Source organism: Takifugu flavidus, chromosome 10 (genome assembly GCF_003711565.1).
Source record: "Takifugu flavidus isolate HTHZ2018 chromosome 10, ASM371156v2, whole genome shotgun sequence".
In the NCBI taxonomy this organism is placed as follows: Eukaryota; Metazoa; Chordata; class Actinopteri; order Tetraodontiformes; family Tetraodontidae; genus Takifugu; species Takifugu flavidus.
The window spans coordinates 2762061-2900901 of record NC_079529.1 but is presented as its reverse complement, the minus strand read 5'-3'; the positions used below and the strand labels follow the sequence as shown (position 1 = coordinate 2900901).

General features: G+C 48.2%; 11 protein-coding genes and 2 long non-coding RNA genes across 18 annotated transcripts in view; 4 read left to right on the top strand and 9 right to left on the bottom strand.

Annotated features, from left to right (window-relative positions):
* Positions 1-3727, bottom strand: part of LOC130533226 (G patch domain-containing protein 8) — a 25521-nt gene extending 21794 nt beyond the window's left edge. The window contains exons 1-2 of the mRNA XM_057046491.1: positions 3591-3727; positions 3197-3488 (exon numbers count right to left, since the gene is read on the bottom strand). Coding sequence (XP_056902471.1) covers positions 3197-3352 — 156 coding nt within the window. The 5' untranslated portion in view covers positions 3353-3488; positions 3591-3727. The remainder of the gene's footprint in view (positions 1-3196; positions 3489-3590) is intronic.
* An 18052-nt stretch (positions 3728-21779) lies between these two features.
* On the top strand, positions 21780-27841 carry LOC130532418 (metalloreductase STEAP4-like). The gene is made up of 9 exons (XM_057045074.1): positions 21780-21980; positions 22067-22174; positions 22866-22936; positions 23281-23365; positions 25307-25585; positions 25676-25770; positions 25866-26019; positions 26116-26286; positions 27286-27841. The coding sequence occupies exons 1-9, from the start codon at positions 21780-21782 to the stop codon at positions 27541-27543; spliced, it is 1422 nt and encodes a 473-aa protein (XP_056901054.1). The 3' UTR covers positions 27544-27841.
* A 5676-nt stretch (positions 27842-33517) lies between these two features.
* On the bottom strand, positions 33518-35703 carry LOC130532560 (serum amyloid P-component-like). Its single transcript, XM_057045268.1, has 5 exons — positions 35578-35703; positions 35451-35505; positions 35153-35255; positions 34781-35078; positions 33518-34654 (listed from the first exon to the last, which is right to left on the bottom strand). The coding sequence occupies exons 1-5, from the start codon at positions 35686-35688 to the stop codon at positions 34430-34432; spliced, it is 792 nt and encodes a 263-aa protein (XP_056901248.1). The 5' UTR covers positions 35689-35703; the 3' UTR covers positions 33518-34429.
* Positions 35704-36440: 737 nt separating this feature from the next.
* Positions 36441-42172, bottom strand: LOC130532559 (metalloreductase STEAP4-like). The gene is made up of 10 exons (XM_057045267.1): positions 41763-42172; positions 41314-41421; positions 41156-41226; positions 40959-41046; positions 39022-39300; positions 38841-38935; positions 38645-38755; positions 38456-38498; positions 38217-38381; positions 36441-37205 (listed from the first exon to the last, which is right to left on the bottom strand). Exons 1-10 carry the CDS (start codon positions 41982-41984, stop codon positions 36948-36950), a joined length of 1440 nt encoding a protein of 479 aa, XP_056901247.1. The 5' UTR covers positions 41985-42172; the 3' UTR covers positions 36441-36947.
* An 11234-nt stretch (positions 42173-53406) lies between these two features.
* Positions 53407-57682, top strand: glipr2l (GLI pathogenesis-related 2, like). The gene is made up of 5 exons (XM_057044420.1): positions 53407-53777; positions 54186-54294; positions 55779-55882; positions 56250-56327; positions 57174-57682. The coding sequence occupies exons 1-5, from the start codon at positions 53765-53767 to the stop codon at positions 57329-57331; spliced, it is 462 nt and encodes a 153-aa protein (XP_056900400.1). The 5' UTR covers positions 53407-53764; the 3' UTR covers positions 57332-57682.
* Positions 57683-57947: 265 nt separating this feature from the next.
* On the bottom strand, positions 57948-67665 carry nacad (NAC alpha domain containing). Of its 2 annotated transcripts, none has more exons than XM_057044410.1 (10): positions 67132-67665; positions 65117-65400; positions 59789-65039; positions 59492-59716; positions 59233-59324; positions 59090-59158; positions 58861-59007; positions 58655-58789; positions 58450-58572; positions 57948-58110 (listed from the first exon to the last, which is right to left on the bottom strand). In XM_057044410.1, the coding sequence occupies exons 1-10, from the start codon at positions 67340-67342 to the stop codon at positions 58096-58098; spliced, it is 6552 nt and encodes a 2183-aa protein (XP_056900390.1). In that variant the 5' UTR covers positions 67343-67665; the 3' UTR covers positions 57948-58095. The 2 variants fall into 2 exon arrangements, with proteins under 2 accessions (XP_056900390.1, XP_056900391.1); XM_057044411.1 differs by having other exon boundaries at positions 67264-67665.
* Positions 67666-68467: 802 nt separating this feature from the next.
* tbrg4 (transforming growth factor beta regulator 4) lies at positions 68468-72423 on the bottom strand. Of its 3 annotated transcripts, none has more exons than XM_057044415.1 (11): positions 72319-72423; positions 71381-71888; positions 70968-71288; positions 70681-70855; positions 70429-70586; positions 70241-70351; positions 70028-70172; positions 69666-69908; positions 69435-69546; positions 69221-69335; positions 68468-68890 (listed from the first exon to the last, which is right to left on the bottom strand). In XM_057044415.1, exons 2-11 carry the CDS (start codon positions 71798-71800, stop codon positions 68789-68791), a joined length of 1902 nt encoding a protein of 633 aa, XP_056900395.1. In that variant the 5' UTR covers positions 71801-71888; positions 72319-72423; the 3' UTR covers positions 68468-68788. The 3 variants fall into 3 exon arrangements, with proteins under 3 accessions (XP_056900395.1, XP_056900396.1, XP_056900397.1); XM_057044416.1 differs by having other exon boundaries at positions 72185-72362; XM_057044417.1 differs by lacking the exon at positions 72319-72423 and adding an exon at positions 71987-72148.
* A 344-nt stretch (positions 72424-72767) lies between these two features.
* Positions 72768-81727, bottom strand: LOC130532097 (DENN domain-containing protein 3-like). 3 transcript variants are annotated; one of them, XM_057044413.1, is made up of 28 exons: positions 81309-81727; positions 80239-80380; positions 79149-79341; positions 78949-79032; positions 78750-78865; positions 78528-78652; positions 78344-78455; positions 78153-78272; positions 77987-78085; positions 77764-77883; positions 77568-77683; positions 77338-77493; positions 77166-77262; positions 76984-77087; positions 76725-76909; positions 76477-76636; positions 76203-76398; positions 75953-76121; positions 75379-75638; positions 75127-75297; positions 74911-75040; positions 74675-74782; positions 74423-74562; positions 74038-74198; positions 73831-73967; positions 73505-73617; positions 73114-73248; positions 72768-73039 (listed from the first exon to the last, which is right to left on the bottom strand). In XM_057044413.1, exons 2-28 carry the CDS (start codon positions 80320-80322, stop codon positions 72821-72823), a joined length of 3810 nt encoding a protein of 1269 aa, XP_056900393.1. In that variant the 5' UTR covers positions 80323-80380; positions 81309-81727; the 3' UTR covers positions 72768-72820. The 3 variants fall into 3 exon arrangements, 2 of the variants coding, with proteins under 2 accessions (XP_056900393.1, XP_056900392.1); XM_057044412.1 differs by lacking the exon at positions 81309-81727 and having other exon boundaries at positions 80239-80430; XR_008952260.1 differs by lacking the exon at positions 81309-81727 and having other exon boundaries at positions 72901-73039; positions 73471-73617; positions 80239-80432.
* A 144-nt stretch (positions 81728-81871) lies between these two features.
* Positions 81872-89594, bottom strand: LOC130532098 (solute carrier family 45 member 4-like). Its single transcript, XM_057044414.1, is given in 15 exon segments — positions 81872-83120; positions 83123-83302; positions 83411-83479; positions 83662-83792; positions 83885-83965; positions 84080-84179; positions 84519-84638; positions 84716-84964; positions 85057-85200; positions 85278-85903; positions 86114-86293; positions 86376-86564; positions 87929-88157; positions 88243-88300; positions 89437-89594. Coding segments are annotated over 13 exon segments (2394 nt in total). The 5' UTR covers positions 88143-88157; positions 88243-88300; positions 89437-89594; the 3' UTR covers positions 81872-83009.
* A 269-nt stretch (positions 89595-89863) lies between these two features.
* LOC130532100 (G-protein coupled receptor 20-like) lies at positions 89864-94406 on the bottom strand. The gene is given in 8 exon segments (XM_057044419.1): positions 89864-90429; positions 90507-90632; positions 91128-91212; positions 91340-91488; positions 91490-91588; positions 91671-91937; positions 92020-92271; positions 94211-94406. Coding segments are annotated over 7 exon segments (1122 nt in total). The 5' UTR covers positions 92233-92271; positions 94211-94406; the 3' UTR covers positions 89864-90246.
* A 2257-nt stretch (positions 94407-96663) lies between these two features.
* Positions 96664-105621, bottom strand: LOC130532702 (diacylglycerol O-acyltransferase 1-like). Its single transcript, XM_057045507.1, has 17 exons — positions 105101-105621; positions 103834-103921; positions 103322-103362; positions 102847-102932; positions 101719-101771; positions 101299-101404; positions 99923-100051; positions 99438-99506; positions 99236-99339; positions 99087-99125; positions 98960-99001; positions 98851-98895; positions 98649-98761; positions 98258-98323; positions 97824-97911; positions 97640-97702; positions 96664-97280 (listed from the first exon to the last, which is right to left on the bottom strand). Exons 1-17 carry the CDS (start codon positions 105322-105324, stop codon positions 97125-97127), a joined length of 1512 nt encoding a protein of 503 aa, XP_056901487.1. The 5' UTR covers positions 105325-105621; the 3' UTR covers positions 96664-97124.
* A 4547-nt stretch (positions 105622-110168) lies between these two features.
* LOC130532711 (uncharacterized) lies at positions 110169-111837 on the top strand. The gene is made up of 2 exons (XR_008952415.1): positions 110169-111161; positions 111262-111837. It is a non-coding gene; the product is annotated as an uncharacterized LOC130532711 (long non-coding RNA).
* Positions 111838-128638: 16801 nt separating this feature from the next.
* On the top strand, positions 128639-130934 carry LOC130532566 (uncharacterized). The gene is made up of 2 exons (XR_008952360.1): positions 128639-128960; positions 130065-130934. It is a non-coding gene; the product is annotated as an uncharacterized LOC130532566 (long non-coding RNA).
* The last annotated feature ends 7907 nt before the right edge of the window (positions 130935-138841 follow it).

The following is a 138841-nucleotide window of genomic DNA, read 5'->3' as shown; positions in this document are numbered from 1 at the left end:
GAATTTTGAAAGGAACCAGGGAGCGGAGTGGAATGAAATAGGAGGGAGGCAGGAAGCAGCAAAAGAAATAGCAGGCGTCTTCCTTAGTAGTGGTAACAGGAGCTCTAATAATGACTCATCACTGTTGTGCATAAAGAAATCTAAATGTAGACTCGTCTGCGAGGCCTTTCACTAATTTGCTCTGATAAAGGTGTAATGAGTGAAATACCCCCAAAGGCCCCGTTTCCACAACAACGTTTTCAGCCGGCCACATATGGAAAACAATCTCTGTACTCACGGATCAGCAATACGCTGCAGTAGACATGCCAGGCCTGTGGGTGGCGGTAATGAACCAGACGCCTACACGTGTAAAGCAGCATGTGACGACGACAGGGCGCATTTTCAAAACAATACTGATGATAACGGCAGCATTGAGGAGTTCCAGTTGCCTCTACGAGCAACCCTGAGCTATAACTCTAAAAGTCTTGGGAGTTGTGCCAGTCCTCTACTCTCAATCTTCTTCGTATGGTCGACGATTAATCATGCAAACGCAGTGACTGAAGTCGCTGCAAACGCTCCGCTTCGCGTTTACAAAGCAATCACTGCGTGGACGTGCTTGGTCTAAATCCGTTTTCGCTCCGGTAAGGAGTAGTGCAAACTACCGGCCACAGCAGAGCTGGCGTTTGGCTTTTTCACCAAAGAAAATAGTTTAACTGGGGACTTAAACGCACCACGACACAAAGTTAACAGCAAAGATGGGGACTATGATGTGCAGTGGGAGCGGAGAGCAACAGGACAGGAGTTCTTTGGCTTTGCTTGAAGTCAAAGTGGAGGCAAAAATCCCAGATGAATTCCTTTGTACTTTCCACGATCTAAGCCAAATCAAAGAGTAGCCTGTTGCGCTATCGCCTACAGTGAACTGGACCGTATAGAAAAAGATGCTGCTCAGCATATCCCGAAGAGTCCAGTCAGATAACTCAACCCTTCCTGGCTGAAGGATGTTTCCTTTCTACTGACACAAGATCATTTTTGAACTTCTTGACCACGAGCAAAATCTGCCGACAGACTGTGGAACCGCGGCGTGTCTGAACTAATATGGATAAATCTCCAAGCACTTCTTTTTTTGTGGTCCTTCTGTAGCCCCTTAGCCAGCAATTTCCAACACCGCAGATTTTCCATTATTTAAGACATGACCATGGAGGTAAACGATGTCCTTCCCAGCGAGGCGTGAAGAGATCATATTATTTGAACCTAGACTGTTGCTGTTTCATTCACCACCTCAGCATTACTTGCAAACTGCTGAAACTGTATGAAAACTGTGGCCAAGGACGTTCAAGCAAGGTGAGCACATTTTGTTCCTGTGGAAGGAACTTTTACACTGTTATTTAAGGAGGATTTGAGTTGATTTGTAGCCATTTTGCATTATAAATAAATATAAATAAATACCGCCCTTAAATACAAACAATAGAAACGGACCTTTGAATGCTAACAGTTAGCATTGCGACAGTAGGTGAGACCCTGTATAATGTTCTATAGCAACTGAGTTTCCGACAGTCCCTTCAGTCAGTGATATAAACTCATATTAAGGTAAATACACGATCTGATAAGGGTCATGGGAGTGATAGATGCTAATCCTGCAAATATTGGGTCTAAAGAGAGCGAATGTGAGCACGTTAACATCCTGAATCCATTTACAATCTTCAAAACTAGCGGCTCCAGGAAGAAAGTGCCATGCTTATCAATTTGTTGCTTATTGGGTTATTAGATAAAGTGGCCCGTGTCGAGGATTTAAACTGTCAATGAGCCGCTCAAAGATAACGACGGATGGCAACGATCTCTGACATCGACCCAGCTGCCAAAGCAGGACGCTGGAAGTGGTTTCATAGCTCAGTGCTAACCTCTGACAGAAACGCAATACTCAGAACGGGATCGTCCATCTCAGACGAGGGTCTCACCTCTTCGGGCTCGCCTACGGAAATAAACACACTGTGCGTATAAACGTAAACATGGTTAAAACAATCGTTCGATTGAACCCATATTTTAGGGAAGAAAAACACCTTTTGTCCAAAATCACATTTCTTTCAAAGGCGAAAAGGAGAGCGTTTAATTACCATGTATGAATCAAAACTGATCATGAGACGGATGAGTCATGTTAGTAAATTAAATTTAGAGCCAGGGAAGGTGTGTGTGTGTGTGTGTGTGTGTGTGTGTGTGTGTGTGTGTGTGTGTGTGTGTGTGTGTTTTGGAGGAGGAGGTGATGGACGATATCATCATCTTCTCTGGGCAAAGTTGGACGTTCACAGGTAAATGAAGTCCATCAGGATGTGTGTGTGTGTGTCTATGTGTGTGTGTGTGTGTGTGTGTGTGTGTCTGTGTGCGTGCACCTGTGCGCTGGTCCGAGCATCTACTCAGCACCGCTCCCTCATTTCCATCACCGTGGGAGTGTGGGGCCAACATGACAGACTGGTAATGACTTGAGAACAAGCACGCACACACACACACACACACACGCATGCGATCACGCACGCACACACGTGCACGCACACTCACACACACATCTCCACACACATGCCAGCTGCTCTTTTCCTCTGTTCTCATCAAAGTTGTCATCAGCTCTGCCAGTTTGTCTCGTCTCACATTAGGAGCTCATGAATAATGTGTGACTGAACCCTCGGAGCACCTCCTGGATGTACCACACACACACACACACACACACGCACACACACACACACGCGCGCTAACTCCAAAGTCCTGAACATCACCAGAACATTTGCATTTACAGCTTAGCGTTACTTTCCTGCCGTACGTACACACTCAACAGAAAGGTGGTTGCAAAAATGCCAAAAACCATGTTTACAACATGAGAGAACCAATGAGAAGACAGAAAGGTCAACTAACACCGTCAGGCTGAGCAAGTCTCCGCTCTCCTCTCTCACACGCACACTTTCCCCTGGTGATCAACAACTCTCACCTGCCTCCTCCTGCAAGTTAATGCCAGTTGATTAGGTTTATGTGAGGGCAACCCCCCCCTCAGAAGAGGGAAAAAGTAGAAATCTTTTGTGGCTTGTAAACTCTCCACGCATCCCTTCAAAGGACGACAGTCATCACCCACTCCGCTTCACTGTTATCACTCCATGGTTACACACATTTACATACGCTTAGATAAATACAAAGAGGACGAGGACAGTCGAAGTGATCAAAAATAGACCCCTCTTACCGGTGAGTCGCTGCGCGTGGAGGGGCACAGAGGTCCCCTGAAGACCCCCTTGACGCGCCGAAAGTGTCCATTGCTCAGGTGCGTGGAGCTGATGACCAGGTAATAACACGCTCTGCACGCCATCCCAGAGCCTTCACCTGCCCTCTGGCCCGCCATGATCCCCTTCAAAGTCTTATTTTCCCGTCAGGACCAGGACGACCGGGTCGCACACCCCACTGCGGCTGTTGCGCAGGTGGGAGCGCGTGTGCACCGGAGGACGTCTCACTTCTGTCCCTTGTTGTGAACTCTGAGCCTGCAAAAGAAAGGAGGGGGGAGAGAAAAGCAGATGAGAGTCCGGCTCGGTGGGATGAGAGTGCGAGAGAGCAGAGAGAAGACAAACGGGAGGTGCTCTGACCGAGCTCTGCCGCGGGAGGCTGCGCTTGGCATGCTGTCGTCGGTGGCCGCGCGTGAATAAGTGAATGAGCGCCTGTGGAGCACCGGAGGAGGAGAGGAATCCATCCAGTCCCGTTTCACATCTCTCTCTCTCTCCCCTTCCCTCCCTCCCTCCCGCGCAGCAGCAGCAGCAGCCTCAGGGAAGCAACAGCACCCCGGCGGGGGTTCTCTCGCAGGTGCGCCTTTGCATCAGGCGCGAGCCAGACTGCAAAGAGAGGGGGAGCGTTTGACCCCGTCTGTCTTGTCCTCTGCCTCCTTAAAAACCGCCCGTCCTGTGAAGTCCTCCGTGTTGTTATTACCGGGCTTCAGAGCAGAAGTGCTCCGGAGTGCATCTCAGGGAAGAAGCGCTCTCTCTCTCTCCGTTTCTCTCTCTCTCTCTGTATGTGTGTGTGTGGCTCTTCGGGGACCCCCTGGATCCCTGATTGCTGCCGTCTGTATTGCAGCTCTTTCCCGTGCGCAGGGCTGCGACTGGGAGATCATTTCGTTCACCGCTTTGCTTGAGTAACTCAGAATTGAACTCCCTCCATGTCTCCCTCCCCTCCCCCCTGCCTGCCCTCTTCCCCCTCCACACCAGCCCTTTTCTCTCCTCTAAGTCCATGATTATACGTCTGTTCCTTGGAGAAGGGGAACTTTTTGCGGTGCCGGGTGACAGTAGCAGCGCCATCCTCCCCGGTAACGCGCCGTGCAGCCCCGGAATAACGCGCATCTCTCTATTTCAGCCCCGAGGAGCAGCTCTGAACCCCGGTGCTCTCCGCCAGCGCGGAGCTGAAGGTGTTAAACCTGCGAAGGGGCCGCAGTCCTGCGCCCAGCTCCATGCATATTCAGCCGGGGATTAGGGTCCCTTTTGTGCGACGTAAACACCGACAGCTCCGGGTTTTCGGGGTAAACACGAGGTAGAAGGACACTGAGGGACACAACACGGTGAGGTACCCCGTGTTTTTCTCTCTTATACAAGCAACAGAGATTATCCCATCAAGTTCAAGATGCTACTTGAAGTTTATCTCTCCTGGAAATAAAAGTGTTTTTTTTTAATCTTCAGATGAAGTTCGTGATGCGTTCAGGGGATATTTGGCAGTAGTGAAACAGAAACAGATCCATTACGGGAACGGAAACATTGTCGGAATTTGTTAATTCACACTATAATTAACATTTCAGAAATTAGCTCAGGGAAAACAGATTTAAGGGGAAGTTTTTCTACAGATGATGGTCCATTTTTGCAGAATCTGAGGCTCACACACACACACACACACACACACACACACACACACACACACACTCACACACACACACGCACACTTCCTCCTTTTTGGGAATCCCTGTGTGGTCCAAACATGTCTGACTGAATGACTCCCATGTTTAGTTAGCTGTTTTAGAACTGGAGATGGAGCCCATCGGAGGGAGAAAAGCTCTTTAAGGAGTCCAGCAGATCTTGACGGAGACCATGCACTAAAACAAAGCAATATATTTCAAATAACATTGTTTTTTTTAATAAAGTGAAACACTCAAAATAAGCCATTTCTACAAACAAGTTAGATTTTAATGTTCTAATCAATGGCAGGGTGTAAAGACTGGAGATTATTTAATTGCAGAGAAGAGAGAACATTTCTCACACTGGCTTTCATGCAAGAAACAGCGTGAGGACGTCGTGTCGACCAAATGAAAACAACCTTTTCTGCGTTTCGACCCATCAGACACGTCAACACAAACGTGATTGAGCCAGCGCGCAGCCGTGTCCTTGTCTCCCTTAGCTTTTTCATCCAGTCCTTACTGGGTTCGGTCCGGTCCTGGAGGCCAGGCTCCCTCCCACCACGGCCCTTTGGTACCGCACATGCTTGCATCATTACGCCGGGCTCGGTGCTGTTGTTCAAAGCGACGCTGCTTGTTTGGGTTTGAGCCAGCGCGACTCAGAAAGTGTGTGATGCTGCTGTTTTTATCTGCATGCCCTCCAACATGAGAGAGTTGACCCCCCCGGGGGACCTTACAGTAGAACAAATGAAGCACAGAGGGGGTGCGACACTCATTGTAGGCGGGCCCATTATCGGACTATCTAACCACAATGCTTGTTTAAGCTAGTGTGGTGACCCTCTCTGGTTTTATCAGCAGACAGGTGAACGCCCCCCCCCATCATGGATTCACTCTCCACTGCAAGAACCGCTCGAGTGATGTACAGCGATGGAAATATTTGTAGGAGGACAGAGGCAAAAACATGGCCAGCAGCAAAAGAAGGACAGCAACCCTTAACATTTAAGGACCGTGCAGTATTTCACTGACTGTCTCAGCAATGAGTCGCACAAGAGGACATGGGATGAGGAGGGTTCTGTTTGCTTGGGTAAAGCTCCGAGTTCCACTTGTAGATGTCTTACGGGCCTGTTTGTATCAGAAATGTATTCCAGACGCGGTGCGCGGCTGCTTTCTGCCAGACAGTATGTGCATCTATCACCAGATCATCTCAAATTCAATTGAATAAGCTCGAAGAAAGACGGAGCCACAAGCCTAAATGAGGTTATTTTGTTTGGCTAATGTGTGGTTTGTAACAGGACAGAGATGTCAGCATGAGAAAATCAGGTTCCATGAGCTAAACACTCCCGTGTGTGATGCGTCACGTGGGTGGAGATGTACACACCCGACAGGTCACCCTGATCTCATATACCATATCAGATTTGCCTCTTTTCTGTATTCTGGCTAAAGCTCTGCTTAAAACCTACTTTGACAAGCATTTAAGCAGTAATGTCTATCTTCTGCATCCTGGAGCCCCCACTGAGAGCCACCAGAGCATTCAGTGTATGCGTTCAAGCGTACACACACACTCAAAAGTCCTCAACATTAACTGAAACATTCAGCGTTTGCTTCCTTATTTTACTTTTTTTTTCATTGTTCTGAAGGCAAAAATCGGCGGACGTGGATGCGAGCGTGTCACGCCGCAGGAATCTGCGTCTCCAGATTGTGGCAAGGCAGAGGTGTGCGTGTGCACGTGTGTGGGTGTGGGAGGGATGGTGTTTGCTCTGATTAGCCACAAGAGGAAAACTGTTGTGTATATTTTAAACACTCCAATTCCCTGAAGTATCTTCCTGCTCGCCTGCTATCTTCCTGCTCCTGGTGCACTCATTACTGTTGGAAATGATGCAGTAATACCACGAAGAGGAGAGTGGGTGTAGACAGAAAGAAAGGAGGGAAAAACAGAGAGAAGGAAAGATGGTGAAAAAAAAAGAGAAATCTTGTCGGTATCCGTTTTCCCCCGTCGCTGCCTTTGGCTCTCTTCCCTCTCTCATATTCATATAAAGCTGTGAAATATTACAGTTAGGTCTGGGGCTCATGCCGCCGTCTTCTACACATGGCAAGATTGCATCTGAACGATCTAGAAGGAGGGAAATTTTCGAAGATGATTTATGCGTGTGTGTGTGTGTGTGTGTGTGTGTGTGTGTGTGTGTGATAGGGAGAGAGGGACCAGCAAGGCCGTGGTGAACACGTTCATGGTGGAATGTTTACCGTACCTCTAAACAAGCCCAGAGAGTCCTGGATTTCTCAAAGAGCCGCTCTAGCCTCCCCTTTCCTGAGTGTGGCTGTTAGCGTCTGTCTTCATACTTAATAGATTTGCAGAATTAGGATTTCGCTCCTCCTGCCTTCGCCTGTGTGGGCTGCTGAACATCAAGATTTATTGCTGAGGGTTTGCGTGAGCGTGAATGCCATTTGCATGCGTATATGTGGTATATGCCCTCCTGTAGGTGGGTGTGCGCGCCTGCCCGTACATATATAGAGCACACATATGTGCCTGATCATAAACCGTCGCGTCTGCACGTGAGCCTGGTCAAATAGCGCCCGGGTCTCGCACGCACGCACGACAGACTGGTCGGAATGAAATATTCGGTAATCTAAATGTAAATGGAAGCAAAAGAATTTTTACCGGTGGGGTATGTGTAATTACCAGTGCCGCAATTTATTAGAGTTGGGTTTGTGTAAGGTGGCGAGCGAGGGGACGAGGACTGGGACTGGTTAGGGGGGTAGGAAGGAGAAATAAAGAGAACAAATGAGCGAGAGTGCAGGGACAATCAGAATGACAGAGTGAGAGAGAGAGAGGGAGAGGATGATTTATATTTAGTGGCGGGCTCCTGCAGCATTATGCTCCGCCTGGGTGTATAAATAGAGGGAATGAGAATCTGGACAGCACTGGTCAGAGGGGGGTCCAGGGAGACAAGAGGAGTGGGCTGGTCTGCACTCAGCTTCAAGTAGAGGGGAGCGATGGCGGAGATATCAGATGAGGGGTCAGACTTCGCGGATCAGAACTGACAAGCCGGCTTTGGCTGCCGACTTGATCTCCTGGTCGGTGGTCAATTAGTCCCCCTCTGGCGCGCACGCGTTTGATGTGTGGGCAGCGGTGCACTGACGCGAACCCTCTCGGCCCCGCGCTCAATGGGGGAACCATGTCAGAGGCGGACGTGCTGCGGAACGCGGGAAAGATTAAGGCGCAGCGCTCAACGGCCTTAATGAGACTGCAAACCTGTCACACGTAGACGCGCGTCGTCTCGGGGTAAAGATGCACGTCACCCTTTCATGTACGCGCGCGGGCTGGATGCTCAGAACCGCGGCTGAACTTTGACAGTAATTAATTTCACTCGGCTCCAAACCGCCTCGCGCGGCGTTCCCACCTCTCCCCTCCGCCGACTTTTCCTCCTCGTTCCTTCGCTTCCCCTTTTTGGAAGATAATCAGCACACGCGGCCCGTCAGATGAAAGGAAATGGCCCTCGGAGTTGCGGGAAGACACAACAGCGGCCTTAATGAAAGGCTCGCCGGCGTTCTTGGCCTCCCTCCTCTTGACGGAGACGGCGGCCTGGTAAGACCTCCCCCGCCAACACACCCTTGACCATCGCGGCTACATCATTTCCCAACAGTCTCATCCAATCAGGCTCTTCTATTCAAACTCCACCAGCGATCTAATGAGGTTTGGAGGGTTCACAAAGGTAAATAGGTATTAATTAAACAGTACTTATAAGACGATAAACAAAGGCTGCGTAGGAATGAAAGCACCTGGGGGGTCATCTTGGGGTCAAGTCTGTGTAAATAACCAGACTGGCTACTCTGCTTTGCATTCCGTGTGGATAACATTCACGGCGGTAAACACCATCAGACGAATACTTTCCCTCCTTAGAGGCCGTGAAGTGCTGTTTGGAAGGCCAGTTAATTTTATTAGAATATCAACAGGGCAACGTTAATAATAAATAAGGCCTTTAGATGAGATCCCGGCTCCTCCCAGAGCGAAATAAATGCCAGCGTGGCGGGAATAGTCCACTCCAAAGAAGTGACATTTAAGATTCAATAGAGGAGAGAGCGCAGTCTCCACCCCCGCCATTGATAAACGTGGGGCGGTGGGGAAGGGAGCTGCCCCGCCCCGTCCGGGCTTATTTGGAGAAGGCCCTTATCCGGTCAGGGATCGGTGCGCCTCTGCTCCGGCCGGGTCAGGAGGGGCGGGGTCACGTGAATCATGGGATGCAGTTAAATATCCTCCGGGCAGCAAATGGTAGATTCAGCACTGAAGGTCACACATACATCACCTAAAAGAGATGCTGCTGGGGCAGGAAGATAGTAGGAATGGGGGGTGGAGTGTGTGTGTGTGTGTGTGTGTGGCGGGGGGGCGCTGGTGAAGGGGTCATCTTCCATCTTTCACTGGATTCTTCTTGTTACACAGAAGGAGAAGGCCGACAGAGTAGACAGCGAGATCTATCGGCCCGTCTTTGTACGCCGTAACATACAGCCCGCCCCGCGAGCTTTATAGGGTTGTTTTCGCACTTGAAGTTGAAAGCAGAGATGCCTCGCTGATAAAACGCCGCCGCTCCGCCGTCCCCTCTCGTCCGGTGGCGCACGCGCGCAGTCAGACGCCTCTCTATCCTGACGGATCGCCGCGGCTCGGCCTCGCCGCGTGTCACGGCGGTGCTGAGAGCGACTGGAGCCGGAGCAGTACGGCAGGCCGGCTCAGGCCGCTTTAATCTAATCAGTGTCTTCAACTTCCTAATGGGCTGGTTTCCCAACAGTCGTCTCCGCTGGGAGAAGCTTTTATCTTTTGCATGTATGACTGTTTACTCTTCGGGGTCAGGAAGCCGCTCGAAACCAAAGCTGCTGCGGAGCACATTGCACCCAGTCTATCTGTGATTAATGTGCTGGGGCTTCCACTTTTCTGTTTATTCCAAGCACCAGTGTGTGTGTGTGTGTGTGTGTACGTGTGTGTGTACGTGTGTGTGTGTGTGTGTGTTTTAATGTGCTTGACTGGGTCTATCAGCTAGACTTAAATCTAATCTGGTAGCCAGGCATGCCATGGTGACCTGTAATGATTTAAAGCTGACCTCAGCTCTCTAACTCAATACACTCTTTGCCACTCTGCTGCAGGGTGCATACAAGTGTGTGTGTCTTTGTCCATGTCCGTGTGTGTGTGTTTGTACGTCTGCACAGGGCTGTTAACATATGGATTGGTCCTATGCTGAATTCACAACCTCTTTTCCTACTTTTCTCATGCACACATGCACGTACACACACTCACTCACAGACACACACACACACACACCACACACACACACACAAATCTTTCTATTTCCTCTCTTCTTCCTTCTGACCTTCAGCTCAGTTTATGGATGTAACTTCCAATCCTATAAACAGACACTCTCTCTCTCTCCTCTCTCTCTCTCTCTCTCTCTCTCTCTCTCTCTCTCTCTCTCACACACACACACACACACACACACACACACACACACACACACACATTCCCAACATGGTTATTGGATTCATAACTGGGAGAATCCTATCCTCCTGCACTCTGTGCAAGATGAGAAGTGTTGAAATGAAATTCTCCTGCAGAAAAGCTCTGCTCTTACCTGGGATTTAGAAAATCTCTCGCAGTTCTCTCCCCCCCCCCCCCCCCCCTCTCTCTCACACACACACACACAACACACACACACACACACAAAAGCCTTCAGGCCAGCAACGCCTCTCAAGTGAACGGGAGAGATAGAAGTGAAATATAAGCAGAATGAATGATCGAGAGCCAACCAGACAGGGGGAGATTACAGCGTAGTGTGACAGAATGAGGAAGACCAGCGATGAAGCCGCGGAGACGCAGGGAGAGATGAGCTTTGGACAAAATCGATCCGTGTCTTTCCGAGGCTGAGCCGGGCAGAGCGACACATGGAGGGAGAAAGAAAGAACAACACTTGAGCAGAGTTCACCACAGCAGGAGGAACAAGTCAGTTTTGGGGATTGTGGTTGGGGACCTGCTGAAGGTCCGTCCCCAATACAGAGCTGCACATCCAGGGTTGCCTTCATTACCTGCCAGTTAGCTCCATGGACGCGGCAGAAATAACTGGAGTGAAGCTATGGGACCTCATCACACGCTCTGGTGGCGGGTCGAAGCTGCTCGGCCATATTTACATATTGACTCCTCGGGCTTCCTCAGGCTGGCGCCTTTGGGACAAAAATCGGGGAAAATTCTACTCATAACCTGGTTGTGGGGGGGGTCTTCAAATAATTTTAACAGGGCCAAAGTGCAGACCAGGCCTAGAGGTCTAGACTTCTCGAAACCACATTTGTGTTCTGGCTGAACCCAGTTGGTTTATTCCCAACAAAGCCCCAAACACCATTTACAGAAGCGACCCGTTTCCAGGTGGCGTGGAAGCTAAGGAATAAGAAGTGTAGCGGCTATAATTACAGCAGTACAATAAATATTAGTGCAACTGCTCCCCTGAGGTGTTTGCTTTGGTTCTGCTCAGCCTGCAACAGCAGCCAATTTCTCTATTCTTAGCGTGAAGCAGTTGAACTGCTCGGTAATTGCACCCACAAACCAGGTTCTGCCCTTAACAGGTTCCTCCCGACGGTTTCTGTAAATTTTCTCATTCGGATTGGGGACAAAAAAAAAAAAAATCATTTGTTGATGACCCGAGCGTAATTGAAAACAGGGGGAGGAGAGTTCTCTGCAGAGGTGTGTGAGGGGTTCAGAGAACTTTCTGTTTTAATTACTTCGGAGTCAGAGAGGAGGAGAGCGAGGGAGGGAGGGAGACGGGTGTCACAGAGCTCCCGCTGCTCTTCCGTATTATCGGCCTATCTTTTAATTATCTGTCTCTCCTGCACGGGGAGCGCTGTTGCTACAGAACAGCACGGATAGCAGAGATTTCCGCTCCATCACCGACTCACGGCCGTCTGAGGATGGATCTCTTTCCCACGCCGGCTCTCTGCCCCAATATGGCCACTAATGAGTCAGGCCATCACGGCACGTTAGAGGCCTCGCCTCTCCCACTCGTGCGCTTCCGCTCTGGCCGAGACAAACGCAAATGCAGGAATAAAGACGTGAACCGCAGACCGCAGCGCCGTCTTTAGACCAATGAACCTGGAGCAAAGTGAGATGGAATGTGGCACCGGAGCATGAGTCACTCTGAACGGGCTGGTATTTACCTTGACCCATGAGCTATTTCGGATTTCTCTGAAGGTAGACGGTGAAAGGAGCGCACTTCTGCTGTGTCATGTCCTTCAGACACCTCTGGTTTTTTATTAACCACCGTTTGGTATTTCGCCTGTCTAAATATATTTTTCTGCCTGGTTTGGAAGGAAATTTTTATGACTGAAGAAGTGAGCGCCATGGCCGGAGGCATTGTGTTTGCAGGTTGTCTGTGTGTCCCGCTCTGTAGGTGCCATATTTCAGGAATGCCGGCAGCCAGATTTTCTTTCTTTCTTTCTTTTTTTCACATGTTGTCTACAGAAATAGTTCATCATCAGCGATGAACTGGTGAATTGTTTTGCCAGTACGATTCTCAAACTAGAGCTGCCCTATGAACCAGCATGATCAGGACAAATATATGTTCACATCATTTGGAGCAATGCGGGATGGTTTTTCTTTTTTAGATCCAAAAAGGAGCATTTTAGGTCATTAACATTAAAAACAGTGGATCTATCTGGGAAGAGCTTTCCAAAAAAATAAAATCAATTAATGGATGCAAAGATGTTTAAAAAACAGGAAGAACAGTAAGTATACCAAGTCCATTACTGGAGGTTGTTTGAGTCTTTTAAAGTTTAAATCCCCAAGGGCCCCATTGATTTTTAAATTTATATTAAAAAAAAGAAAAATGTTTGACATTTTGACCTTTCTGGTGCTGTCTTGCGGGCATTGTGAGTGTGTGCATGTGCTGGCACGCAAGCGTGTTTCCTACATGAATGTGTTTGTCTACCGTCATCTCTAATCTATAATTAATCATTGTCACTGTCCCACAATCTGGGCTTTTGTCATACAAATGTGAAGCGCTCGTTTCCACGGGGACCGTCTATTTTAGGGAGCTGATGGCTTTTTTTGACAGCTTTCACACGTTTGTCTCCGTGACATTAACAATAAGACACGTGCACGCGTGTTCCCCCTTGCACACGCACACACAGGTGAATACAAAGTCTTTACAACATTACATTCACACGCTGTCTCTCGGACACGTCTGTCATGTACACGTGTAAACTGGCCGCGGGAAAGACGCAGAAATATCACAATAAAATTCAACGCCATCTTTCCAAAAGTGGAAACAGCATTTTCTGACACAATAGAAAACATTAGCATACAAAACAACGTGTCTCCGCTCAGTGTGACAACGTCCCCACTCAATTTTAACCACCGTGCATGGGCCTCATCCATTCCAGTCCTGTGTGCACGTAGAGGATACGCATGCTGCCACTCCATCCCACACACTCACACATTGGGCCAGTAAGTGTGAATCACACTACATGTCAATCTGTAGCTCAGGAGGTCTGAGACTAATTATTCTCCACTGCTGACACAAAGACGTTCCATTGGCATTTCCTGCAAATCTCCAAGGCTACCTGACAGAAGACGTGACCTAGACAAAGCCAGGGGGATTAAGCCTCCGTGACACACACACACACACACACACACACACACACACACACACACACACTCAATAGGGATGTAAGAAAGTGCAGTTTCCCCTATCAGGACTTGTTTTTGTACCCATGAGGATTATCAGTTGAGAAAAGTATCTCCATCACAGGCCGTTGTGTTTTTGGCATGTGTAAATATGTTTTGTCAAGTCGTTTCCATCCTGGTTTGTGGTCACATCGGTTAGCCCCTTACTGGGGACCAGCTGAGTCAGTGTTTGTCTGGGGTGTTGTGGTGCTTTGCTCCTCCAGGACGAGTGTTTCGTGGTCTCGGGGAAAGCCCAGCAGCGCTTCCCTAAAGAAAGAACCAATTCAAGTTTCCCGACAAGTTGTTTGAGGATGTTGGAGATGTGGCCCCAGATCAGCCGGATCGAATCACTTAAACAAAATGTAAGATAACCACATTGTAGAAGATCGCCATGTTGTCACTGGAGCGTTTCCTCCTCGGTCCGGTCGCTGGTTTGCTGAGAAGGAAGGTCGGGAACAAGGGTGTTGAGAGTAATTAGAATTTCCTTTTCTGCTGCAAGTCAATCAGAAAAGAGTGCGTTTGACCCGTGACTTGTCAGGGTTCGCCGTTCTCCGCATGGTCACATAGCAATTAACCCACACTGCACAAACTGGCTCTCCCTCTCCCTCTCATTCTCCATCCCTCTGTCTCTTTCTTACATGCACATTAGCGTACACGTGCATGAATTGCGTCTTATGCTGATTTGAAACGGGAAGCCTCCATCACCACTTTCCCATCTGTCCCCTTTTTAAATGGGGTCAATTTGACTGAATGGAATATTTGAGCAAACCCATTTGCACGTCGAGATGGACACAAATGGAGGACACAGACCCGACTGCGCGCTGGCGTGCGCAACACAGCAGCGACACGAGCGCCGCAAAATAACTTTGCTGTAAATATCAACAATGTTTCTGTGCCTCTAAACTGTTAGCACACTGCTGGCTGCAGACAGTCACATGACCGCCGTCACCTGACTTCAAGCTGAAAGTTTGACCTTTGGAATTTGCACAGTGTTTCTCACGCCTGGAGAATGAAGCCTTGTTGAATGAAGCCTGAAGGCCTCATGGCTGCGGTCAACATCGGGTTGGTGGTTTACTTCCAGGCTCTCCTTTCATGCAAGGGGATCCTCCAGAGTCCACAGTTGCTCCTGAGAAATGCTGGAAGAGAAAACACACATACGAAGGTTTGGATGAAATATGCATCCAGAAAGATGCATTTTTGATGGAATAAATGAGTTCACCCACAGGTGGTAGCATTAAAACAGTCATGCGCTGGATCACATGATCTGTTGATACAGGCAGTCATTCGGGTTACAGTCGAGCTCCCTTTCAGGTCACATGACCTGGAACTAACGTTGACCCTGAGTCGATATCCGAAAGCTCATTTTCTATCAATCTGAGACATGCGGAGCTTAATGATGCATGATAACATGATAACACACACACACACACACACACACACCCTAAAGAAAGTAGAGAGGACAGACTTGAGCTCCTGTGGCAGTATAGAAATCTTACATCCTTCACCCATTCATCATTGGTATTTACTCATTTATCCTCTAAATATGCATTTCTTATCGCTGCCAGAACCACCTGCTATTTAGAGACAATCTTGAATGAAAGCGTAGGGATGTTCAGCACAATAGAACATAACGGAATCACGCAGGATGGAGAGTGGCGCGTTGGATTTGCAGAGCTGACAGATTAGTTTGCCCAAGAAGACAATGAATAGTTCTGTCTGTATGAAAACCTAGATTAGACACTAGAATGCAGGAGAAAGCAGTGTCTTATTAGCAGAGCTCCAGTGAACACGTGTTCTATCTCTCTATTATTATTATAGAAGCTGACAGACATATATATGTGTACATATGCACGTTTAGGGTTCACGTACAATCGGTCATTTTGGCAGGTTAAAACTAAATTTGATATATATCTACAACAACATCATCAAATCGAAATCCTTTTGATCCATTTGTCCCCCTGGGGCCCCCTTAAGCTCTCCTACCCTCTTAAAGTGGGAGTCAATCCTGGCAGTTTGTCTGCTGCCACCGAATCCTACATGGACCTATTGGGTTGTTTGTTATAAGGATTGTGGTCAGTACAGTCAACATGTCCACACACACACACACACACACACACACACACACACACACACACACCACACACACACACACACACACACACACACACACACACAGGAGCACATAAACACTGTGTGTAAAAGCATCTTCTCAACTGTTAAATGTGTATATTGTAACAGTCCAGAGGCTGATGCTGGTTCAGTAGAGGGTGCTCTAATATCTTGTTGTGGTTAATGGGGGAGCGAGGCGGGGGCAGCAGCTGGAGCCTGCTCATATTCTTTAATGGAACTTTATTGTGGATTGTTGGAAGTCCTCACAGAACTAGTTTGCGGTTGCGAGAACAGATGTGTAAACAACCCGCAGAGCTGTACTGGTGCCGAGGCGCAGAATTCCTTTTCGTTTCACCTGATGTATCCTCGAAGCACAGAAACGGCTGTGCTGCTTCATTACGGGCCCAGGCTGCAATTTTCCATTCACTGTTATCCATTTGGTTTCAATCGGAGTGTTTTGTCGCAGCATCCCGACATTGGGATATTAGGAGGGTTTTCTAATCGTCATAAAACAGGGTTTTAAGGCTTTATGGTTTACAGGATGAGTGTGATAAATGGCTGCTTAGGCATTTTAACACACAGTGGTTAACCATCAATGTGTGTGTGTCACGCCTACACGCGGCCAAGTCACATGCATTTCATATCATCTTATCGACTCATATCAGTGTTTGGGTGAGAGTTGGATGGGTTGTTATGGGTTGTCCACGTTGGGTGGTTTTTGTTTTGTTAAGGGTGCAGTGGCTTAACTCTGCCACCGGGGGAAGAGGACGTCCTATCTGGACCTGGAGACATCTGGCATCTAATATGTCTCTTTGCTGCACCCAACAGGGTAAAGATACATTTTACTGATTTAGAGAATCACGAACACTTTATTGACCCTTATAAACTTTTTTGTATCGTTGTAAGACTGTTTTAGATTTATTTACATCCAGTTTTCGCACAATTCTCTTCCATTCACAGATTTGATTAAATCTCACATCCAGATTTTACTTTAAGAAATTTGTTTGCAGACATGTTTGTCTCAAGGAAGTGAGCATAGAGAGTCAGGTCAGCCACTCCAGCACTGAACAAAAGTCTCACTTTCCCCTTTTCTTGAATATAGAAGTGCCGCAGATCTGTTTACTCCCCATTCGTGCTGGAGATTTAACAATAACATCGACCATTAACTTGCAAATTTGCCAGAGAAACTACAGGAAATTACAGGAGTGAAGCTGGTCTGTTTGGGAATGCAAAGAAATCTGCAGTAAATAACTTCTCATTTCTGACTGAGCCCAATTTTGGCTTTGTGTTAGTAATAATACAGAGTTATTTTGGGATAAAAGAGCGGCCAGTCAACACTGAGGCTGTTAAACATGTATTGTGACATCCTTTTCTGTCCACGCGTGCTAGAAGACTCCAGTCAATAGAGGCTGTTGTTTCCGAAAACATCCAAATAGCAGTTCTTCCAGCAATTATTGAAATCGCTCGACAAAAGCACAGAAATAGCATTTAGCAAGAAGCAACGGCGTTTTGCAAATGCAGCCTTTCAGACCACCACAGGCAGGCGTGACAGACGAGACCCCAATTAAATGTATGCTACCGATCTAACAGCTGCCGGCCTAAAAACATTTTTTTCCCACAGATCAGGATGGTGAGAGCAGGCTCATCCCAGAAGCCATATTACAGGAAAATGAGACTAGAATGACCTTTCTGGATATTGCATGTATATTATGCACCAAAACAGATCAGCAGTTCACCTAATTCCCCTTAATAAACAGTCCTTCATAAAGTCTGGTGGGTTTTGCCCGCTGTGTTGCCCCCCCTGCTGTGGAGCAATGAAATTCTACCTGGTATGACTGTGGGTTTTCATCCGTACAGAATTAGACTTCTGTGTCAGCCTTTTCAGCACCATGTCAGCTATTTCACGTGTCTGGAGGTAACGCCGAGGAGACGGGCTTGGAAATTTATTTAGGCCTATTTCAGCATTATAATGGGCCGCAAATTTTCCTGCAGGAACTAAGGAGGAGCCGCTTGGATGCCTTCTATTTGCAGACCGCAGCTGTTTGTCAAAGATATGATTATATAGAACGACACGGACACATCAGAGATTTCAATCTCGACTCTCCCAGCGTGGCAACCAGAATGGTGGCGCCTGGCTCCGTCTATCTTAGATATAATACAGAGTGTGACGCGGGATGGAAGGAAGATGTTGAGCAAAGATAATCAAATCCTGCTTTCCAAGGAGAGGATGAGACGATTGTTGTCTTTGTGTGTTTTTTTGGGGGTTTTTTTTGTGCGTGCGTCCCTTCTGTGGTGGAAAAATAAGGGGCCGGATTCTGAATTAAGCATGCCACATAAAAAGGAAAATCTCTAAATCTGCAGTTTCGCACGACGCCTCCCTGCCTCTGATTTCTGCAGCTTCACATTCCAGATAAGATCCCACACTTCAAACGTGCAGCCGGCGCTCATCCTGTTAGGCGGAGATAGGAGACCACGTCACCCGAGTTCTCAGAGATGTTTCAGTTTACAGGCCTATGAGGTCACCCCGAGCATGCGCACGGACACACCGGCAAAGTCACACAAACCCAACTGGAACGTCCCGAAGAGGATGTGTAAACAGTACACGCGCCGAGTAGCGGGGGGTGATCGTCAGGCCTGAGGCTGCAGTTTCATCAAAGAGGAACATCTGCAGAAATAGGTTATCCTTTCAGCCACAGTATTTCTGGTTCCCCTTAAACCTATTCTAAGTGTTTTCATTATGAACCTCCCCGACGTGACTGTCTGAGAGGCTGGTAATGGAATATTTATAGAATATTTCCGGGAATACTTGAGGGAAACTCTGGTTAGAACAAAGTCTTTGTTCTTCTTAGGCACAATTTCTGCGTCTCTAAGTTGCATTTCTCCTTCTGTCTCTCTTTGTATCGTCGCCGTTCTCTCCTTCTGTCAGTCCAGATTCTCGACAACCTCAAAACCGGCGCGCAGTCGCAGCCTCGATCTGAACCTCATACCAAATGCATTAAAGTCATAGCCATCATGTGGTGGAATTCTCTCAGAATGCTTCCCTCCTGCAGGCGGCTCTTTCTTCACCACAGCTGCACAGAAATGGGTACAATATATTAACCGCCTCGAAAAATGTCTCCAACAATATTTCCTCTTATCATTCTGGGTATCTTCCGGCAGCTGGAAACTGCTCGAAAACTCCCAAATCAGTGCCCCCGGGAGCCGAAAATCAGCACCGTGACACTTCGGTCTTTGCTTGCGGGCTTTCCAGAGAGCTCCAGATCAGAATTTGATTTGCTCTGTCACAAGAATCTTGCAAATGTTTAACATCTGCAGTCACATTAGGGCGAAAGCCGATCCCACACGTCCCCAGCGGACACCTGCTTACCTCCTCTTGTGAACAACCCCAACCTGGCATTTGTAAAATGGCAGTTCGGCGTGTGTTTGGTGTAATCGCGTCCCCAAGAGCTTTACCGTTAAATGTCGGAAGATGTTTGCAGATAAGCGAAAAAGAAATTCGCTCTGGACCTTTTGGGGAGACCGCCGAGGTCAACCTGGCGCCAGGTTGAATCTGGTTCTTCCTCAGAAGGTGAAGAGGCAAGAGTGCGACGACAATGGAGGGAGTGAGAAAAGTGGCCGGCAGATGGGCGCAGGAGCAGGAACATGCCCGTCAGCATGACAACACGTGCACTAAAAAGACGGCTTTACAAGAGCAAGAGCAGGAACATAATGCACTTTAGTGACAATCCAAAGAGCAAAACAGCTTTCCACACAAACAAATGGGAAATAATGCGAATCCCCACGCAGATGCGACACAAAGAGGAAAACAGACTCTGGTTACGTCAGGTGATCACGTAGATGCTGTCAGGGGACGCTGAAACATTGTTGTCGTTGTCTTTTATGCAAAAAGCATTCTGGAAATGCGGCTCTTAAGATCACCCAAAGATAGAAGCCGCATTCGCTTTTAATGTAAAAAAAAGCAAAAATGGGACAAACAGAACAAAGACAGCAGACGTCGGGGACCAGGAAACCAGAAAGGCCACGATTCAAGACGACCTGATCCAAAATCTATCAAACTCCCAGGTGATCTTCATGATGACCTGGATGGAGATGTTCCAAATTTGGGTTTCTAAAAGAAAATGGGGTGAAGAAAATCCTGCTGCCGCTTCTACTGATGGAAGTGAATTGATCAGGCGCTCCATTCAATATTTACAAAACAGGCAGCGGCTCAGTTTTTGTTCTGTGATATCAAAAATGTACTGCGCCTCAATAATGCAGCGCACAAATTTGAGGATCAGAAGTTTGGCCTCTTCAGAATCTTTCATCGTGTCACAAGACTCACTCTGCTTCCTGTTAGCGCCTCCGCTGCTTGCTAATGGAAATACGAGGTAGAGCTTTGACAACGGTGAAATGTCTGTGGTTGTGTCCTGTCACTGTCCTATAATGGCGAATGAAATAATAAATTTGCTGCCAAGGGAGCACGGCCATGCAGAAGAAACTGCTATTATCCTTTTTTATGATCAACTGAATCGTTTCAGGCCAAAGTTATTTTGGTTGCTGACAAGTGGAGATTGACAGCGCACTTAAAGCAGCGTGATGGGCTCCTGGTGAACGCGGGGAGATTTGAACGTTTCTAAGGCTAACGCGAATCGAGAAGCCCATTTGTCAAGTGGCACCAAAGCAGACCAACTTCAAGCAGATGTGTGTGGAAAGAAAGAAGGAAAGAAAGAAGTTTGAGGGCTGCAAATAAAGAGGAGAAGAAAAGAATTTCTGGAGGCAGGGCTAATAAATGAGTCATCGGAGTGAATCTGCTATCAGGTCAATTCCAGCAGCGCTACAAGTGAATGGATGCCTTAAAGGTTAGGCATAAAATGATTTCTCATTTTACTGCGATATCCCCCAGGTAGACATTAATGCTTTAGTTATGGACTCCACTATAAAAGCTCCTGAGGTAACGCGCCGCTTTTTTGTGCCATAAATATTCCCGGCCATGTACGCGCGGTCGGCGATTGTGATTTTGACGAGGCCGCTGTTACGGTCGGGAGCGTATAGTTGCGCAAATAGTCGATAAAGCTGATGTGATGCCATGTGTCACCTCCACGGTCAGGTATCGTCCCCATCTGAGGACCACGAGTCCCGAGGTGCTGCACGTCACAGCTGAGGCACTTTAGTGCTGATCATCTGACCCATTTACACACACACACACACACACACACACACACACACACACACACACACACACACACACACACACACACACACACTTGTATTTTCCTACCCCAACCCTAAACCTAACCTCAACCTTAACACCATGTCTTTCAAGGCCAGAATGGCTCCGCTTTGTAAAAAAATGTCCTCACTTTATTAGTAGAATGAGTATTTTGGCACTCAATACCAACACACACACACACAGCATTGCAAAACGATGCTTCCCACAGCCACACAAAACACACTCGTCGGGCTTGCTTTCCGCTCCGCTGAATCTGCTCATGTCACAACGCTGCAGATGTTTTAGCCACAGGCGCATGAACACTAAATTTGCACAAATTCTCCTGCCAGCCGTTTGGTTGGAACAGTGGGTTTTGAAATGATAATGAATCTGTGGGCCAGAATCTCCCACATGGCGCCGCGTCTAGCGTGGAGACAGAAGAGATAGAAAAAGGCAGCCCTGGAAAGCCGCATAACACAATTTCTTCCCTGTTTTATTCCTGCTAGAATGTGAAAGCCAAACTGGATATTGCCTTTGAAGCGGTTTGTGTTTCCAAGAAGTGAGGAGATGTTGAAAACCAATGTCAGGCTGAGGTTAATCTTACATCCACGGAGATCAGATGGCTCCCCGTGCAGCGGATCAGGGGGTCCTCGATCCTGCTGGATCCAGCCATCTCCCTGGGGAATGTAAAGATAAAAAGATAACGCCCAGATCGTTGGACCCTGACTTACAATGACTCTCAGACTGGACTAGAAACATGATTTTACACTCCCAAACTTGCGATAAGTGATCCTGATTACAAGCGTAATAGCAGCCAACACAACCAACGTGCACGTTTGTGGAGGGAGAGGCCTTGTAGGGGTCATATTCCACAGTAATATACAGCCGCCGACTCCCGGGAAACCACGCAGTCAGTAAACATGGGAGTCGAGAGCGATGTGAAGCCAGACAGCGTGGCTCTGCATCCTGTGGGCGCCACGGGCGCCCCGGAGGTGATGGGCATCTTCGGGACGGGGGACCTGGGTCGCTCTCTGGGCCTGCGTCTGCTCCAGTCGGGGTACAGGGTGGTGTACGGCAGCCGCCGACCCCACAGCTGCGGCCCCGTGCCTCAGGGGGCTGAGGTAACCTCCGCAGGACCTCGGCGTGGTACAACGGCCGGAAGCGATGAGAATACCGTGCACGCGTCTGAACGCAGGTTTCCTTTCAGGTGGCGAGCCACGCAGAAGCAGCCAAGGAAGCCTCCCTGATCTTTGTTTGCGTTCACAGGGAGCACTACGACTTCCTGACGACCCTCACGCCGCATCTTAAAGGAAAGGTAGAATCTTTAGCATTGAGCGCACGTTCAGTCCAAACTTGTGTAAAGGCGAGTGCTCAACTGTGCCGTTTGAGGAAACAGTGGTGTTGCAGTCAGACTATCTGGGGACGTTAGGGTGATAACGAGCCCGCCCGTCTCTGGAGCCATTACGGTTCAACTTTAAACCTTCAGAGACGCAGCCAGACAAACCCCAGCGCTGCGAGGCGGCTCCATTTAGACGGACTTCAGGCGCTGTAACAAACAGAAGTCCCTCTCTAAACTCTGCGTGTATCTGTTCTTCTGTTCACCACCTGCTGTCTCCTACATCCACCATGTCGTTGGAGCGGCTCTGTCGTCATCTTCTTGCTACCAGACTGGACCCCAACAGTTTTTTTATTTAAACTGGGAAACATCTCCAATACACATTTGCCTTTTTTGGTCAATTACTGGTCAACATGCATAGAAAGTTTATGTCTTAAAATGTGGCATTACGGTGACGGATCACGTTATTTTTGGCGATTGGTGGACGCAGTTCATGCTAATCCAAAGCAGCTAATATAGTTGTTACAGCATTACCAGAGTTCACGGTGGTGAAAACATCGGTGAATTAGACGTCGTTCGTGTCTAAATGAAGTCAGCTGAATTTTGGGAAAAGATCAAAGACGGGAAAAGCAAGATAATAGACTGACTGTGCTGATGTGTTGTGTAAAAGGTGCTGGTGGATCTCAGCAACAACCTGAAAAAGGGAATCTACCCAGAAGCCAATGCTGCCTATTTGCAGAGGTAGGATAAAGAAATATGTCTCCTGCCTAGTTACTTGAGTTATGCTATATAGATTTATAGTATTTTATATAAATAGGAATCTATAAGTATTTTCAACATTGTTGCGCAATAGTTGCGCAACAAAGTTTTCCATGCTTGTGGTAAAGTCTTCCCAACAGGACGTCAAAACTTTTCACTCCAACTTAAAAGAAATGAAAAAGAGGGTGTAGCTCCCCCGACAAAGAAGCCTGTTCTGCATTTTTCTTCACAGCAACACCGTCAACATTGATTTTGAGACGTTTAGCTGCGACCTGTGTGTATTGGAGGAAAAATAACAAGTCAAATCCATGTCGTGTGTTCCTCAGACTGGTCCCCGGGGCCGATGTGGTGAAGGGCCTGAACACGCTGTCTGCCTGGGCCCTGCAGAACGGCCTTCTGGCAGGGAAACAGGTGAGATGTGGGAATACGTTAAAAGTTGCGGGAGGGTTTCAAGAGCAACAGCTGAGAAGCTTCTCAGATTTAAGGAAGGCTTTGTTTGACTCGGTAGAAGATACAGAGACAGATCGGTAACAGGAGAGGAGATTACCGAGCGGATCTCTTCGTGATGAGACACGTTCCACTTCAGACCAGAGCAGCTTCCTTATTTCCTGGATTACAGTTGGAATAAGCAGCTCTCGGACTCCTTAGCGACTGTTCTGAAGCTCATTTGCATTAAACAAACGAGGAGTTGGGTTGTTACAAATGATTGATTCTGCCCTCTTTCCTTAACAATGAGAAGGAAAATTAGGACAACGCCTGCAAAAACACACAGATACAGTTCATGATGTTGCGGAGTAAAGAACCTTTCACAGCTACAAAGAGCAACACAAACAGACTGGACCCCCTGGAGACCAAACCTGAATCTGCCTCCACTCACAAACAGCCCCCTCCATGCATGCCCAGATACCTCCGCACTGCTCTATTTTCTTTGAAAACAGGTAGCGGCGTGAAGACGCATGCGGCTACAGTGTGTATTTCTCCACGCTTGCCATTCTCTGACCAGCAATTTGATTAGATCCACAGCGGGGCGGTGTCTCCATCCCATTTACATTCAGATGGAGATTTGGTCTGTCGGCCGTCCCCTGCTGTTCCTGCCTCAGTAATGTCGGGAGACATGGCTGGCTGCCCGGTCCACTTATTCACACACCTGGGGGAAAAAACTGTTCAATCTCCGCCATACGCCTGTCAGAATGCCTCCCCCTCTTCCCCCACCCTCCCTCTCATCTCAATTCAGCCCAATTCGATTCAATCTGCAGACCTTATTGGCATCAGAGTGAAACTTTCCTCCCGCCGTCTGTGCGGGTACGTGTTAGCGCGCTTAATTGCTAAGATAATCAGATTCCTATTTTGGCCCTTTGAACACTCGTGTGTGCTGCATGTTCGTTAGTCCTCCACATTAAAACAAACAGATTATGGAGCGTGCAGGTTATGCAGGATGTGCGGAATCTGTGTGATTTTTTTAGCCGTTAGCGAAAAACTTTATAGGTTTATTTCAAGGTGCCGAGCCCATTTGAGTCGTACCGGTTTGGGTTTTTATCATTATTCCAGGACTCTTTCTTCCAGTTCTGCTTTTTACTCTTCGGTGGTGCTGTGATTGGCTTATCACAGGGCCACGAGTGCGCTAATAACTGTTGGCACAGCATGAGCTGGAAAGAAGATTTCATACCATGCATGTAAATTAGGCAGGTGTTTAGAAAGATGCAAGTGGATTCTATGGATTTCATGTCAAAGTGACTGAAGTGGCACCGTGGAGAACTAATGACTGCGCCGGCCCAAATGGTTGGTGAATTCAGGCGTCGCAAATTTTGAGCTGAGCCGGCAAGTCATCCAACAGTAATGGAGTAATTATTAATACCCGGAAAAACAGAAGCTCATCATCGTGGAAAACGCTGTTTTCATTGATGAAAATATTAGCGTTTTTCATCCCAATGGCTCCGAACAAGTGTTGTCCCTCCATTAAGGTGTCAGCAAATCGATTTTAATCACAGGTGTGGTGACAGAATGCGGATAGAGAGGTAGCAGAGATGTACGTGGCAAAGTATTTGAGACACACACACACACACACACACACACACACACACCAGTAATCTCAATATTCTCCAACCTCTGTCCGTCTCTGTCTGTGCTAACACTGTCTAACTCAAGTCATTCATCATTCTTTCAAAATCAGGAGCGTTCCCCCCATATAAGTCTGGTCCTGCTCAAGGTTTCCTCCTGTTAAGAGGGAGTATTTCCAGCCACTGCTGCTTGTTCAGGGTTCATTCTCCTGATTTTTGTGATGGAGATTGATAAAGCCAATCTCAATTGTAACGGAAGCGACACAAATAAAGATGAATTCCCTCCATGTTCCAGGTGTACCTGTGTGGCAACAGCGCCAACGCCAAGCAGGCAGTGTCCGAGATGGCCACCAAACTGGGCCTCACCGTTCTTGACAGAGGGAGTCTGTCAGCAGCCAGGGAGCTGGAAGACTTCCCCTTGCGACTGTTCCCTGAGTGGAGGCTGCCTCTTCTGGTGGCTGCTTGCCTTATGGGCTTCTTCTACTTCTATCTGCTGATCAGAGACGTCATCTATGCGTATGTCGAGACGGGCCAGGATATCTCCTATAGGATCATGATATCTCTGGCCAACAAGGTAGCAACATGCCCTGTTCTCCCTAAATGTGCTGTAGGCGGGAGGTTCCGGTTCCCTTTAAAGTCGTTGCTTATTCTCTTCGTCCGTCAGGTGTTTCCCATCGTCTCTCTGGTCATGCTGTCTCTGTGCTACCTGCCCGGTTGCATCGCCGCCTTTCTCCAGCTCTACAGAGGAACCAAATACAAGTCGGTCCGAGTTCAATCCAGGCCGTAAAACTCCAATCTGCTGTAAAAACGGGTCTCCGTTTTGAAGTGCTCCCCTCGCCTCTGTGCGTTTCCAGGCGCTTCCCTAACTGGCTGGACCGCTGGATGCTGTGCAGGAAGCAGATGGGTCTGGTCGCGCTGGGCTTGGCATTGCTTCACGCAATCTACACATTCATCATCCCCATCCGCTACGCCGTCAGACACAAGCTCATCTCACGCGTGGTGGACGAGGTACGACCATCTGGTTCAGCCGCCGCCGTCCCCACGCGTATAGGAGGGGACTCGCCATATTGACACTACTGTCGTTGTCGCTCTGTCTCCCCCCAGATGAAGAACAACAAAACCACCCCGTTTTACTTTGACAACAAGGAGGCGTGGGGCACCGACTCCTTCTACGTGCTGGGGATCCTGGGCTTCTTCCTCTACCTGCTGCTGGGACTCACGTCGCTCCCCTCGGTGGGAGGATCTCTCAGCTGGAGAGAGTTCAGCTTTGTTCAGGTCGGCTCGCGGGACACAAATGTGCACGTGCAACTTATCAGTGTTTACAATCAATAGCCAATGGCCTTTAAGACCGTTATGATCCCTACACGGCGCCCGGGTTTTCTACCGAGTTTGTGTCGTAACAGTTAGAGGCAATAATCTCCCCAGAGATAAAATTAACTAACTAGACGACAGAGGCGCGGGGAGAAAAATCTGGCCGGCTTCATCCTGGGATTTTAAATGTTAAGTTATTCATTAAATGGAATTATGATACCTGTTGTAATCCCCGGGGAGAAGGTCGTTAATGCGGGCCATAGGTCCATTTGTGTAAAGGTCAGACTCTGAGTTAGCCCCCCTGGAGAGGGAGGGAAATCGAGGTCGTGGCCAAGATAATCTCTGTTATCTGGTCGTAAAGTTTGTTAAAGGATCAACAAAACCCATTTGTACCACGTTGCTTGCTATATGAGATATATGGTGCTGCTGTTCATTCCATTAGGACAGAACCCTCATAGAATTCCTGATGTGATGGTTTGTTACAAAAGTCAGCAGCAGTGAAAGAGTTGTTAATTTAGCAATTCTGAAGTTCTCCAACAGATTTGCACCAATTACACAATAATCCCAACTAAAAGAAATAAGAAAAGCCAAGTACGGCTATTGTCCTCATTTATGAAGGTAGTGTCGGAGAAGACTGAAATTCAATTAAAATGTGATCCTGCCGGTAATATGTTGAATAATATTAACTAAAAGAGCGTGTCAAGAAGATGATGATCTATTTTACAGCCTTCTGCAGGCTGACAGGTTGTCATTTCTGAGGAAAATTGCATTTGCTTTAGTTTAGCTCAACATTTACCCTGCCACCTGGAGAAAAACATTGATCTATCTCCATGGCAACACGTCTAAACCCCACCAGCCACACAAAAGTATGAAACAAAGTTGTGGTTTAAGTCATTAGTCGTTATTTCTCCCAGAGCTCCATTTATGACATATGAATAAAGTCACATGATTCTTTTTCCACAGTCTAAGCTGGGCCACCTGACCCTGTCCATATGCACCGCTCATGGCTACATCTACGGGTGGAACAAGTTTCTCCGCCCCTCCACCTATAAGTGGTACACTCCTCCGGGCTACATGCTCTGCCTGATCGTGCCCTCTGTGGTGCTGGTTCTCAAGATCCTGCTGCTCCTCCCCTGCGTGGACCGGGCCCTGACCCGCATTCGACAGGGCTGGGAGAGGAACCCCCCGCTGATAGAAGTAAACAAGGCCTCCAGCCTGTGAGCTAACGTGACTTCTGATTGACTCGTTCACGTCTTACTCGCTCAATAATTCACACGATCACCTCTGATGTGTAAATAATGTACATTAATAATGTTCAATGTTTGGATGTAAATACAGAGATTAGCCTCTCATCTAGAAAGTGTGTTTCTGTAGGGTGGAGTCATTTTTGCATGTGCGATAGCCAAACATTAAAAAAAAATCTATATATTTATAATCAATTGTAGATAAATGGGTATCTGTGGAGCGCATTGATTTGAATTCCTGTTGTTTTCTTTCATTTAAAAGTGCCAAACTCTAATACACAGCAGTCGCTGTATTATTCCTCTCAATTTGATGCAGAGCTTATTCTCTTCTCAGAGCGTTATTGATCTGCCTGTTTATCTTATTCTGTCTTATTCTGAACAGCGATTGGTTGCTAAAGCTGCCTTGGGTCCCTCGGGGGGGCAGGAAGCTCTGATAAAAACCGTCTTTAATATCTGAAGTGCACAGAAAGCCCAGCGAATGGTGACGGCGTGGGCAGCATAACACAGTCAGCGTAGATCTTCCTGCGTAGATGGGCTGTTTGGGGGGGATGGGGGTCGGGCGGGGTGCGTGGCGGCTGCTCGTGGGCAGGTGGAGAACAGCAGGTATGGATGAACACGAAAGGCCCGCATGTACATCGCTAATCAAATGCTGGTGAAGGAGGGGAAGAGGCGGCGGCGGCGGCGGCGGAGCAGCTGTCGCCTCGACACAGCCCGCTGCTGCGAGGGGAACGCGCAGCGCCTTCCCCACGCCCCGAGCGGAACATTTAGTCAGACACATCCTGTTATCTAGCATCTAATGACATTATCTGCGCGCACAATCTGCGAGCGTTTCCGCCCTCTCGCCTTGTTTTACTCTCCCGTTACCAAAGAACCGCTGTTGGTTTTAGCTGTCGCGCGGCTGCTGCTGCTGGGGCGTGTTGCCTTCTTTGTGTACTGATGTATAAACGAGATAGCGTATTCCAACATCGCCATGGGAAAGAATTAACGCGCAGCAACCTACAGAAAATCTGAGAAATGAGATGGCCGACTTTCATCACGTCTCCCTGTGCAGGAGTCCGCGCCCAGGCTAGCCTGAGAACGGTAATGTGATTATCTGTGTCCCAACCATGAAGCCTCACTTACATGAGCAAGAATTAACAGGAAATTGGGGTCGAGCGCAGGCGCCAGATTTCGCCCCGTTTCCTTGGTGAAAGATAGACTTCAATTATCTGCTTGTTTGTGCTCTGGTTAAAGGGCACATACAGAATTGCATGTTTTTGACATGGGAAAACTGGTAAACGACTAAAACACGTCCACAACGGCAATCAAATTTAACATGAGACGTTCTGTCCTCTCACAAATTCCAGTGCAACCATCACATTCCAAACCGAGTCCAGCAGGAGGTCGTCGAGGGGCTTAAGCTGCTTCCCGAGTGTTGCCCATGCCCGCCGCTTCAGACTCCTTCACTGTGCCCAAATTTTCAATCCTTCAGTGTCTGGAGGCAAAAGTTGCTCCCCGTTGCATCAGAAAGCGGCGAACGCATCACAAAGGGCTTTTCTCCTGAATTCTCACCCTGTTCGTGGTTAATCGACAGCAACCGCTACAGTGGTCGTTAAAGTGCACTGGATTTACTGAAGTTGCTGGACACGGGCATGTGCACGTGTAAAATTAAATGATATGAGTGTGACTAGAGAGAATAAGCACAAAAACATACACGCGGATGCCTTTTGCAGTTCCTGAAAACAAGCAGAAGACACAATTTGAATCTGTTTGAACTGGATCACTCCAGCTAGTCCTATGTAGGAAGTGTCGGTCAAGCCACGCCGCCTAGTGGCCTGGCGTGGAAACTACAGTTCATCTCTTCCCACAGGCACTTGGTTTCGAAACTGTCGGATCGCATTACTGCAAGTTTCCGGCTGATCTTTTGACATCTGCCCAGGAAGTCAGGCTGTGCAGACCAGATATCCAATAAATAAATGAAAGACAGATACTTGTGCAGCTTGGGGAAGGGGGAGGGGGGGTTGTATCACACTGGATCTAACTGGCTCATTAAGAATGGAAGGGTTTCATGCATATGGACATAAAGGGGTCTGATTAGGTAAATCAGCAAGTATAGAACATGAGATAACTGTATTTCAGATGGTTCTAAATTGCTCTTTCAGTGATCTAAACCTGAACACATTCCCTGGGGCGAAGCTCCGGTAACAGAACAGTGATGAATTTCCAAAGGTCCGAGCGCACGCTACCACATGTGGGCATCGTACATCACGCCGGTGAAACCGCCATGGGAGTCCTCCTGTAGATATCACACAACGGCGGAGAAAAATCATCCGTCAATACTGCCCGGCCTAACAAACATACTGGAACTGTTTGGATTTCCTAACCGGGGGCATTCCATCAAACCGCAGCTGCACCAGACACCATCTCAGACCCTCATGTTGTAGCAATAGTGTCCCAGAGGTCTGGTTTATCTCCAGTGAAGAGCTCAGTGACGTCTCCTGCATCACACCTCAGCACTATGGTTGCTCCATTCCCACCTACTGACCGAGAACAGGCGAGCGGGGGTGGGGGGACCCGGTGAACGGCGACGGAACAACGCAGCAGTTAGCCTGGATGAGGGGAAATAATCACACGACGAAGAGGCGGAGGAGGGGAGACAGGGGGACGGAGCAGCTGTCGCCTTGACGGAGTCAAGAGGAGCACGCAGCGACGTTCCTGCCCCGAGGAGAGCATTTAGTCAGCCGCACGCCGTTATCTGACATTCAGCCACATTATCAGCGCGGATCATCTACAAGCACTGTCAAACGGCATAATATTCTCCTCTTATCAGACTAGAGAGGTGTTGATTCTGAAGCATGTGTGTGTGTGTGCGTGCTTGTGCTATACTGACAAGGGTAGGGAAGCTGGGTAAGGTATTGTTTCTACTGAAGTCCTCACAAAGATAGAAATACCCGCTTGTGTGTGTTTAATACACATTAGACATTGTGCGAAAGGCAAAAATGGAAAAAAAAAATCTTTAGCAACTAAAATCTCGGACTTTTATTCAGCAACACACAGACAGCCTTTCACCTTTCCTGCACTGACTGTGAAGATTAACAACGCGTGCTCAAGTGCTCCAAAGAGAAAGCGGCTAATTAACTAATACACTCAGACTAATGAGAGCCAACGGAAGGCGGGATACGAAGTAGATTACAGCAGCAACCGCAGAGTCACGACCGGAACGTTTGGTTTCATTCTAGCAAAACTGGGTTTGGTCTCACCCAGCACACACTCAGCTCACATCAGACTGGAATTTATTGGTAGCTGAGGGCCTGAAGGCAAGCTGTGCGGGATTTGTGGGATTATCTTTAGCACATCAGGAACAGCTGGCCAGTTTTGAATATTTTATTGTCAGGTCATCGCTCAACAGTGGCAAGCAGGGATATTGTGAGGGTACTTTAATATGGATGTGATATTGACTTTAGTGGGAGCTAGGATTCTGGGGCAGCAGGAAACTTTCCCGGTGCCCATTACTGGTTTTTACGGAGAACCTTAAAGCAGTAAGACAATCAAATGAAGATTTTCCATTTCCCTGTTACTAATGCCACCAGCGTTTCTAATGAAGACCAAATCTTTGAAGAGGAAAGATGATGGATGCTGACGCTGGATTCAGAGCCGGCTAATTTCCCTCTGAAGGGTTTTCCATCTCGGCACAGCTGGGCTGCTCCAGACACAGAGTCCCATGTGGAATACTTGGAGTGCCGTGTGTTTGCTTTTCCGTTTAGACCTTCAAAAATCAACATCTTCCTTCCTGGTGTGTAATTCAAATTAACCAGGAGCCGCCCTACAAATAAGCAGGGAAAAGTCTCCAGGCTGCGCGGAGATCTGTGCAGATGCCGACACGTCTGAGGGATGAGGATCATTCCGGGGTTACTGTGGGTCAGAGAGAACATGCTGCTCAGAAATCTTTACCTGAGACACAAAAGCCGTGTCATTCTGTTGTGGGAAGGGTTTTAGGCTGCAAATCCAGTCAAAAAAGGAAATTGCATTTAAATTAGAATCAGCCAGCTGTGCTGACATGTTTCATATCTTCTAAAACCCCTGAGCCATGATTAAACATCCAGCCGTCTGTCCGTCCACCCATCCATTGATTTATCATGGGGAGGGGGGGTGTAGTCCATCGAGAGTGAGAGGCTGGACTGGGTTCTGCACCGTGGTCTTGGGCCTCTGACCTCTGACCCAGCTATGAATGTTAAAGGTGCAGAGGCTGACATTCCTGGGTCAGAGGATGAAGAGCGTCACCTAATGACAATTAAAGAATGAAGGTCAAAAGGTGAAAAACAGTTCATTTAATAGATCTCATAGAGTAGAACGGAACAAATAAAACCTACAGAAATCTACCAGGAAGCACAACATAGGTGTAATTTGTGAATTACTAATAGACTCAAACATTTCTGGTTTTATTCCTCACTGTTGTCACTTCATGGATTGTGTAACAAATGCAGAAGTGTAAATGAATCACAGCTTTTGCTCAGTCACTCTGGAAATTAAATTGTAAAAAACAAACCCTTTTATTAATAAAGCTTCAGCCAAAAGTGTGTTTAAGCCTTCTTGGTTACAGGTTATTATCGGCGGTCTTAGCTGCTGATGAAATATATACACTGGGATCAGACCAAAACTCTTTTTCCCTAATGACTTTCTTGGCTCAGGCCACTTGTGTGGCTTTCGATCATCATGCGCAGCGTTTGAAGTGTTTGTAAAATGCAAACGTAGTCGGTGCGGCTTCGGCGTGGACGCTCACCGAGGGCTAATCTGATGTTTAATGCACAGGAACACCGTCACCCTCCCCAGCCTGTTAGTTCATTAGCGGGGACAAATCCATCCGTCTCACCGAGGGGAAGTGGACAGCTGAACGACCGTGTCCTCGCGTTGCTCTGCGTTACATCAGGGGGTTTGTTTGATATCACAATAGGCTCCTGTCTCGCCGCTTAATTCGTTTACCAAGAAGAACCAAAGAAAATGGTTGGAGGTGCGGCGGCGGCGGCGGCGGCGGCGGCGGGCTGCTGCGTCGGCTGTTATTTAGCAAGCTAATTTGTTGTGAAAACACCTGCAGGTCCGCGATCGTCCCGCAGCACCGCTGGAGACCAGGTCCGAGCTAATGTGACAGGCGCTTGTTGACGGAAGCGCTTGTTGTTCTGTTTAGTTTCTGCCGAGAAGCTACACGGAAAGGCCAGAAATCCGGCCGTACGGAGGAGCTTTGTGTGCAGGGTGAAGGGTAGCTGGCAGGTCCACCCTCAAAGGTTTACTTTTATGGTTTAACGGTGGCGTCTGTCAGCACGGAATGACTCACGTGCACGATGAATCGCGTCCGTGTGGGACTTATTATAGAGGAACAGGGGTGATGAAACAAGGAGAAACTCCGCCAACGTCATGCTGGTGCGAACTGTAAAGGAGGAATTCCAAGGAAATTCCGTCCACGAACAGAGATAGAACATGTGTCTCACTCCTTCAAGACGTGTTTGCTGCATTATGCATCACCTCCTATTTCAGATTTACATGATCTGAATCATAGATCGCTACACTAGCGGAGGGCGTATTGGTTTTGAGGATCAGAGCTCGGTGCTTATTCCCAAATACTCTACTATAACACTTTAATATCAATGGGCTCCACATAAAAGTGTTTTTAAACTGTCACACCCTATATTGGATTAATTGAACCATTTATTCATCATCCCTTTATTATTATTTGTAAGTGTAGCATTTTTAGATTCTTACATATTTATGGCCACTAGAGGGCAGATGATGACATCGGCAGGGTAAAACAATCATCTTTGTGTCTGCTTTTAACTGTGCCTGCCCGTGCGAGGGTTTCATCGATGTGACATAAATGTTCAGCATCAGAGAAAAGAAAAAGTTTCTTTAAAAGACGCGTTTGTGTGGCTGTCGCCCGCTGGGCGGTCCCTGGGGCCAACCAAACAAAAAAGGGCTTCAAATGGACACGGACCCCAAAATGTTTATTCAAGAGATCGGAGACAGGAGGGGTTTGTTTGTGTCAATCAGAAGAAGGCTTTTTATTTATGGAGGAGGTCACAGAGAATGGGGGCAGCGGGAGCCCCCCCCCAGGTCCGATGCTTGGTGGGAGGAAGAGGTGCATCTGAGAGCGCCACTGAGGAGATGGAGCGATACATAAATAGATGTAAGGGCTGGCAAACAATTTAAATATTTCTTTGGATGAATCACAGGGCCGCTGTGGGGGGAATTAGATGAATCAGGATTAAAAGCTGTTCATTATTGACGGTGTTGGATGTTGTTGGGCCAAAAGAACTCACGACACGTGTCTTTATGTTAACGCTCAAATGCAAACGGGCGTCCAGCTATCAAAATAAAACTATTAAATAGTCGCGCCACCTAAAATGCAACTTACAAAAGCTTAATGCGCTGTGTGTAATTGCATTAGCTTTTTTTTTTTTAAGTCGAATTTGTCGTGCTAATTAATTAATCTGGATGAGCGCATTTATGTTGACAGCATCGGAGGTTCCTAATGTGTCTGAGGCATTTGCATCTATCCAACCTTGCACAGGAATCTACAGATTAAGAAACCAAAGACTGGAGCTTTTCTTGAGCCTTTGTAACCTCCTCAGCACAAATGTGACCTCCAGTGACACCACCACCGCTTCCTGAGGCCCCCGCGGCTGCTGACTGTGATATCTGCCCTAAACTGTCTTCTCCAGCACTTTTCGCCCAAGTGAACTTTCCCAAATTCAAAATTGCTTTTTAATTCCTGTTTGACTGCTCGTTACACGTATGTACAATGAATAGAGGAATTAAGGAATTGATAGATTTGGAAGAAAATATACAACCCACTAGACGGTCAAGCACAGAAACCTGGTTTTTACGGGCCTGGGTCAGTTTTCCTGACAGCTGGTTATTTTGTCTTCTATGAGCACTCTGTCTCTGATCTGGAACTCCAGCGCCCTCCAGTTGAGCACGTTCCCCGGAGTGAAGTTCAGATCATCCATGTAGTTGCGGATCTCACAAGGGGACAGGATGTAATCCCACATGTGGACGTCAGACATCATGCCGACAAACGACTGCTTCATGTCGAAGCCCCCGCCGTGGGAATCCTGCTCCTGCACAGAGTCGATTAGAAGCCTTTAGAGATTCTGTGTTTCCAGATCCCTTCAGAGATCTTCGGTAAAACCGGGAACACCACAGCCTGTTGAAAGACCGCGTTGCGGTTTATTTCCAGGACTTACCTGTCCCAGTATGATCACGGTGGTTCCTCGGATGTTTGAGCCAGCGATGGAATATTTCTTAATCAGATGTTTTCCATTAAACCACAGCTGCACCAGTCCGGATGTAGAATCCCAGGTGGTACAAATGGAATGCCACGTGTTGGGCTTATAGTCCAGACCTCGGTATTCTGACTTTTTATCCTTGATGTGGGACTCCATCTCCTTGTTGGCTTCGTCCCAGAACACCAGCAGACCGTTGGCATTGGAGGGGGTGGCCATGGAGAACAGGATGTGATCCCTCTTCAGGTCCGTGAAGGACCTGTGGGAAACAAGTTCATCATCTCCTCTGGTCAGAAGCAAGAATTGGGAACGCTGTGTGTGTTGTGCAGGAACCTGTGACAGACGGTGACGGTGCTGAAGTCCTCTCGAGACGGAGTCAGCTTCACGTGAGCCGTGTTGGTCTCTTGGGGAAACGTGAACATCTTACCAGACAGATCTAAAAAGGGACGGAGAACACAAGAACGAAGAATGAAATAATGAGACATTTGGAAGACAGAGAGGACCAAATTAAAGTGTGATCCAAAAAAACCCAAGTGCTGGTTCCCGAAAATGTGAAAGCAGTGTTAACGTTGGAGGACCTATCAGTAGTGCTGTGGGTCTTCTGCTCCTCACACTTGTGTGATAGTTTTACCTTGAGGACTTGCAGCACATGCTGCCAACATCAGCTGCAGCAGCAGAACTCTCATCTGAAGGGGAGACAAGGGTGTCAATACGCTACAAAGAGGCCAAAGTTAAGGAGAAATTAACGACAATCTTACCTTCGCGCGTCTCTTTTGGATACTGATGTGCAGCCGAGTAAAGGGATTCTGAGTTTTGTGGGTTTGCTGCTTCCTCATTTCTATGTGTCGCTTCCTTGTGAAGTTCCGCATTTTTCAGCTTTAAATTTGAAATTGCTACAAAGGAAAACGTTTCTCTTTCCCTTTTTTTGCTGCTGACGCAGCATGTTGGCCTCCCCCACCCGGCTCGGTGACCACAAGACACGATTCTCCTAAAACTCCGACCGTTAAAGAGAAAGAGTGCATGTGAAATTAAAATAGATAATGCAGATAAACGTTCCTTCTCCTCCATACAGCCGCTTTAATGGCATTTGTTCCTACCAGAGCAGTGATATGTTTTGGTTGTAGTCAAAAACAAGACTGTGGAATAAACTAATAAAGAATAATGAACTTAGTTTTTAAGTCCATGCAGATTTGTGTTATAATCCAGGCGGTTTCACTTTAAACGAAGATTGTGGGCTTTAATGGCCCTGGGGTTCAGGTTTATCCCTGGTTTTTCTGGGAGATTCCTGATAACAGGATAACAGTTTGCTGGCTGCGGGGGTGGGACTGGATCCAGTGTAAGAGGGAGATGCACCGATTTTAATGTGAGAGGACTGATGGCTCTTGGCTCTCTGAGTGCTTTTAGTATATTTGTTGTAGAATGATGGCTCCCAGGTAGTAAACGGCTCGGAAATGAACAAAGCTCATTTTCAGCATTATCCCAGCATGGAAGCAGTGTGGTCCCTCCGTTTACATGAGGTTAGCTGACCTTTCAGCTTGGTCGTCTCATCTTCTCTGTTCGGGGTCTCCACTAATGGAACGTCCACACGCGACGTGATGGACAGAAACTCACCATCGTGTGATTTAGGTGCACTTGAGTTTATTTTAAGAGAATTTCTCTTTGGTTATAACAGTAACAAAAATAATTCAAAGGAAGCAAGAGGTGAAACACGGTAGCTCCTTCCTAAATACATGGTATATATGGCAAGATGTGGAAGACAACATGTGCAACATCACATTGACCTTGAAGAACTGGACTCTGGGCGGTTTCTCAGTGTTTTGGCTCAATTTGACCTTAAACTGGAGCAGTCTAGGCTGAATTGGATGGATGTCTGTCCCCCAACCTGAACTGAGGACTCATCCAGCTATAGCTTATAGATGGGCAACATAAAGATAATAACAGCAACATCTAAAATGGTTAAACAGCCCCTGTGAGCAGGAAAAAGTGATGCCAGACAGTTGATACGAAGCAATCTTATATTTTATAACTATATTATATATGTTATAAAAGGTGAGTTTCTCACAGTATAGTAACATCACAGAGGTTTGCACAAGAAACATGTTTACTGGTGGAATAGGCTGTTTTAGGTCTACGTTAGCAGCGCTTTTCTGCTGTCGTCCCCTGCGCCGTTCCTCTCCCAGCCTCTTCGGATGCGGGTCAGGCTGCGGTCCACGCAGGGCAGGAGAATCAGCAGCTTGAGCGCGAGCACGACCGAAGGGAGCAAAAGGCAGAGCATGTAGCCTGGAGGAGTGCACCATTTATAGGTGGAGGGTATGAGAAAGCGGGTCCCTCCATACAGATAGGTGTGCAGGGTGCAGAGGAAGAGCGTCAAATACCCCAGCTTGGACTGGAAGACAGGGAAAGCGATGAAAAGTCAGCAATTAAGTCATTTAAATTACTGCGCTGAAAAACAGCTGACAGCTAGATCACAAACTAGTGCTCACTGCTCTCATAAACACATTTAAACTCGGTATTACCTTCCTGTGGACACAAACCTGTAACTGTGGGTAATATCTGCCCTCTGAAGTACATCCCATGAATATCTTAACATTTATAGTGCTGCTTAATTTGCACTTGATTCAAAGGAAGCAGTGATGAAGGAGTTAATGATCTTGACATGGCCTAGTTACATTTATGAATGAGCCTCTCCCCTGTGGGGAGGCCGATCTCGCGTTTCATTGGCCCAAGTGGTGGAGAAGGTTAATACTCGCATCGGACCACGGACAGCCTATCAGAGAGGAAGACTCGGAGATATCTCAACCGCTCTTCCCAAAGACGTCGACCTAAGGAGGGTTCTAAAGCCATAAACCATGTGATAGTAGCTGGATTTTTGGCTGCACGGTGATATGAAGATCCAATCCTTAAATTTCCATCCTGACTCAACATCAGCAGCCTAGAGCATAAACAGGTGCAGCGGTACCGAAAGGAAAAAAAAGGGGTGAAAAAAATTGGAGACTTTGAAATATTTCCAGCAGGCACATTTTTAAAATGATCCCGACTGTTGGTGTGAGCGCACGACTCCGTGCACTGAGTCATCGAGCCCGGGTGTCATTTGCAGCTTTTCATTCCCAAGCGTGCCTGTTTGTGTTTATTCGATCAAAAGCTGGCTCGTGAAACGCTATAAAAACGTCTGAAAAAATATACTGGCAGCTGCTTTATTTTCATTGTCTGCCAGTCAGCCACTTGGCAACGAGCAGCAAACAGAAGGAAACCTTCCGTTTTAATGCGCGGAGCATAAAATCTGGGTGTGAACCTGAGTAGGAGGTATAGAGATGAGTGGAGCCTCCATAATATTTGACGAGACACCTTTTTAGGGTGGAGTTTATAATAAACTGGAGGATTATCGTGTGAAGCCGACCTGCACGAAGCTGAACTCTCTCCAGCTGAGAGCGTTGCTGACCGAGGGGAGCGACGTGATTCCCAGCAGGATGTAGAAGCCAAATCCCAGGATCCCCACTGCGAGGTAGGAGTCGGAGCGCCACGCCACGGACGTGTCGAAGGTTGACGTTTGGTTCATTTTCACCTAAAAGGTGACAGTTTATATTCGCTCTGTGCGGGTGGAGACAGTGATGCCACCCTCAAATGTCCCCTTCTTACCTTCGAAATGGTGCTTTCCGCGATCTTAAACCTTACGTAATACCTGGGAATGAAAAGGATCTGGATCAAAAGGTGCTTCCTGCACTGCGACAACTTCCCAGATATTCCCTGAATATTGTGAAATATTGAGGGCTTCTCGGCCCAGCACCTCCGTTGAACAGGTGTGTGGCGAGGGCCCCTGCTGCGCACCTTATGGGGATGATGAGAGTGTAGAGCACATGAAGACAAGCGTAGCCGAGCGCTATCAGCCCCAGCTGCTTCCTGCACAGCATCCAGCGATCCAGCCAGTCGGGGAAACGCCTTAGACGGACATTAACCGGCTTAAAACACGTCATCATAAAACACACTTAAAACACATCACAGGCGCCTGCTCATGGGTTCTGACTTGTATTTGGTTCCTCTGTAGAGCTGGAGGAAGGCGGCGATGACGCCGGGCAGGTAGCACAGAGACAGCAGGATGAGGGACACGATGGGAAACACCTGAAAGGCGGTGGACAAAGGGTTAAAAGGACACGCACCGGCGGGGGTCGTCTCTGAGAGAGGAACGGAGGCTCGAAGGGCTTCACCTTGTTAGCCAGGGACACCATGATTCTGAAGGAGATGTCTTTCCCCTCAGTCACGTAGGTGTAGATGACGTCTCTGAGGAACAGGTAGGTGTAGAAGGAGACGGTGAGGCCCAGGGTCAGGCGCAGCGGCAGCCTCCACACTGGGAACAGCTCCAGGGGGAAGTCCTCCAGCTCTCTGGCTGCATTCAGAGAGCCTCTGTCCAGAACAGAGAGGCCCAGTTTGGTGGCCACCTCTGACACCGGCTGCTTGGCCTCTGTGCTGTTCCCACACAGATACACCTGGAACGAGGAGACACCCACTCCGTATTTCATCGGATTTCTCCAAACATTCATACCAGACGGTCGCCGCTGCCTTTGGAATTCTGGGAGTAATTCTGTATTCTGAATAATTCTGGAATTGTTCCCTTCTGTTTTTGTCTTCTGCCCATTTCTGCTACTTATTGTAAAGTGTTACAGTGGTTCCTGGTTAACCTCATTACTTTTCCATCCATAATTTTGTTGCACCGTGCATCTCAAATGGTTATAAAACACATGAAATAAGAGTTCATTAGGTTGCATATTGACAAGATGGGACAGTTAGATAATTAATTGAGTACGCTGCTTCTTTGTATGACTCTATTTGTGTCCCATCGATTGTGTTTGTGTCAACATTATTGTGCTCCGCCTAAAATTTGGATTCAACCACATCAAAATCGACGGAACGCCTGTTTATGACTATAACGAGCCAGACCGGGATGAGAGTGACGAGGAGCACCGTTTGGAGGACTTGAGTTACTGGTGAGCAATTGGCTGAGGAAAAGGCCCCTTTTTCTCTGTGGTGACTTGCAGAAAATATATCTGGACACGTATTTAAGGTAACGCATTAATCTTAGTCGTCATGCTGAGCTTTCTCAGTAGCGAGTCCAACACTAGCTGCTAGCTTCAAGCCTTCAGGTTCATAGTTCTCCTGGCTTTGATGAATCAACACTTTAGCCATCGCTAATGTTACTAAGTTCTCAATTTATATGCCTATGTACACCATTGTACTGTACAAAATGAAATACAATGCAGGAAAACAACAAAACACCCCATAGCCCTCAGGAGGCCATTTCTTCTGACTAGAGTGAAAACCTGTGTGTGACGTTAGCTGCTGCACGGCTAGATTGTCTACGTTTCACTCAGCGTGTCAAGGTAGACAGAATAATGCAGCCAAAAGAGTCAAAAATGGAATGTAGTATGTGGTTTAGTAACAACTAAATATAACATAAAGCCATGAAACTTAAGGGGGGGGAATGGATCTGGAATTCTCCTTTAATGACTTTAAAATTATGCCTTCATCTCGATGCATCTGCAAGCACATCGATGAAAGGAGGGTTTTGGACTCCAGAGGGAAGGAACATGAAAGTACCTGACAATCCTGTAGCGACCTGGATAAAATACTTATTTTAGATGAATAATCAGGTAAAAACAAGTGTGCTCAGTTAACACCTGTGTGGTAATTCTGTGTGTGCCATAGACACCAGCACACCCAAATAGATAAACACACATGTGCACGTGTCTCCCGGGGGAAAGCACAAGCAGATCAAAACAAAAGTGGAAAAAACCTACATATGCTGCAGCTTTGAGTACAAGGAGGCAGGAGATGGGAGCTCAGATCCGACAGAGACAGTGGAGTTAATTGATTCTAGGAGACATCAGAGATGGCGCTCGCGGCGCTCCTGATGCCTCAGATTGGCTTCATTTACATGGATTTGTGTTGATCAGAACTGGAATATAATCAACACCCCCACTGTGCGACACATCTGCGAGTTAAACACATTAGTGGATGCAAGACGAATCCAAACATCCAGTGTAAATCCCAAGGTGTCATAATTCGGGAGAACCAAAGGGAGAGCCTCCTAAATAGAAGCTGAAATGTACATTAAATATGCAATAAAATCCTGGGATTCACTCAGTACCTGTCGACTGGCATCTGCGGGTCCATTCTGCAGGGCCCAGGCAGACAAGGTGTTAAACGCCTTCACCACGTGACCTCCGGGAATCAGTCTGGAAGTAAACAAACAAACCCAGAGTTGCTTCATGTCCTTCCTGTTGCTGTTGACCTCAGCGTGTGAGACCTAACAATGCTAATTATAGCGGCCCAATTCCTTCTTACTTCTGCAGATATTCGGCATTGGCCTCTGGGTAAATATTCTTCTTGAGGTTGTTGCTAACGTCCACCAGCACCTTCCAATCAATAAAGAAACACAGCAGCCGGGACCGTTAGTGCTTAGGCATCGCTGCTACTTTGTTCAGAGGCGTCTGACGGGGTACCTTTCCGCTAAGCTGATGCGCAAGCGTCTCCAGAAAGTCGTAGTTTTCTCTGTGGATACAAAGAAAGACCAAGCTGGCTGACTGGGCCGCCGCCATGTGGCTCATGACCTGCAAAAAACCAGACAACCGTCATGCATGAGTTGTGTGTAAAAACAGTCGCTAATACTGTAGCTAGCTTGTTGTTGAGATTGATAGCTTCTGCGATAAGTGCAGCATGGGTTGGAATATGAGACACACACACACACAGGTAGACAGATTATGCTTTGTGCAGCTTAATCAGTCTCCAGAGGTTGATAATATTTTGTTTTTCATGCAGGAACAATGAACTTTGATCTCAAGCACCAGAGCCTGTCCTGAGTTTTCACATACTGACCTTAACAACGATAATAGAGGCTAAAAAAGATAAACAAATTACCGAGGCTGAGCTGAGGTTACGAGACGTGCCGTACCTGAGTTCCCGGAGGCACGGGGCCGCAGCTCTGAGGTCTGCGGCTGCCATAGACCACCTTGTAGCCAGCCTGGAGAAGGCGCTGGCCCAGAGAGCGCCCGAAGTCTCCGGTCCCAAAGATGCACAGAGGCTCCTGCTGGGGTGCAGCTGCTGCCTCCAGAGGGCACAGCGCCACGCTCTCCTGCTTCAGCCCAGTCGACACGTCGTTCAGGCCGTCAGACATGGCACCAGTCCGACACGGTCCCTGTAAGGTTCCCCTGTGAGCCACACACTCCTCCAGACGGTTGTGAAGGAACTGGCCGGTCGAGGCAGAGGTGGTGGTTTTAATCCACGTGGACGCTCTCTTTACCGACTGTTTACTGACTGTTTACTGACTGTTTACTGACTCGCTCTCTAGACTGACCGAATTTGCAGGCTCGAGTCAATTTTGTACTGGCCAACCCCCCCGCACCCCCCTCCTCCCCCCAGCTTTGATGCTTGGCTAAACTGGGAAAGTCCATGTGTGCACATGTGCCTCTGTGTTTGTGTGTGGCGGGGGGGGGTGTGTGTGGCGGGGGGTGTGTGTCTGTGTGTGTTGATTCTAGGAGGAATGTTCTTCTTCCAGGAAGCTACAATTGTACAACAATCGGGAACACCACACTGTACACTTTGTATTCTGCCAAAACTGTCTGGATTTACCAAAATTGCAACAGCTGCACGTTAGGAAACACACAGGAAGAGAGAAAAAAAAAACAAACCCGGGGGACGTTCATCTGCAAAGCACATCCGCGAGTTTGTGTAAAAACATGTTTATCTTTCAGGATCTGATTTGATATCTGAAGTATCACCAGGATTAGAGGTTAAGATGAATCTTTAAAGTGTTTTTAGGCTCCCAAACACAATCCCAGAATTCTCACAACCCCCCCAACCCTGTGTTCCTCTGCAGATCGCCCCCATCATGTGCTCACATGACCCTTTTGGTGCCTAATCACTTCAACATGTGCTCAGAACACGTCCCCGGCCTTATTTTGGATGTGCGGCTGGTCGTGGAGCGAATGAACCCGAAGCCCCTAATCAGTCACTGATATGGTGGTCAGCGGAGGTAAACCCGCCAATTACGGGCTAATCTCCATCTGTATGTTACCCCTGTGAGTAATTAATGCTCAAGGCTCCATAAGTTGGAGCCTGGAGACTTTTCCCAGCGGTCTGGAACAGTTGCAGTGTTCAGCACTGAGGTGAACGTGAGGCCGGTGACCTGTCCCACACTGTAATTACTCCCTCTGCTGCCCCGCTAACTGGCTGCAATGTGTGTGTGTGTGTGTGTGTGTGTGTGTGTGTGTGTGTGTGCGTGTGTGTGTGTGTGTGTGTGTGTTGGCCTCTCTCCATGTGACATAAACACAGCGGTGCCTCTCAAGTGCAGCGCACACGCAGATACGTCCTCCATTATGTAATTAAACCTCAACAGCGATTACTCCAGCCCGTCCTCGCTGTCCATCTGTGTAAGCAGCTTACGTTGAACGGCATTAAATTGGGCAGGATGCTTTGTAACGGCCTCTGGTTGCCGTGGTGATTTAACAATGGAAATGAAGACGTGCCAGGTGATGCGTTTGGGACACTTCTGGACAAGATTCTAAAAGTTAGTTCGCTGATTGAATCCTGACTCATTTTTGACAGTTGCTATGTAGCGGCTAATTTAGCAGTAGCGGTTTTAGAAGCTGGTAAACGCCACCGTACTAATGAATGATGGAGGAGAACAGTTCGGTTTGGCTCCCACATCAGATCTGCTGTCAGACGCCTCAGGAGTCTGATGTGAGGTGAGGAGCTGCTGGGCTCCAGGGCAAAACATAACAGGGACGAGTGATATGGTCGGAGGCTGATTCTCCTCTGGCTTCAGATCCTCCACACAGCTGATGCTGTGTCTGTCCCCCCACCCCCCACCCCCGCCCCCCATTTATCTCTCTGAGGTTGCAGCCTTTCTCAAGACCGACGTTTCAGAGGATGCTACAGTCAGGAACGCCCCTCCAGATGTGGCTGCAGCCGAGCTTGGTGGAAGCGTTTTTGCCGGACTTTAAATGAAACATCTGCAGAAGATAAAATGCAGCAGACGTGAGTAGAGAGAGAGGTGGGGGTGTGCAAAATCTCTCTCTCTCCTTCCTCTCTTCTTTCCTCCAATATCGCTCCATCACTTTTTCTCCCCCTCCCTTCTTGTCCACTTCATCTCACTCTTCTCACTCTCTCACCCTCCCCTTGTGCCCTCTCTCTCTCTCTCTCGTTGTTTCTCCCTTTTCTTTCTCTTTTCCCTCCTTCTCTCCCCTCTCCCATTTCTCTCTTGCAACCTCATCTCTCCGTCTCCCTCTCCTCCCCCCTCCCTTTCTCCCTCTCCCTCCCTCTCTCACTGTGATGGTGGTAGAGCTACAGGAGCCTCTCCCCGCTGACCCCCGCTGACCCCCGCTGACCCCCGCTGCCCCCCGCTGCGCCGGTGTTCGATCAGCGCCATGTAAGCTGAACGGTTTGGATCCAATCTTTCCTTGTAACACACGTATCCGGACACACTCCTACACACTTCCATATATCCGAGCGCGCTCTCTGCCTCTCCAGTCATCTTTCCACCCCAGACTGCTAAATGAAAGCAGCATCAGACCGGGGTGTCGGCGGTGGGGGAAATCTAATCGACGTGCTGATAAGAATAACGGGTGAATTAGTTTGAGGCGGTTCTGTGGCGCCGCCGACCAACAATATCAGACAGAAGCCGAAGAATTCTCCCTCTGCTGGAGCTCTTTGATGTCTCCTATCAGACGTTGCCAAATTGTTATTTCCCTCCACTTTAGTTTCATATTATTTTGTGATCGGGACGTCAAGAGTATACGTGTCACCTCATCCCAAGACGGTGTCGCGCTCGCACGCGCTTCTTCAGGGTCGGTTTCCTCCGCCGTCTCACGCACGCACGCTCGCGTCCACACTTCTCTCCTGCCTGTCGACAGAGTTTCCCGCCAGCGTCCCTTATGACGAGCGTGGCCCTGCGGCGCACGCAGCACCAACGATGATGCTTGTGGGCCCGCGTTTGAACGCACAGCCTGTCGGGAGGTCAACCGAGGCCGGAGCATCCGTGTGCTTCAGCCTGAAGGCACCAACATCGGCGGGCAGCACCAAAGGGTTCAGCATTAGGCAGGTGATCTCTAGTCGTGTGTGTGTGTGTGTGTGTGTGTGTGTGTGTGTGTGTGTGTGTGTGTTGTGTGTGTGTGTGTGTGTGTGTGAGAGAGAGAGAGAGAGAGAACACACATTTCTCCATACGATAATGATATTTTTTTCCTTTACTAAAACTAAGGGTTGCAACAGAGCTGTTATGAAATTTGGTCTGATCACATTCCAGAAACATCTTGCTAAACGCTCTAAAAGGAGAACAGAAACTGGACGGACCGGACGTGACATGCTCCGTTCAGTCTGTTCAGCTGTTTGGCTGCCTCCTGGCAGGAAGCACAAGTCTCGGACCTCCAGCTCAGCGCCACCTGTCAGCTGAAACTAGAAGAGAACACGTGAATCAGTCATGAATGAATCGCCCAATACGATCCCTGAGAGCCACCTCTTCATCTCTCCTCCCCCTGCACAGCAGCAAATCTGACTCGGGAGCAGAGACCCCGGTGGCACTGAGTTTATAATTCATCCTCGTGACCGCGTGGTGCTGAATTCGCCCTGACACTCGCGTGTAATTGCAGCTGATTCGGCGTCCAACTGTCACTCCTGCATTTGGGACATTTTCCAAACTCTCCCTGGACAAAAGAGTAGCCTCCCTGCTCCACGCGGGACACTCTTTTGGTTCCAATTACTGTCAGTCCATCACTGGCACAACTCTCCCACTCTCACCGGCTCCTGCCACCAAAAAAAAAAAGCCCTCAGAAGTTAGTGAGGAAATTAGATCAAGCGAGGAGTAACGATTCTCACGAGGGCGCTAATGAGACTTAATGGGAGTTAATGGGGTTACAGTGATCAGGAGTGCAGAGAGACCCCAGGTTAATACAGCTGCTGACAGGACGGTAAGTGAAGGCGGGGGGGGACACACACGCACACACACACATGCGCACGCACACACGCACTCCAAAAATCATCAGATTGTTTTAGTGTGGGAATTAAACATGAAGCCTTCTGGAAGGTTTCCATCTTTGATGTAGATGTCCTGAGCTGTCGTTCGGGTTACGCAAGCTGTGTGTGTGCGCGCGTGCGTGCACGTGCCTGTGTGCGTCTGGATGTGTGTGTGTGATGGAGACAGTAGGTTCTCACCAGTCTTTTGTGCTTAGCAGCAGTTAATGAGATCAGGGTTAGTGGTACCTGCAAGGAGACCTTTGATGAAATATGTTCAGAAAGTGTGTGTGTGTGTGTGTGTGTGTGTGTGTGTGTGTGTGTGTGTGTGTGTGTGTGTAGAGTGACAGAGATGGCTTGAAGAAAACAGAGGATCTGAAGAGGATTACGGGGGAAAGTGGGGGGGGGGGGGGTCGGGGCAGCAAACGCAACACAAGGATGAGTGACAGGGAGCAGAAGGTGGGACATCCAAATTTAATCGAGAGAAGTTGCCTTCGAGAGGACCCCTCCCCACACACACACACACACACACACACACACACACACTCCTGAGGAAAACATACTGTATGTTGTCACAGGAAACAGTGTTTGGTGTTTTTAATTTTCATGGCTGGGGAGGGGGCGGGGGGGCTCTCTGACATTTTATTTTTGAAATATGAGGTCCGCGAGGGAGTATTTGGATGGTAATTTTTCCTTGGTCAGATCCTCCTTTTTAACTCTAATGCTTTGATTTTAATTGCTCGATGCAGACTTCAGTGAGACGAAGAAATGGTGGGTGGGGAGTGGGGGGGGGGGGAGTCAGGGGGGCTCATGGGAGGGAAAGCGATGGAGAGAACAAGAGACGAGGCAAAGAGCTGAAGTCCAAATAAAGGTGTAGTTAAATGTGGCAGAAGTCTGCTTTGATCAATGATGTACTTACATCAAAGCAAGAAGTAGTTTTTAATTGGATAAAAGCCTTTAGATTACTTTGATTACTTTGCGTTTATGTGCGTTTGCGGACCAGATGATGCCAGGATATCGCAACTGAGGTCTAAGAAGCGAGTTCCTGTTCCTGGCTGAGGCAGCGCCTAAATCTGCATTTTTATTAATATATGCAAAACAAAAGGGTCTTTTATTCATTCCCAGAGCTACAGGCCAATTTCTGCAGCTCGCCTCAGCAGGATTGTCTGAAACATTGTGATTAAGTTCTTTTTCTGATTCAGCATATTTATTACTTGATCATTCGTGGATCGACTCAAGAGCGGATATCTAAGCCTGGAAATCCCAAATAATTAAACACAAGAGTTCCTTCGCTCTCCTTTTAACTCACGAGGGCTAGCTTCATCTTCAGAACCACCTTTAAGGGTCATTCCAGCAGTTCTCCGCATGAGATTACGACATCGCTCCAGAATTGAACAGCACCGGTCACCCCGAAATACTGGGAAAATTGTGCTTTATCATTATTGAAGCGGCGGCTGTTAGCAATTAGCATCACCTGCGAGTTCCTGTCCGTGCTTGTGAGAGCTGCTCGTTGGGAAACTGCTGCGTGAGTGTTTAATTGTCTGGTTTTGCGGCTCGGTTCGGCGTGTTTCGGGCTGTAATTAAGCTCGAGGTTGTCCTGCTAGTCATCGCGGGCGCATCTCCGCCAGCGAGGGAAAAAGAACCCAATTGTCCGTTTTCTTTGGAAAATGCACCAATCATTACACACACCCACACACACACACACACACACACACACCCTCTCTCTCTTGATTATTGGTGATTGGTGTCTGCGTACTGGTTACAGAGATGCAGAGCTGACATGTCGGGTTGACCCTGACCCAGAAGAGCAGGAGGGACAATGACGCCAACAGCTCCATTATTTTCCATCATTACCCTTGATCACATCAAATCTCTGTTACAGAGAATGAACGTGCAGAAAGGAGCTGACACTCTGGGCGCCATTTGTAAAATAACACCAATTGTTGCAGAGTTTGATTGTGTGCAAGGTCGGACACGGATGAAAATAAAAGGAATTTAACAATCGAAGTTGAGGACCACTGCCGATTCACCAATAGCCTTTTGTTCTTATACATTGCAGCTGACGCCCGTGACGCACGTGCGTATGTTCTAATGTTAAAATACTTTATTTGTTCTTGTTTTTGCAGTGTTCCGGGGCAGATACACACAGAATGCATTTACAACACGTGTGTTTCCACCTCTCGGTGAGGTGCAATGGCGCCGTGCTGAGCAGCCCCATGGGATTCCTAGAGCACAAACACACATTCATCCATCTTTGTGAGGGCCTTTACTAGCAAAATGCATTTCCCTGACCCTGTCCCTAACCCTGACCCAGACCCTCAGCCTAACCTTAACCGAAACCCAAGTTTCAGCTTAACCAAGTTAAACCAACCAAGTCTTAATCCTCAAACGACCCATTGAAGATGTGAGGACCAGCTAAACTGTCCTCACTTCCTACATAGTCCTCTCTTTGCTAGTCAAACACACACATATAGGTGTTGGTTGGTGCACACACACACACACACACACAACACACACACACACACACAAACACAGGTGCATATACAGAGATAGCACAGGTCCTATTTCAGGGTGTTGTCAGCAGGAGGACAGAGGCTAAAGGAAATAGGATGAATTCTCCTCTGCCTCATTCTATCACACCGCTATGACACCCCTATTTACCTCCCCCATCTGTCTCCACATTGGCTGTCTACCACCTTGTCTTGTCCCTGTGTCTGCTCCTGTGTGTGTGTGTGTGTGTGTGTGTGTGTGTGTGTGTTGTGTGTGTGTGTGTGTGTGTGTGTGTGTGTGTGTGTGTGTGTGTGTGTGTGTGTGTGTGTCCCGTCTCAGCGCGTTGCCAGTGATGGATTAAGTTGAGCTGGACATGGCGTTTAGCGCAGCCTCTGCGTTGTGTTTAGACAGTCGAACCTACGTCCATCAGTCCTCATTAACGTTGACCGTGACGCCCCCCAGTGACTGATGCCCCCGTAACCCCGTTTTTATATCATCTCCTGTGACGTTGGCTCCCCCCAATCATTCAGCGGCTTTGCTACACAGCCCATATGTCCTCCTGCAAATATGAGCGAGACACTTTCCAATCGGTGGGGGGGGGGAGAGACATGTTCCATCCAATTCCCCAACCTCATTTAGGCTCTGTGAAGTGATCTTTTTCTTTATGCCTCATGCACACGCACACACTGGAGGTAAAATCTAAAATAAAAAAATGGTCTCCGCTGTATTGTCCTTGCACCCCCCCCCCCCCCCACACACACACCCACCTCAAGGCCGCAGTTTCGCTTTGTAGTCACTTTTTTATGTCTGTCATCCACGGCCTTCGTGGAGCAACGAGCACGCACGCACTCAGTAAGTAACACGCATGGCACAGCAGCGCAGCGAGGGGGGGTCATTCTGCAGTGCGCTGAAGCACCTCTCAGCAATTGAATAAAAACCCTTTTGGACCCCGTAGCCTTGACGACGTTCCCGGCTGTACCCTCGTTTCTTGAAAATTGCTCACTCGTAGCCTCCGTGGCATCATGGTCCTGCTGAAATTACACATCTGGAAGAGCCTCTTCTTAATAAATGTCATAAAATCTTTTTGATTTTGATTGAGACGTCCCCCCCCCCCCCCCCCCCCCCCCCCCTTCCCTAACAGCCGGAGCTGCAGGTTAGAAGTCAGAGGTCACTGAAACTCATCTTAAACCGTCTTCAGTGTCTCCTGCGCGGTCGCCCACGACACCGGGGCGCGGGAGCGCAAACGCACACTTTCACATGCGTAAATGTGTGTGTTTGAGGTGGCCACATTCGTCACGAGGCGTTCGCTGAGCTGGGATATTTCAAAAAACCAGAGGACACGTGTGAATATCACCAACCGCTGTTGCTGTGATGTTATTTAAGCTGTAGTTCCTGCTGGGCGGCGGAAGCGGATTTTAACGCATTCACCGCAGCCCGGCATTATCATATTCATCACGAGCGCGCGCGCGCGTGTGCTGGTGGTGTTTGTTTGTGTCAAACCACACAGCGATTCTCTTTTATCATCAAAGCGTTGGAGTGGCACCCAAGCACCTCATGCTGCTGCAGCGGCAGCGCAGCTCCGGAGATTAAAACGGGTTCTTATCAATAAAAACGGGCGTCAGCCAACGGGTGTCCCCTGCGTTTATCCCAGAAGCTTTTCTGTCCCGGACCGCCTCGGGTGCGGGGTGGACAGAGCCTGGGGGGCATCACTGAGGAGCATTAGCTGTTAGTCTGGGGAAGATTTCTATTTATATGTTTTAATTCAGACCCAGGAAATGCGGCAGGTTGTCAGGGAAGACGCCACCGTGCACCGCGCGGAGGAGCAAAAACATCTCTGAGGGGCTTCAAGTTCACTTTGCATCCGCTTTGACGTCTCTCTAGTTGGAATCGTGTAATTTATTGTCAAATGTAGCAGGAAACTTCTCCAAAAACGTAATTGTGCTTTTAAAGAAGATCCACAAAGCCACGAACAAAATAAAGGCTTTAACTAAAGACGTGCATCTAAATGCCACCTACGCACAAATCTCCCCCTATAATTACTAGCAAAGGCTATATTTCCTTCCGCTAATACAAATGTAACGTCTCGTTTCTGAGGAAACGAGTGGACGTCTGTTGTTTAACTAGGAAGAAAGTGCGCGTCGGGGCTGCTCGTTTGTCTTGAGAACCATCAGCGGTGCTTCGGGAGGCAGGAGCAGAGTCTCCGAACTCCGGTTAATCAGCGTCGGGCTCCGTCGCCGTCGGTCTTTAACTTCCCTCCCTCTTTTGTGTCGCGTCAGGATGCGGGTCAGCGCAGCAGGCACGCACGCACGCCTGCACAAGCGCGCGCTTGTGCGTTAAAATGGGGATAATTTAATTAGGGAACAGACAGAGCGGGTTACTGAGGTTAATATCCCAGCATGCACTCTGCTCCTCTCTCCACACAGTAATTGCTTTAAGCACATTAGGAACTTTATTGACTGCGATGGCCTTTGAAGACATTACAACTCTGCTGCTTAGTGTCAGATAGGAGGCGTCCACCTTCTGTCTTCCTCTATCTCTGTCTTCCCTCCTCCATTTCCCTTCCCAGCATGCCCTCCGCTCGTCCTGTCTCCCCCTGGCCTGCTCGCCTGTATCTGCCTAATTGAAGGGCCTGTAAATACGATGGGATTTACGCGGCGCCTCATCCGCAGAGGCAGCCTGATGAGGTTTGATTGGCAGGTGATTAACTCCTCCTAACCCATGGAATCATTTTGTCCTCGGCGGAACAGTTACACTAATGACACCATAAAAGGCTCCTCACAGCGAATTCTGGAGCGCCGCTCCAGACAAAGCTTCCAAAGAAAAGTACAGCCCCCTCATTCCACGTCTCTAAGTTCAGACCAATCCTCTCAACACCTCCTCTCTGTGCTTTCAGTCCACCAGACCTCTTAATAGGGATGGAGGTGAATAGAAAGAGTTATTAAAAAGTCTTCACCTTCCTCCCGAGGCCTCTAAAGAGGAATTATATGCGAGTAAGTGCACTTCCAGTCCCAGTAAGAGGTGTTTCACATTTCTGTTGTCATAAATCCACGCTCACTTCACTGGTGACAGTATAGGAAAATTATTTCTGGCTCGGAAAGACTTCTCCTGGTCTTTTCTTTTTCATCTGGCGTGCGCGGGAGGATTTTTTCATTAAAGGCGGTGCTGCAGGTGGAGAGATAGGAATTAGAGAGGGGAGGGAAGGGAGCAGGAGATGAGGGTTGGAGGGAAAAAGTGACGGGGAGGAGAGAGGTGGAGGGATGATGCCGCAGCTGACAGGGACGGGAGCCAAGTAATGAGCACAGCAACTCCGGCCGATGCGCAGAGATAAATGATGTAATATCTGCATGGATCAATGTCTGAGCTGCCCCTCTAAAAGGGGCCCTCTCGACGAATTAAATCACCATCGCTCATTGTGCGCGCACACGCACTCGCTTTGCATGAAATAAGATGTGCGGCTCTAAAATCCCAATGTCTTCAGACCATCGTGTAAGCGTCTCCTCCCAACTGTCCAGCCGCAGCACTTTAAATGCAGATGGTTCGAGCGGGCCGGCAGGAAATCAATGCGCGCGGATTGGACTGTCCGGCTAACGAGAAACCAAGAGGCCTGGCTCTTCACGAGAAGAAGACACACTTCTCCGCTCATCCTGACTAAGATATCATTAGTTGCACTCAACCTGACTAAATCGGGCCGCCACGTTCCAGCCGTTGTCTTTGAGGACAGCGCGACCTAGTGGCAAGTTATGTAATTACACTTAATTTCGGTTTAAAATACCTTTAACTGACAATATTACAGTAAATATTGTCACTAAAAATTAGGGTTGGTCTCCAAAACCAAAAAAAGAAGTGTTTTATTTTGAATTTCAATAGTTTGAGGTGATGGTTACTCATTCTGTTGGAGGACTGGGTGAAGGCAGGGTACCTCCTGCCGTGACCTGGGGGACCCATCCAGGAGGTACCCTGCCTTCACCCATTTGTGCTCCCTTCCTGTAACCCTGGAGAGGAAAAAGCAGCTAAGAAGATGGGGAAAAAAATGTAGAAAAGAATGTTTACACCATTAAAGTATTAGGTAATAGAAACTGTTTTGGAAATACAAGTTATAATTTTCAGGAAACATCTGCTTCATGCACTTGTCATCCATCCACCCAGAAATATACCACATATTATTCAATTATGACCTGAACGCTGTTCCTTTTATGTTTTATATATATGTTTAGATTTTATATAATATGACGATAAAGAAATTGACAAATACAGCCTTGCTGTCTGTATTTCATGCTTTATGGCTCATGTGACACCTGAAATAAGCCGACAGCATCAAGACAGGAGGATGTTACCACCACGAGTAAAAAGAGAAAATGGAGGTTTCAGCCATGGACAGCTTTTCAGCTTCAACACTGACAGCATGTTGAGCAGGAGGTATGGAGTATTTGGAATTTATGTAAATAGTTTATGTAAAAGAGAACATTATCATGCGAGATGCTCTCAGTATCAGTCTCATGGTCACACAGGCACCACAATGACTCCATTCAGTCTTCCCCTTTTTTTCATTTGCAGTTGTATCTGTGAGGGATTAAGTGTGACTTTTCAGTAAGAAAGAGGAGAAGCTTCACTTTGGCTCTCAATGAAGGATAAATAAACATGAATTACTGGAACTGAGCCCATGATTGAACTGGGTTCCGAGTGTGTACAGGGACGGTTTAATCATTAAAGCTGTGGTTGTTGCATGGGATTGGCTTTATGGGTGTGTGTCTGTGTGTCTGTCTGTGTGTGTGTGTTACTGCCTTTAATAAGCACCTTCCTGTAGTTTTTTTTTAACCTAAACCACTAAAGTAGAGGGTGTTGCAGACAGAAGAGACAAATAGTCAAAACTTGTTCTGCAAGAAGTGTGTGTGTGTGTGTGTGTGTGTGTGTGTGTGTGTGTGTGTGTGTGTGTGTGCGCGCGTGTGTGTGTGTGTGTGTGAGAGAGAGAGATTCCATGGTATCGTGGTGCCATGAGAAAACCACTCTGAGAATTTCTATGACTAGCAACAGCCTCCACGACAGACAGGCTACGTTATCCTCAGAGCCATATATGGCTGCGCGTCTCACAGTGATGATGTCACCAATAAGTGCAGGAGCTCCTCTTTCATTAGTAAGAACGTGAGGACACGCAGGGTGGGTGGGTGCTCCTCAGAGCTGCATAGATAAGCCAGGGCAGGAAGACAGAAGGCAACTTTGACGTGAATGATAGGAGAGGAGAACTTGAGAAATGTGTTGCGTAAATTAGAAACAAAAAGAGGAAATTTCACCATTTTTGCAAAGTCATGAAAATCAGAGTGATCTAAAGGGGTGTCGGGGGACATTAGCAGCTGTCTCACAGAACCAGAGCGGTGAGAGCGCGGGAGGGACAGACCGAGACAGAAGGCAGACGAGATCAGACGACTGCAGCGGGTTGTGTTCTGAGCTTCCTGTGTCAGCACCATGGGGAAAACAGGTGAGTGGAAACAGCCTGGTTTTATACACTTCTCTCTGCTGGCTGAGCCCTGCCAAACACATGTGTGTGTTTGCTAGTCTGGAAACACGTCACAGAGGAATGGCCAAAATTGCAAAAGCTTCTAATCTGTCTTTTCTTTAGAGTTGAGTTCCGAACTTTAACTGATCGCTGTAGATGTCTGTGCAGTAAAAAGAAGAAGTTGTGTTGTTTGTCCAGCTGCATCAATGTGTCAATTGTGTGGACTTTCAAGAGATGTGGAAGCCAGTGAGTGACAGGCACAGGGCAGATGAGGGGGGGTGGGGGTCAGAGGAGGGGGGTCAGCGTTTCACAACCTCACGTTGCATCACAGCTCTCTGGGTTCGTCTCCCTGGACCTTCTCATCTCCTCTGTCCCGTCTGTCTCTTCCAGCTTCAAAGCAGTTCGCCGACGAGGCGCTGAGGTGCCATAACGACTACAGGAGGAAGCATCAGGCCCCCCCCCTCAAGCTGAACAGCAGGTTAAACAGAGAAGCTACCAGGTCGGTCCCAGCACACAAAAATTCCACCCGTCAAGCCATGTTGGTTGGGCGTCTGCGGCTAAAACGCCAGTAAACAAGAGGGGCGTTGTGCTTCTGGAAAACGTGTTTCCAATTATCACTTTGAGTCAAACGCAAAGTCAGTCCAGAAGGTCAAAGGTCATGGAATTGACAGAGGATAAGCACAAATGCATTTTAACTGCCCTCTGGAGTCAACCCCCCACCCAGTCAACAGGTGGCCAAGAATTTCAGCAGAATTTCAGCAGAATTTCTTCGTCCGCTTCATTTCATCACCGTTGTGTTTATTTACCCTTGAGGCAGACATGCTGCAACAGGAGAGGCTGAAAGATGTGGATGGTGGGGCAGGCTGGAAATCATCCACAAGCACGCAGCAGCAGCAGCATCATCAACTTTATTAGAGAGAGCTTTAAATTCAGCCGCAGCTGGAACATAAACGAACATAAATAAACCCCAAAAACAATAATCAATAATCACGTTTAGACAATAAAACACTAAAAAAGAGACCGGAGTCTCATGCTGGCTCGAAAGCCAAAGGAAAAATGTGGGTTTTAAGAGGAGTTTCAAAAAGCATCTTTTATTGTCTTGTTTATGTCACACATTTTTGTTTATTGATTGTTGTTTAAAGCCCTTCAACCTTGAACGCTCTGCTCTGTAGCTGCAGCTCAGAGATATGTCAGCTCTTTCAGCTTTTATGGCCTTATAAATACATAAATACACAAGCATTTAATGATTCAGTCCTATCAGCACGACCACTGTAGCTGTCACAAACCGAGCCGATGATGGATGATGCACCGCAGCATGTGGGCGCGTCAGGCATATTATATTTATCTGCTCGGATGAGCTCGTTTTAGAGTAAATGCCTGAACTAAATCTGTGAGAAGGAGGATATGAAGATAGAATTGAAGGCTAGCTGCATATTTATTAGTCAGATCATGTAGCCCAGGCCACGCCGGGTCATTTTCTTTAGCCTTTATTCCTGGAGAAAAGCTCCAAAACCTGCCAGAAAAGAGTCGGTTCTGGCTCCATTCACTGTGAGAATCACTGGGGCTGCCTCCAGCGTGACTCCAGACAGGCTTTTAAATAAATAATCTACAAGAAAAACATTCCTCCCTGTTCAAAAACTTCATAAAAACATCACAAGAGTTAGTATTAAAATTTAAAACCCACTCAGTGTCTAACTATCTGTCCTTTTTGGTGAATTGATATTAATGTAACTGTAAAAAATCTCTCAGGCATTCGACTGTAAAACGTCTCATGAGCCTTCATTTCGTTGTCCTTGTTTACTCTGTCTAAAAGAGGAAAAAGAGACAGAACGCTTCGTTTGTCAGACTTCACAGGACAAGACGCACATGCAAGCATCCGGGCGGCCAGATGAATCTCGGGGATTAAACCAAATATTTGACAGAACTTGAAGCACACCAGTAAATTATGCACTCAGTCCTTCCAAACGTCCTTTTCCTCCGCAGTTACGCTCAGAGCCTGGCCAGCACTCGGATCCTGAAGCACAGCGAGCAGTCCAGCAGGGGGAGCTGTGGAGAGAACCTGGCCTGGGCCTCTTATGACCAATCAGGTGGGGCCTTTATTGTCGCTTCCACATGCAGGAACCTGTCATTTACTGTACAGCCGGCGGGAATGTTGCTGTGGTGAGGCGGCGGATCCAGTCTATGGTTTGGGATCGTTAGGAGCAGCTGGGATTCATTTCCCCTTCTACTTCCACTGTACTTCAGAGGGAGACGCCATGACTCACTTCCGAAACATCTCAGATTTATGAGACGTCTCTGCGGTGCAGCGTCTGGTTACAAGACTGTAAACAGCTTGTTGACTGGATACACCGGTGATCCCAGCACATCCCTTCAGCTTAATGAGCCTGGCACCAGGGCGACTCCGCTGTCCTCCATGACGAGGTTATCGCTTTCATTCCTCCTGTTTGTGTGCAGGGAAAGACGTGTCCGACCGCTGGTATGATGAGGTCAAACAGTACAACTTCAACCGTCCTGGATTCTCCTCTGGCACCGGTGAGATTCCCACCAGATCACCTAAAAACCCTCAGAGGTTCCATATTTAAAGTGTGAAGTCAGTCCAAGAAGTGGCACAGTCCCATTTGCATGTGAATTCTGTCGTGATCTAGGCCGACTGTGTAAAATTACCATTTTATCTGTCTGGTGAAAGGCAGTAAATCATTATTCTGACAGCGTTAAAGAATCACTGAAAGAGAATATTTACCACTGAAACAGGCAACTGGATCTTGTGGAAGTGTGAGATGATCTGTTTATTTGCTCAATAGGTAGGATGAAATCAAGCACAAAGCAAATTGGCATCCCTGAAAGGTCGACTGCTAAAGTCTTCGGGGTTGCCTCCTTTTAAACAATCTTCCCCTGCTTTGTTTTCACGCTTTGTTTGTCTTTTTCCCCCCGTCCTCATTTATCTCGGTTTGTCTCTTCCCCGCTCGGCTGTTGTCGGCTGATTTATATGGGGTTCGCTGGGGCATGAAGGAGGTTATTGTTCTCCACCTGACTCGGTCTGAGCACAACTCTTCACTGCATCGCTCCTCAGCACACATGTCATCTCCACTCTGCTCCAGATGCTTTCCCTCTGCCTCAGACGCTGTTTCGTTTAATTAAACCTGAAGTAGATCATTCCCGGGAGCCCGTGGCGGTGATTCACGCCGGTTCTTGTAAAGCTGCTCGGAGATAACATGCGCTGGGTGATAAAAGCAGATGTTTGAGAGGAACGAGACTCCCTCATCTGTAAATATTTAGGGAAAATCTGTGTAGGCTCCTCTTTGCCCGCATCCTGACCCTTTTCCTGTGAATCTGACGGTATTCCCCACCGCCTTCATCCTTTTAATCCTCTGGTTTCAGGTCACTTCACAGCCATGGTGTGGAAGAGCACCAAAGAGATGGGCATCGGGAAGGCCACCGCATCCGATGGCTCCTCTTTCGTGGTAGCGCGATACTCCCCGGCTGGAAATATCACCAACCAGGGGCACTTTGAGAACAACGTCCTCCCGGCAAAATAAATGAGGAAGACAACACTTGTTTACAGCCTCGAGGCCTTTCCCCCCAGTTTTATTTCTATCTTCCTGCCAACTAACCACTGGGGGATGTTACTGCGTCATTTCTGTCCTGAAATTCTACCTAAGCTGGATTTAAAGTCCACACTACCTGTCTTACACTTGTGTTTCATTGGTTGTAACCTTCTTTATATTCCCTGTTACAGAATTACTTGAATGCATTGGCTTTTATAAAACATGTCGTAACTAAGCACGCGGGATTGTGAGGGAATAAGTCAGTCTTATTGGTTGTTCTGAAATGTGTGGGTTTTTTTTAAATCTAATGGGTTTTGTACATTAAAGATCAAGTCTGTAGCATTTATGTTTCTGTGGTGTTTATAAGGTGAGAGCAAAGCAGGAGATTGATGGTGTAATGACGAAGAGCGAGGCTTTCGACTGCCCGAGCAGGATGTGAGTCATTCTGCTAAAAGCTTTTCCACTGCTGGTAATGAAGATCTGATCAGAACCACATTAGTCGGTGCAGGACTTCCTTGCAACCTGCAGACCAGAAGGTGCAGCAACAAAAGATTAGGGGTTCAAAATCTGCGAATTAAATGCCATGAAATGAGTCTTCCAGTGCGGCCCCAGTCGGAACAGACTTTATTTTATTTTTTTAGCAGGTATTGGGGGGGTGCAACATACAGTAGCAGCAATACAGAAGAGTCAGCAGCGTTTAGGCTTTTTAGGTTGAAGGAGGAGGATGGAGGCAAAGGTTGAAACTTCCTCGGCGCTCACATGGTCAGTTCCTGTGGTGGAAAGAGGGAGAGGGGATTTTTCTATTACACATCTGTAATGTAAAAGCAAAAGAAGTCTGAGAATATGATCAGCTTATGACTCATAGTGTCTGCCATACTGTAGCTGTCCCAGAATGCACTGCTGCTGCCACCTAGTGGACGTCACACCACACCGATAGCTTACGGAAGAGCGGCTGTGGCTGAGCCGCTGTGGAGAAGCTGCTGTGCTAACTATGACTCATTAATCTTGCTCCACATCTGCCCTCTTTCTGCCCTCTGGACTCCCAACCCCCACCCTCACCCTCACCCCCATCCTCACTCCCACCCCCACTCCCACCCCTTCCTCCTCACCATGATTGCGTTCACAATGTCGTTCTTGTTGTGTTTCAGCGCACGGACGGCCTTGGCGCGCGACACGTTGGCCTGAGCCATCACCAGCTCGATGTCCCTCTGCTCCAGGCCTCCGTCGTCCACCTTGATGGGACAGAGAGGGAAGTTTACAGTGGCGGAGACATTTTACAGAGCGGGGCAAGGTCACGGCATCGCCGGCAAGTACCTCTTCGACCTCATCTTCGCTCTCCTCCTTTATGGTGAGGCTGGGCGGGGCAGGTGGGGCCAAGGGGGAAGAGGTGACAGGAACCTTGAATTTCTCTGCAGCTGCTTTGTGAGCCTGCTGAGACAAGTCTTCAATCTGGGAGAGGAGGGCAGCCATTTTAGAGCCGTTTTATATTGCCTATTCATCAGCTTTAAAGAAAGACGCACTTTTGCTTCTCCAAAGACGATGTAAATGTCTGACGCGGGGCTCTTGAACACATCTGGTCTGCTGATGACAAACAGGATACTTTTGGACTTCCTGATGGTGATTCTGGTCACACCGTGGACCGGCTTCAGGCCCAGTTTGGACATCGCCTGTGTAACCATATAAAGACCAGGGCAGCTGTAACCTGACATCATCTTTGGCTGCTTTATGCATCTTTTTTTGTGCTCAGACCTTGCGAGCCTTCTTTTCACTGCGGCTCTGTTTGGGCCTGTTGGACCCCTCCTCTGTAGCGGTGATGGACTGGGAAAAAAAAGATATCTTTAAGTCAAAATGCTATAAAAGAAGGTGCAGTCTTCAACAATGGCAGCAGTTACCCGGGGTTCTGATGGTCTCTGGGGTTCTGACTCCTCCAGCTCAGGTACTGACTCCTCACTTTCAGACTCGTTACAGGACGCTAATATCGAAGCTGTGCATATACAAGTGAAAGAAAACTGTAAACTGATTGTTTCAGTCTGAGTATCCCTGACTTATTCCAAAAAAGGAATCGAAAAGAGGAACAGGCTTACAGCAAGTGGAGGGATTAGTGGGGATTTTTTAATGCTGACTCATTTGGTCATAATTAAGATGACTCACTATTTTTCTTGAAGGACAGCTCGATCTCTTTGGAAACCTCAGAGCTGTGGAGGATCGGACCGCTGGACTGCCTGCAAGTCATCTGGTGGGCAGGGCTAGGCTGTGTTCGCCCTTTATGGGAAGCCCCAGTCTTGTTCTGCATGGAGCCATTTCTGATTTCTGCAGCCTCCCGGGGCGGCCCACCATCGTCCTCACTTTCTGTCTCTTCCTCGGCCAAGATGGGACCTAAAAGTGCACACAGTTAATGAAATTCATCATTTATCTGCACAAAAAAAAAAAATCCACTCTGATACCAACCTCTGCAAATGTCTCGTGTGCTCCTTGTGTGGCTTTGCTTGATCCGACTGTTGGTGTGGATGACATGTTTGGAAACAAGGTCTGGAGCACATGTTGGATCTACAGTCCCAGAACCCAGCAAAGATGACTCCTGGGTAGGCTGGGACAAGTTTAATGGTGAAGAGATGAAGAGCGAGTTAGGCGAGAAGCGCGATGTGGTTGATGCCAAAAGGACGGAGGCCTCTTGGAGATTGTCATCTTCAACTGTTTGGGGATCATTAGGTCGCTGTGTTGTTGGGGAAGTGGCGCAAACTAAAGACACTGAAAGCTGTTCAGCGTCTAGCTGTCCAGGCTGGGATTCCTGGACTGGTGCGGGGAGGTCCTCCTCGGGCTCTGGTGGTGCAGCTCGGGTGGTGGAGAAAGAAACTGGAGATGTTGGAGAACAAAGTGATGTGGACTCGTGTGATGTGGTGTCCTGAGTAGCTGCGCTGGGATCATTTTCAATGTTGTTGTCGTTGATGTCCACTCTGGTTCCTTCTGGCCTGTAATCCAGCATGTTCAGGTTCTGCTGTAGCTCTTGGCTCATGGCCACCACTGCAGACCGGTTCTCTGCCGTACAGCACGCAGAAGTGCAGCATTCATGCCGCGGAGGTTTGACATCAGGACTGTGACTGCTACCTTTTAGTGGCTCTGCAATAGGTTTGTGCAACAGAGGAGCTTTGTTCTTTGCTCTGCGGCCAGATTTCTTCACAGCCCCGTCTGGTCCTCCATCTTTGGTTCTATTTATTGCACATTTCATGGACTCAGATTCAGGGCTGGATTTCTCCTGGTGGCCCGTCGGAGATTCTCTGCGTTTCTTCTGCTTCCCTCTCCTCCCTTTCTTAACAGCGTTTGACTTATCAGTGCAAAGTTCCCCTTTAAGGAGACAGTGTGCGAAGTGCTCTGGAACATTCTGTTTTGGAGAGGGTTTTCTTTCCACTTTCTTCTTCTTCTCCTTGTCTTCCCCTCTCGTTTTTGCCCCCTCTGTTAAGTGCTCTTCTTTGTCCTTTACCCCTGAGTTACAAACAACATCCTGCTGTCTTCTAAAGGCATCTTCAGTCTTTGGTTCATCAGAAAGATCTGCGTCAGTGCTCACTTCTCCCTTTCCTTGGCCCTCATTCTCAGGCCCAAGCAGCTTTGTTCCTGCCTGACATCCAGCCGTTATTGTCTCATCTTGGCAAGGTCTTCTTGATTTGGACTTATCTGATCTACTTTTAGGAGAAAAAGATCCAAATGTCCCCTGCAGCCAAGAAAAGGGTGCATTACCCTCTGAAGTGATTATCTGATATACTGGACTAGTGCAATATCTTGACTTGGCATTCTCTGACAGAACGAGATGTTCAGGTCCATTTTTGTCCACATTTGTTTCCAACATACTACAATGTCCTTCATTGGAGGACTGGGTCTGTGTTGTGTCCAGAGTCTGGTTCAAGTAGCTGTCCATTGGTTCTCTGCCTTCATCAAATGTTTTGTCTGAAGATTCCACATCTTCAAGTGGAATGTTAGACGCAGACCCTCCGACACTGGTACTCGTGCTTTGAGGTCTCACTTCCTCTGAAAGAGCATTTAGACTTCCAGACATGGCAACCTCCAAAGAGTCAAAGGTAGAATTATTATTATTGTCGGAGTTCCTCCAACTGTCTCGTATTTGTGCGTCCGTGTTGTTTCCATTATCTCCTGGATTTAGATTACTAACATCATCACCATGGAACCCATAGCTTCCATGCTCTTCCTCCTTCTCCCTTTCCTCTATGGACTTCCAAAAGGCGTTGTGAGATCCCTGTCCTGTATTGTATTGTTCCACCTGTTTATCCTTGTTTTCACACAGACTGTTATCTTTGTCATCCTGACCTGAAGTCTTATTATTGTCATAATTGCGTGCCTCGCTCCTCATTGAGGGAACCACGACCTTCTGGGTGCTTTGGTCCTCTATGTCACACAGAAGCAGCTGTTCTGACTCAACCTTGTATCTCTTTCTAATAGACGGAGATAACGTCTCCCGTGCTCCCCAGACACCAACACCGTCAGCTCCTGAGCCAAGTCCCAGACCAAACCCCAGCCCCATCTTGTCACTATACCATGTCCCAGCACCAGGATCTGTTTCCCTGTGTGTGCCTGTTTCTGAGTTTTCTCTTTTAGGCGATATGGCAAGGGGGGAATGTGGGGACCCAACGGCCCCCAGCGCTCCCTCATCTGCACTCAGGTTCTCTAGGGCAGAATCACCATAGCAGTGCTCTGGGGTCAGGGCCAGATTGTCAGCAACTTCTGACATGATCTCTGGAAAGGCAGAAACGGGTATATTACTTGGGTTGGGACTAGGATCTTTACAGCAGGAGAGCAAAGGAACACCTTTATTCAAATCATTGGTGACACTGGCCATATTTAGGAAGGAATCGGAATCATTGCTTCGACTTGGTGTGCTCACAGAGGTTACTGATGCACTTCCATTCTTCTGATCAAGCACCGTGTCGGTATTCCTGTGACTCGCAGTTCTACCTGTGACCTTATCATCTCCAGGCACATTAGACTGAATTGAGAATGACTTTGATAATAAAAGTCTACTTGCAACTACTGCCTTTTGACTTTGTGGCTGATTACAACGAGGCTTTATGAGCAACTTGAAAGAATCTCTTTCTGGTTCTTCATTGAGCTCCTCCTCTGAAGAATCGTTAGACTGATCTTGGATAGGTTCCTTCCCTAAATGGTCATTTGTCTTTTCTAAAACACTTTTAGTCATCTGAGTACTTCCTTCAGTCGGGTCTTCTGGTTGAACAGACTTGTTAATCTCCTGTGTGACAGTGGCAGAACGAGGGATGCAAAACTCTGAGGTTGAACCCAATGAAGCATTGAAAGGAGATGTGGGAAGGTAACCCTGACAACTAGTGCAAGAATCAGAGCTATTAGCCACCTCACTCCTGGCCTTCAAGGTGCTGTAGGATTTTGACTGAGAACAAAGTCCTCCTGAATGACTGACTGGTAACTGCTGATCCACTGGTTTGTCATCTCTCACTTGCAAATCCAAAGATTCTGAGAGACCTGTTAAACTGGTAGATACCAGGTCAGATTGCAACTTGGATGTAGGGGATTCAGGTCTGTCCATAACTTTGACGCCAGTATCTTTGCCTGAAGAGTAAGTAATGGATTCAGAAGAAGACAAGTCTCTGGAGACAACAATGTCTCTTTGTTGTGTCTGTGAATCAGAGTTTGCCCCATGTTGAGATTCTGGCTGGATTTCAGATACATCAGCTGCATTCACTGGCATGGGTTCAACTGCTTGTGCGTGCCTCTCAGTGCTGTACAAAGATTCATCCTCCTCCCCATTATAGGAGGCAGAATCTAATGAGTCGTCTGTATCATCATGGAAACAGAAGGATTCATCCAACCCTTCATTGATAGAGGTCTCTGAAAGGGAATGAAGGAAGGACGCCGAACTGTCCTCATCTGACGGATCCTCCACTGCTTTGCAGTCAAACTCATCCTCCTCCTCCTCCTCCTCTTCTGTGTTGCCCTCCTGCTCCTCCACCACTTTTACCTCTACTTTGGCTTCTTGGCCTTCCTCATTATGGCCGTTACTAACATCAGCTTCATTATTTTTATAAAGATCGTCAACTTCTTCATCCTCATTATCATCACCGTCTTTATCATCATCATCATCATCATCACCGTCGTCATCATCTTCGTCATCGTCATCATCTTCAACATCTGCCTCTTCCTCTCCTGCTGCGTACGCATTAATATCTTTAACGTCGTCTATTTCAGGATCTTCTTCTGTTGGGAATAATGTAATTTCCATGGAATCAGCTTTAAAGATCAGGCTAGTGTGGAGAGGAAAGGAGAGGAGGGAGGCAGGGATCATCCTTTCTTCTTCTGCGATATCATCAGCACATGCTGCCTGGGAGAGCATGAAGGAATTTGGGCAGAACCGACCGAAGGCTCCAGGATAGAGATCATCAAGAGGGATGACAGGTGAGTCTGGGCTAACGCTCGATGATGCCATTGTCGCATCATCTATATCTGGGGTCAGGGTGGTGGAACGTAGTTCTGTATGGTCTTCAGTCTCTCCATACATTTCCCCTGACATGCATCCTTCTAGCTGCAGTTTGAGACCAGCCTGCTTGGTTCTGAAATACTCTGTTTTCACTGCCCTGGCCTCTTCCAATGGGCAGAGGGAGCTTTCAGATTCTCCACCATCTTCTTGTGATTCGCTGCTCTGGCTGCTACTGCTCCTTTGAGGGGATGCATCTGCAGATGCCCTATAATGGTGGCTTTCTGAGGAACTCTCAAGCTCTTCTGCTTTTGTGGTCTCATCCTCCTCAAGGATGACTGTCCCAGTTACACCTACTCGTGACTTCTTTACAATGTTCTCAGCATGAAATGAACAGAGCGCCTCCTCCCTTTCTGGTCCTGTTCGTCCCTTTTCCTCTCCAGCCTCATCTCCAATCTCTGACAAGGACTCCACAAAGCAAGCAGGAGCCTCCTGCGCTTCGTCTGCAACGAGTAAGTGGGGAGAGGCGGAAGGCGATGTAGAAGATGTGTAGGAAGAGGTCCAGCTGCCTCCTTCTGCTGTGATATAAGAACCAGAAGGCGAGGTGAGGGGAGAACAGAGATCCTCGCTATCCGATGGAGAATTTGGGGAGAGTGGACAGGCTGGCGAGCCTGGATACGAATGGTGTTTGAGATGCGAGGAGTGGGAAGCCATCTTAATTGGTGTAGAAGGTGCGGTATAGTAAAGGTCAGGGTCAAGGGTTGAGGGCACGCCCACCCGTAGAGGGTCAACGGTACAGGCAGGCTCAGAGAAGGACAAAGCAACTGGAGACGTCAGCTCAGATAAAGAGAGGGAAGGCACTTCATCTTGAGAAAGGGCTTTACTCACATCAGGATCTTCTGTTACCTGATCATCTGCTCTGACTGACTTAGAGGGCAAAGTGTGTGAGGTGTTGTGTAAAGGGCGAGAGAGCGTGTTTGGTGGCTGCACTGCATCTTTTGCTAGATCCTGTTCTTCCAGATGGGTTTGGACTTGGTGCCCCCCATTGTTGATTTCCAGCCTGTTCTTATTTGCTTGTGTTTCATTGGAAAAGTCTGGCAACATTTCCGACTGGGCCACAGGCCCAGCTGGTGGTTTCTCTTTCTGGATCTCTGTTGTCTTAAGCAAAGCCTCCTGACCCATCACCACCCTGGTGTCAATAGTTTGGGACTCTTGGTAGTCACTCTCAATTTCAGAGCCAGTCAGGACCTACGAACCACATATAAGACAAGAATGGATGCTAATATACAACAAATATACCAAAATGATCAACACATAACACAGACCTTAATTCGTTCCATCTTAACAGGGATATGGCGACCACATGGTCCATGACCCCCCAGGTTTACAGACAATCTGGGCATGCTGTGACGATGGTCGGAGCCCTCAGGTTGAGGTCTCGGTGTACCGGACGAACTAGGCATTGAGTGAAATATTCGCGGTCCGAATGGAGAGGTGCATGCTGGGAGCAGCTTCTGAGGAGTGCTTGGAGAGGGGCTGGAACCACTATCGGAAGGGGAGGAGCCACTATAACTGGGGGTGGAGTCAGTAGATGGATGCCTGGTCATGTCTAGAAAAGATTCAAAGATCAGAAAATGTGATGTTAACCCTTTCATGCATAATGGTCACAATAGTGACAAGCTATTCAAAAGCTTGATTTTAAGTGCTGACCGGCCAGTTGATGGCCTGTAAAAATCTCATTGCTGATGCTAGAAAGGTTTAAAGCAGAGAATGGCAGCAAACAGAACATTGAGCAGGGTTTTAATCCTTTTTTTTTCTCACTTGTTGTATTATCATCTGAAGCTACACAGGCAGGTGGCGGAACACTAATATAGAACCGTGGTGCTCTTTAGTGTGTCTAACCCGCGAGCACCTCAATAAGTCTCATCTCCAGAGAAAACGACAGGATGAATGAAAGAAACTGGGTCAGGGGCTGGGGAATGGGGAGGGCTGTCTCTGACTCAGAAGGATGGCGCAAACAATAACCCAACTGAATTTTATTTGGTTTCACTCCTGATCCACATTTGTCTTATGTCGGATTGATTAGGGATAAACACTCCATGCATTCATATAGAGCTCCAGAAGAATCTGAGGCTTCTTTGGAACTGTGGAATTGTGAACTTGAATCTACTCTTTTAACTAGGCTGTTGCCAGAGAGACCTCAATCCTCATCCTGATTGGCTGTTATGACACAAGAGTGGCTCAGTTCAATTTCAGCCACCGTCTAATACCCACATGCCATCCATTCTCCTGGTGCCATCCTCATTGTCTAAAAACCAGACCCTAATTACAGAAATGGAACACTGCCTGATGTTCTGCTCCATATCTTAACTGGTCAGGAGGCTCAGGGTTGTGATGAAGGGTCCGTGGCAAGAGTCCCACAAAATAAACTGGTCCCACTGACCATCCTGTAGATTTAAGTTACTCTGCTGACCCAGGACCTGTTCCATTTATTCTTTTGCTAGAGAACAGTCCTCCGGAGCTGCGTCACAGCGGCTGCAGCGATAAACCATCATCCCCACGAGGAGCTACAATTAAATAACCGATGCCAGGGACAAACATCAACACATCCTCAGGTCTTTGTTCGTCTCCACCTCTCCGCATTCCTCAGATCCCACCAGATCGCTGAAACCAGAGCGACCCCTGATTCTGTCACCTATCTTAGATCTGGGCCAGGAAAGCTTAAAATAAACTCCATCCTAGATTCCACCCAGAGCAGGTGCAGACACTTATAAAAAAAATAAAGAGGCAGCCACTCCTGAGACGCCATAGCTATAAGCAGAGGGATATCTCTCGCTCCATTATATATAATTGCTATAATTTCTCATCAATTCCAACAGTTTTTTTTGTAAATGCTGCCCCTCATTTATCGCTATTGGAATTTACAGCTGCTGAAAGGTGTGAAATCATGCTAAGAGCCTCCTCTTGTGCTGCGTATGTGCTACAGTATAGCGCTGCCATGCTGCTGTGTCATGTTTGTGCTAAGGCTGGAGGGGGAGGAAGGGAGGGGCCTCATTACAGTGTCCTCACAGCTAGCAAAACCCCTCTGAGGGGCTTATTACAGATGGGGTGGCACCCGGGGCGATGGCAAGACAGGGTAACAGAAGCGGGACCAGTGGTGGTGGTTGGGGGGGTCTGATAAAGTGAGGGTGTAGCGGGTAAAATGGGTCATTTTTGCGATGCAGTGGGCACGGAGGTGGGTCTTGGGGCTGACGGAGGCATCTGAGACTGGCCAAACTGTGCATGTCAACAAAAGAACAAACCATTTCTAACATCAGCATCTCTCGACCTGCTCACTCACCCTCTGTCAGTCTGTGCACGCTCACCGTCCTTCCAACTCCCTCGCTCTCTCTTCTCGATTTTACCTTGATTTCTAGCTCCACAGCAGAGTGCCCTAAACATCCCACCTTCGCCCCGGCCCCGGCGGTCCTACCTGGTCCAGGGAGCCCCGTCTCCTCATGCTCTGCTCGCTTCTCGGCGGGGATGGATCTGAGCGCGCTCTCCCCCGGCATGCTTCTCTCGCTGGCCCTCTTTGGCTCTGACGCAACAATAAATCATACAGCGGGAACAGACAAGGTGAACAGGCAGAGAGAGAGAGAGAGAGAGAGAGAGAGAGAGAGAGATAAGAAGAGGAGAAGGGGAGGGGGCAGCACAGAATGCTCAAAAATCCAACACTTAGATGCTCCTGCAGCACGTGTCTGTCTGTTTGTGTAACAGACTCTCTGCTCTCTCTCTCCCGCTGCGCAGTGATTCTGCTGTAGGGTGTGTGTGTGTGTGTGTGTTTCAGTTCGCCCGTGTGAGGGTGTGTATGGAATCGGAGAGGCGGCTGCAGTATTCTGTATTTGCTTCCTGTCCCCTTACATCCTCCCCTCTTTCCTTCTATCTTTTCTGCCCCCACCCCCTCTGCTCTACCATCTTCCCCCCCCCCCAGCCAAGCTACGACTGGATGTTGGGAGATGATGTCAGCAGATCTGCAGCGCTCCCTCAGTGCTGCCACCACCCTTGACAGGGAGTACTGCAAAAACAAGAGCTGGCAGACATCGAGCAGAGGAGGAAACCGAAAGAAAGTCAAAGGGAAAATGCAGAAAACTGCATAGAAATGAAACTTCTGCCGTTCAGTTTGATCCAGAAGTCGCTGAAATTCAGCTGAGGAAAAATTAGTCCGATGTATAACGACAAATAAAACTCAAAGTCAGGCAAATCCTTGGAGAATACAGGATGCGAAGCAATACACTTAATTAGATCCCAGAACAGTTGTTCTATATCTCTCATCTGCCCTCTGCATTAAAGATGACAACCGGGAGGCGGAGAAAAACACAAAGGCTGAAAGGGGGGCAGGCTGAGCAAATGGTCAGCAAGGGTAGTTTCCATGGCAACCCAAAATCTACCATTGGTGTGCCAGCTCAGCAAATCTATTTGCACAGTATTGCGCCGCTGCTGCACCGTGCAGGAGCATCAACATATTAACCGGAATTTTAAATAATCAAACTTTTTACTGTAATTACAGTAATGATATCAACTTTTTTTTATGTTACTACTGTTAATACTTGTTCATGTGTCGTGTGTGTGAGCCAGAATCCACGGGGGCCTTTGCTAATGCACAACACCAATGATCCTCCATCTTTTAGGAATTCAGGTAAATTTTCAATAAAATGTTTTATTCCAGCACAACACAGATGTTCAGGGACACTTAAATTACTCAAGTCTCTTCACACGCACAAGCGCCACCAGCTTCAGCAACCGTTCTGTTTGGGAAGTTTATTTCCATCTCGCTTGCTCATCATCACCAAGGAAACAGGGAAAGCCCTGTAAGTTGCCAAGGGAACCGGCGTGAGGAATGTGACTTTTTTTATTCCTCTGCACAGTTCCAAGTGGGCATGTGGGCATGTGCACTTCCATTGGTCCCATCTGGTTGTTAAAACTCTCAATCTGTCAAGTCTGCAAATTTCCTCGCCGGCTCACTTGGCCATGTCCTCGGCCACGGCCTTCCCGATTTTGTCCTTTAGGAACGCCACTTTCTGCCTGTCCGTCTTCAGCTCCAGCCATTCGTAATAGGGCACCTGTGTGAGGACAAAAAAAGGGTCAGATCTGATCACATCGATTTAATAACCAAGCGCTTCTGGAGCTAGAGTCCCTCTGAATGGCGGTAAAGATCATGCAGTAAAATCTGAGGGCTGCTACTGTTCACTAATCGTGCTGTTCTAAATGAGAGAGGGGGAGCTTAGCCTGAGTCGAGATAAGGCTGAGCTGCAACTAGAGCTCTATTTATACCACAGAGTGCAGCAGAACCCACCTGACTCTTAGCTCTGCCACAGTGTTACATCTGCAGCATGTTCTCTTATTTATCTCAGTCTGATACGCAACACATAAAGAACCGTGCCTCGCCGTACCTCCACCGTGATGAAGCCGGCCAACTGCAGGTGTCTCTTCATCATGGCGAAACGTCCAAGAAGGTCTCGGCTCTTTGAGCAGAAGTTGGGAAACTCCCAAGCCAAGAAAGCAAGTCTAAAAACAAAGAGCAAAAATGAACGGACCAGTGAGCAGAGAGCATAGAGAGGAACCTCTGAAGCACCCAGGCAAGAATGGTTCTCCGCTGTGACTCACCTCCGAGCCCCTTCAGGTAAAAACTGGGCTCCTCCGCCACTGGGGAGATGAGGGGCTTTAAGTGTTGTTAGTCCAACTGGTTTGTTGTCATAATCCACAACCAGCTCACCCTCTGATTCAAAGAGGCAACATCAGTCAGAAATATGTTCCCCAGCTCAACAGTCACCAATAATTTTGCAGATTAAAGGCGACTAAAGGATTTTCTGCATCGGAATAACAAACCAGTCTTACCAATGGTCCACCCGTATACAGTGCTGACCCCAGTGCGCAGAGCCTCTGTCTTCCCCTCCACCAGACTCTGTAAGGTCTCTCTCAAGCTGCTCTGCATGGGTGTGAGAGTGGAGCTGGTCCCCGGGACAGAGAGGGAACTCAAGCAGGGCGAGGGGTCCGTGGAACCTGGAAACTCCAACTGGAGAGTAGCAGCGATGTGGAGGAGCTTCAGCTGATAATTCTCCACTCGAGCTGGACTCGACCCTACAGAGGACATAACAACGGCTCAATATGTTGACATAAGGGACAGAAGGGATTCACGGGTCACTGCCCTCTGCTGAGAAATATTGGGATTGCAGCTCACAATCTTCAGTGTTCCTTACCTGACAGTTTGCTAACGTGGCTCTCTTGCATCAGTGGAATGAGGTACTGGGGTCTGGCCTGTTGCAGCACACAGAGAGACCAAACTACATCCGTCAGCAGCAACGGCTCCATGGCTGGCAGCGCGTCCACGAGCGCAGGGTGTACCTTCACACGACATATTGCACTCAGCGAAGGGCGCAGAAGGTATCGTTTGAGACTACAGTCACCAGTACCTTGCTAAAGAACTCTTCTCTTTTGCTGGGCTGGAAGTTCAGTCTGGCAAACGCCATGAGCAGGTTGCAAAGCTGGGCGGTGCTGTAGTTCTGACTCTTTGCTATGTAGTGCTGGTGGAAAAGTGTTGGAGGTGAGTCAAACATCGGGGGGGAGGGGGGAGAAAACCAACAATCCGAGCTCAACCGACCTCTGCAAAAGCCTCAAACAAAGGAAAGTGGAGCCATTTGAGGAAGCCCAGTGATTTAGCACAGCGTGTGACATCGACGGGGTTGAGCAGAGGAACCCTCGGTACCAACTCTGAGGCCATTCGCTGAAACACCTGAGAATGGTGGAAATTCAGCTTTCCTGTAAAGCAACAGAGGCGCCGGTTTGTTGTAAATACAGACTATAATATGACAGTGTGGAGAAAGTTGTGTGTTCTGCACATTTTTGCTGTTACCATATGCAAAAGCCATATCCAGCATGAGCTCAGTGGTGAAATCTGATGGCGGCTTCTGCAGAAGATGGTAAGAGAGCGCTCGTAGCAGCGGGACAGACCTGCGCCTCTGGACGGCCAAAGACACGCAGACTTTACGGATCTCTTCTGCCGTAAAGTTTTCTGAGAGTTCCAAAGCCTGTAAAGACAAAGATCCTTCGTCATAGAGTGAGATTACCTGTGTGTGTGTGTGTGTGCGTGTGTGTGAGCATCATGTGATAAGTGAATGTGGGTGTTTGGAACTCTGATACCTTGTCTTCAAGTCTGTCCATTAAAGTAGGAGACATGATTTTTCCATTGGAAATAAGCATACTGAGGGTTTTAGAATCAGCGATTTCAATCCAACGAAGCTCCAGTTGTTTTAAGACGGCGTTCACTATCGCTGCATCCTGCGGGCTCGTCTTGCCCGATCCCCAGTCTATCAGGTGGCCCAGCTGCTTGTAACTCAGCCTGCGGACTCTCCACAGGACCTCAGTCTGGACAGAACTGAGTAAAGACTTAGTAGAGGGACTATCTATAGTCCAGAGCGATCGCAGGACATTCACTAGGGTGCCATTCCACACTAAAGACACCTGAAGGAAAAAGCACACAGGAAATGCATTTAAACATGTCAGGACAACATTAGAGTGTCAACCTATCATATCTGATGATCTTTACTTCTCACTTTCTGAAACAGGGTATTTGTCATATCCAAAAACCTTGGATCTGTCATCACTTGAGGTTGTTCTTCCAAGTTGCCTTTCATCCTCATTAACAGCTGTGTGTATTTAATCAGAGCACAAGCTGCCTGGTTGCTATTTCTTCCATGCTCTGCCCAAGCCAGCAAGATGTCCTCTGGTACCGTTGCCTTATCTAACAAGTTATCCAGCCGAGTCTGGGTGGGCATATTGGATAAGACGTCCTCTTTGACATTCGTGCTTCCTTCACACATTAACCTCTCTGTGGTCCATTGCCATGCTGGAGCCCTGCGCACCTCCGCTGGCCCAGCAACAGTTAGGGGCAGGCGTGCAACAGCAACAGCTGGAGCCTGACAGGAGGCCCTGCAGAGCAAACGGGCACATCTGCCCATGAGTCGACCTGCCATTGGGTCCGAGCGATGAAACCGTGGCCACAGACAGGAGGAGGAAGGCGTTTGACCGTCAGGCAGTAGGAGTCAACATCCCTCTTTCAAACTAAATGAACAAGGCGACCAGAAAAACAGTTCAACAAGGTTAGAACAGAACTAAACTTAAATAACTCAAATAACAACGAGACAAAGATTTTGCAGCACCGTTTAAATGGTCCCACCAGTGACCCGGCAAGATAAACCGTTTAACATTCAAATCTGTGTTTGCGTCATGCAAACTAAACGAGACACATGTAAGAAAGACGCTATCAGATTAGGTTTGTGTTATCTCTTGATAGTTGTATAAACTATAACATTTATCGTCCCCGGTGCTGCCGTTACGTGTTCACGTTAAATTCTGACCTTGTCGCAGACAGGAAGACGTGCTCATTAAATCGCGCTGAATGACAACAATAATAACTGTCGCACATTTCAACTGTAAATGCACAATAAACTAACCGTGACACCTCCGACTCGTAAAATCTAGCAAATCTTACCTATATTTAATGATAAATTAGTTAGAAGTGCTTCACATGGAGAGATGTGTCAGGAAATGTCGCATGAAAATGACGTCACTGGCCGGTGTCACGTGACCCACGGACTATGCGGTAATTGGCTCGTTTTGACACCAAAAGGAGTAAACGCGATAATGACGAGACGTGTTAAAGTTGTATTTTATTTATATGTAACATTTTCAATGTCATTCCATTAGAAAGGAAAACTCACAAGCAAAATTCCAAATCAATATCTTTGCCAAATATATGTCGGAATTAAAGGTCAGGAATCACTTGTTTATTTGACCGTTTTTCAACTACAAAAACTATAGCAGCGATATAAACGACAGCAGTAGCAATGTTTTTCTTTACAACTTTATTCATTTTCAATTTTTATAATTTCTTCCACATCTATTCAAAATCCTAATGTTACATATGAGACAAAATGAAAAAGGACACCCCCCCCCCCCCCCCCCCCCTTTCTCTCTACATGCATTTAAGATCTTTACTCGACATTCCAGATGGCAATCTTGCCATCAAGCCGTGTGGAACCACTCAGGATGTAGCGGTCCTCAGCCGAGCACAGTGTCTGGATGCTGTCTCTGTGGGCCTGCAGCTCTTTTGTCACACTGCAGCTCTCTGGGTCCATCACCATCACCAGACCTCTCATCTGCCCCTCATATTGACATGTGACATCACCGCTGCCATTGCAGCCCACCCATACCTGCAATGAGGGGAGGACATCGAGGACAGGTGGCAGTTGAGAATGGACATTTACCTTCCTATCCTCAAGCATACCTGGTTCTTAACTTGAATCATACAGGTGATTCCCGAGGCCCCAGGCAGGGAGATTCTCTGGGAGGTACATCTGTGGTCAGGGTGCCAGAGAAAAAGCTGTCCTGAGTCTGTGCATCCCGCCCACAGCTGTCTTCGCTGGAAAAAGTCCACACAAACACTGGCTATGGGCAAAGAATTTTTAAGAGGGTGGTGTCTGATCACACATGGTACGTGCACAAAAGTGGGCCTGGTAGCCGCTCTTTTGAGCTGCAGCATAACAGTAGTCAAATTCAAAGCATTTAGCTACTTATTTTTTGCATGAATTACTGCATGTAATATAGACTGAATGGCCTGTTAAAGCACCAAGTGACCGCTAACCTGCTGATCTGATAGCCAAGGACCACAAAGTCACCTGTGGGATAAAAATGAAGCAGCTGAAGTTACTTCCCCGTAGATCTTCAGGGAGGGATATTCTTCTTTGTGGGATCCCGCTCTTGTTCAGTTCCACAATGCTGTCACTACAACCTGTGCACGCACACACACACACACACCACACACACACACACACCACACACACACACACACACACACACACACACTGCAGTGACATTCATTAACCACACCTTGTCTAACCTATCACATACCAGTGGTATCACGCTACCTCTCAGTGCAGAAAAATAACATTTAAGTAAAATACCACTTATTTGATGCTGTTGGGAAAGAGATAAAAGCACCTACAACACCACAGCGTACTGTTGTGGACCTGGATGGAGGACAGACGGTCACAGCTAACGAAGTGCTGTCTCCTGACTTTGAGACTGACTGAGTCCCACTGCAGAACCGTCCCGTCACAGCTGCAGGAGAATGTCTGCTGACTGGAAAATAAAGGTTCTTGTTGAGTTGCACACTTAGGTCACAAAAAAACATAAAAATTAAATTCTCTACCTGTAATGTCCACCCCCGGGTTCAGCTGTGAGTCCAGTCACTTCATGTCTGTGTTCCGTCAGCTGTTTGTTGCAGGACATGCTCTGAGTGTCAATGATGTAGATGATGGAGTCCTGAGAGCCAATCCAAACTTCACCGTGGACCAATCCCAGCATGCAGTTCTACACAAATATTTGGCACATGGGTCTATCTGAACTGAATAAATTCTATCCATTTCTGGACAAGGCTGCCTGCTAGCTTAGACCCTTTAAAAATAAAAGAATAACTTAACATAACAGAACATAACCTCTGCACTGCTTGGTTACTGTAGAGAAACATACTGCCTACATTACCCACAATGCAGTTGTGTAGTAATTGTAGTAACTGTACTGCAGTGCTCCCTCACCAGCTGCGACTCCCCAACCTGGATGCAGTCTTGCAGCATGGACCAGGTGGATGCATCAAACACCACCACTCTGCCCCCCTCCAGGGCCACCCACAGTTTGGGGTTCATCTCGTTTCCTGAGTCACTACAGGTCAACTGACCTGCGAGAGACGAGGGGGAGACGCGTCAGGTAAAACCGCTTTCCTGTCAGTTGAAGGGACATTAAATAAGTAATAATAATAATGTTATAATATGATATGTAACAGCTGATACCTGGGGTGTAGAGCAGCACTTTTACATTCTGAGGTTCGGGAAGGTTGAGTGATGGGTTAATCTTGTGTTTCAGCATCTCTGAGGTGGTTTGAGTCACCGTCATGGAAGCTGGTACAATGTAATAGGATGGAGAGACAAAAGGTTAAGAGTTGCTTAAAGAAACTTCTGCCTAATAGCAATGATGAAGATCAATAAAATCAGATGATGTTTTTGTGTATTTAGAGAACAGAAAAGACCTTCATGGATGATCTTGTCAAAATAGGCTAACTTGGAAGCAGCGACGATGGGTTTGTGGTTCTGCGGGCAGCCCATGACAGCATCCATCAGCAGGACATTGGTCAGAGCCTGGGCCATATACTGAGGGTCCTCAGGAGACCAACAGGGATGTAACATTAAAGGCCTGAGCAGATCACACCAGCTAGGAAACCTTTTTTGAGCAGATTTCAATGTACCTTGTGTTGGTCGGCCATCTTTCTCCCGGCCCACATCTCTCGAACCAGAAGGTCCCAGAGTTCAGTCTCTGTTTTCAGGTTGGCCTCAAACACCTCGGGCCTGCTGGAAGTGCGGATACGAAGGGAGGGAATACGGACCAGCAGAAAGGGAGCGGTGGCTATTTTCACAGCCTTCACAGAAACAAGAGAGGCCTTTATGCAAACAGAGCGGCGTTGTGGAGAGAATCCCACCACAGACGAGCGATGTCTGACCTGTATGTCCCGGAACTTTGTGATTTCAAGGAAGCCCGGCTGTCCCTGAGTGAGCACGAACAGCCGTTTCTGAGTCATAGCAATTTTACCAACGCCGCAGGAGGTCTTGACGCAGGACGAGAGCTTGTAGACGCACTCGTTATCGTCGAGACGATCTATGACCTCTGAGGGCAGGCTGACGTGCCGTGCCTCAGCTTCTGCCTCCTTCCAGGAGGTGTAGAACACCCGGAACATTTCAGGTTCTACCTGTTTGCTCTGGGCTGGGATGAACAGAGAGAAGGACGCTAGTGAGATACAGTGAGATACAGTGGTCATGTGGTAGGAGATAAGCATCTCAAAGGAGGATTGGAGATTCTATTTATGGCTCTTGCAATTTCATACATGATTGCCTTAAAATCGAATTAAAGCAAAACTTGGGAATTCTATACAGTGACAAACAAGCAAACAAGAAGAGAGCCGTCAGAGTTGGGCCTTTAGGCTTTTGTGCCTCCTCCTCATGAAGAAGCACTAGATTAAACAAGGCTAGCACTGATAAGATCAGCGACAACAAAGAGATCTCTTCGTGGGCAGATACCATCGGCGAGGGCATCGTACAGACGGTGTATGGTTGCTAGGTGCTTCACAATCGCACTCTCCTGGACGCAGCACACAAACTCCTCCAGGCGCAGGGGCTTCCTGGGAAGTTTGAACCTCTTGACGCGGTTGTCAGGCTGCGTCGGCAGCTTCTCGTTCTCACTCTGCACCTGACAGATCCCCACCACGTTAGGTCTCAGGCACTGACTGCGATTTGTGTCAGAAGCAAGGAGGAACCATCCCAGACTGACCTTCAGCAGGAGTCTCTTCAGATCGGTCCGTTTATCCACCAGCTGCCTCTCATCCTCACGGAGGGATTCTACCAGCCATGTGACCAGGCCGGCGGGGAAGATGGACGTGTCCGTCCTGTAGAGGTTCTGGAAGTCAACCAGGGCGTCCAGCCGGCGTGAACACAAGGCGTTGATGAAGCCGCGTAGGAAGAAGAACCTGGAGGTAAAATAGGAGGCTTGTGTTTGCAGCGTTTTGGGATGTGAAATGAACAGAAGCAGTAACCAATGAGAACACCTCGCAAGCAGGGACGGGTTTTCACTTCGGAGGGAGAGAATTTCCTCGTCGAGCCGCTGAATCAAAGTGCAATAATAAGTTTGGGTGGACTGGAAAGACATGGAGGTTGGGAAATCTGGGAGCCTAAACACCGCTACTGGTTTAGGAGAGGATCTAAATGCTACAAAACACAGAGAGAGAGATGGAGAGAACATCGGAATGAGGAGGTGGTGAACAGAGATCTACATAAAGATCCTCTCCAGTCTCACCAGGTTCAGGGGTGAAGATCCCAGCCAGCGAGTTACTCCTGAGGCGGATGGCTTGGTGGGGGACAAGGTTCGGGAGGCTCATGCCCCGCGTCTTTCCTGGCCCGGCCTCCCCAGCCGAGCTCCTCCGCTGGGCTTGAATCTCCTGCATGGTGGGTCTGCGGGAGTCTTCAACCATCGCCTTCATTCTAGACGACGCCAGACACAAACAAGTTCAGGGTGTAAAAAAAGGGAGAATTTATTGGTCGTTTTAAGATCTCACCTTTGCATCTCAGAGCGGCTTCTGAGTTCCACCCGTGCAAAGTTGTCCATCTTCCTGTTGAGCCGATCTCTGAGGAAGGAATGGAAGACGTGTGTCTCCAGCACCTGGAGTGGGACCGGCATCTTCGGATTATGATCCGCTTAAAACTATTCATTTATTCATGATTGCACCTGATTCATCACCTTTCTGTAGAAAGGCTGCTCAGCCGGCTCTCTGGTCTTCAGGAAATCCTCACTGTTGAATACGCGGTGCTCATAGGTCAGGTGACCGCCGACGTCCCTGCATTATACACACGACACACATCGCTCTAATGGAGGAGATCACATCTGGTTTCAAAAGAATGAACCCAGAAACCTGAATATGTTGACCATCAGCTCCAGCGCTATCCTCTGGATCTCGTGGTTGAGCTGCTGCTGCCAGGCTCTTCTCCGCGCCCGCTGCTCGTTGACGTCCGTCGATGTCACGCGCTGACACTGATGCAGGTCAAAGTGGATCTCCAGCGAGGCGCACCTGCAGGAGCCACGTCGTCTACGGTCAGTATGTCGGACAGCAGCGGCGATATGTCATGATGTGACAGCGGGCACCTCTGGGTGAAGCAGTCAGCAGCAGCCAGAGGAACCTCTGGCAGCTCGACAGTCTCAGAACTCGAGGTGGAGACACTTCCATCGTCAATGTTGACGAGGATCAGGTCGTCCGTTTCCTGCAAGGTCATCAGCATTTTTTTCTTCAAAGTCCTGCGACGGACATTCTTGCTTTTTTGTTGTACGCTTGTTCACTCACTGCAGCGACCTCCTCAAAATGGCGGACATGGCAGCCCATGAGGAGGGCGGTAGGAACCATGAGAAAGTCCAGCATGCTCCTGGAAAGCACGGGAACGTAGGGCTGCTGCCAGGACAGAGGCTGGATGGAAGGAATGTGGGAAAGATGAAGACAATTGAGTCCAGGGAGAAGTACAGCGGATTGAAGCGAACATCTGCGGCACAGTTACGAAAACCAGGCAGACCTGCAGGAAGAGCAAGAAGCTCTCGGCCACCAGCGTGAGTCTCGCAAAGTCAGCAGAGAAGAGCACGAGCCGCTGCTCCTGCAGGAGGCAGGACAGAACCTACAGAGGAGGACAGAGACGAGGGTTACGGACGGGCTGACGAGGAGACGACCGGTGCGCCCGATACCTGCAGCAGCTGCCGCGGCTGGAAGCAGAGGAGGGGCAGGTGGAGGTCTAAATCCACCACTGGGTGGTCCTTGTCTTCTCTGGACGGCAACATGATGGTCAGAGGATGCAAATGAAACATCTGCGAAACACACAGCGTTGGAACTGACACTTTACTGTCTTTATGAGGCCCGCTAGGTTATTGAGACACACCAAATGCAAGTGTCCAGGCGGGGGGATGGGCACGAGGGCCAGTTTGGCTGCAAACTCCTCCAGCAATTCCTCCATGTCTGACAAGCGTGAGGTTCTCAGCTGGATAGAGAGACTAACAAACAAACAAATATGCGGCAGGCGTTGGTCCAGACATGATCAGCCAGCTCGGGCGGCGTTCTCTCACCACGTCAGGCAGTCTTTGAGCGCCGTGAAGTACGGATACTTGGATATTACACAGAAACTGTAGGCAGAGAAGAGAGGAGTCCACCCGCTGGGCCCAGCTCCTTTCTGGGGGAGGGAAGATACTTCCTGTTGAAACAGGAGATGATTTATTTACACACACAGTTTCCAGTTTTTAGCTGTAAAAACAACTGCAGGTGAATTATTTGTTAATCCTTCGGTGTACCAGGACAGGACGGTAGTACTGCATCACCACGCCGTGAGTCTTGTTGCCAAACACGTCAGTGAACACCAGGAAGTGGAACTGTTCGCTCTTCTCTTCTCTGGTTAGGTGAAGTCCATCTGGTGATGAAGGAGATGAGAAAAGCAATAAAAATATGGATATTTGAGCGTTAAAGTGATCAACTGTGTTTACCATCAAATACCTGGGAAGCAGAGTGGAGGTAACGACCTGAGGTCAAGCTCCTTAGGTACGACGACATCTTCGTTTGCTCCGCTTTTATCCTCATCTGGTCGTGTGACATGAGACTTTAATTACCGCTGGAATCGTAGCTAAGGTGATGGAGGACAGGAAAAACGGACTCCTGGAGGTCAACAACGCCACGGTAGCTGCTGGAGAATGTACCTTGGCCCAGAGCTCCTGCAGCTGAAGGCGGTTGGTTCCTCATCCTCCTATGAAGGGACCGCCTCTTCTTCCCGTGTGACCTCACCGCCGACCCCTCTGCTGATGGGCCGCTGAAGAAGGGGGGAGCCAGGACGTGCAACACCTCCGGCTCCAGCAGGGGGCGCTCTTGAGACCCATCGCTGTTAAACTGAGCCTGTGGAAGTGATGACAGACGCTGTGCGTGAAGCTCGCCAGTGCCCGCTCTGTACCCACAACCATCTGCCCCATATCCAGATGAGCCAATCACTTTGTGCTCTTCCTTTCTGCTTTTCTGTGTGCTGCATACACAGAATACGTTTTAGGGTGTGAAGGAAACACCTTATGCACGTTTCAGATGATCGATCTGTTCCAGGCCACCTCTGTGTGTCAACAATGCACCATAAATGTGAAAAGTATGATACATGTGGCCAGGTAGGCATCACATCCATCACAAATGTTGGGAGACATGAAAAGAATTCCTGTGGCATTAATGTGATGTTTTTGTGATATGAACCCTGAGAGCATCCTGCGAGTAATGAGTTGTTTAAATCAGTTTAAACAGTATATCGCAGCATTTTTGTTAAAAAAAATACACAAGTGCCATAGAATGTTTAATGTCGTTGAATGAAATGGAATTTACTCATTTATATTAATTATTGTTTATTGCATCAACCTCCGTTTTAAATTTTTGAATGGGTATGAATGGGGGAAAAACTCCATGACATCATTTCCTGCCATTACCTACCTAGAAGACATTTTATACTACTGCATTTGACGAGTAGTTTGGGGTTCACTTTTGCCTCTAATATATCTGAATAAGGAATCGTCTTTTTGTCTGTGTTAATTTTCCACATCTTCCACATTTGTTGACGTCTGCCGAGCCTGAACATCGATTAGTCGGAGGCGTTCCATTGACACACATGCGTTAAAGACGTCTTTGTGTTCTCTGAGAGAACCGACAACAGCCCGTCTCAGTCTGCAGAGGGAGGCCTTTATTTCTGGAAGTTTCTCCCACTGGGCCACAACTTGAAGGCCGTCCTCTGACTGACTCTTTGTGTGTGAGCGCAGATACCTGGTGGATGTCAGCGAGTTTGTCCTCAGACGCTCCCAGAAGCACGCAGGCCTCCAGCAGCAGAGGAGGCACGCGGTCCGCCATCACTGACCTCACAGGTCCAGTCAGACCGGCGGAGCTGCCCGCGGGACCAGTCCGAGTGCTGCAGACATGAGCAGACATTCATCCCGTCTTCATCCTCCAGCATGACAACTGTCACGCATTTACCGCTAATGTGCGTGGATCTGGAAGCATGTCGTCAAAGCTTTGATTTCTAAGTGACGAGTCCATTCGATCCCCCCCCCCCCCCATCTCACACACACTCGGGTAATCTGTCATATATCATATTAGAACTGAAAGTGATGTTTAATATCTATTGAAACCAGCAAAACTAGGTCTCGTCTTGACTGTTATTCGCTGTCATAACTTTTCTGCAGTCTTGCGGTTTTTGGTTGCCGTGGTAACAGTTCCATAAACAACCTCTGCTCATAATACTCAATGATTAGTAGACAAGGGGGGGGGGGGGGGGGGTGGGGGGGGGGATGATCAGCCGTTCTTGTAAGAGGTTATCAAGTTTGCCATGATGTGTTATAGATTTAAGGATACTGGTGCTGAATTAGAATTTGTGGATCTGTATAAAAACAACAATATGATTTAAAATAAAAATCATAATCTTGATTAACTGAATGAGCAAATCAAGGAACAAACCATTTTCATTTTGGATAGTTAACACAGATGAATATGTGACTAAAATCACCAGGATTAACCGGGTTTATCTCAAACACGTGTATCTGAGGTTTACAGGTGGGAGACTTTATTGTCATTTCAGAGAAATCGTCCTTATTAAACCTGTCCCACCCAACCGTCACATGATGCGACAACAGGTCAAATTCCACGGACGTTGTTTCAGGTGACACATGGAAACCTTACAATGAAGGGACTGACGTCATTTCATTGTAAAAAAAAAACAAAAAAAACAAACAAAAAGAAAAACACAACAACAACAAAAAACCTCCGGTTACTTAAAAGCTGGTGAGTTTATCTGGAACAAACCGAGTAAACAGCGTAAATGAGCGTCAGTTTAAACCGACCTGCTAAAGTTGCGTCCTCCTCCTTCTCCGGAGCTCCACGCGCGACTCCGGCTGCAGCAGCGCGCGGGGGCCCCATCTTTACTGCCCGACACGCGCGCCGGTGACGTCACTCAACAATGCACGTGGTGAATTTAATAATAATAGCAAAATAGTACGTTTGGATTCTAATATATTATATACTGATATTTTACGGTGTGTATCTAAAATTTAATATTATATATTTTTTTCAATTATAACTGCGTTCAAATAAAACATCTAAAATTCTACTTGTCCCCGTTGTAATAACTCACGTTGGCCTGAGGGCGGCGACAAAACGGTGACTTTCATGGTCCCGTCAAAGAGATAATCTTTATTATCTTGAGACTAATTTCAGCGGGCAAAACAAAACACCATTTGGAGGAATTCGTTTTAAACTTCAATGAAATCATCAGGATGCAGGTTATGTGGCATGGATTTGACAGCACCTGATGACCGTTTATTAAACATGTTATAGAAGAATCGCAGGCCATGAGATCATGTGACACCAAGTGTAGATGATGTCAATTAGATGTAGACACGGGGTATTATCATGGCACTTTTACTCTATAAGTGCATCCTCTTTTTAATGTATGTAACAAATACAGCAACAAAGCAGCAGCCAAGACATTTCATATGATTATTTTACATGTTTGTGCTCCTGTTCAAACAGAAATCGGTTGTTCAAAACTGAAAAAAGTATATAAATGTAGCAAAAAGAAAGTGAAGTTGAATTATGGAATGAGAAGACAGATGGATCAGAGCTCTCTCCTCTCTGCAGTTGTGGTCCTCTGACAAAAATGTTAAAACTAAACATTCCTCTGGAAGAATATTGGTTTACTTTGATTTACTGGACTGGTTGAAGTGCTCAATACTCAAACACAAGAAAAAAAAAAAATCACAAAATTATGTAACCAACAAAAAGGCACTTTAAAAATTAAACAGCAGGCCCAGAAAATAAATAAAGGCAGAAGACACAGCAGCACAATGGACCACATTCATGATTTACAGTGGACACTAACGCGGAATAAGGTCAATTGTCTACATACTTTCCCTTTAATATTGGAAATTAAAGCCAGAGAATGATGACGTCTATAGATTGTGAGTATGTTGCTACAAAAATAGATGCCAAATAAATGTGCCACTGTGCAGTGAAACTACTGAAGGTTGAACAGGACCTGGCATTAGTCAATAATTCAGATAATACAGTATACTTATTCTTTTTTTTTCTCTCCAAAAGACAACTTCCATACACAACCACACCTTATATAATCTCTATAAAGATTTTGCTGTTTAAAATAAGTGTATTATATTGTTTGGAAACTTCTTGGCGTGTAGAAAAACACGATATATTAACGTATTTCTCCAAAAGATGTGTGTAAATTCAGTCCAATAACACATTCACATGATCCTGATCCCTCACACGTGGCTTTATTCTGCAGCGTCAGAGTGAAGGGAAAGTTGGGAAATGGGACAGAAAGTGCTCCGTGTTCTTAACAACGGTGTCTCTGCAGGAAATATTTGGGTTTCTGTGGATAACGGAACCTGGCTGGTGTGTAACCTGAGGTAGTAACAGGACAAAGAGAGCAGCTCTTTGTCAGTCCTCCAGAAAACAGGATCTTACCCAACTGCATGTCTTCAAAAGAAGCGTCACTTCCTGCTGCTCTTCGGACGGAGCTGCACAGTTCAGGTGACAGACTGGTTCCCTGTTGTCTTTAAGTTGACTCCATCTCTGACCTTTAGAAGGACCAACTTCAACTCACTGCTACTTTCTGCATGTGAGTCGGACTCCAGGGTAAATCCTCAGAGGCCTGGTCCTGCTCCGAGCTGGTGGGATCCACATCGGGATAAATAACGAGGAAACAGGCGGCGAGGAATCCAAGGAAGGAGCCCCCGGAGGCCACTGCAGGGATGACACGCACGCTGCCGACTGCTTCCACCACCAGAGCAGATGCAACCAAAATCTGACTGATGTACACCTAAAAACAGAGTTCAGCTGCTGTAATCACGCTCTGCAAAGACACGTTATCTCTGCACAAACACCCAGATGTGTCTATTTCAACTCAAACTGGAGCGAGAATGTTCACCTGACAGGTCAAAATAGCACAGTCGATGCCAAAACCTCTTCTAGTGTTTGCTGGACTGTGATGAATGTACTGGAAAGAGGAAGAAACTGTGGTTATTTACACACCAATAACTGTCGATAACAGAAGAGATTAAAGACAAAGAGCAAAGGCATTACATCAAACTTCACTGGCAAGACCAAAAGATTCAGTTGAGTTCTCCTTGTGCTACACAGCAGCGAGACTAATGTGCGTGGAAGCGTGTATGGACAAACCTCCTTGATTTCATGGTACTGCCCCAGTAATGCGTAGGGACAGTAGGAGATACTCATGGAGATGACGCCCATGCTGCTGATCATAACCATGGCAACATAAACATTAGGGAAGATAGCCATGACTGCAGTTCCTTGGATGGAAAGATACAAAAGAAAACATGCATTAAATCTGCTGCAGTGAGTTCAACTAGAGGCGGATGGTGGCTAATTACTAGCGACTGACCTACTGCGAACACCAGCGTTCCAACGATGTAGATAACTTTGATGCTTAGATCAAAATTATCCAGGTATTTCTGAAGGATTGCTGCAACCGTGGATGAGGAGGGAGACAGAAAGATAGATGTTGCTGAATCAGTGTACGGGCGTGGCAGTAACAGAAGGAACGACCATCAAATCTATAAATGCAACAATTGGCTACCGGAGCAGACAGCAGCAGTAGCAGCATAGACCACCAGGCCCCAGCAGCCCATCTGAACTCCTCTGTTGTAGTTCTGCAGTTCTGTGGAGTTGGCTGGAGCCTGAAGAAGAAACTTCAGCATCACTGGAAATGAAGTTAATGATGACCGATGATATCGAGGTGTGATAATCCCAATATTCAACCGAGGTCTGTCCCAGATTCTCATCATCTTAGAAGCTTTTGAGGCTGTAGAATCTGAGATATCAGACCAGCGTTTTCTATGTAAACGCATCTGTTTACTCAGAGATTTGTTCTATAGCGCACAGTTTAGCGGGCCTGTGCTTGTTCAGGGATTAGATATTTAATCTCAAGCTAACTTGAAGGTTTATGGATGTATTGGCCATTTTCCTGTTATGCTCACACGCAACAGGAGGCTTCTGTAAAGGGTGTGTGACTGTACCGTAGGGTCTCCATGGTAGATGACTTGGCCCATGAAATCACTATAAAATAAAGCTTCTGCTATAATAGAAAACCAGGTGAGGAGGTGACACAGACACAGTCGCCACAACTGCTTTGGCATCTGCAGAGAACAATAACAGCAATAAGAACAAACAACCATCGAAATGGTCATTTTTTTGTGTCTTTGTTCCACTTCACCCTCATCATGGACAACCAGAGCAGGCGAACTGTTGCTCCCCTGTCAGCTCCCCCCTCATCGATGGAGCTGTCAGAGGACAACGTGCTGGCGGAGAGCTGCAGCTCCCGCCGGTCCAAACGCCGGTGGAGGTCACACAAGTCATTCAGACTGCGGGACGTGACCATCGGCTGCGGGCGCGACAGCGCCGTCCGCCGCAGCCGATAGCGCGGTGACCCCACTCGACCGTAGTAGGAGAAGGTGAACGAGGGCTGGAAAAAGACGTGAAAACAGCCTTTAAACATCTGCATTGACTGCAGTGTCTGGACCATCTGAGAGCTAGGAATGAGTAAATGGAGAGAACCTGTCTGTAGAAGGTGTGAGGATGCGGCCTTGGGGAAGCTGAGGTGCTGGACGGGCGGTTTGTGACCCTGGTGGAGGGGTGAACCTTCACTGCATTGTAGTGACCAGGGGACAAACCAGCACTGGCACCGTTCACAGCCCTGACCTGCTGGGAGAGAAGATGGAACTTTAAAAAAACACCCATGCAACTTGCTCAGCTTCATTTGGAGCTGCTGACCTCACCTGAGGCCAGTCCCTGGAGCCAGAGGGACGAGGGGTGTTTGGGCCGTTCAGCTCAGAACGCTCCGGGACCGGGTCCTGGTCAGTGATGGCGGGTCGTTCGGAGGGAGAGGATAAACTGTTACCACTGTGCGATGCCTTGAAGACATCTTCCAGCTCTGCGCCTGTATCTGGCAAAAAGTGATGCACGTCTGGGTGGAAATGTTGCATGCCTGGGTCAAGGTCGGGATCCATCTCCACTGTGGCATCGGGCATGGCTAAGACCGAATCACTTTTACTGCGCAGTCTGTCAACAGCAAGGAAATCCACCTCTCCCCAAGGCCCTGATTCCCCCTCCTTTTGGGCCACGGGGGCAGAAATGTCCTCCTCTGCAACGGCGTCCAATAAGTTAGCCATGTGGCCAACGGTCAGAGACAGGCTGCTGCTAGATTCCCCACTTTCTGCTTTTATCTGGTTGCCTGGAGTGAACGGCTGCTCAGGAATGCTGAACAAGTGCAGCGTGACGCTGATGATGAAGATGAAGCTGGCAAATAGGAAAAGCACCTGCTCCTGGGATTTAAATGCTCTGCCCAGAGCTGTGCCAGTCCAGTCCAGACCCCCCAGCATGTAGCCTACAGCTCCACCGAGGCCTGAAGACAGATGTGGACAGGGACAGTTAGAAGTCTGCAACCTTCCTATTTAGTATCAGTGTGTTTTTAGCAGTTTGTTCATGATTACAGTGGATTGTTGTTCATTAGCTTCCAAGCTCAACATTCCATGTGCGATGTGGACTAAAATAAGACTAGTGTGTTTACCTCTTAGATTATATACATATATATTTTACAAACTTTGTGTCCTACCAGCAGAGAAGGCATGAATATTCAGTGCCATATCCTGTTCCTCTGTATCAGCAACGTCCAGAAGGTAGGCTCTGATCGGCCCGTCGGCGGCATCAGCAGAGAAATCCAGCACCACCACTCCCAATACGGTGAGGATGATCCCGATTGGCTGGCTGCCTGGTCTATCGCCAAAGGAAAGACCTGTTAGATAATCACAAACAAACATGAACAGAAGGGAGAGCAAGCGATGGCATTTGTTTGGCTGCTTTGAACCCAGGCGTACCGAGTAGTGAACCATTTAAAAACAGGGCTACGCCCAACAGCACGCCGACACACAGGGCCAGGATGAAGGGCCTCCGACGACCCCACCGAAGAACACAGCGATCGCTGGCGGTACCGATCACGGGCGTGAAGACGAGGCCCAGGATGGGACTGAGGAACCAGGTCAAACTGTAATACTGCTCAGGAAGCCCTAAAAAAAAGACAGATAAATGACATTTAAACACATCAAATCCAAGCAGATTTAGAGCACAGAGAGTAGCGTTAGCAACCCGACCAATAAGAAGAGTCCAATAATCAAACTGCGGCGTTAAGACCCGATAGACCATCGTAAAACAAGCTGTTAACGTTTACTCACTCACTCCCCCGTTTGTGACATTTCTCAGGCAGCACCGAGGCCTCATTAAAGCAAAACAGTGGTGGTCTGGGCCAGCACGGCGAGGTGACTGGTTTCCCATGTTCCATTGTTTATATTAGCACAGCGTGTGACGGCTCCTGCCTAACAGAATCACCGGTGCCGTTAAACGCCTTCTTTCACTGATACCACTCAGAGTGGGAGCAGTTGTTCAGATAACGAGCGGCGGTTGCAGAGACGCAGACAGAAACAGGCGAGAAAGCGGTGGAAGCTGCTGCTTAATAGGCCGTGAGAGGGATCCCACCTGTAGGGAAATAAAGAACGGCAGCGTTCTGCTCACACACGTCACGTACTAAAGGGTTAGAAAAGCGGAGGAAAAACAGAAATAACTGCCACGAATAGACAAATCATCAGCATTTTCCACTCCTTTTAGAGAAGTGGACTTAGGTTTCCATGTGATTAGTACTCTGACATGAAGCTAGCCGGTTCTCATGGGAAGTTGTTATCCATCCTGCCCTAGTCTGCCGGGCCTCTCCTCAACATAATACACGCATCTTTACAGTCTCCACTCTCATTCCTCACTGCAGGGTTGTATAATGTCGCTATGGCCAACAGAGCCACCGATCAACTACACATTAACTACAAATGATGGCAGGATTTCTGAAAGTGTTCCTAGCAAACGGGGAACCTTTCCATCATTCAGCGGCAGGCTTCTGTTGGGGCTGTAGCCACACATCAGGGTCAATTATTGCTCATTCAACTTTAGAAAGAAATCTCTTCAAGCTGAAGTTTCTGAATGGGGTTTGCTCCAAAGCTCTGAACATAATCTTTCTTACAATATTGTGAATAGGGAGGAAAACAGAGAGTGAAATGTGCTGTGGTGGACATTCCTGTCATACCTAGTCAGGAAAAATGCCTTTGTTTCATTTTGCTATGGTGGCAAAGCTGACATCTCTGTAGCTCCTGGGAACAACAGCTACACAACGTAGCATTACAGTAACACACACACACACACCTCACGATCAACTGCCGCGTCTAGAGTTCACCCGGTTAGGGCCGCTGCCGCTGCCCTAATCTTAACACCGATGCTTCAACAGGCAACAGTGCAGGCGAAGCGAGGAAAATACCAGCTGCAGCTCCACAGAAACACAGACGGTGAGCGAACATTTGGGAAGGGGAGGAAGGAGCAGCCTCCTTCTTACCTATCTGGAGCAGCACTGGGGTCACCAGAGCTGTCTCCATTGCATAGCAGAACTCCCGTCCAAACATCACGGCTCCGTGCATCACCCAGCGATGCATGGGGATGGGAACACCTCTGCCCCCCTCCTCCTCCGTGTCTTTCTCGCTCTCGCTGTCTTCGGTTTTGGTCCTGGCTGCGAATCCACACACCTCCATCTCCGTTCCTCCTCCTCCCATTGCACGCTGGTCCTTCTGCATGGATCGGATCGTCACACCTTAATGGGTCCAGTTTTAAAGTTTTAAAGAACATAATGTTCATTGTTTTTTGATCACTCACAGTGTATTAGAAGCAGGAGCTTGTGTTTAGCAGTGGCATCTCTCCTGGTCAGCACCTCCTGGCAAAAACAGTCACAAACACCAAGAGGGAGGAGGTAGAAATGTCTTTTATCAGGTGCTCATGACAGTGAGAGGCCGGTGCAGGCTGCCCTCCGAAAAAGCTTCAACATTTCAAAATACAGGAAGAGGAGGGAGTAGTCAAAGAGAAGGAAGGAGTTCAGATTACCAGCCCCGAGCACTCCAGGAAATGTGCTGGGCACTGTGCTACAACCTTGCATTCACATTAAATCCATTTTTGGCCCGGACGTGTTGGACACGTCTATGCACGGGAAGGCAAGTGAGATCAAGCAGGGTCAAAACAATAGATCATTGGTGACTCGGTTACACAGCAACCTGCAGCGAGGGTAAAGGGTTAAAGGGTCACACCCGCTGCTCTTAGAGCAGATAAAACAAATAGAAGGGTTGATGTGTTCTAAAGCAAACAGATTTGGGCTCAACACTATCGATTCCTTCAACTGTAAAACACTCCTTATAAAAAGGGTTCTAACGCCACACAATGATCTACAGACCAGATAAACTGTTACCAGATAAAACTGCAGCGATTTAGTTCATCCTCCCTGGGATAAAGTAAGATCTATTAAACCGGAGCCGCGCATAAGTTAATAATTAAACAGCATTTGTTGGATTTTATGTGTCTGACAGGAATGTGAGATGGGTACGAATGTGCTTTTTCAACAGGTTGCGACACGTTTGGATCATCAGGCACCGACCTGTTCACACTTACCTTCTTTATACACCCAATATACTGCATAATAACACTGTATAAGTGTGTGAGGGTGGCTTTTCCCTCTGAATGTGAACTTACGGATAACTACGTGGAATGACAACTTGGAGGCTACAAAGCTAAAATTGGAAAAAAACATTCGGACTTCGCCTTAAAAATAACAAGCTAACCGGTAGCAGTATAACACGCATTTATGCAGGTAGGAGTATTATTTAGGCAGTATTACTATGCATAACAGCAGGTTTGTGCATGACAAAATGCCCTTAAAGACCAAAGGTTAAAGTCCCTCCAGGACATCACTAAAATCTAATCAGCCTTCCACTTCTTATCAATATTTCCTGGCATTAAAATCAAACCAACGCCGATGTTCTGCCGAACTTAACCTCCTGGATAAAAAAAAGTCGAACTCACCTGAGTTCGTTCCACTAACCTAAGCTAAAAGTCATTCCGCATGACGCACGTTGCAATAAGTTGAGAGAACAACTGTAGTTGGGTTAGCAGTGGAGCTAACTACCAGCTAGCTCAGGGTCCCATCTGGTACAGCGCGAGTCAACCTCAGGGGTTTCCACAGTAACGAAAGGGGGCGTGGTCTCACGGCTGCGAACATTACGTTACACTGTAACGTAATGTTACAGGCTTGGACTTCCTGAAGGGGGCGTGGAAATTCAAAGGGTGGCGGTGTATTATGTAGGTATTTATTAATAGGTAATAATAGTTTTTCTATTCATCACCAAAACTTTTTTCTATTTTATTTTTTTTAATTGGTATATTAAAATTACATTTAAAAAAACAAAACAAAAACCCATGTCTTAAGTAGAGGTACGGTTTTCTAGTTGAATAACCAGACAGAGGTTTATTTTTGTTAGATGTAATTCTGTTCAAAAAATTGTCCTAAAAAGCATCTCCAAATCAGGAATTCACCAGACTGAATTCAGTGTCGGCATTGACTATTTTTTTCCTGCATATGAAGTTTTGATGATTGTGGACGAAAAAACTGGCAAGATGTAACATCCAGTTTTTAATCAGCTTATATTCTTCATATTGGCTCTCGGGAGGCAGCGCAATGCTGCTCTCTGCAGGACAAAGCTGGTTATATATCAGACTTTGATGCCAGTGCCTGATGTTCAAAGAATCAGGCCAAAAAATGTATCATCTTTCACTCAGTCTGGAATCAGGAGTTCACAGTCCTTGGTCCTCACTCCTCTTCAGGTGTAAGAGGATTTACAGCGGAGGGTTCTCCACACTGTCTCTCTGCACTGAAGTGGGGATGGTGGTCATCATGATCACGTTGTTAGGGACAACAGCGGCCTGGTCTCCTGAGGCCTTGGAGCTGTGTTGCATGCTGACTATGTCGCCACTGGTCTGCTCAGCTTCTGCACGCCTGAAAATATTTCTCATTGTAGCCTGGAAAGAAAAATAAAAGATATGATATGCAAAGCAATAATTTATAGCCTGAAGGGATGGATAGAATGAAACATTACCTGGAAGTTATTTGTGACAAAGCAGTAAACAACAGGATCCATACAGCTATTTAGACTACTGAGCGTGACGGTCAGGTGGTACACTATCACATGATGAGGCATGTCTGGGTGGAAATACACCACCACCTACAAGATAAAACAACACACATTTGCTCAACTAAGCAAAATGTAAATATCCACTTCTTTGCACAGCCACATTGAACAAACTCGATATTCTGGTCTAAGCTGTCACGTGATATGAAAAGAGGTTGCTGAATATGTATGACATTACCAGGAATGTCCACAAGGTGGCACTAAAAACAAATTTATATTTTAACAAAAAAGGGCACTAAAGATGAAAACACTGGATAAAAACACGAAAATAAGCTTAAATTTAAAGAAGAAGCTCTAGCTAACATTTAGGCTGGTGCTATTGCTTGGTGCTGGACTTGGTTTTATATGCTTACTATTGTTTTTAGCGCAAAAGAACACTTCTACTGATAACTTCAACTACCCAGTTACTAAAAACGCCCCGGTAGTTTTGGTACAGCTCAACGACCCGAATTGGCCTCAGCTTCCTTTTGAGTTCAATCTGATTCAGGGCCAACAAGGAGGCACTGACCTTTGCAGAGCCTCACCCACCTGCGTGATGTGGAAGGGGGTAAAACAGACGGTGAAGATGATCAACACGGTGCACAGCAGGTGGACGGCCTTCCTCCTCCGCTTCCTGAGGAGACGGATAAATCCATCAGTGTTTCCTTGTGAATAACACATCATCATCATCATCATCATCATCATCATCATCATCATCATCATCATCATCATCATCATCATCATCATCATCATCCGTCTACCGGCTCTGCTGCATCAGCCGGCGGTCGGCGAGTGCCCACATGATCCGCACTGTGAAAACCACGATGACGACGAGGGGCAGGAAGAACTCGGTGACGGTGAGGAAGAGCAGCTTGGAGAGGCAGAGCAGCGCAGGCATGCTGGAAAGCTGTGGAGAGGGAGGAGTAGGTGACCACGATGGCAAACAGCCAGACAGAGACGCACACACACTTGGCCACGCTGGAGCTCCTCCACCGGCGGGAGGCTTCAACCTGCAGAGGGCAAAAAGGAAGAGGGCATAACCGGCATGTCAGGGGGGTTCTGAGTCCAAATCCAGGCCCGAGCCAGCCAAACCTGCACGATGGCGAGGTAGCGGTCCACGCAGATGCAGGTGAGGAACAAGATGCTGCAGTACATGTTGACAAAGTAGCTGAAGGTGTGCAGGTAGGAGCAGGTGAGACACGCTCCGCCGCTGTAGTAGAGCAGGATGCGAGTGGGCAGAGACAGGTTGACCAGCAGGTCCGTCACCGCCAGGTTGATGGTGTAGATGATGGAGGTGCTCTTTGGCTTGGTGCGGAAGCAGAACACGTAAAGCGCCACCGTGTTGAGCACCGTGCCCACCTGTGGATGGAGAGGATACAGGTGATTCCCAACGGCGCGGCCCAACCGACAGCATCTACAATCCACATGAAAGAGTTCCCACGAGGAATATGAAGGAATTGACGACCATCAGCGCGACCCAGAGGCTGTAGAAGTCATTGTAGAGCCCCTCGTCAAAGTGGGCCAGTCTTTGGAGATAGCCCTCTGTGGGACTGGTGGCACTGGTGGCACTGGTGGCACTGGTGCTGGCTGCTGCTGGCAGGACGGGAAGCGAAGTATTGACAAAAGTCCAGGAGTCGGTGCTGCTGAAGTTCATCTTAACAGTGACGCTGCTGGTCCAGATCCAGCTCCAGAACTGTCAGAATCAGACATTTATGAGTCTCAAGCAACAGTTTCAGATGATTTTTCCTGCCTGTGCTGCTCTCTCATCCAAAAGACATTCTCAGAACATCCTCTTTGCCAGGAACTTTCATTTGTTCCATCTTCATTCATGTTTATCTGGCTACTCATGACATCACTCCCGGCCCTGTGCGCGACCCCAGTGTGTGTTGCTGTTGGCAAACCCGCATCATCGAATCCAAAGTTTATTTACGACTCACGCTGTATTTGCTTGTGTCTACAACAATGCTCTGGGAGAGCTCATCTCATGTTTTTATTCAAATGAATTGGAGTATCTTTTTACCTAAACGCGCGCAGCATAAATTACAATCAACCGGCCAAATGCCTGTGTGGATTTCAGCTCGATGGAAAAACAACCTTAATCCGTGCATCCTGTATTGTTTGCTTTTTTATTTATCCATTAGTAAAACACAGAATTCTTCTCGTAATTGGGATAAACAGAGTAGATTGGCGTAACTCAAACAAAGCCTGCATTATTTATGGAGATCGAGGAATGAAACGTCCTTACACGTTTGCATTTTGAATGAGCTGCAATTGTTCTGTTTTTTTTTAACAAATAATTGCAATTGATTTTGTGAAGACCGTCACAGAGCTACTCCTGCTAGAGGTCAAAGGTTATTACGTTACCATTTAAAAATATAGGCCAGTTCTCCCCTGACATACGCGTTCCTGTCTTGGCCGTTAGAGGGCGCTCACGAACCAGACTGCGTCTCAGCGCCCGCTTTGTGATGATGCTTGGCATTGATAATCGTGCCATCCCATGACGTTAAAGAGCCTATATTACATGCATCGTCTCCATGATTGTGAGCTGATGGAAGGCTGCTCCAGTCCTCCATGACAAATCTGCTTTAATTGCACATGCAAGTCCCAGACCGGAAAGGTTGAAGCGGCCCACCATATTGCGCTCCGTATGCTGGTGGCTCCCAAGTAATCTCTCCCAGCCAAATAATCATCCAGCTGATGAAGGAGGCTAATGAGTATAACATGCTCAGCTGAGGGTGAGGCATGAATAATGCGATCTGTCTGCATTAAAATGACCAGCAAAAGCCACAGAACATTAGAACCACTGAGAGAAATAAATGGATGCTTTCACAGCAGCGTCCCCCTGATATTGTTCCGCTTACTGGAGGCCGTTTATCATCATTAAACGTGCTAACGTGCGCTATGAGCATCGATCTGGGAAATTGTGGTGCTTACAAATAGCTGCCGTGAGTTATGTACTCCACTGTTTTTCAGTGACACGTTGTCACAGTAGGACGGTTAAATCTAAGCTGGACGCGTCCCAGGCAAAGTACCCGAAATTCTATTAGCCCGCTTGTTGACCTTTGACCTGCTGATCCGTTGAAAGAACAGCTGCAAAGGGAAGCGTGGTGCGGCTGAGGGCGATGCTAGCTGCGTTTGCTGCGTTGCCTCCTCCGTCATCAAAGCCCGTGGTCAGGCAGCGAAGACTGTAAACGGATACTCAGAGAGGAGCAGAGGGCCCAGAGGCAGATCACAAATAACACTGTCCAAATAAATTCCAGCAGCGTGGGAGTTTGGCTGGTATGAACGAGTGAGTGTGTGTGTGTGTGTGTGTGTGTGTGTGTAGACTTGGTTGAACAGAAGTCTAGAACATCTGAGAGAAACAGGATGGAACTATGGATCTCACGCTGTCCTGCATCAAATTATGGCTCTATAGAAAGATCCGGAGTGGAGCTACAGGACCTTTCCCATATGTTCTACTTGCAGAACATGTGAGGAACGGGCCATCGGAACAGAACCCAGCCATAACTAGCAGCTGGCAATTTATTTTCATTCATTATTGGTCCAGTTGGACCTTGTCTTTGATGTGTGACGCTCCAGATTTACTGGAGATTCATCAGGAGCCATTTTATCAGCTGCGTCTGGTCACTTACCTCAAACCAAAACTAATAAGATGAAATGGAGAAAAAAAAGACGTCCACAGGTCAAAGGTGTCCTCATAAGCGTCCTTGTGTTTGTCCAGATCCCCAAGCCCGTGGCTCACACCGGATCTTTTCCTGACCTTTGCTCCTTTGCATCATCTCTGGATCCGCGGCGTCCCTGTTCCCCCAGCCGTCTCTCATGCGTCATTTCAGTCCTTTACCTGGTCCACTTCTCCTTTTCTTCAGAACCGAGGCCTCCCCTCTCTTTCCCCCACTTCGATCATCCCTCTTTCCTCACCGTTAGCATCATTAGCGTCCTCTCTCCCTCTGCCTCCCTCCCTCTCACCGATCTCTCCTCAGTCTGGTCTGCAGGCAGGAAGTCCTCTGGCCTGTTTACATTTTGCGGGGATACGTGCACGCCCGCCAGTCTACGTGCACACACGTGCGCGAACATTACTGGACTAGTACATTAAACCTGACATCTACTGCAGCTCCTTATAGTCCCTTTCCAGCCCATTAAGTAGCAACATGCAGCAGGCCAGAACGGGCTTCTGTGAAGCTGAAACGATCACGAGGCTGCTCGGATCCTGGTTCTGGGATGTTCCCTTCTTCCAAATCATGCACGACACTGTGGAGGATTGTTGCGTCACAAAACAAGCTCCACCAAAATCACTTATAGGGAGAACGGGGTGCAACAGTTTGTCAGATTTTACGATCTTGAAAACCTCAAGTTCCCCCTCTGGAGGGGTGCAGGACACACGCTATTGAGTTACAACACTGTCTGCATGTGTTGCTATGGCGATGACGTCCCCGGCCGCTTTGGAAAGCCTCAAATATTCAAGCCTCAAACTTTTCACCCGGATTTTGGGATTATTTGCTGCTGAATCATTTCTCTCTTCTTCCCTACTGGTTGAAATCTACAGGTGGATACTGTTGCCGTGGTGACTGGGATTGCAGAGCAATTGTACCTCTTAAATAACTTTCCATAAACAGTTTGATGAAAAGTGAGAGTGTAACTCGGCTACACGTCTCTGGACCACCGTCTCCATCCATCGTCCGGGTTTGAGTGTCCTGGCTTCCTGTCCGAAGGATCGCCATCGCTCACTTCCTGTCAGGGTTCCGCGAGTAAATCCGGAATAACGGATGTCAGGAGAGAACGTCATGGATCACCGTGGGGCTGAAGATGAGCGGGGGGAGATGAGGACAGACGACACCACGGTCCTCCTGGGTCCTTGTAAGAAATGTGTGTGTGTTTCTGAATATGCTACATAGCGAGGACATTTTGTCTTGGCCTTTAAAGGTGCAATTGCATTTAAGCTTAAGGTTAAAATTAGGTTAAGGTCACGATCAAGGAAAATAGGTATTTAGAGGATGTCCTCTCAAAGATAGGAGTACAAGGATGTGTGTTTCGGTGTTAATATACTGAAGAAAACCTAAACTAAATTAGTCGAAATACCTGCAAATACCTCTGTTTATACCTTTGTTTATGACGCGGACTGAAAAGTGAGGTAGTTTCTGCACTTAAACATGTGCACGTGTGCACACACACATACAATTCTATCTTTGTAAGACCTGAACACCAACACCTAAACACATTGTGAGGACCAGTCAAAATGTCCCCACTTTGATACAAAAAAGCATAAATGCAAATAAACTATGTTGAGGTCATCTGGAGAAATGCAGCAATTCTTAGAACACGACGCAACACTTGACGGAAATACTGTGAAGCTGAAGCTGAGGGGACAGTTTAGAAACAGAAGAATCTTCTCAGTTTCAGAGCTGCAGCACCCCTGCAAACGGGCTCTGACGGGCTGTTTAACTCGCTGTCAGCCTGACGGAGCGCAGCGTCACACGCCGCCCGTGTCTTTCTGTGTCTGAGCCAGCCAGAGGTGACATGATCTCCGTCTCCGATACGGTCCGTTTGGCCCAGGAGAACCCTCCGTTATGATTACGCTCCATCACCGGGAGTGTTTAACAAATGATCGTCAGTGAAACTGGGACGCCGAGACACGGGAAATGTCAACCCAAACGTCCAAACTGAGGGGATGAATGTGAACCCGGAGCAGAGCAGAAAGACACGGACGCCGGAGAACTGGAGTCACGCAGGAGTCGGTCAGGCTGGACGCCTCTTTACGTAAGAACCCTCTGCAGGCCAGAAGAACTGGACCATCTTTGGTGTGAGAAAAACACAGCGTAATAAATGATGAAAGGATGAGGATCAGCCTGGCTCGATAAGGACCATCAGCACAGATGTGAGGATCCTCTGAAGGCTCCGAGGTTCTCCTGAGCCTCCAGCAACAAGCGCAGGAGGAGGGAGTCCACGTTTCTCAGTCGATCCACGTCTGGTTTCACGTCTCCTCGCATCGATCAAGACAGTTGAATAAATGAGTGTCTGCAGTTCAAACCCTTCCAAACACGCATCGGATTGATAAAACAATGGATCCCACAGTAGGAAATTCGAGGCGTTTTCAGCTATTAAAAAGTGTTTTTATTCATAGTCACACCATTCAGCATTCCCCAGTTACACCAGTTGGCCGTGTGTCCTTCAGGCACTTGAGTAACATCATAGAAAAATAGAAATACTTCAAAAAAATGGTACCGTATAACAAATATTCATTTTCCCCACAGGATTTAGAGTGTTTTTACATGATAAAAGACGACACTGTCGGGCCACACAGTTGGAAAACAGGCAGGAAGAAGCAGAGTGGACCGAAGAATTCACATTAGCTGGTTAAAATCTACCACGGGCAGGTCCTCGAACACAACGCACCCTGGGTGAGTCTTCAAAGATAAAGGAGGTTATAAAAGGGGGTTGACACGCCAGTCGCCACCTGAGGAGGCGCCTGGTCGCGTGAGCTGCGACAGTTTGTTAAATCGGTGGTCGTGTTGGGAACATAACAACGGAAAAAACCCATCTTTCTTCTTTTTAAAGTCCGTCGACCTCTTGTCTGTGGTGCAGGACGTAGTAGTCATGGACGTACATCAGGACGGCGAAAGGCTGACCGATGATGATGGAGATCCACACCGCTGCGTTACCGTAGTTACCGCGCAGGAAGCGCCCCACGAACCAGGCTAATGGGATCTGATCGGGACAGGAATGAGCGTTATTAAATCAGATTCCCTGAGCAGAGGAGATCGGTTCCACGCACGCCCCCGTTTCCACCGGGAGAAGGCGCGAGCGCAAAGCTGCGCTTTACAGCGAACGTCACACCTTCCTCCCCACCGAGTTTCGTAGAAAGCTACATCGCTATTCTGCTTTGATGTTCACACAGAGCAGATCAAAGCACTAAAAACATCCTGAACATAGATTAAAAAGTGCTTGATAACAAAAGTGGCACATGCCAGACCACAGCTGCTTCTATGATAGCTAATGTTAGCACAGGCTACACACATTTACACACTTTAAACACACTAAACACAGGGTGTGTGTGCTGGTCTCACCTGTGCCATCATCCCCATGAAGGCCCACAGCCTGAACATTCTGAGAGGCACACTGACCAGGTACTGACGGGACACAAACAGTAAAGGGTTTGTAGGTAACCGCTGATTACCTGTGAGTGGATCCTACCGAGTAATTTGGATTCCACCAACGTAAAAAGTGAACGTAATCTCCGTCTGATCTCACCTCATGGAAGAAGGCTGACAAGAAAAAGACGGCCGACTGGCTGACTTTTTTGCTAAATCCTCTCCTCAGCAGCGGCTTGTAAAAATGTCTGCAAGACAAACAGAAGATAGCAACTGTGAACGAGTGCGAAGGCACATCAAAGGCAGATTAAAGCCGGCAGAAATTCGGTTTACATTTTCAGCCAAATCCCCGTTAAACCGTCGGGAGAAGAAGGCCGCGATTGTGATCTCAAATTCTGAGGGAGCTCGGCTTAACGTCGGGTTCTGCAACTCTCCAATTACCGGGTAACAAATGGACCTTAAACAATGATACGTTTGCATTTACCAGACTGAGCGCAAACTCGGAGCTAGCTGCTACGTTAGCGCTGGTAGTAAACACAGTGTTCTGGTGCGGAGCTCTGGGCCCGGTTCCGTTCTCCTCAGAGAATAACTCACCGCAGGCACCACTTGTGCACGGGGATGTTCCAGTTCTGCCAGAAATATGTCACCGTCTCAGAGTTCCTGGAGGAAGAGCCAGACAAACGCCACATGAAAGCATGAAGGACCTAAATAATGGATCCTCGGCTGCCTGATCAATATTGATGAACAGGGAAAGTGTGTCAAATTAACACCGAGACGAGGAAACAAATTGACAACGGCAGCAAAATTCCGACAGCACGGAGACGGCTGTGTGGAAGCATCCAGCAGGAGGTTTATGTGGGGTTCACAGAGGAGAAAGTTCTGCAGCTTCTCAACTGTAATGGAGCCGCAGTAAATGCAGAGGTGTGCACGCCCCCGTGCGCTTCGCTGGCACGTGCACGACCCTCGCGCAAACAGGTAAACATACCACCAGTCGTTGTAGAACTGCCTGTCACCGAAGCGGAGCAGCTCGGCCGTGAAGTTCATGGATGAGTGGAAGAACCAGTAGAAAAACATCAGCCACAGCAGGTGGTTCGGGACCTGGAGACGCAGCGAGAGGGAATTAAACGCGCCGAGGAGAAGTCAGGAAGGCGGGAAAACAGACAAGAACACCGGAGGTTTTTACTCACGGCTAATCTGAGGAGCCTCTCGGTCATCCTGGACAGATCCATGTCCTACACAGGAGGAGCTCAACAGGTCAGACAGACAACGACATCACAGCTTTGTGCTGTTGCTCACCTCTAATGGCTTCATGGAGCTCCGAATGATGGGAACCATCCACTGAAAGGACATGAAATGCAATTATTTGGGTGGACGAGCAGGTCGTTTGGAGAGGAATAGAGACGGCAGCTGGGGAAGGTCCCACCTGTTGAGCGAGAGCCACCAAAACCTGAGTGAAGAAGAGCTGCAGACAAATAGAAAAACAGAAAAAAGTGAGCGATGTTATCCACCGGCGATCAAAGAATGTGGGCGAAGAACGGGCCGATGAGCCGGCGCTTTGAGATGTTCACTCGCCATCTCGCACAGCCTCCTCAGCAGGAAGCCCACGCGGACGCCGGGAGATCGGGGGAAGTTGAGCTCGTAGCACAGGGTCGGCGCGAACACAAAGTAATACATGTCTGGAGAGACAGAGCGGAGCACAGAGGAAGTGTTGTGGAAAGCAGCGCATCATTCATTTCCTTCCACTTGACGCAGCGCTGAGGGTTCAGGCGAGTACCTCTGATGGTGAGGTTCCCGGGGTAAGACACCTTACAGTCGCCTCCACTCCAGTGCTGCTGCGACGGGCCTGCGGGCAGAATAATGATTAAGAATCAGGCAGACCCACGGGGAGGAATGATGTCCTTCACAGAAGCCTGTTAGAAGTGTCTTTTAAGTTGAATTACTTTTGCACTGATATAACAGCGACGTCAGTGTCGACGTCAGTGCAGATGCAGTGACGCTTCTCTGCCGTTAGGCGTCGCTGTGACCACATTACAAAAGGGGGAAATTGAGTCAAATTGCTCTTTAAAAAATTAAAAACGATTTATTTATAATTAACTACTATTATTGTCGCACATGTCGACACCAGAAAGGCATCTGCTGCCGTTTAAATGTGTGGGTGTGGGAGCACCTGGGTTTAAAAAAGGTTTTGAAAACGCTTCTCTGACTTCACAGCAACAGAGAAGACGTTGGTCCGAACGTGCGCCTGCGTTTGGGACTCACAGGAGAGCGACCGGGAGAGTTTCTTGACTTTGATGCTGCTCAGCTCTCTGCACCACAGGTTGACGTCTTTATAGGAGTAGAGCTTCAGAAACAGGATGGTGTAGATGCTGAGAGCAGACGCTCCCCCGACTGTAAAAACAGACCAGATATGTATTCATTCACACTTTAGATTAAAAGCTTTGTAGGTTCAACACCCCAGTTACTGCACTTGGAACAAATGGTTAAATAAAGTGCTGATGTGTGTTTATTACTACAGCTAATTGTCTCCCCACTCCTTGAAACCTCTAAGGACCAGTAAATGTCCAGTCCGACCACAGCTCTGTGGTTGATGGCATCATTTACACCACTGAGGTTCTGTCTAAAGAGCTGCACGGACCACTGCCGATTGAACACACTTAAAGGCCTGGAAATTATGGACTACAATGCCTGTTTACCAGGATGTCTGATCTGGAGCTCCAGCAGAGCACCCGTGGTTAAATAGGGGGTCTCAGCACAGGGGATCCAACAGGCGCACAGCCAGCCCTCACCGCCATGGCAACCATCAAATATGCAGATGCTGCTACAGCGGCGGGGATGATCACAAACCAGGAGGAGCAGACTGGGATCGGTGCTGCCAGGAGAACTAAGAAACTCCGGGTTGTTAAAAATGCAAAATGGAGGCTTTAGTTCTCGAGAACCTCGGCGGGTTCGGCCCATCGAAGCAGCTGCCGGTTCTGTGCAGGAGCCCGACGAGGTGCGGCGGCAGCTCAGAGGGGGATTAAAATAGAGGCTCTCTCCAAAAAGTCGGAGAGGTAGCACATCTGTCACCTCTGGGAGACCTCCACACCTCTGCGAAGGAGGGGAGGCTGAATTCTAAAAGCCTCGGCGCCGCCACACAGGAGGGCTCGCAGCCCTTAACGGGTCCGTCCCTTCTAATTAACCACGGATGGATTTGAATCTATCACAGAGGAAGGACACGTTTTCTGTCACCCCGCCTGATGAAGACGGGAGGAGCGACCCTTGGATGACCCCGTGGCATAAACCGCACTCACGCTGGCACCCCCCCCTTCTGCCCCCCCTCCCCCCTCCTCCGCTCGCTCTTCTGAGCCAGCTGGAAATAATCCACTCATGACCAACTGGTCCATTACCGCCGACCAACTCCAATTACAGCGCCGCCGAGGAGGAGATCTCTTTTACTGCGCCATCACACGGGTCGATCCGATTCCCTGAAGGTTAAGGATATAAATGTCCGCTTAATCGCGGCGTGGTTATTTCCGCTTTATCAACCGCGTATCGCTGCACGCTAACCAGCGCGCTAGGCCTCGGCGGTGGTCACATGGTGCGACACACACGTCCCAGTATAGCGGATTTCTGACGTGGCGCTGGTGCTACTGTACCTGGAGTCACAGAGGGGAGCAGCAGGACCACCGCAGCAGGAAATGTGATCAAGACGCCCATGTTGATGGCGTGGACCAGGAACCCCAGCCGCTCGCTGAAGGAGCCCTGAGGGACAGGAGGGTTCTGGTGACGCAAAGCTGCTGAGATTATTCAACGAAAATCGGGGCCACGCAGAAACGTTGAAGCCTTCCTTCGCTCTGATTTGGGGGGGGGGGGGACAGCTGGAGTTTCTCTGCCCTATTAAAGTGTTTAAAAGTGCAAAATCTTCCATATTCATGAACAAAAAAACTGAGTCACGGAATATCTGAGCAAGGTCTGAGGCTTCAGAAGTTATTTCTCATTAATCATGGGGGGGGGGGCAACCTTGAGGATCATCTGGAAGCTTCTCCGAGCTAAAGAGATGCCGTAAACAGACTCACCTTCGACAGCTGCCTCTCGGTGTAGAGCGCCACCAGGACGAAGACGTTCGCCACTGTCAACGGGAAATAACAGGTTTCATCACAAGCATAAGCAGAATCCAGGCTTCTCTCCTCATGTCGCTGACTGACTGACTTAAGACTCGCTGTTTCCACCCGACGCACGCGTGATTGACAGATATTAACTGTCAGGATGATAAGACACGAATCACCGAGTCAATAATTAAAGTAACCATCAATCTAAATGATCTTAGACACGTTTGGTGTCTGAGTAATACAGGGAAGATAACAGGAAGCACCTTTCCTTCTTTTAATATCATTTCTTTCCCTTTACATCACCTAATAAACCCCATTTATTGATCTGTCTCAAAACGTGGAGCCCACAGGTGCAGTAAAACTTTATAAGTTGCTGGAAAAGTGTGTTTCCTTCAGTGGTTAACTTGCTAAATATAAAAACTTTGGGGGAAACTTTGCTGGCAGGTGTCAAAATCCACAACCTACTAGCAAAGTGAGGACATTTTGGTGGGTCCTCATAACATCAAAGGGCAATTTGAGGGTAAAGACACAGTTTGAGGTTGAGGTTAGACCTTAGTTTAGGATTTGGGAGTTAACTTGAGATGTTAAGGTGAGCTTAAGGAGCTGGGGAACACATCAGGTCCTCTCAAAGATGGAAGAACAAGGATGAGTTTGGGTGTATATACTGAAGTTGCTACAGTCCTTTTAGAGCCAGTTTGTTCTAAACCTGCCCCTCCTGAGCTTCTGCTCATCCTTTCTGGCCTGATCATCAATAATAATCAAAGATAAGCAGTACGATCTGCTTCTCTTCTGTCTCGCTCGATGGTTTCTGCTTGTTCCAGGCAGCAACACTATCATATATCCAGGATGCCAGATCGACCCTCTGGAGACCCTGTCGATTACTGCAGGCTCTTCACTGCAATATCCTCTAAAAATGAACCCCCGGACTAATGGATGCTCCTCTGGGGCTGAAAACAGCTTTGGCTTTTTCTCCTTTTTCAAAACATCCCTTCCAGTTTCATCCGATCTGATTTTTCACCTCCGGAAATATCACCTCGTCTCACCCACGGTAGCCGCGTGTTTCACCTGTTTTAAAAAGGGGAAAAGGTGACTCACCGATGACCAGGCAGGCTGCCGGCCACCTATACGGATCATTCAGGAACAGGGAAACCACCTGAATGGGATCCACCAGAATTCCATGCCTGTCACACAGAGGAGTACAGGAATTACTGGAAATGTGGGATAAACCTTTTAATTGTACAGTTGTTATTACTGTGTAATAAACAGAGACAGAATCACTAAATCAGCAACCAACAGCAGCTGTCAAGACATGATGGCTTCATTTTAAACACTCATGAAGGAAAATACAGCATAACCCATTAACCAAAGCCTTCAATATGATTGATTATTCCCTCTTAAGAGATTTATTGGTTTTCCCCTCAATTGTGTCATTGCAAACGTATTTTTAGGAGACGTTCATGGATTAGAAAGAGAAAAGAAGCACAAACTGCGCCGTTCTACTGATCATTAGGCACAAAAACCACCTGCTGTGGGTCCTGATGAATATGAATTTTGAATTGGAGCTACTCACTTTAGAAGGTTTTCTAAAAAGAGGCGCGCGTTACTCAGCACCTGTAACACAAGAGGAGAATCAAAGTTTTATTGTTCCTTCCAACACTTCCCCATCTGTGGGTCTCATCTCTTCCCCCTCCTCTTCATCTATGTGTGTGTGTGTGGGGGGGGGGGTAGGACAGAAGTTGTGTGGATGTCGGGAATAAAAGCGCCCGTGATGAAGACAACAATCTGTGTTCAAAGCCTGGATTAGCTGAAGGCTTCCCTCCTCTTCCTCCACGTCTGTAGAGCGGAGGAAGAGGAGAGCAGCAGGAAGACGTGAGCTGGATCTGCTCACAGTGTTTGTGGAGATTTTTGAGGGATATTCAATAGAAAAACTCAGTTTTTACCACAAATAAACAAATCTCCGCTTAATTCTGACTTATTTTAGTTCACCGATGCTTCATTATGACCCATCAGTGTTTCAGAGCCGCACTCCTTCGCCTCGACCTTGACCTTGACCTTGGACGTGCACGATTACGCAGGTCTTACCAGCATGACCACACACCAGTTGAGAATCCCTCTGTACTTGTTGTAACCACTGGCTGAACTCAGCAGGGAGTCCTGGGTCTTATGACAACTGCAGACACAAATCAGGTGGATTACTGGGAGATTCCAGCGGATAAAGACGAGGCCTGGGCGGCAGGTCGCGCCCACACCGAGGAAAACAGGGAAAACACACTGAATCAGGAGGACTATCAAAGGTCTGAAGCGCAAGAAAACTGACTCATTTCCTGTGATTGCAAAACGTGGGTTTCACCTCTGCAACCAACGTTGTGCACTTCCTGTCCACAAGTGGGCGGAGTCACCCGACATGTCGTCCGCCCAGCGCTTCCACCCGTGACAGACGTAATAATTGGACATGGATGCACGGCTCTATTTGAGATGCATCTCAAAACATGTTCTGGGTCCAGAATAAACATCCTTGTCGTGGGCAAACAGGGACATAACCCCCCCCCCCCCCCCCCGCCACACCCACATGTTGACTTTTCTGGTTTGAGCAAAGGCCAAGAGTCAAATATTATATTAATATTATATTTTATTATTTGTTATTTATCAGTGAGATCTGGCACTAATTTGGTATTTACAACCGTACAGTTTGCTGGTGTTTCAGGGAGGACAAATAAAGCAGGTAAATATACGCTGCATTCAAGATGGCCACTGCGCTGCCAACAGAACACATAAATCCATTTGGTGTCATTTAAAAGCTTTGTTCGGACATTTTTGTGTCACTGACGTGTAGGTTATCGGTTGTCGGCGAGCAAACAATCAATCAATTTTTAGTTAGCCTACTAATGCTGGATGCTTTTGTGATGTGCAACTCAGATAGGACACCAAAGTGTGGAATGCATCTCAAAAGGGGATTGAGCCACCTGATCAGGCTCACTTAAAAATACAAGTCAGTTTCGTGCCAGAGGGCAGTTTCATTTTCCAACACTTTGCATTGAGAAAGTAAGCGATTATTAATTTTTGCCACCATAACAGAATTGTGCCCCCCCCCCCCCCCCCCCCCCTTCCCATTAGATGGGTCCCCATGGATCCAGTCAGACCTCCATTCAACGTTTAAAAGTTGCTTTTAATGCATCTAACTGCGCTTTTGGGCCAGAGCAGGAACAAAGTCACCATTGTTCGGTGACACACTAACCAGAGGTTCACCTTTAACTGGTTACCAGACTGACACAGATGTGCTGAAGCTGGGGAGATTTACGCGAGGAATTCCCAAACTGCAGCATTTAAACGGCCCCAGGAAGCAGCTCACCTCAGCCGCTCGCTCGGGTCACACGTCCGCCTCTTCCTCTCAGTCTTGGAGGTCGTTTCCAGCGAACGGTCGCGTTTTGTGCGCCCATTAACGCGGCTAATGTTAGCGGCCACCGGGCTCCCGCACGCCGCCGCGCACTCACCGTCCTCCGGCATGAGGCTCGCACTTCTCCGCGCTGCCCTCCGCCTGCGAGCGGAGGCCTCGATGGCGACAGAGTCACCCATGACGGAAGGAATAAATACAGGAAAAACAGCAGCTAAATGTGCCTAAAGTTGAGTCGTGGGGCTGGTGAAGGACAGCAGCATGACAGCTGGTACCGCCGGAGCTCCAGAGGGGTGGGGGACGTTCACGGAAGGTTTCCGCCCAGAGAGAGCGCGTTTGTTCCGTGTAGTTGGAGCGGTGACGCCGAGCCGAGGCTCCAGTCTCCAGGTGGGACGAGACAGGTAGATCTGAACTCCAGGAAAAGAAATATTCCAGAATTCAGTTCCGGGCGCCTCCCAGCTCAGCTTTCTGTCCAAACTCTTCTCATGTTTCCTCAGGAAGTTTCTGCAGAGGGAAAAAAACAGACTTAAAAATGGAGGTCAGACGTTCAAAGACTTCTGGTTTTACCCCCTTGAAAGGAAACACTGGAAATACAATGTTGCTAAATTAAAAACATCATCATCATTTAAGGCCTGTCGCATATTATTGTGTGACATGGAACATTTCACTCCAATTCCTGCTCGCCATAAAAGTCCCGTTTAAGTTGAAGATCTTCAGAACAAAGTTCCGAGTATAGGGAAAATAACAATAAAATAAGAGGAAATCATTTGAATACATACAAATCAAATTGCATTCATTAAAAAAAAGCAATAACATGATCATTTGCCAGCTTGTAGTCTGATAACTATTACAACGGAACAGTTAAAGGAGGAGTGATGCTGCAGTTTAGACATTAATAATCTGCTAGCTCAGTTTTCCACCCTCTCCGGGGACATCGCATCCTTCAGAGCGCACCTCGTCACTGCCAGAATCCTCTGCCAAAGCCTCCATTTGGCGAGACTGTCCTCCCTGTCAGTGGGAGATCTGTGAGCTTATCGATACGGTGGGAGCTGATCAGTGGCATTGATCCAACTTTATCAGTTCTCACTGTCTATAAAGTTGTCTTTTAGAGTAATGAGCCTGTCAGCAGCTGTTGGGATAAGAGATCTTGGAGAGGGATCAATAGGAAACCCATCAGTAATTATTCTAACTCCTAATCTCCCGGATTTACTCTTTTCAGCAGTTTAGACGGATGTTTTTGTGTTAACTTTCATATTTCCAGCTCACTTCTAAAAGTATGATCGTCCTTTAAGTGTGGGTCTGCAGCATGATGCCAGTGGTGGAGGGAAACCATCACAATTGTTGCGTCATTTCCTTTTCCGCCGGTAGAGGGAGCCCGAGACCTGAAGGCTGCTCTTCCTCTTTGGTGTCTCAAACACAAAAAACCCTTCCATCAGAAACTCTTCTGGCCTCAGGCCACAGTGATAAACCCAAAGTTTTAACTGTTCCCCTATATTTGTAACATATCTGACTGAATTCCCGATTTAAGAGGCAATTAGTAAATGTGATATTTATGGAGCAGTCAGGCCGGTTCAACAGGAAGTTGGAGTCTGAGTTGCTCCCGCGTTGCCGTCTGTGCTGCAGGGGCCGCTCTGTTGCGTGCGAGTCCCCCCCTGCACACAGATCAAGTTATTTTTTCATAGAGCCCGCCATTTAAAATTTAGAGAATAAGAGGTTTTACCGATGTATTATTCATGTCCTGTAAGGCCTCAAAAACTGAAGCTTTCTCCCAGATAGACAGACATGAGCAAATTTTTTTTGATTAGCTCCTTCCATCAGCACGTCTGCGCTCCTCTGTCCGTCTTTACACGCCCTAACCGGCGATTTTTTCCGCGGCCACTTGAGCATTTGTGCCTCTGCGTTGCCGGACGTTGCCGACCAGTCAAGTGCGACACCGAGCACGCAGGTGCGTCATGTTTAAAGAGGGTAACACATCGCCGAAGACATGTCTGGGCCTGGGGTGTATTCCAGTTCTCACCCGGTGTCACATTGAATCAGCTCCATCCGGCCCGGCACCGCGCAGCAGAACAGAGATAATGCATTACTGCACGAGGATTCGTCTGGACTGAATCTGCCCGAACCATTAAGAAAGAAAGGTCCTCCATTATTACCGCGCAGACACTCTTCGGCCACATTTGTCTGCGTGTGTCAGCCCGATGTTGCATCCGTTGGGCTCCAAATGCTTAAATCAAGCTGCTTAGCCGCGCTGGCTCAAGGCTAAAGGGAAGACGGTGGAGGGGGGGGGAGAGATTGAAAACGCAGATGTAAGGCAATGGATGTAGGGAAGATAAATATAGAGATGAGCAAACAAGAGAGGGAGAGAAAGATGAGGGCTGAAAAGAAAGGAAGAGAGATCTCAGTTTTTATCTACTGTATATCTCATCCCTCCCTCCATCTGGAGAGGCTGGGAGATAGTGTTTGCCCTTGCAGGGTGTAATGAAGCTGTGGAAGGATAGATGACTCACTTTAACACAGGCGGAAGAGAAATACACACTCTCAACATCACTCAGCTGACCTGAGTGTGTTTCTCTTCGTGTGTGTGTGTGTGTGTGTGTGCGCGCGTGGGAGTGCAGTCGCACTGGGTGGGCGTGACAATAGAGACTGATGCTGATTATAGGAGACGGGATGGTGATGAAGTTGAGATCAACAGCGATCGAGAGGCGTGCGTGTGTGTGCGTGTGTGTGTGTGTGTGTGTGTGTGTATGTGTGCGTGCGTGTGCTGGTAACATGTGCATTTGATTTGTTCGCAACTGCATAAATCTGCCCTGCGTGTGACTCTGCACGCATGTGTTTACAGGCTCTGTTTCTACGTGCACCTGTGACTGCGCATGTGAGAGAGGGAGAGAGAGGGGAGGAGAGAGAGGGAGAGAGAGGATGAGAGAGGTGAGAGAGGGTGAGAGAGGAGAGAGAGAGGGAGAGAGAGAGCGAGAGAGGGGCAGAATGACTCGAGAGGGAGAGAGAGAGGATGAGAGAGGGTGAGAGAGGGAGAGAGAGGCAGAGAGAGAGGGAGAGAGAGAGAGGAGAGAGGGAGAGAGAGGGAGAGAGAGGATGATGAGAGGGGAGAGAGGGGATGAGAGAGATGGAGAGCAGAGGAGAAGATGAGAGAGGGAGAGAGAGAGAGGATGAGAGAGGGTGAGAGAGGATGAGAGAGGGTGAGAGAGGGAGAGGAGAGGGAGAGAGAGGGTGAGAGGGAGAGAGGGTGAGAGAGAGGCAGAGAGAGGGTGAGAGAGGGTGAGAGAGGATGAGGGAGGAGGAGAGAGAGGGATGAGAGAGGGAGAGAGGGTGAGGGAGGGTGAGAGATGAGAGAGGAGAGAGAGGGAGAGGGGAGAGAGGTGAGGGAGGATGAGAGAGGATGAGAGAGGGAGAGAGAGGGTGAGAGAGGATGAGAGAGGAAGAGAGAGGGAGAGAGGGTGGGGAGGATGAGAGAGGGATGAGAGAGGGAGAGAGGCAGAGAGAGGGAAGAGGGAGGAGAGGGTGAGGGAGGGTGAGGGAGGGTGAGGGATCATCACGGAGAGACGGATCGAGGTGTCGTTACGCTGTTTGAGAGGGTTCTGTGCCGTGTCAGCACTTCTGCAGTTCAGCCAAGGACTCGTGCACGTGCCGTCCATCCATCTCCACGAGTCTGAGGAGAGAGAGAAAAGGGAGAGAAGGATGAGCTTCATGCTGGATGAATCAAGAAGGCTGCAGACGGAGAAATAAATAAGACCATTGTTGTGTCAAGGACACTGGAAGGAAGTGGATGCGCCGCCCCACGTATTAGCCTCTAAACAACACAACAACAACAACAACAAGCAACTTCAGAAGCAGTTTTGATGCATCGCTGCTTTTGCACGAGGGAAAATCCACCCCAATCGTCCACAGCACCTTTAAATTTAAAGGATGTTTTGGCAAATCTGTCTCTTTCTTTTCCAGATCGCTCACATTCATCCGTATGTTTTCACCTCTCAGACACGAGAGCTCAATTATCAACAACTGTGGTGAAAGTGCTGCATTCGGAGCGCTCCCCTTTCCATGGATGAGTCGACGCAACGGCTCAGATGATCCCTGTATTCGCATCGGACCTTCGGAATCAGTCAGGAAAATCCACGATTCCTGTTCGGCGTCGGCATTTTTTGACTTATTTGCGACACGTGCTCACAATCCTCGAAGGCCGTCTTTCTTCAACAGCAGCACCCGCATGTCGCTACATCCGCATGGCTGCTCATCACCTGACTCTTTCTGTGCTATGTTAGCCGCTACTGTTAGCAAAAGGTCAAACTGAGGCTGGAATAGACGTGTGAGCGGCGAGCTTTCATTCACGGCGCCGTGTGATGTTAACTCCCCGTGTCTGTTAACACGTGTTTCGTATTGACAAAGTTGTCAGTTTGAGGACCAGTCAGCCTGCCGGGTGTCAAACTCGCTCCCAGTCCCCTGTCAGTCATAGCTGAGTATCATAAAGGGGGGGGGGAAGGGGGGGGGGGGGGCTCTTTACCTCGGAGACGCTCGTGTCGCGGCGAAGGTTACAATCAGAGCAGGTCAACACTGTTGTGATATGCAGGGGGATTATGGGAGTGGCAGAGTTTAATGCCACCCAAAACAGTTTGACTTGCCTCGGAATATTAAAGGGCACAAGTGGGAGTTAGTGGGGGGGGCTGAGAGGGACCGGACGGTTTGCATGCGTTTGCCTTTGTGCCCGTACGTGTGTGTTTGCATGTGAAGCAGACCGTGTGTAACGGCTGGCCCCGGGAAATGTCATTCACCGCTCGCGTTACGAGCGCGATGTAAAATGGAATTGATTTCATGTGCAAAGGGAAAGAAAAGCATTTTTCCCCCCTGTCTCACTTGTAGCCTCTGTTTTTCCTAGCGTGAAATAGGTGAGTTCGGACCAGGAGAGTCTCATTAGATCCGGGTTCAGTCTGCGGCGGCCGTGTGAACGGTACAAAACGAGGCCAGCTGGACTCTCATAATGTCATATTTGGATGAATGAGCACAAACTTTCTGCCTTTAATCCATTTAAACAGACAGAATAAATGGGGGATTTTTGCTCCCTCCGTTCAAAAAAGGGAGCCAAAATTAAGAATCTTCCATCTGATGCTGGACGCTGTGACTGGGAGGTGCAGACGTGGACCCACAAAACCCCAAAGCATCATTTCGTCCTTTTACACCTGCGGAAGTGACGCAATAGCAACGTTAGCCAAACAGGAAGTTGGTTCACTGATGCCGAAGAATCAACTAAAACATGTAAAGAGGGGTCGTTCGGAGATAATCAGGTTCTCATGCACACTTGAAACATTTTTGCTTAACTTGGGTTGGTTCACTTTTCGCAGACGTCCACATATTTACATGTAAACAACAATGCTAGCGTTTTCAGGCGTGTTTGTGTCGGACTCTATTACCCGGTGTCACGCTCACCTCCAGCTCTGTTTTCAGCTGCCACCAGCTCCTCGGGGTAATATCTGCTGCTAAATCCTCCTCGTCACCAGCTTATTGCTAACTTTGTCGCTCTCCTGTTTGCTGCTGACTGGGCAGGTACGAACTCCACTGCTGAGATTTCCGCCGGAAAACAGCTGCATCTGCAAACGGCGCCGGGAACATTGACCCAAAACAGTCACGTTAGGAGACGCAGAAGCGAAGCTGGAAGGAGCCGACGGGGCCCAAAGCGGAGAACTGTTGCTGTAATTAGTCGGGGGCTTGTCACAGTCAGCGCTCGTCCTTTTTGCTTTTAATAAACGTTTGGGCAAGATATCGATTACAGCCGAAGAGGCGCGGAAGAAGGTGAACGCCGGGTAAAGGATTACACCAGTTTTGATTGAATGTATAGAATAATGTGTGTACCGGGCCGTATGCTGATCTATTTATGGGGATCCCTCCAGGGAGGTTGGAGGCTCCAGTCAGTTTAATATCTGTGGACGGCACAAAACTCCTCAAACAGAGGCCGGAAACCCGCATCCAGAAATACTTCAGTTCATCACATCTTTAATGACAAAAGCCATAAATAAAGGTATGAGTACAAACCTTTGCTATCTATATGATAATATGCTGTAGCGGATGGCCGAGTCCCAGTTTTGTGCTGATATTTTATTGTTTTTCTGGCTTTACAGCCGCTCAAGAGGCTCATTAGTTCCGTCTTGAAAGCAGCATTGAAACCCGGTCATCAATCCAGCCTCTATTTGACTTAACTCAACGTTCGACCTCCCGCCCGTGGAGATACCGTCTCTTTATCTCCTGTTTATTCTCAGTCTTCTGTGACAAAATCCAATATAAACGCAACTGTTCCCTCACCTGGATGACGGCTCGGCAGTAAACTGTTGGGAAGTGGGGCAGACTTTAAAGGAGAGGAACTGTCCTTCAGTCTTTGTGGAGCCTTTTATCGCGTCTATTCGTCCCGAAACCGCAGCTCTGACATCAGCGACCCCGCTCTTTCTGGGAGTAATCTTCAAACAAAACTCTCAAACATTCCCACATTCCCAGCGTTTTGTAACCAAATGACTTTGTATGCAAATCTGCCATCAGTTCTGTGTTTGATGAAAGGGAACGTGAGCGCTCGGCCTGCTGGTCTGCTGTTGTTTACACTGCGTTCCAGTTCTGCAATCAAAGGCTCCACCGTCTCCTCACCGCGTCGAACCCGGAGCTGTAATAGAGGAATAAATTAAAGAACCGCGATTTTCCGGATGCAATTATGTTTTATCTTCTGCTCATTATTTCAAAGACACTCAAACACCCTTGCGCTCAGATCTTTGTGGAGGCTTTCATAGACTTAATGCATCCACGCCAGCCTCAAATAACCTTAACCACAACCTTAGAACCAGGTCTTTACCCTAAAACTGCCCTTTAAAGGTGGAAAAACCAGCCAAAATGATCCTTGCAGAGAGCACATTGGCCCCTCTCCCTCCTCTCAACACAGCATCACTTCTGTATCTTTAAGCTCCGCTCCTTCAGATTCCTCCTTTGTCCTGCTCCCGTATGGCTTCAGAGAGCGTTTCTATACCTACACACCCTCCCGTCCTCTCAAGTCATCCGTCTATTGAACTCCCTCAGGATGTCTGGACTCTGACATCACCGCCCACCTTCATATCTCACTTAAACACGTATCTTAAGACCGGCCGTGCCTTGATGAATTCCATCAAATATGTTTTGACTGCTATGAACTTAAAATTAAATTCTCACTTTTATGTCAGGTTCTTTGTGACCAACTTCAAGCCTGTATGTAACTGCTACACGTCTACTAGCTGCTACTGTTGAGACTATCTACTGCAGTATATTGTGCAGAAGACGTGTACAGGTGGATAAATAATGGCATTAATTGTTGGCCAACCATAAAGTAGCACAGCAACTGCATTCGCTATAGTAACCTGGAAGTAGACAGCTACAAACTGCAAATAACATACTGTAAATGTCTTCTAGGTGTTATATTCAAAGATGCTGGCGAAGGGCCCGATGCTGCCCCTGATGTATAAGCACACGTGCACACAAGTCAGTTTTTATTTCTCTCTTTGTGAGGACAGTCTCACAGATGTGCACTGCCCTTTACCCTAATTCGAATAACAATCTTGACCAAGTCAAAACCCTAAAACTGAACTTAAGGGCCAGCCAAAATGTCCTCATGTCCCAAAAATATCCTTACTTATCTTCTAGAATGCATATTTTGGCGCTCAGTATGTAGCAAATACACAACACAGAGAACACAACAACACAAATGCAGTGGTTTGCACTTCTAGCTTTGTGAGGACTCTTTTAGTCATAACGTCTCGTACCCTGAAGTCGTAACCCAAAACCTGCCCGCCAAAGCTGAGAAGACCAAACTAAGTGTCCTTATTTTGGAAATGTCTGTTGGCATCCTCACTATGTAGAACGGACAAGCGCGCACAGAGACGCACAAATTTAAAAAAAAAAACAAGGTTTAGATTGGGGACAAAAAAAAGTCTGTCCCATATTTAAAACCATCCTCCATCCTCAGAGAATCTCAGAGACCATCATTTTCTCTCCAACAACTCCGGAATAACTCAGCTCAATTCGATAATTTCCCACCCGTCAGCAACACCTCCCCCCCCCCCCCCCCCCCCCACACACACACAACTCAGGCTCAAATTAATTAAAGCAGCTCTTTAGTTATTGTCTGTAGGCATGTAGGCGGGTAAACGGCGTTATGATCCTCCTGTTCCGGGCCGCAGGTGAGCGCTCATAAAGTTAAACAGGCAGACGGGACGATGCAGATGATTAGGGGCCATTTATCACCTCCACCGAGCCACATTTATTTATGTTTGTTTGTTGGTCGTTGCCTTCCCGAATAAAGCCTCCGAACAGATTCGATTTTACTTTAATTCGTTATCAGTCAGACTTTTATTTGCCGTGAAGCAAACGCACCAGCCAAAGAGGCGAGTTAATAAAAAAGGAATAAAAAACGGCGATGCTAAACATAAACAGTGGGGAATAGGAAGTCTCCGTGGAGCAGGACACACATCACGTTGTATGTATTCCTTTCCTGCGTTCCCAACAACACAGGACACGTTCCCGCACGTATGCGCGTCTGCATCAACAAATGCCCGGAGTTTAGAGGCGTGTTGATGTTTGTGTTAATGAAGGCAGAAGATGGTGTTTATTCAGAGATCCTTAATTAGCAGCAACAGTAATTAAGCCACATGGGACCCACTGTTGGTATCTGGATGGCCAAGGAGAAAAAAAGATGATTATTTAGACTGGATTTGCCCAAGAAGCTGCTCGTGCGCACGCACACACACGCATTTTCCCTCTTAATCTGCTGCCATAAGTATGAATCTCTGGGTGTCTTGTTTTATCTTTTTGTATTCTGTGTATGTGTGTTGTGTGTGTTTGTGTGTGTGTGTGTGTGTGTGTGTGTGTGTGTGTATACATTCAGTAGGCCTATAAAATGGATGTACGAGATCATTTGTACTTCTATTTGTTCATCCATCCATCCATTTTCTGTGAACTGCCAAGGAGACGCTGAAGCCCACCCCAGCAGTTACTCACACACACACACACACACACACCACACACACACACACACAGAAAATCATCCTTTTATAGAGCTGAGGTCCTCGGCGTACAGCCTGATCAGCCTTGCCCAGAGGAAACGTGCAGGCGGTCGTTGTTCTTCGTGTGTCTCTTGCCGCCTGTTTGTTTGCTGCCTGTCTGCGAGCATGTGTTGCTCTTTGCATGTGTGAGTTACTCCAGAGGGGGGAAAACGCCAATTTCAGCGTTTTTATCTGACACGCGCTGACAGTGAAGGAGCGGAAACTGCACTGAGACTAACGGTTCTCACCGTCACACACACACACACACACACACACACACACACACACGTTCCCATTCCTCCTCTCCTTCCCCTCCATCCTTCCATGCTCTGTCCCTCATTTCCCTCACTTGTCACATTTTTATCTTTATTGCCGTATCTGTTTATCTGTTGAGGAAACAGCGACGCCGCCAACAGCGTCGCCGTGACAGCGTCGTCCTTGTCGTTGTCACCTAACTAAATGCCGTTTCAGATTTCCCTCTTTTCGGATCAAAGAGTTTGGTCTTTTGGTTCTTATCTATTATAAATTTCTGCCTGACAACAGAGTTAAAAGTACCGGGGAAAAAGACGAAGAGCTGTTTCAAGTGCAATAAATACGATGCTTTGAATCACAGTTTTCAATTTTAAACAGCCTTTAAAGGCTTTGTTGAACAACGGAGACCCATAAAGGCATCATCCCAAATCTATATATCTCTGTCTGCATACAAACGATCATCCTGTGCCAAGGACGGTATCTTAAAGTGTTTTACAGCCCTCAACGGCCCCGCTGTAAAAACCCATGAATCATCAAGTAGAGATTTTATTGCACTCAGAGGGAAGTTCACCTCATCACCTGAAGGGGGCGGCATCGAGCCCCCGCTTCTCTCCATCCCTGGAAACTGTGCTGCAAGGTTAAAGCCCACAGGAGTGAGAGAGAGATGGATGGATGGAAAGGAAGGAAAAGCTGGGTGCCAGGACAGAGGGCAGCCGGGGTAAAATAAAACGAGCGGAGAAATTGGACCAGGAAAGCGAATGAAGTCGTGAAAAATCTCCGTAGGGTCGGGCATGGCGACTGTGAAGCCGCGAGAGCCGGTTGGCTAAATAAGGCTGAAACAAACGCTGATGCGAGGAAACGGCGGAGGAGGAGAGAGTGGAGGCAATGGCGAATGACGGGAACAGAAAGTGATGAGAGAGGTGGAAAAAGAGAGAGCTGCTGGAACAAGAAATCAATACTTTACTGCTGGGTGCTGAAACGGTGGTGGCAACTGTCTCCCCGAGTTTCCTCCTTACACACACACACACACACACACACACACACACACACACACACAGAAGAGTACACCTCTGATGAAAATGGCAGACTCCCGCTGACGCCTGAGTAAAACACAGCGGATATTTCTGTTGCTACCATCATTTCTCTCACACGTTTGGAGACAAGAACGCTAGAAACTAAATCAGAGGATCCACTTGAGGTGACAGCCGTGTCTGAAGGCCCCATGGGGCCGGGCGAAGACTGATTTCCAACATTTTTACCCAGCACAGATTGAAACCGCTGGACAGGCAGAAAGAACCTGTGTGCACTAACCGAGCAGGAGACAAACCTGGGCTCCGGTCTGGTTAAACCTCCCCTTTACATAACAGATGTGCTCAGCTAGCGCCCCGGGCTAAAGTAGCACGGCCCAGGGGTCTATTGGCCCTGACAATGGAGGCAAAGCTCCAGCTGCCGTTTGGGGCGGAGCAAATGGCAGAGCTTCAGGATCGTTTTGATTACAAAAGCACAGTGGGAATGTTGAACTTTGCAAAGAGAAATTAATTTTTACGATACGATACGTTGATAGCTTTTAGCAGACGCGTTTCATTACTATCTGACTTTGTTTACGCTCCTCTGCCTGCTCCGTGTCTGCCCTCGGTGCCTCCGACCGATCCTGATTGGCAATTCAGCACTCGTCCTCATCACCTGTCTCCTTCCATCACTCTCTCCATCGTGGAGCGGGCTCGTGGCAACGCCCTGGGCAACAGTGTGTTTGTGGAATCCTTCAGACTGCACCTTCCTCCACACACCATCGCCGTGTTTATCAGTAGATACCTGGAAACAACATCGATCCGGAGCCAAAGTCCAGATTCAGGTTGACTTACAAGATGCACCTTTCTCAATCCATTTTCCTGATGTTTTTTTTGGTTTTATTGGACATTATAAAGTAAAAGAATCCTTTTTTTATGTTCTTGTGTCTGCCGATGGACCTTGTTAGAGGCTAATGGGAGCACCCGGTCTACAGATCTGTCTCCTCACCCCGTCCGTGCGTCCATCCTGTCAGGTTATTGCATCACCGCGGTTGTGTTATTGAGCTTGAGTCCATCTGAGTTATCAGAGAGCGCTGCGTGCTCCTCGCCAAACCTTCAGTTTTACAGAATTTCCTGGTTTCAGAAACACCCGCCCCTCCTGTCAGAGGTCGATAGCTGGAACAACGTAGGTCAAAAGGTCACGTCACCCTCGCTGGGCCAGTATGAGGGGGGAAAAGCCCACCTGTGCAGAGAGGACTTGTCACCAACGCTTTATTTCATAGCGGTGAGTCCTCACAGTGCGGAGGTCTGTGGGGGTCGTGACCTTTGTAAGCGAGTATTTTAAAGCCAGAGCTGTGTACTTCAGATTAAGATAAATGGGCTAAAACCAGTTCTAGGAGTTTATAGTGTCACAAAGTGGTGGAGCATGACCGCATTACGCTCTGCTGGTGGTGCCCTTTCGCTCACCCTCGCCGATAATGATGAGATACAGTATTTACCTCTTTCACACAGGCAATTGTCCCCGTTCTGTGTGAAAGTCACGACCAAGAGGAGCGCTGATTCGCCTTTGAGCTGCCATCTGGCAGAAGCAGCGCTAAACCTTTTGTTTGAGCGGTTAATCCGGCGCCAGGGAACGATGGGATAGGTCCATGACATGTTGTCCAGTCACAACTGACGGGGAGATCTAAAGAAAATCATATCTGACCAGAATTCTTAACACACTGCAGGGGATGAGTTGTCAGTGCCGTGTGGGTGAGTCTGAGACCGACATGTGGGCCGTGAATTGGTCTGAACACGCCAACCCATCTCAGGAACTTTAGACGGCATTATTTTGAAAGGAGTGGGTGCTCTTCTTCGTGTAAAATCTTTGATAATAATGTTCAGGGAAGAACACTGGACAGTTAAAGGCATGTTCTGAGCATCCAGAGGTTAAAGTCAAAGGCTGAAAGAAAGAGCTGCCATCTCCCTAAAACCTGTGAAACAGACAAGCTCTGTGAAGGCGGCCCACTTTTGTTGTGTAGATTCCAAAATGACATTTTAAAAGGAGTCTTTAGCACAGATCTAATATCTGCTGTGAAGTATTTTTGTGTCGGAGAAACCGTCTCACAAACCTTGACTCACAGTCTGATTAAACCTCCCTGTGCTCGCGGCGTACAGTCAGACTTATTATCTGTCATGTTCGGAAGAAATGAGAGGATGACAACTATCTGTATGCCTGCTTTTTTTTCTTCTTTTTTGATTAGCAGACGCGCATTTATATCTCCATCCACTGAGCCTGACAAGGCATAGACAGACGCCCCCGCGAAAACTTTCTGATGAAAGAAACCCAGCTTCTCGGGGGAAAATATTGAGACGTTAATTTTTTCGTTGCCAGCCAGCCTGCCTGCTTGTGTGTGTGTGTGTGTGTGTGTGTATGTGTGTGTGTGTGTGTGGTGCTGATTCCTCTCTTGACAGTGAGCAGTCAGTCCCTGCTGTGCAGTCTGGCTTGATGAGGAGATGAAGAGGACTTTCTTATTCCTGGCTGAGCGTGTGTTTATGTGCGCGTCTGTATGTTTTGGTCCGTCTGTCCATCTGCCGCTGTTAGCTTCCCCCCCGAAATGAGAGATGATTCATTCATATTCCAGATGTTCTTGTAAAAAAGCATTGCCTTTTTTGAATAAAAGCCTCTTTGTAAGTCAACATGTTGCCGCGCCTAAATGATGTTTTTCAATTATGTAAGCTAACCCTGCAAGCACCCCAGCCAGACAATACACCCGTCTTCCAACAGGGGGAGCAACAATTAAAATCAATACATTTTAGCACGTAAAGCCTTAATTAGGTTTCTCTCCATAACCTAACCAGAATCTGGTTTATTCATCGCCACATATTGTTGGAAATAAATGTCCCCTAACTAAATGTGAGCAGCTTGTCCTTGTTCAGAGTCGGCCTCTGGCTGGAGCCTACGTGCGTTCACATCCAGTCCAGCATTACTCCCACACCTCCTTCACCTACAGGAGGAGCTGAATCACCTGACCCAGAGCTGAACCACGGTGAAGGTGGACCTGTTGGACAGCGTCGCCCACGACAGGTGGCTGCAGTTAAATGTCCTGAATGATCTGATTATGAGTCTGGATTGAGAGGATCAGTCTGCTCACATGTGAGGGGGGAGAGAGATAGTCCGGACCTAGTGGACAATAGTATCAAGACTCACATAGAACTCTCACCTGTTGCTATTGTCAGGCACTTGTGCCGCTCTTGAGCTCTTATTATGATTAATTATGATTAATCCCCCCAGAGATGGTCTGACACGTCACCTCCGTCCTGATTCAGAGAGTCCTAATGCTGATGGCGAACCCCACCACAAGAGCCAAGCGTCGTTTTTGTGTGTACCAAACACCCTTTGTGCACCCCCCCCCCCCACTTCTTGTTAGAACCTTGGAGAAAAGCTCACCACCTGCCATAACACACCCCACAACCTTATTAATTAAAAAAAGGGAAATAATACACGCCACCCACAGTTATTTGCTGTGCTGTAATTCCACACCATTTATCACCGCGCAGCCTTCTTCTCTGGGAATTTGCATAAACCTTTAACAGCACAGGTTTATCATTTAATTGGTCCCTGGTGTGAGAGACACCTTAACTGGCAAATAATGCAAAACAAATAAATAAATAAATAAAAACATCAAACCTGTGGGTTATTTCAATTTACAAGTTTCTGACAAATATGGAATCTTTACTTCAGAAGTTTTTCCAGCAGAAAGCCACAGGCTGTGAGGTTCCTGTGTGTGTGTGTGTGTGTGAGGATGGGGGGTGGCAGAGACACAAGAACGAATAAACGACTTGTGTACAGCATCTCTAACAATCAGGATTATTGACCCCCCCAGACAAGCAACACTGGGATGAGCCTCCCTATTAACAGGAAGAACCCTGGAGCAGGACCACCTCACATGGGGGGAGGCTCCTGCTGATGGTTATCTGGGTAAAGGAGGGGGTGGGGGCAGCTGGGAAGGACAGAGAGAGGAGAGGACGCATGCATCATACATGCAGATTCCCTGGACAGCTCCGCTGCTCTGTGTGGGTCTTTTTTTAAAATATTTTCTTGTCTGGGGCGTTTAAAACAGCCGCGGCGCCACTTCTTCACCGCCACGTGTCAAAATGTCTAATAAGTTTATTCCTGCTGCCCCTAACATGCGACTCTCCCTTCCTGAAAGTGACAGTAGCCGTTTGAGGGGGGACGACTTTGTTGTTTACTTTCCCGGGAGAAGTCAATTTGTCATCCTGACAGGAGGTTGGAGTGGGAGTCGTCTGATGACATGGACTGCTGCGCCACAGCGGCGGCGTGCACGACAGCAAAGACGTGCAAGACACACATTTGTACAGTGTAATGCTGATATTCGCACTCGTGCAGAATCATGTAGCATAATAAAAAGCGTGGCCTGACTGTCCTTCCCTGAAATGAAAGCGAGCGTGAATGCAGAGTAAAAGGTCGGTTTAACAGGTGTTTCACAGACAGGCAGCACGTTGCCGCCACTTTAGCCTCCCTTCAACAGGAGAAGAGGAAATAAAAGGGACACAACGTTGCTGCCTTTTGTCCGGTGAATCGGGTATACAGCAGTGGCTCCGCCCCCTCCTCTATAAAAGCCCCGCCCCGTTGGTCAGGTGTTGCGTTTGGGTCCAAACTCGCCCGTTGCTGAGGATTCGTAAGATCCTCGCAGTAAGATTTCAAAATTGCATTAACAGTGGTTCAAAGGCAGATGTGAGACGCTTGCTTCATGTAAAAAAAGTAATTATTGTCTGTAATTGATCGGACCGATCCCTGCTGCCGCGGAGTCGCCGCCAGCAGCGTCAGCGTTGTGAGAACGACGGCTTCATACTGGCGCCGCCGCTCTCGTGCTGGTATCCAGTCGGCTGGAGGAAGAGCTGCTGCGTTCCCGTGTGTGCGTGAGGGGCGAGCACAAACCTGAGGGCAGCCTCTGCAGGAGACACTTCTAATGGCACCTTTGATTACCTGTGCAGTCCCGGACACGCTGACTCGGGCCTTTTGCGCTCTCATTGGCCCCGGCGGACAGATGGATTCGCTCATTGGCCCTTGGCTTACAGAGGGCAGCGGGAAGGAGGCGGCCATCAAGGCAGAGAGCCGCTCAATCTCCCAGCTCCCCGGACGGCCACAAACCGCCTTCTGCTGAGCCCCATCTATTTTTTCATCGCGTGATTCCTTCTGCGTCCCCCTTTTTTCCCCTGTACTTCAGCTTCTGTCTTCTCCGCCCTGTTCCGACCCCCCCCCCCCCCCCCCCAGACCTGGAGCTCAACTGTCCTTTCAAACCCTCCGTCCGCACCGCCGTCCCTCTGCCTCCCCGTTTCCTCTCGTTTCCCCACAGCAGCCTCCAGAAAATTGTCCTGTGTGAAATGAGACAGAGCAGATTGGCTGCCAGTATTAGTGAGAGACACAGAGACTGTAAAGAGGCTGTAAAAATGACTCCTCCGCTGGGAAATACACGGCCATATTAAGATCTCCTCATCCCCTTGTCTTTAGAACGACTCCCATTCTCCAGCTAATTGTTTTGAAGCCTGGCCTGTAAATCCCCGGCGAGCCACCCAACTGGCCCCAAGTCACAGAATTATTTTCCGTATCAATCTTTGAGAGGGATGAACACGCCTCCCGACGCCGTCTGCTGCAGCCTCCCTTCATTTTCTGCCTCATAAAAAAACGTGTCTGCTTCATTCTTTTCGCCGAGCAACAGGGGGGAAAAACAAAGAACCGATGTGACTTAATCCGGTGATCCGCAGGGATCCCTTCTGAGGGTTAGGGTTCTGAGGTCGACGATACTCAGGCGTCGTTAGAGGTGAAGATCGCTAATGAAAGCCCAGTTTTCCATCTTTGCCTGGGAATATTGGAACCCGGGGTGTAGATTCCCAAACAGGAAAACTCGCGCCTCCATGTTCCAAACGTTCCCGTCTGAATCAAAGAGCGGAGCAGCATCATAATGTTTTAGAACTCTTCATCCACGACTCTGCTAATCTTGAGGTCATTTTGAGCGTCCAGTCAAGCTAACGTGTGGGAGACCCAAACAGAGCTGCACAGCAAGGGCAGGAAAACACTGACGACATTCCCATTGTTACCATAACTCCTCCCAAATTTAAATAGTCTACCCAAAGATGGACGTAATTAAGTCGCCCGCTCAGGCATATAAGGAAATAATATCTCCTTCTTGCAGTTTTCACCAGGGTGACACGGAGAAGATTTTCCTCGCACATTAAAGTAAATTGACGCTTCGGAATAAACTGTAGCTTCCTGTAGGTTTCAGCAGACGTCCAGTGGAAGTCGGGAGAGAGACGGAGAGTAATAGTTACGGCGTGTGTGATCCTATCTGTTGCTGCCTCCTTCATAAGCACCAGAGTTGGCAGCCCCAGGACGATATCACAGCCAATTAACTTTATGACACCATCAAGTTTTATACAACGCGGCGCTGCCAGAGATCTGCTCTTTCAAAAAAACAGGCAGCGCGCGTGTGTGTGTGTGTGTGTGTGGACAGTTTGGAGGGGAGGGCCACTATATATTGTCTGATTCATTATAATCAATCATTATTATTATTAGATGTTGTAGTTTGTTGGGTTTGCAGTCAAGTCAATTAGCTCTCAAGCTAGCCTGATTACAGAGCAAGCTAATCATTATAATGACAATATCGCTAATATAACTTGGATATTTCTGGTTACTGGCTTCTAATACTTACCATTGACTAGCAACATTTGGTTAGTTTGGGTATATTCAAATAGAGTTGAAGAATCACCCTGTAGTTAACCAGGAATTTGCAGGACCATTCCGGAATAGAAGAGGTTTTTTATTTCCTCTGAAGAAATACAAATATTTCCATTTTAAATTGATGTAGAAGAGAAGAAAAACTTAACTGCTAATTTAATATAGCTCAATCCTTTTTAAGTTAAAGCTGCCAACCTTGCTGGGAAAACGTCGTTAATGCATCTCAGAAAAAGGAAGTAACCTTGACAGAAATAAGAGAGAGAAAAAGGGAGCTGGAGATCTTCCCAAAATAATAATAAATAAAACAAGAGTTAAGCAAGTTGTTGCTTCTGAATAAGCTGGTTGTAACTGACAGACAGCAGTTCTCTTCCAGCACAGACCTCAGGTCAGTGTTTAGAACGGGACTCTGAGCTTTGGGGACACTCGAGCTCACGTCCAATTTGTATGAGTCCCAACGAAGTTAGCTTGACTGATATGGATATTACTGGATAGATATTACCATAGAGGCAGATTTCCCTCCATATTTATGTTGATTATTTTGGTCTCCTCACACAAAGCAGGCAAAAATTACTGCCTGCTTAGCAGTTAGGAACCAATCATGAGCTTTGATGTGAAGCCTTGGCAGCCAGCGAGGGTGAGGGGAGCGAGGGAGCGAGGGAGGGAGGGGAGGAAGCGGCTGCTTGGAAGACAAACAGCAAGAGAGGAAAAGCACAGCACAGCAGATGAAGGGGAGCAGAAAGAGGAAAAGTTTGCTCCTACTCGAGGCGGAACCCGGACGCCGAGACGTGGAACTAAAAGAGCATCCGTTCCGGTCAAGATGCGTGGACGGCGTCCAGGAAATGTGCGCGGCGACTTGGACGGGTTTCCCTCCTTTGGGAGCTTCTCTTTTAATCAGGGCTGTTGAGCCTCGGCAACTAGAGGACACTGTTAATTAGCCGGCGTGTTGCTGCACATCCCTGCAGAGTCAACACAGCTCGCTGACGACCGAAGACGCGCGTCTCGCATCAAAGCGAGGCCTGCAAACGTGTCCAAAAGTGTAAACACCCAGGCTACCGACTCTAAATGGACGATGGACGAGACAAACAATCGTGTTGCCATGTTGTACATCCGTCCTCCGAAATTCCACCCAATGACGGGGATCGTTAATGAAGACAAACTGTCTTCCGATGGGTAAAACCTTTCATGGCTGCAATGCCAAGAGATGAGGGTGGTTTGTGCGCGTCTGAATACGTTCGTCTTCGTGGTCAGGTGGACGGGGCGTCCCTCAGGGAGCGCTCTTTGAACCAGTTTCTTTCATTCTTCCATATTTTATGGATCTGGTGTCATAATTACTGCGGGGATGTGAGGTTTGGTTCCCTCCTTATGCAGATGACGCCCTGATATTTTGCTCTGTTGGTCCAACAGTCCCGTTAACGTCTCCACTCTGTACGTCATAGAATTAGTCTAAATATTCTCCAACTGATTTACGGCCATTTTGTGGCTCAGTTTTAGACCCACCCATTGGGTGATTTGAAATCTGATGCGGTCGCGACCCCGCGAAGGGGAACGCCTTCCGAAAGTTTCAGAATAAAAAGAAAACGCAAACTCGGAATTCTGAGCTGCTTCCCTGTCTTCAATTAGTCCCAGTTCAGCGGCACCAGATTGTGCGGAGTCGCCCGTCGTGTTCTCCAGCTTGTGCTCGTCTCACGAGCTGCAGAGACGTCACCGGCGACACGCTCGGCTGGAACAGACGAGGGTGGCGAGCAAATACTTTAAGGAGCATTGTGATGTTTATTGCAACTTCAGCAATGTTTGCCCAAGTTGCTCTGCCTGCTAATGTCCTTATCTTGGAAACACAGCTGGCTTTCCCGAACACAACAGTAGCCTCCAGTGCTGATAGACTATTACTTCTGATATAATGGTAGCATCGGACAACGCAGCAAGAAAACAGGGAAACAAAAAGCTAGTGTTAGCTAGACAGAGCGAGGCGGCTGCATTTACATCCAAGTAAATGTTGAGGTTTAAAGGCAGCTGTGTTCATTATTAGCGGAATAACGATACAAAACTTCTTTTTAAACACAGTCGGAGCCAAATGCTACATGTTAATTAGCCGACGGTCCGGCATTTCACACTCGTAAAAATGTGTCAATGAATGATTTATATGAATGGCAGCAGTCTCTTCATAGCAGACTTAGAGAATTCCATTTATCTAGTTTTGTAATTCACTCCCTCCGTCTCTGCCCCCCCCCCCCCCTATCCCACCATCTCTCTGTCAGGCTGCATGAGCGCGCGCTCCCTGTCTCTCCCTCTGAAGAGTTTTGCAGCATGAACAGTTTATTTATAGGGCCAATTAAATCTGAAGGGCACTCTGTGAGCGTTTGGTGGGGTAGTGGTGGTGGTGGGGGGGGGGGGACGTCTAAAAAGGCAGGAGAGTTTTGCATTTACTAATCTTGAAGACCAGCCAGAGCTGTTAACCGCTGTCATGTTGGGTGGAGAGATTGCATTTGATCTCGCCGAAACCTGAGGAGATGGAACATTTTTGTAAGTGCTAATCGCTTTCTTAACTCTGTAAAAGTGTTGGAGGGGGTTCTGCGAGAGTTCACATGGACGCACCCGCGTTCACAGCAGGAGAAGAGAGGAAGAGCAAGTGAGAGGCACAAATACCGGTTGTACCCGGGCATCCTTTCATCTTTAATGACCATTTGGTCCAAAAGTATAGACAACCCTGATGTAATTGATCCCTTCTTGCTGGCGGCAATGCTAGCTGTTAGCAGTGAAGTCATCGTGTACGATTGCAGGTCCCGTGTTGCATCTCTGGCACATGTCGCTTGTCTCCACGGTGATGAGATAGTTGTAGATGTGAGCGGAGAAAACTACAGCTGAGTGTTTTTCAAATTATTCTCTGTGTTTTAAAGATTTCTGTCAACCATAAAAACAGAGAGACACTAATTACCAAACTGATAGCCCAATACACAAAATATAGCTAGCATTGTGAGCTAGCGCTGACAAGTGAAGCTCCTCTGCCTCTGGCTAAGCGCTACCCACCTGAAAGAAAGCTAAAGGAATATTATTATTATAAATGTCACATTATTATTATGATGTGACATTCATTTTATAATGTAGATCCTTTCAAGAGGATAATCTGGTACAAGCTAAAATTGAAAAAGAAAGATCGCTGCTGCACAAGCGGGGGGCTGGGCCGGCGCCGCTAAACGCCACGCCAGCGGTACATCAAGGCTGCTAAGGGACAGATTCAAAAAGGGATTTTGAGGCAGAACTTACCCTTAAATCCAACAGCGGCCCCAGAGTCTGACCCTGACAACATGACGGATGCTAGCTGGCAGCTGGCTACACACTCCTACTGTCAGGGCGGCAGAGGGCTCGGGGAAGGCGGCCGGGAGAGATGAATGTTTCGGGTCAGTGTCAGAACACGATTGATTTGGATTGGAATCAAAACCACTGATGGCTTATTGAGACAGAGATGGATGGAGGGGCGTCGGGAGAATGACTAATAGATTTTAGACCCAGGATGTCAGGCTGTGTCAGAGAGGCTGGAACACACACACACACACACACACACACACACACCACACACACACACACACACTCATTCGTTCACCTCCAGCCTTGGCTGCTGTTTTTAATGCGCTGCAATTTACTGCATAATTAATGAGTTATTGCAACATGCCCTGATTAGGGCACCGCATCTTTGGAGAGCGGTGGACAGGTTTGGAGAGGTGAGAACACATTTAATACCCTCTCAAAGGCATGATCGCTACGCACGCACGCACGCGCACGCACACACACACACACACACACACACCTAAAATCACATCATTATTGTCCAACAATTGTCTGTGGACCATTGTCCTCTATAGAAACCTGATGTCTGGAGCCACGAGCACAATGGACAGACAGGAGCCTCAGTTTGGCAGAAATGAGATGCTGCCGCTCACATGCTGTACACAATAAACGCAGACAGGCCTGTGGTATGCAAATGAACACACACACACACACAAAAGTGTACGGTGTTTCAAATATACACACATTCCTGGGAATAAACACACTTCCATCTGCATAAAAGAACAAAACTGGCATAGAAAAGAGGCCAGACTACAAGCTCCTATGTGACTAAAGGAGATAGACACACTCACCATTTACTGCACCCACATCTGAGACAAGGACACACACACACACACACACACACACACACACACACACAGGAAAGGCTTATATATCCCGGAGGCAGAGAGTAGAGGAACAGAAATTGGACACAGTCAGAGGATCACTGTAAAAAAAGACAGACACGAGAGAGGTGATGACAAAAAATGATGTTGATGTGGGGAGAAGAAGACGGAGAGGACCGTACCATCTCCTCCGGGGGGGGGGAGGGCCCAGCGGGACCCTCTCCTCTCCTGCACATCAGACGGTGTCAGGCTGAAAAACAACGGTGTCAAGCGGGATCTGCCGAGCAAAAGTCGGCAGGAAAGTTTTGCTCCCGCGTCGGATCCAGAAGTGGAGATGAGACGAGCGGTGCCGGTCGTTTGTCAGACACCTGTTTGTCTCGTGATTTCCTGTTCGGTGATGTCAACGCAAATGTAATCCCAAGAAATGACTTATGGACGGGCCTTCTGTTGCTGAGCGCAGCACACACCTGTGTTCTGGTGCAGAGGTGTGTGTGATGCTGGTGCAAAGGTGTGTGTGATGCTGGTGCAGAGGTGTGTGTGACAACTGCCCCCAGCAGCAGCAGGTGCTGGGGGCAGTTAGTCATGTGACCCAGCTGGCAAACGTGTTGTCATTGGAGAGTAAAAGCATGTAAGTGCAACCATGACACTGCACGTGTGTGTGTGTGTGTGTGTGTGTGTGTGTGTGTCTGTTGTGTGTGTGTGTGTTGTGTGTGAGAGAGAGATACGGGCAGTGACATCCTGAGCTAGGGGTCAGGTGACCAAGGTACTGGATCAAATCTCACAGCTTGAACATGACTTCGACCAGATGCAGTTTCTGGGGATGACGATGGAGATGGCGATGAGGAGCGGGCAGCTGCTGAAACACTCAGTACGGCTTATACGGCTGGATTTTGCGCACAACGCACGTAAGTGATGGACTGGTGAGTCGTGCGGGTGATGGATGGATGGATGGATGGATGGATGGATGGATGGATGGATGGATGGATGGATGGGTGGGTGGGTGGATGGATGGATGGATGGATGGATGGATGGATGGATGGATGGATGGATGGATGGATGGATGGATGGGTGGGTGGGTGGGTGGATGGATGGATGGGTGGATGGATGTGGTTGGATGGTGGATGGATGGATGGATGGGTGGTGGGTGGATGGATGGATGGAGGATGGATGGATGGATGGATGGATGGATGGATGGATGGATGGATGGATGGATGGTGGGTGGGGATGGATGGATGGGTGGATGGATGGGTGGATGGATGGATGGATGGTGGAGGATGGAGATGGATGGATGGAGGATGGATGGATGGATGGATGGGTGGATGGCGGATGGATGGATGGATGGATGGATGGATTAGCTGTATTTCTTATTGAGGCTTTTATTTTGAAAAGGTGCATAAACCACGTTAAATAGCGTCTCTGCTGAAGCCGACCACCAGGTGGTGCTCAAGTCCTCCTGAAGACACACAACAGTCGGATCCAGTCTGCAGAATGACGGGATTAAATGTGTAGCCAGTAATCAGGAGTTCCCAACCGCTTCATAGCACTAACGAGCTACCTGGGCTCTGTAGCTGTCTGTCTGTCTGTCTGTCTGTCTGTCTGTCTGTCTGTCTGTCTGTCTGTCTGTCTGTCTGTCTGTCTGTCTGTCTGTCTGTCTGTCTGTCTGTCCGTCCTGTTGCCTGGGTGACTGTTAGCCACAGCAGCTGCGCAGGGAAACATCCAACAGGAAATTCTCCGACTTGACTAGCTGTCGACTTTCCTGACAGCGGAGGAGATGAGAGTTGAGGAATCAGGAAACAGCTTTTATCTTGTCAGTCTCCTGCCTTTTGCTCTCCAACTCCCGACTCTGCTTCTGAGAGGAGGAGGAGGAGGAGGAGGAGGAGGAGGAGGAGAGGGAGGAAGAGAGGGAGGTGGAGCGATAAAATCAGGACAGAGCAGGGAAGTGATATTACACCGAGAGGAATGAAAGCGGGAGGAAGCGAGACAGAGGAGTGATGCCGGAGTCTCTCCAAGAAAGAGCCGCTCCTCTCTGTTCCCCCTCTTCTGCTGCTCTCGCTCGGCTTTTCTGGCTGTTTTGAAGTCTTCAGACAAACCCACAGAGCACCGATGTGAAGCAGGCGCAGACACAACACAGCAGATGAAGAGTGTCAGCTGGTGGTTAGAGGCTCACACATGCTGCTCAGCTCTCCTCCTTCTCCTCTCTCCATCTGCATTCTCTCTCTCTGTTCACTCCTTTTCCTACCCCCCCCCCCCCCCCCCCCCACCTCCTCCTCCATTAGCTCTTCAACTTGTCAAATCCAAAACATTCAGCTGCGATACGGGTGGATCTTCATTGTCAGGGGCCGTGGCCCCGAGTCCTGGAGGGCCACAACCCGGCAGGCAACTCTTGGGCTTTGACCTGAGTTCCCACTCGCTTTGGTAAATAAAAAAACCTGTTCTGGAGGGATGACAGAAGACCCGGTTGGGTCGTGGCCCTTGAGGACCGGGCTTCGACACCATCTTCTGACTGACCTCCACTCTGGAATCCAGTTTGGTTCAGTGCAGCACCGTTTGGATCAGGTCTGGGTCGTGTTTCTGATACAAGCTGGCATTAGCAACGTAAGACAGGTGACCCTCACACACACACACACGCACACGTACACACACACACACACACACACACACAGACACATACACACACACTCTTTTGACAACCTCGACAATGATAACTCAATAATTTCATCAACTATCTGATGGAAAGGCCCAAATATTCCTGGTTAACATGACCTTTAGGGTCATGTGACCATATGTAGGACCTCAGTTTGACTTCTAAACTGGGGGGGAGGGGGGTGGGGGACTCGTACTGCAACTCCACTGGACTAGACCCATTTGGATAAAACAGGACGGGAACAAAACGAAGCCCGGTCACCTTCACAATGGCACCAGCTCCCTTGTTCATAAGCGAGACTTGTTGACTGGCTGTTTACTTTTACATTCGGGGGGAGGGGGGGGTAGAAAAAGGGTCTTTTTGAAGCAGAAACCTGGCTCAGGTACAGAACCATGTGATCTACAGACGGCACTCCAGTCGACTCCTTAATGGATTTACTGCACTCTGCCGGGGCTGGAAATGGCTGCATTATTGTATTTGCAAGGCAGACTCACAGATATATGCAGGCACACACACACACACACACACACACACACACCACACACACACACACACACACACACACACAGATCGCAGTAATGACCTTGACTAAGTAGCTCTCCAAACTGTAAGTGACTTTTAGCACGTCCTGCTTTTCTCTGCGTTCAGCCATACTCTGTCTTCATGCAGCGTCCTTCACAAAGGGGGGGGGGGGGGCGTATATTTACAGTAAGTGTTGTTGTTTAATGAAACCACGCTTAATTATTCAAGTTGGGGGCTGGAGAGCACCTTGCTGTGGATTCAGCCGACCGTGGAAGGGTGTGAGATTGACAAAAGAATAAAAACCACCTCGCTAAATTGGACGTTTACTTTAATCCCTCCTCTTTGTCAAGAGCTGAGAGTGGAGCACGTGTTCACGGGCTAATGCTAACAAGATGCCGTTCAGCTGTTACAAGCATGTTAAGAAGATTAATAAAGAATTGAATGCACATATATTATCTGGTTTAACGTATCCAAGAACAGTAAGGTGATTTTAAAGTGATCAGGTTCTGATCTCGTGTATTTATTTCTTTGTCTCCTTTCAGAATTTGAAGCGGGTCCCATTAGCATCGACGCGCCACAGGAGCTCGCCTCATTTCAGGCTTCTGCGGTTCCTGGAGCTCTCGGACAGCAGCGGAGGTGTCTGCTGGGTTTTAATCATCGCTACACATCCAGCGCTTATCGACTGGCGCCGGAGTCCGTGGCTGAGAGCTCCCACCTCTGGGTTCAGAAACAGACAGAAAATGTAACTGTGCCGATTCTGGGATTCACCGACTGTCTCCAGACAGCGGAGGAACCACACGGTGAACTCCTGGAATATCGCTGATGTTCCGAATCTTTGCCGCAAAGGCCGTGGTGTTATGGGTCATTGTTTTGCTGGGAAGGACATCTGTCCATCTGCACACGCGTGCGTCTGGGGGGGTAATTTGAAGTGCGAACGCTCGGTTTCTCCCAGCACGACGATTCCCTCCGTCAGCAAACCGCCGGCCGGAAAATAGATGTGTATTATGATGAGATTAGCTTGAACGGTCAAGGATTCCAGATCTTTTCCGACAAAGTCACCGGAGATTAGGACGTCCAATGACACTGTGCTCCGCTGCGTACGTCAGATTAGCTCGGCTAAGTGCTGTGCTGTTCGCTTTCCACTCCTCCGTTTGGTCGTTTGGCAGGATTGTTCTGCGAGACGCGGCTGTAAATGTTGGATTTGCTGCTGGAAGTGCCGCGAAATGCTTCAGCAGGATCCTTTTTTTAAAAAAAAATAAAGTTTAGCCACCCCGGAAGGAGAACGGTGAATCTTCCACAGGCAGGTGCGTCAGTCTGAGCCGCGACGCATCATTTTAGGGCAAATTTTTAATTATGGAACGGGCTCCTCCTCCCACCCCTGGTCCAATCTCATTAAAGATCTAAAATGCCAATTTCATCAACGTGTCCTCTCACTGAGCATCAAAGCATCAAAGGCAGCCTTAAATTATTGGAATTTTGATGCCAGCCAGTGGGCTTCATGGAATGGTGAATAAAATAAAATAAAAAAAAGGGGGGAAGGGGGGGAAAAAAGGCTGCATTTGTCTTTTCTTTGCAGAGACGGTAGATGGTGAAGATTAAAGACGTCTTGTCGTGACAAGTCGGGGAAAAAAAAGGGAACAATCTGACAAGACTTAACAAAACACCTCACAGAGAAGGAGCACATCAAACAGCATGAAAACCTGCCGACGACGGAGAGGAGAGACGCCACCTCGGGCTCCGTCTGTCTGCCTGCCTGCCTGTCTGCCTGTCTGCCTGTCTGTCTGTCTGCCTGTCTGCCTGTCTGCCTGCCTGTCTGTCTGCCTGCCTGCCTGCCTGCCTGCCCGCCTGTCTGCCTGTCTGCCTGTCTGCCTGTCTGTCTGTCTGCCTGTCTGCCTGTCTGCCTGCCTGTCTGTCTGCCTGCCTGCCTGCCTGCTGCCTGCCTGCCTGCTGCCTGCCTGCCTGTCTGCCTGTCTGCCTGTCTGCCTGCCTGTCTGTCTGCCTGCCTGTCTGCCTGCCTGCCTGCCTGCCTGTCTGCCTGCCTGCCTGCCTGCCTGCCTGTCTGCCCGCCTGTCTGCCTGCCTGCCTGCCTGTCTGCCTGCCTGTCTGCCTGTCTGTCTGTCTGCCTGCCTGCCTGCCTGCCTGCTGCCTGCCTGCCTGTCTGCCTGCCCGTCCATCCGTCCATCCATCCATCCCAATCTTTGGGTCTCTCTCCTGTTACCGTTAGCTGCCGGGGCGTCCTAAGAACGCTATGGTGACGTTGGCGGTTTAAAGACGGTTTAAAGGCCAGGTTAGAATTGGGTCTAGGTTGAGGTCAGGGAGGGGAATGCAATGAGTATGAAGTCCTCTTTCTGTGTGTGTGTGTGTGTGAGAGAGAGAGAGAGAGAGAGAGAGAGAGAGAGAGAGAGAGAGTGAAATGGCTGTCCACTCTCTCTCTCTCTCTCTCTCTCTTTCACACACACTTGTTATTAATGTTATAGATGCAGCACATCTCACTGCAAGCTCTGCCATCACACCCACTGTAATTGGAACTTTGGGGATGTGTGTGTGTGTGTGTGTGTGTGTGTGTGTGTGTGTGTGTGTGTGTGTGTGTGTGTGTGTGTGTGTTCCAACCAAACTTGCAGTGATCAAGCCTTTTGCTGATGGGGAAGTTGCAGTTCTTTTATCTGGAGCGTCTAATCAGAACATTCTCGCCTGTTTTCTCTCTGAGTCCTGCTGCTTTTCTCTCAGACGCTGGTGCCACACTCAGATTTTAGCGCTATCTCACAAGGTGCTTGTAATGTTACAAGATTAATGGGCCCGATTAAAAGACACATTTGTAGTAAGACTTCAAAACGTTCCCACTAAAGCCTTCAGGCAAACTTTTGACAATGTAGATGCAAGTTACAGTTAACAGAAACTGGATTCGTATCTTTGATCTCCATTGTTCCTGGCACCTGAGGACCTGGAGGTTAACATGTAAACACCACAAGCAATTTTAGGGTTTATCATCCCACTCACGGTCAAGCGCCTTCCCTCATGTCTGCAGTAGCATAATTAGCAGTTATGGGGGGGTCGTGCCTCAATTTAGTTTAACTTAGCTGGAAAACAAGCGTTCCAGGACCTCTGCCAGCTTCAGGAATGCTTCTAGAGACGTCATGTAATGGAACACATGCTGGGGGGTGCTGGCCATTACAACCAGGAGGAAGATGGAGACGTCCCCTCCATGTTTCCTTGACTGTGTAAAGTCAACAAAGCAGCTGGTCCTAGAGACCCATTAGAGCTGTGTGGCGTTTGCTAACCAAACACTTTCTAATTAACAAGTTTTCATTGGTTCATATCTAAATCGGGGAAGTTGCACAGCGAACCAGACCGCTGCCCCCCCCCCCCAAGCATGAATGCTGGACCCCATCTGCGCAGGGAAGGCGTTCATGGTGCCGAGCGGCTACGTGGAAGCGTAATGAGCCCCTAAGAGGCGAAAAGTGCACAAGGACAGTAACACCCTCAAAACGCCGTCACTGTGGCTATTTTTAGTCCTTTTAGACACCTCCCATCACCCGCCGCCTTGCTCCGTCACCCAAATCAGAAGAGCCGCAGCCGAGCATGTTGTCCGACGCGTCTGTAATTCCCACTGACAAGTGTGTTAATGGATGACAATAGCGGAGAGGAGCGCCATATGTCTGAGCCCGGGGGCACCGGTGAGAGAGGCACAGAGACGAGCACAGGCGGAGAGACTAATCAGCGGGTGGGGGGTGGGGATGGGACGGGTGGGGGGGGGGGGGGGGTGATGGAAGGAGACGAGACAGGATCAGAGGAAGGAGTGAAGGATGAGGGGAGAAGGACAGAAGAGCTGTTCAAACAGAAGCAACGCGGAGAATTCCCACAGTCCCCGTCACTTTCCCCTTCTCATCTTCCTGTTCTGGAGCATCAGAACAGCGGCGCCAGTCGGGTCCAGATGTTGCTCCGCCCTCTCTGTGTGGCCATGGTTCTGACCAAGAGTCCATTTCCACCTCCTTGCTTGGTTTTGGGGTTTTTGGGTTTTTTTGTTATTGTAAAGAGCCAAATTTGAACAATTCTAATTTTATTTCAAGATAAACCATGTAGCATTACGCCATCCCATAATTGCGCACGCTAATATTCCAATCAGTCCCCTGACTGTTGCTGGCACTAGATCGTGCTGAATTAAGGATTTTTTTTGGGGGGGGGATGTGATTGCCTGACCTTGCTGCTTTAAAAACACTGTTTCCAGTGATTCCCGCCCGTTTATTACGGAATCACACGTCCGTTCCGACTCACTCGCAGCGTCCTGGAAAACTGACAATTAAAACGTCTTTTGAATTGAAGCGCTGATGAGATCCTCTGAATAACTTTGGATTACAGTTTTGGTGGCGTCGGCACCGGCTGCTGATCAGAACCGCGTCTCATCCCGGCTGCCAGAGCTCCGCGCGCAGCATTCAAGGAACCTCAACTTTCCTCTCTTTGGTCCCGTCGGCTTTCATGTGCCCCCTTTCATCTCCCTCATCTCCTCCTCTTTCAACTTCCTGCGCCGGCTCTTGTCCTCCTGCATCATCTCGCGCACAAAGCCGCACCATTCAGGCGCGCCTGGCCTTCATCTGGGCGCGCGCCGACGCAAATTACGGAGTTAACCGCTCCATTAGCGGGGAGCCGAGAGGACGCTGGCGTGTCAACAGGCAGGACGGCTCGAGAGAAGCGGCGGGGACAAAAGAGGAGATGAGGGGCGGGGAAGAGGAGGGGAGGGGACATCTTATTGAAATGGAAATAGAACAGGCCAATTAAAAGGCTTCATGGGAGCTTGTTTGCATCTCCAGCTCAGCTCTCACACATTATACATGCAGCACATTACAGCCTGATGAATATGGAAAAGAGCAACTCCTCAATTATCACACCACCACTGGCTCTCAATCAATAAGCACTTCAGCGTCATTATCTCAGTAAATGTCCAGTGGATTCCCCCGCTGTGGTGTGAACGCTCTGGTCTTGAGATCCCATCCGCGTTGTTTATCCATAGCGTTAAACATTAAGCAAACATCAGAGATGTAAATGCGGGTCCTTTTAAATGCAAATGCAGGAGTCACAGCAAGTCGTTTGGACACATTCTACGTCTTCACAGTGTTAATGACTGACCTCCCCGTTAGAGTATATGTAAATACACAGTTTGAATAATTGCTACCTGCTGGATTCATATAATTACCGCGGTTATTTTACCCACCGGGGACCACCAACAGATAGCTGCTGCTTCCAGGACGGTTGCCAGGGCAGCATGTGATTACCATATTTTATTTTAAATCAAAACTCTCCTCCATATCATCCATATAATAAAGAAACTGTCATTTACGATTGACCACAAAATGCTTTTTCATGTGTAACAGACAAATTTTCTAAATAGGCAATGAACCAAACAACAGACAAAATTGCAGAGGGCAAATAAACACCATTAACATTTATTGACTAGTAATTATCCAAATAGCAATAAACAATAATAATAAACTAGTACTAAACATAGCAATATAAATATTAAACACTACTAAAAGCAGGATATTCCCCCACATGTTGTGACTTTACCCATAGTTACAGTATAATATCTACTTTATATCGGCAGTAATACAAGGTGACGTAACGCCGTAGGTTGCTTTGCTTTATGATCAAAGCCCCTTCCCTTTGATCTTACGAAGATTTCCTCCAGAATCTGGAACATCAGCAAACTTTGTGTCTCTTCCTTGATCAACAACTCCTGACAACTTCATTAAGCTCCGTCTGAGACTTTGGGAGTTATTTTGCTAACAAACGGCGGCTGTCACGACCTCCCCGGCGGCGCTAGCAATCAGCAATGGCAAAAAAGGAGCGAATCCGTAGCAATCAACACCAACCACGACATCAGCAACATGCGAAAACAAGAAATGGATGGAAAAACGAGCCGCGAACGTGAACGGCATCACTCCCGTGCACACGTCCAACGACGTTCAGTGTGACGTCACATGTGAGAGACGCGTGTCCACCACACGCGTCGCCACATCTGCTACGATGACACTGACGTGTGGTCGTTGTGGCGACTGCATCACCGGCGCTCTGATGGACGATGGTAAAACTTCTCCGCGGATCCGCAGACGTTCGATGAGACGCGCTCCTGTTGTCCAACTCACCTCGTCCCAGCGTCCCAGAGGACAGGGAGTCTCCGCAGACCTAATTTACTGTCCTGTTTGCCACCTTCTGCTCACCAAAAGCAGAAATATTGACAGATTCCTCAGCTGCTTTACTGCAGCTCTGAGCAAACGGTCCCCGCGCGCGTCCGTGCGCTCGCAGAGGCGTCTCCAGCAGAGACGCTCGTCCCTTTGAAACCACGGTTCTGCTCCTGATGAGCGCCTGGAGCCGCGTAAAAGCAGACCCAAATAGAGCTGGACGCCACGTTGCCGTTGGAGGCTGGCAGGAGCTCAACCTTTGATTGTGGGTCTTGTGGCCCCATAAAAGGGCCCCCATGTACTCGGCTGATTACGTGATGATGCAATGCACTCGAGTATGTCACGGCGCCGACGTCTCATCCTCGAAAGTCAGGAACCGTTGAGTGGGGCCATAGTCAGACTGAGATGCTCTCCTGACATGAACATCCCTGAGACTACTCTGGAGTCTCACATTGTCAGGAAAGATCCGGTCCACGTGAACACCTGGTGGATCCAGACGAGGCCCTGAAACCCTGACGCGCGGCCTCACTGTGAGAGGAAGTGATGCAGCAGAGTGTGCGGCGCTGCCGTCTCCCGCCCTGACAGCCTCTTAGATGAATGCGCTCTGCTCTCCGCAGCTGACTTTGTTGTTTTCCCAGGCAGCCATGTGCAACTAGGCTAATGAGTACATTTAGCTGGGAATCGCTGAGGTAACACTTTCATCAGCACCGCGTGCGTGCGCGCCCGCGCGTGCACGTATCATCTGTTTCTTAGGGTCACGGCGAGAGGCTGAAGCAAGGCTGGATATTGTAATTAGGGACTCCTCCTGCTGCTTGCATCACACCTTTCTCAGCCCGATTTCCACCTGCGTCACGCTAGCCTGTGACGCTAAAGCGGCTTCGTTCTCGCCAACTTTGCAGGCGATTAAATTAGTCACGGGGCGACGTGTCGCCGTCTCGTGGTTGCGGTGGTGCGGCCTGCGTGACTGTTGACCCCCGCTCCCCTCAGACGTGAGGGGCCGGGAGGCCGCCTCCCAGCTCAGCGCCGCGCCGGCGCCGAGGGAGTGTTGATTCACTCCGACTCCCCCCGCAGAAGCGGGGACAGATCCACTTCCCTCTGCTCCTGGTGCGGCTGCCTCTCCGCTCGGCTGGTTCCTGTGCATCTGTTCACTGCTGCAGGATTATGGTCTGGCTGCATCAATCTTCATTTGACTCCACAGTTACTTGCATGTGTGGTTCTTTTTTTTTGCCGCAGCATACATTATAGAGCTGCCCTACCCCCCCAAAAAAGAAGTTATTTACAAAACCTTGATGCAAATAGGTTTTTGTTTCTCTCTAATTGATCTTAATTTTTCAGAAATCAATCATTTGGGATCCATTAGAGACTCCGGAGGTGCTATTAAGAGAGGATATAATCAGCGATATAATAATAGGATATAATCGTCCCCACGTCCGTATTAAAGCTGTTTATAGTTGTTAGCGTTAGCGTTAGCGTCGGCCCCGGCCTCTGCCCCCTTTTCACGTGCTGCTTCTCTTCCCTCTCTCTTCACTTGTATCTCTCCCGTTTGAGCGGGAGGGAGGGGCCACGCCAGTAATAACGCCATTAATCATTGCGAATAATTTGCAGAAAAATCAGCCAACCTTGTTGGATTTGACAGCCACCATATTGGATCTGTACGCCGTAGCAAAATATACGGTCAGACAGGAGGCTTCGGCTCTGACCCGTGAGCTGGTTTCCCCATGTTCGGCACATTTGGGGCGAGTCTTTGTTTGAATTTACTGTCGGCTCTCCCTCAAACTCAAACTGATGCATTCGCAGGTGGAAATTCAAGGAAGTTTTGCAACCAGAGCAGCTGAGTCGAGGAGCTCTCCGCGCACGTTTTCATCGTTTCTGCCAAATTCTGCCATAAATGAAGTCAGACACGAGTGTGACATTATGGATTTAAAGGGGGGAAAAAAAGGGTTTCAAAGAATCTGTGGAGCATAGATGATAAAGAATATCATTTTAACATTTTAACCCATGACGGAGGCCAAAAATAAAGACTTCATAAAGTTACTTAATTGCTTTAAAAAGAAATCTAATTTCTCAAGGCTTTTTTCGCTCTGTTCCCCACGAGTGCTGTGGTGAGAACACAGGTCCTAATGGAAATGTTTCTCCGTCAATGGGATTAATAAGTTTGGAGAACAGAAATGTAAAATATTTCTGGTAAATGTGTCTCTGGATGAATGTGTGTAGTACCAAATACACTCTGTGACTGTGTGTGTGTGGGTGTGTGTCAGTAGGTGTGTGTGCACGGTGTGTGCATCTGTCCGTGGGCTAGGAACCACCATTAATGCTGTTGTTGCTATGGAAAGGGCAACGTTTCACATGTACGGAAGTCTACAGACACACACGCACGCACACACACACACAACCACACACACACACACACACACACCACACACACACACACACACACACGCGTAGTGTGCTGTAATGTTACACATGAAGGGTGTCAGTAATGGGATTCTGGTCAGGCCTGTGTGACCAAGCAGTACTGAGCTAAGGTCACTGATACTATATCAGGAGAGAGAGGTGGTTGGGGGGGTGGGGGGTGCGTAGGGGGACTGGCAGTAAAGGAGGGTGTGATGGGTGAAATAAAAAGAGAAATTGTTTTGAACACGTTGAGTTAATGTTGGTTTTCTGCTCTAATCTGGTCTTCATGGTCGAATCAGTGCAGATTCACCCACAACACGCTGCTTCTTCTTCTTCTGCTGCTTCTTCTTCTGTTGTTTCTGTAGTTTTCATCTCTTTTTTACAGACTCCACTTCCCTTCATCACACACTCACATACTCGTGCACAGGGCTCTTCCGCATGTCAGGCAGATGAGACTGCTCACTTTGTGTGTGTGTGTGTGTGTGTGTGTGTGTGTGTGTGTGTGTGTGTGTGTGTGTGTGTGTGCGCGTGTGTGTGTGTGTGTGTGTGTTCCCCCATTGTGATAGGGTTGAAATCCAAGCTGACATCGCCATCTCCCCGCTACAGCATATGCCCCTCAGCAAGACCACTGGGGGTGAGGAGGGGGGGGCAAGAGCAGGGTGAAACAGGGATGACAACACGAGGGAAAGGATGGGCGCTGCGAGAGGAGGAGGAGGAACGGGAAGAGAGCGGCAGACAGAGACGACGGCGCA

Bases quoted from the DNA above. Each gene is read 5' to 3' on its own strand.
- LOC130532418 (XM_057045074.1), top strand. From the start codon at position 21,780: ATGGGAGTCGAGAGCGATGTGAAGCCAGACAGCGTGGCTCTGCATCCT. The intron at 22,175-22,865 runs GTAGAATCTTTA...GTTGTGTAAAAG, and splicing joins CGCCGCATCTTAAAGGAAAG to GTGCTGGTGGATCTCAGCAA. The intron at 23,366-25,306 runs GTGAGATGTGGG...TCCATGTTCCAG, and splicing joins GCCTTCTGGCAGGGAAACAG to GTGTACCTGTGTGGCAACAG.
- LOC130532560 (XM_057045268.1), bottom strand. From the start codon at position 35,688: ATGCGGAACTTCACAAGGAAGCGACACATAGAAATGAGGAAGCAGCAA. The intron at 35,506-35,577 runs GTAAGATTGTCG...TCTCCCCTTCAG, and splicing joins TCCAAAAGAGACGCGCGAAG to ATGAGAGTTCTGCTGCTGCA. The intron at 34,655-34,780 runs GTAAGTCCTGGA...GACTCTGTGCAG, and splicing joins CCGTGATCATACTGGGACAG to GAGCAGGATTCCCACGGCGG.
- LOC130532559 (XM_057045267.1), bottom strand. From the start codon at position 41,984: ATGTCTGACGGCCTGAACGACGTGTCGACTGGGCTGAAGCAGGAGAGC. The intron at 38,382-38,455 runs GTAAGAAGGGGA...GTCACCTTTTAG, and splicing joins CGGAAAGCACCATTTCGAAG to GTGAAAATGAACCAAACGTC. The intron at 37,206-38,216 runs GTCGGCTTCACA...CCTGTCTTCCAG, and splicing joins GAGAGTTCAGCTTCGTGCAG to TCCAAGCTGGGGTATTTGAC.
- glipr2l (XM_057044420.1), top strand. The intron at 54,295-55,778 runs GTCGGTCCCAGC...TTTCCTCCGCAG, and splicing joins TTAAACAGAGAAGCTACCAG to TTACGCTCAGAGCCTGGCCA. The intron at 55,883-56,249 runs GTGGGGCCTTTA...GTTTGTGTGCAG, and splicing joins GGCCTCTTATGACCAATCAG to GGAAAGACGTGTCCGACCGC.
- nacad (XM_057044410.1), bottom strand. From the start codon at position 67,342: ATGCCGGGGGAGAGCGCGCTCAGATCCATCCCCGCCGAGAAGCGAGCA. The intron at 65,040-65,116 runs GTCTGTGTTATG...TGTGGTTCGTAG, and splicing joins TTAAGATGGAACGAATTAAG to GTCCTGACTGGCTCTGAAAT. The intron at 59,159-59,232 runs GTAACTGCTGCC...TTTTTTTCCCAG, and splicing joins AGAGACCATCAGAACCCCGG to TCCATCACCGCTACAGAGGA.
- tbrg4 (XM_057044415.1), bottom strand. From the start codon at position 71,800: ATGGCAGGTCGACTCATGGGCAGATGTGCCCGTTTGCTCTGCAGGGCC. The intron at 70,856-70,967 runs GTATCAGAGTTC...TTGTCTTTACAG, and splicing joins TGGACAGACTTGAAGACAAG to GCTTTGGAACTCTCAGAAAA. The intron at 69,547-69,665 runs GTAAGACTGGTT...TCTTTGAATCAG, and splicing joins TGTATACGGGTGGACCATTG to AGGGTGAGCTGGTTGTGGAT.
- LOC130532097 (XM_057044412.1), bottom strand. From the start codon at position 80,400: ATGTCTGCTCATGTCTGCAGCACTCGGACTGGTCCCGCGGGCAGCTCC. The intron at 77,494-77,567 runs GTGCCCGCTGTC...TGGCTCCTGCAG, and splicing joins GCTGACTGCTTCACCCAGAG to GTGCGCCTCGCTGGAGATCC. The intron at 75,298-75,378 runs GTCAGACATCGC...GTTTCTGTGAAG, and splicing joins CAAAGTTCCGGGACATACAG to GCTGTGAAAATAGCCACCGC.
- LOC130532702 (XM_057045507.1), bottom strand. From the start codon at position 105,324: ATGGGTGACTCTGTCGCCATCGAGGCCTCCGCTCGCAGGCGGAGGGCA. The intron at 99,126-99,235 runs GCGAGTGAACAT...ATTTGTCTGCAG, and splicing joins TGAGGAGGCTGTGCGAGATG to CTCTTCTTCACTCAGGTTTT. The intron at 98,896-98,959 runs GTGAGCAACAGC...CCTCCTGTGTAG, and splicing joins GCTCCATGAAGCCATTAGAG to GACATGGATCTGTCCAGGAT.